The sequence below is a fragment of the Ambystoma mexicanum genome, chromosome 7p (assembly GCF_040938575.1).
Source record: "Ambystoma mexicanum isolate Mex_15411 chromosome 7p, UKY_AmexF1_1, whole genome shotgun sequence".
Taxonomy (NCBI): Eukaryota; Metazoa; Chordata; class Amphibia; order Caudata; family Ambystomatidae; genus Ambystoma; species Ambystoma mexicanum.
Genome location: NC_090939.1, coordinates 211,112,095 through 211,256,273, shown reverse-complemented (window position 1 = coordinate 211,256,273; position 144,179 = coordinate 211,112,095).

The following is a 144,179-nucleotide window of genomic DNA, read 5'->3' as shown; positions in this document are numbered from 1 at the left end:
GGCTGTATGCCGGGTTTGAGTATCCTTCAGCCGCCCTTAACTGTCCTTTTATTTCTCCTAATTCTCTTAAAGGGTACAACCCTCCTCCCTCTGTTTTCACTCCCGGTGTTAAGGGTATCTCATTGCTCGGTTCCTGTTTTATGTCAGCTAATTTATCAACCTTTCCTCCACCCAGTTTTTCATTCCCCATATTCTTTGTTCCTTCACTCTCCTTTTCCCCATCCGTTCCTTCTTTCTTAATCTCCTTTTCTTCCGGTGTTTCCCCCATAGTGAACATTCCATTTGGTCCTGGTCTAGACCCCTGGAACATCCTCCATAAGTTAAACACCTCCACATGGTTTGCCAACTTCTTCCCCTTGTATGTATTGTGCAGATGGTTTAATAGTGAATGTTGGGCATATGGGTCAAAGCTACCATTAGGCGGCCATGGTGTCAACATTTTGTTGTCCGTCCCCTGGGTCCACTCTATGCTGTACTTAATTAACTTCTCCCTATGTGGTGGCAGTGTGGTGCATATATGTTGTAGTGGGGTAGTGAGGGTATTCCCCCACCCTCCCAACCCTCTCCCGTATGACATACTAGCGCACCCTTTCTTACCCTTCCCCTTGCTACCAGTTTGCAACATACAACCTTTTATTGCTTACCTTGCCCCGCAAGTGTGGGGACTTACGACAATCCTTTGACAAATTATGCAATGATAATAATCACAAAAAAAAAAAAAAAAATTATAAAACAAATATATTTATGATGTTATATTATATTCCTTCCCCTACGGCCCCCTGCGGCCGAAGCGCACGCAGCCCCCTGCAGCTGCGTACCCCTTACGACGATCTTACACAGTCGTCCTTTTTCCCCGTTCTCCTCCCACCTTTACACTTGCCGTGGCCGGCGTTCTCCGTGCGCAGCCACGCCCCCTTCCCCTTCTCCTCTTTGATCCACTCGTTTATCGTTTATCTCCGTGTCCGCTCCTTTATCATTTTTCTCTTCCCCACCAATGTCAAACCCAAAGCTTCTTGTGTTCACGATATCTTACTAAATCCCTACTGGTGACGTCACCTATTTCTTCGAACTACTGGTATATTCGTGTTATGTTCTTTAAATTCAAAATACACTTGCAATCTACCCCGCTAACCCTACAGCTGTCTTCCTGTCTCTCCTGGAACAAGGTAATCTCATCAATACTATAACCGGACTGCGCACGCTGCGTCGCCTCGCGTGTGATACGCCCCTCAACAGGAGGGCTTAACCAGCCAATTATCTTCCGTTTTGGGCAACTACGTAACTAGCCACCGCCCACAGGGAAACGTCATCTACCTATCGAGTTTCTTGCTCGAACAATAGGGAACCTCATCTACCTATCGAGTTTCTTGCTCGAACAATAGGGAACCTCATCTACTCATTGAATGATAAATGTCAAATCGTAGGAAACCACACACACCCACCCTCACACGTAGTCGCGATTTAGGCCAATCAGTGTCTTTCGAGCGGCTGCACGTGATGTTTTCGTGCCCCGCCCCCCTCTTTCGCGTAACGTTAGCTTTTTGTTGCGAGCGTCTGCACGTGTTGTTCTCGTGCCCTGCCCCCCTCTTTCGCGTAACGTTAGCCGCCTTCTCTCGCACTCAATTCACTACCATTCATTCCATTATCATCACTCAATTAAACCTTCACCCCACCTTTTTACAATACCTCCCTCCTCCCTTATTTACTTCCGCCCCCTCCCTCACAATTTCGCATTGCTTGTTGTGCGTGTCATGCTCACCAAGTTCCCTCGATGCAGGGCCGCTCGACTGCGTGCACCCCTCCAAGCGGCTCGCCACCTCCCCTCGTCTGGACCACGTCTGGACACTCGCCGACCGCGGGCGGGATACTTCTCAACCGGCTCCCGAGGGCCAATATCCGGATTGCGCTGTCCGGTCCTCTCGCAGCTCCGCGATGGTCCTGTAGTCCTCAGAAGGGGGCAACGGCAGAGGGGGCCGCGCCGCCGGGCCTCCCCGCAACGGGAGTGCCTGGAAAAATAAAAAATAAAAGTCGATCTTAAACAGATCTCAGCAGTGCCTCCAACTTGTCGGGGGGGATTCTGCCGGGGTCGGCCGGGCCGTCCGCAGACCTCCGGGCAGGGAGGCCCCAACTCCTCCCGTGTATATCTCGGATCGAGACAGAGTATGAGGCACACACAAGGAGCAAGGCAACTTCTGCCGTTTATTATGCAAACGGCAGGGATGGGTCAAGGAGCGTACGCGTTCGTCCTGACACACACACAATAGTGGGGCTCGCAGGCCCTTTTTACTACATTATGACGCGCTACTTGCGTCATTCCAAAAAGTTACCAAAAGAACCTATCGCCACTCTTGATTGGTTGCTCGAGTGGTGGGGTTAGTATAGTACGCATATAGAGAATGATATTAGTGGTTAAGATGTAGTCAGGTGGTATATCTGGGTTGTCCCTACAATTAGATACATAAGAATTGTTACATGAAGACCCCTGAGGATTGGCTAACGTTACTGACGTCTGAGATAAGAACCTCATGTTCTGATTGGTGCATCCGTGAGCTCCCCAGCCTGGGACCACCGTTGTTCCCAGCACACGGTGCACCTGTGGTTGCAACAGTGTTTCAATATGGGTACGTGCAGGCAATGTGAGGATTTATTCATAGGTGGGAGACTGACCGTTCCCACTGTAGCAGGTGTCCATTGAGCCTTTCAAGTGTGTCGGCCTGCGTCTCGTAGCGAGGTACCCAGACGCCTTTTCTCTCCTGGGTTTTGGCATCTCGTCAGGTTCGGCTTGGTCACGTGGGGAGGGACCGTGTTTGAGGCATAATTCTGCACAATTAATATTGTTTTTCCACTGTATGTCTGGTTTAATTTGCAGATATGATTTTAACATTGGTACGTGGAGTGCGAGGTTGCAACATCGTGCCTTTGAAGATTTGTTTCTTGACTGTGGGTTTGCAACATTACGACCTTGGCTGGTTGCTCCACTGGGTTCTTTCTGCAGGCTCAGCAACCTGACTTTTGCTTTGTTAATGTCCACGGGAACTCTTGCTTGAGGCCTACTTGGGCCTGGTGCACGAGTAATCCATTTAGTGCATGGATGCTTTAGGTTATAGTGGCATACAGTTTCATGGCCAGTATCGTGTTTCCATTATATCTCTCATGATGGTAACGGGTTTCAAGAGAAGCGTGAGCAAGCGTTATAAATGAGCTCATGGTGCGTCTTGCGTTTCTGCATTCTGAAAGCCTATGTAAAAATAATAAAGATGCACGTCCGTGAATAAGCCTGTCGTCTACGTCAGAGCACTGAGTATGTTCTTCGTGTAGATTGGTGTGGAAATGTTCAGCGTGTATAATAGTTCAGCGGTGCTTCCCGTTATCTAGGTCGTCATGGCATCTCTAACGATGTGTAGATTTCAGTCTAGTTGGTCCGTGCCGCAGGTGTCGGCATGGCCAGTGCGGGCTGTTGGGCAGGCAGATGGACACATCCGTATGTTTCTGTACCAGGGTATTTGGTCATCTGGTAAATGGGCAAACTCTTCTCGTGGCGGGTGTCTGGGCCGCGACCCTCTAGGCCAAGCGCGAGAGGTGAAGGACGGGAGTCTGGTTTTCCATTCTCCCACTTCACTTTTATGAATAAAATAATATCTGAATAGCACACTTATGAATATGAACAGTAATCAGCAATGGGTAATATTACAGTCTCAACAATCTCTTTAATCAATAAGGAGTAGGAATAGGAAGGATAAGGTAGCAGAGAATACTTTTATGGTTCAAGGAAATGCAAGATGGAAAGAATGCAACACAGAAATAAACTTGATATGATTTCAACAAAAGACAATATGATCACTCTTTCCCCGGTTATTACTCACTCCCGCCACTATGCAATATGAAGAGGTGGAAATGATGGCACACCGGTTTCAGGAATACAATCAATAATGCAGTTCAATCCCAGTTCCCCCAGCAAAAATAGAGAAAACAGGTATGATTTTAAAATAGGTCAAAAATACTTTTGAATGTGATTGCAATGAATGGGAAAATATGCTAAAATGATTTTAATTCACCAAAGGATATTCAGGATAAGTGAGAGTTACTTTGGATTGGTTCAAGTCAACACTAGCAACAATTCTTGAATGATTATCAGATTGAAAATGAATTTCAGCAGTTTGAAACAAGAAACAGCTATTTTGACAAGTGGTGAAATGGAGCTAAACTGCAATTCGCTGCAACTTTTCCATGTGCGTGAAACGCGAATATGGAAAAACTATAATGAATTGGAATGTTTTAGGTTTGTTTGAAAGGTTAGGATGTTAGCTTCAAACTGACAGTTCCATTTCGGTTCTAGGACTTGCGGTTCAAAAGTTACAGAGGTTTTTTGAAGGGCCCCGTCAAGATCTGGTCAAGGGTTTGGCTGCGTTCTCTCGCCACCGGACAGGTCTCAGGCACTCCGGGTTCTGCTCTCACCACTGCACGGCGGTCTGGGTGGCCTCTTGGACTGGATCTGATGGGTTATGGATACAGCTCTGCTTTCTGGGTCTGGACCTTGGTTCTAGCACAAGGTTCGTGGCTAGAATAGAACAGCTCAGACCGGCTGTTAAATGGTTTGGTTAGGCCCGTGGAAGTTTAGGGGTTAGAATCAGGTTGCTAGATTCTGCAGGCTTGCTGAAAAGGGTTCAGCTTGTGAATTAGGCCTGTCTGCTTCAAAGTTCTAGAGTTTGGTTCTAGAGTCTGGTCTCTGGATCTATCTGGAGTCTGGAGTCTTCCTGCAAAGTGCTTCGCCAAGAATAGTTGAGTAGTGGAAAAGTGTGTGTGTCCTCTGTCCTAAGCAGTCTCTATTTATGTGTTACCAAAGTGGGTGGGGAGGCTGATTCTACATGCCCGACCCTCTAAGAATTTGATAGGTTAGAGGATTCCCTGCCCCCTTATTGGAGAAACGATCAGCGTGTCATCCTGTGTCATCTTTATGGTTTAGGGAAAAAAAAACTCCCCTTTGTGTCTGTACAGGATATCCTATTTTCCATAAAACAAATATTTACAATATATACCACTTGTTAATATTACATAAATTACATGCTAGATTAATTAAGATGCATTTCTGTTTAACTCTCCTCTTCCTCAGAGCTTGGGTTCAGAAATGACCACTTTTTGCGCTTTTGGTGGGTTTCCCAATATTCTTTCTGCACCAAAATTTAGACATGCTTGCACAACCCAACTGAGCACATTTCTGTAATTTCTTATGTTCATAGCAACAACACAGCAGCTATTATATGTATAAAGTCCGGGGGTTGGTCTCAGAACATCACACGGTGTCCAGCTTAGTCTTAAATCGTGAGGGGATTTTTCATTTTAAGAACCTCAAAGTTACCCTTTTTCGTCAGCTCGGTACAATTTGTTATAAGCATTTTTATAAAACATACATTTGGTTTCAATTCAATTCACATCTCAGTCTGGTCCGCCTCCTATAGGTAGGCTGACTCAGAGGGTCACATGTCTTGTTTCCTGCCAGCAGTCTGTGGTCAATTACACCCCAAATTAGCATTCCCATTCAGGCCAAGGCATTTATTGTTCCTTTCTCCGGGCTGCAGAGAAAATCTCCTCCCTTTTTTGATTAGCATGCCAATGTGACATCCTTCTTCTGGTGGGAATGACAAGGTGTGAACGGTTCTCAGGGGAAGCAAACCTTTTGGAGTTTTAACTGCATCAGGTTACTTTCTGATCAATTGTAACATAGTTCCATGTAAAATAAAAACATTTATACATTTAAAATAAGCATCATATCTTTAATTGTGGCACTCTATATGGCATTTTGAAGGAATTCTCTTCTTTGGAATATTTAACTTCTGAAACACAGCTCTCCTTTCAGAATTATAAATCGCCAGCACCTGACAGAGGCGAGTAACTACACCCATTTTGACAGCTGTCTTTCCATCAAGTATCTTTAAAATAGGATTTTGTTCTGAGAACATATGATTTTTGCCGACATTGTATTGATGTGGATTCTTGCAGTAAATGATGTGGAACACCCAACAAAGAGTTTGGATCTTTTAGGTGATTTGTGAGCCAGGATTTTAGCAATTTTTGACAATCAATTAAACAGATTTTCAAACAGCTCTGTGTTTCTTTTTCAATCAGCATTGCTATTTCCGAGTGGTGTCAGGCTACTCTGTGGGTAGCCCAATGGTGGCTTTTGGCATTGATCTCCTGTGCTCACTAAGATAGGCAAACGTGGCTGGTGGCCTATTTTTCATGTGTTCACTGCGCATTTGCTGGTGATTTCTGACGAGCAGCATGCTTTCCGGAGTCCATTATGATGTTTCTACTGCCAGAAATGCACAGTGATGTGGCGGGGCTTGGATGAGTGGGTTGATACATCCCATAGACATTTGCCACATGCCTTTGTCCCAATCTGTGTTTCCAAAACTGCATGCATTGTCTAGAGGGCAAGGAAATGTGCCTAACCAATGTTACTGTAAGATTGCTTTAAAAATCGAAATGTGTATGTGATTAAATGCCAACCTCATCAACAAGTGCTGATATTTATGCTCTAGTCATGTTACAAAGCATTATTTAATTTGACAAAAGGGGTTCGGGGACAAGAGTGTTGAACTGGTTATTTAGCCTGTGTTCCATGTTGGTGAGATAAAAGTAAAATGCAGCAAGTGTGTGTTTTAAAGTAAAATCCTAAAAAGTGTGGTTTGTAATTGAAGCTTTGTGTCCTGCCATAGAGAAGGTGGTGTTTGTGATCCGTTAAAACTATAATTTAAATAAATATATATTCTGTCTATACCTCAGCCTAGAATTATAGTGGGTCACCTTGATTGGAAGCGGGACTCGCCAGGTTAAGGGTGATCTCTCAATATATCATTACAGTGGGTGGGACCAGACTGATATGCAAATGGATATTTCTTCTATGTGAAGGGTCCAGGTAGCAAAAATACAGTTCTAAACACTCCTGAGTGGGATAAATCCCATGGAACAGGTTATCTGAGCCATGTTCGCGAAGGAGAGGAGTGGGGCTCACACTTTTTTTAAATCAGGGTGGAGGAGGCTGACAACACCTCTTAGGAAAGCTTGTGATACGAAATGATATGACATTTACAAAGCACCTGTACGCAAGTGTTCTAGGTGTGACAAGACAAGGGAGGGAAGACAGAGGGAGGACAAGACAAAATGATCTTACTAGTGTGTCGTCCCGCACCAGCAGGACAACTCTTCTTACACTTGTGACTTTCAGAGCAAGCTGCTTACTTGCTGTCATGAGTGTGCCACAAGGGCCAAGTGTCCTTTAAATCTAACTGCAGTTGCACTGATTCTCCATCTCCATAATCGGTAAGTGAAGTGCCTGCTCCCACTGATTCACATGATTGTTAGTTTATAGACAAGCAGCTAATATTAGAATGCCTTTTCTAAATCAGGATCAAGTGGTCAGCACAACATATGACAAAGCCCCTTCCTTCTCAAGTGACATAGCCATCCCCACCACTAATTGCCTCAGCACCCTAGCCCTGGTGGGAATGGGACATTGTTAATAAAGCAGATGATTTGTGGCTATGCCTATGGAAGTCACACGGGCCCAGGAGAACCACTAACCAGCACACTGTGTTCAGAACAATCAGATGACCTAATCCATTTAAGGATTTGGCAGAGAAATCCATCATGCTGTTGCAACGACACTTGCAATGTAAAGGAATGGGTGGATGTGTTCATGCATGTGTAGTTATTATTTATGATAAAACCATTGTTTGCAAGTACTACATTTGGCGACTTGACAAGGGCCCATCCCCCAGCCTCCAATGAGGTAACTTGCCGATATGTGGCCATTTCCCGGGGTCGAGCGCCACATTTTAGAATGGTCTAGCTACTGTGTTATAGTGACTCAACCTACAGTGGGCTTGTCCTTCCATGTTTTGTTTGTTTGTTTGTTTGTTTGTGTTATTGGATTGACATATCATGTTGATATCAACAGTGCACTGCATTAGAATATACAGTGTACATACTGCATAGACTTGATAAGTTGTAGTGTATCAACTAGTAGGACTGAATCCATTTTTAAGGACAGTATTTCAGGACACAACTAAATTAATTAGTAACATAGTGAAATAAATGAAATGCGGTATTTGAATGTAAAAGTGAACTAAAGAAACGAAAAAGAGCAAGAAACAATGATAATGTATGCATAAATTAAAAGCAATAGTTCAAAAAATACCCTTGCACCAACAGCATAGGCCCTCGCGGTACAAGGTTTAAGACCTCTGGGGAGTCCCTTTAATAATGACATATGAATGAAACAATGTGAAATTCAACAATAGGATGTAACAAACAATGTGAATACATAAAACATGTAACATTACTGACAGCGACTTGAATACAGAGTATGCAAATAACATGACTGGCAATGACTTGAATAGCACTGTATGTGGAAAAAGAAAAGAGTACAATGTGCCTTGATGATACAAGAGAGGGACTTAGGGGCAGTTGAAAGGTGCGGAGAAGACATGCAGTCTGTGTTTATCTGGGCTTCCTATATCATGATTTTCCCAAGCAACAGTCAGGCAGATTGGAAGCTGCCAGGATCGATTGGAAGAGTGGTTGTGAGGGGTAATTCATTCGACCCTTGGTGAGACACTTATAGCGAGAGGGGATAATAGGGTGACCAGAATGTGAAAATAAAAAATAAAAAACAGGACACACACATTAAATTAGGACTTGCACCACCAGCCTTTTCAAACCCTCTAGTCTCCCCCACCCCAGTTAAAATGACATTACAATAAATTCAATTTCAAGAGGCACTAATTCCTGAACGGTCCCGGCAAAACCAGGACGTCTGGTCACCCTAGGGGACAAGAGTTAAACAGAGAGAAAGGACTCAGGAAAGAGATTGAGGCAAAAGTGAGTTCCTGACATTTGTTAGGAATTAAGAGGCCCATTAATAACCTAAGACTGTGGCTCTCTGCCTTATTGAATCTTTGGGCTTCCTCTCTGCTAGCCGAAGAGAAGGATCCCCACATTCTTGCAATGCTGGCAGTGAAGCAGGAGCCAACCTTGAGGGCCAGCAGAGTCACAGAAGGAATCTAGACCCATCTGACTGCCTGGGACTATTTTGGCGCCAGGAGGACCCAGCGACATATGGACAGGGGACAGAATACAGAGAAAGAAATAGGCAATTCCCTATTTGTTTTTCCCAGGCCAGCCCACTAGCATATACTCCAAACCGAGGTCCGTGGTTGGCTGTGCTGTATGTTTTCAGGTACTGCGGCTGTTCAAGTCAGATCTTTCACAGAGGTCTGAATATTGTATTTACCCTATATAATAAGCTATTCAGAATGGCAGCCTGGCTGTGTCCTCAAAGCACTATCTTGGGGTGGCTCTGTCTGCCCTCAACATACACTGAGGAGTTTTCTACTGAAATGGAGCATAAAAGGAAAGCATCAAAGCAGTTTACACTTTAATTTTACAGCTGTCCCGATAGGAGTGAGGAACATTGGAGGTAGCTTCTCTGATCTGCTTTCCTCCTCCATCTCAGGAGAGCATTTGGTTGTAGGTCTGCATGAGATTTTCATGCAATCAGGCAGGCGTAAAATGATTGGATTACAATGAAACGTGCCTCTTATTAGCAGCTGCTAATGATCAGGTGGATTCGATTGGAATCCGTTCAAATATACTGACTTCGAAGCGTATTTGCAGGCAGTGGCGTGTCCAGTGAGTGGCCTGGGTTGGCACGTGCTACCCCTGGAATCTGACTGGCCACCCCATTATGCAAAACTATGATCATTATGTGTGTGTGCACGCTCGTATTTTATGTCACCCCTGCATAAGTCAGTGTCCGACTTGGGCCACCCGGGCAAAAGAACCTGCAAGACTACACAAAGCAACAGGTTCGATCCCCGGGTCTGCGCTTAGAAACCTCTGGGTGTTTAAGCGCGTTATAAATACGTAACTAAAACAAAAAAAAAAACACAATTACGCATCTAAGAAAAACAAACAATTCCTGTAACAGCGCCACAATGCCTGCGGGCTGTGTGAGCGCTTTATAAATGTTAAATAAATAAATAAATACAGTGTTGCTGGTAATGTTGTATTTCTCACAAGGCAGAAGGTTAAAGTGAACAGTACATGCGATTTCATCTTGTTTTACTCTTCACATTTACACTCCACTTTCGAAATAGCACGTACGGGACCAGCAACACATATGTGTATGTGTTGGTGGAACGCAGAATGCAATTTCCATGTTATAAAATGTCCCCCCGTAGGCGAAGCTTATTTGCCGGCTGTGTTTTATTTCACCCAAAGTGGAGAGTAAAAGTGTAGCGTAAAGGCGAGTTCACCTTCATTTACTCTTTACTTTTACACTGGGATTGCTTACAATTGCATGCAAGGGACGAGCAAAGTGTGTAAGTGTAGCTTAACCCCGGCATTCAATCACCCTTTTATTTCAAATGACCGTAACCGTGCTGAAGCTTTAAGCCACTGCCAGAGATCTGCACAATATCACGTAGTTTTTATCCATGCAAATTAGAGATCCTTCAGACCGAGGTGGCAAGTGATCCGAAAAGTTGGGAAACAAGTCCATTTTATGTGTGTCCTGGGAAGAAGGAATCTCCCGCAGAGGTCCCCAGGTATGAACTGAACTGCATTCAGCTGTTTTAAGGAAACAGAAGAACAGATTTCATACTGAGTTGCAGTTCATTTGCTACATGTCTGGCAAGTATTGCTCCAGCAGGATAAACTGAAATATTAATGACAGTTTCCAACCTGCAAACGTTGTTTAACATACCATCATGAGCATAAAATTAAAAGATTATTGGGCCTCATTACAAGTCTGGTGGTATCCCGCCGGTAAACCTGGTGGGTTATCACCAGACTGAATTACTGTTACCAACACTTGGTCTGCCAGAGTTACCAGCAGATTCCAAGTGCCTGCAAGGGTGGCTAATCCCTGTTCCATGGAGTGTCATAGGACTCATTGCCGTTATTAGAGACAACAACAATACCGGCTGTTTTTTGGTTGTGGGGTGCCTGACTTAGCTCCAACTCTTGGCTGGAGGTAAATCAGACCCACGGACAAACGTGGAGTTTGCCAGTGTGGAAATGTGCCAGTAAACGTTATTACTGCCACGTTATTTACAAAGCGCCAAACTTGTAATGAGACCCTCATTATAACTTTGCCGGTGCAGAATGCTGGCATTGCCATATACCGGCACGTTTCCACACGGGTAAAGTACAAGTTTTCTGGTGGGATGCCAGGAATAACAGATCTCCCACCCAGTTCCTGCCCCTCCCCATCCAAAACACCTCCTCATGGGATCTCTTTGAGCTCGCTTTAATCAGGTCTTACCATTCAACTTTGCACTCAAAGTGCTTGCCAGTGTTTTTTCAAAACAGTCTTCTGAGAGTTAATGGGCCTCATTACAAGTATGCCATTAGTAAAACTGATCTTCCGGCATGCCGGTGCCTCAGTGTACGGCAACCTGTGATGCCGGAATCTCCGTCATATTCTGTTTTGGCTTGCAGGTGCATTCTGGCATGCCGGAAACAGCGGTACTGGCATGCCGGAAACAACGGTACTGGCATGCCGGAAACACCATCAAACCCCTTTGCCCCCCAAATGACAACAATGTCGTTCTCTGTGCCGGTGACTCCGATTCTGGCCACACGGTCACGAATCCACCGGTAATCGTGGTGCCAAAAATACCGTGACCGGAAATACACTGATCGCCAGAAAAGGAAATGGTCTGGCAGCCATTACTAAAACACAATCCATTGCAATCCTGATAGCACAGGCAACTTCCACCACTCCTGACCATAGAACCACAACCCTTACCATGGCATCAAGAGTCTGTGGCAACCAAAGGCGCAAGCCATGCTTCAGTGAGGTGGAGCGCAACATGTTATCGAAGACCATAGTCCAGCATGCTGCAGAGTTCTTGACAAATGACCAGCGCAGGCAGGCCTAGTTGTGCAAAAAGAGCATCTGGGAAGAGGTTGCCCAGAAAGTGTCTGCAGTCCGCACAACCACCTTCACAGTGCAAGACTGCCACAAGAGGTGGGACAACCTGCGCTTGAGGGTGTGCAACCTCTCGGCCCAGCGCAGACATGGCATGGCTACAAGTGGTGGTAGCACATCCCCAATATGCCTGCTGCCCTGGGAGGAGACATGCAGCAGTGTGCTGCACCTTAAGGCCATGAAAGGGGTCAGTGCTGCAGAGGACGGAGCCAGGACACCTGAAGAGGCTGGTGAGTACACATAACTTCTTTGTAATCTGAACCCCGCTGTCCACCCTGCACCCACTACTTCTTTCACCATTTGGCATGAATTTTTAGTGCATAGTCCAAAACACCAATAAAGCCCTGCATGCCCCCTCCAAGAGACCAGCAACCTGGGTGCACACACCGACATACAACCTTCCCCAAAACATCACTCATACCACTAATACACCTAGAACACAGCACAGGCACTCTGTACTGCCAACAGAACATGCTTCTGTTGCCACTCAGACACACATCCCCCTGCCACAGCTTAATTTGCATGTGCCCGCCGTGCATCCCCTGGCACAAAGCCGCATCAGTCCTAAGCCCCTTCTCCACCCTCAAATGACCAGCATCAGACACAAAGGAAACATGTGACTCCCACGTCCCAGCCAGCCCGACCCATGAACAGAAATGGCCACATATCCCTGCAAGTGCTGCAGGCAGCAGGCACATACAGACCCCATCCATAGCACATCCCTCCCCAACCCAACATCACACAGCCTGAAGGGCACACCCTTAACACCGTACCCAGCAATTGTCAGTAAACCATGACAGTATCGCCAGCACACCACCCTACCATGTACCGACATCACACATCCACCCACACAGCACGGATGACACAAGCATGTGTGTACCATGCCATGTCCCCGACACAGCACAGGCACAAACAAGATAATGCATGAATCTCTGCCTCATCAATCCACACTGTTCACTGACAACCTGCCTTTTTGACTCCCTCAGTCGCATCATCTGACAATGAAGAGGCCCATCCAAGCACCTCAAGTGGCGCCAGGCATCAACGCTGCCAGACCCAACAGACCACCACCACCTCCACCCAGGACCCCACAGCCTTAATAGGCACAGCTGCCACTGCCACCCCAGCAGCATTCATCGAGCCACCACCAGTCCCACAAGCTCAACCCATTGAGCCACCACTGGTCCCACAAGCGCAACCCATTGAGCCACCACCGGTCCCACAAGCTGCACCCACCCAGGCAGCTGCAGCAGTACAACCACCGCAGCCAGGGCATAGCAGATGACAGTGGAGTGGACACGGGTGAGACCACCGACCTCAGCACCGATGAGCCTCTGCTATTCAGCCCCATGGGCCCAATTAGCCCAGTGTGAGGGAAATTGATGGTAGATTCAGCTGCATGGAAAAACGCCAGGATGTCTTGACATCCCTGGTGCTGCAGCACCTACAGGAGGCACAGCTCATGCATGAGAGCATCCAGGCTAGTGGGCGACGTAATGCATGTGCACTTACCCAGTGTACACAAGCAATAGTACAGATGTCCAGGAGGGTACGGAGGGAACAGCGTAATGTCATCTATAGCCGAGACAATGGCAATGTTCCTCCAGGCCTTCTTACACCAACGGCCCACGTAAATCCACCACGCACCATCCACCAGTACAATGCCTACTAGTTCTCTGTAGAGCAGTCCAAGGAGGTGTTCAATGCGGCTGTCCCGCTCGGCACATAGCCACACACCTGAACCGAAAAGGGGACGGAAATAGGTCAAGGATACCCATGTACACTGTCTGTGACTTGTGCAAGTCATACATGCAGAACATGACAGGAGTTGCGTAGAGACATTTGGGGAGGGGGAGTGAGTTGGGATAGTTGGGGAAGGGGAGTGGGGATAGATAGTTGGGGCAGAGGAGTGGGGAAGGATAGTTGGGGAGGGGTAGTGAGGAGGGACAGTTGGGGAGGGGCAATGAGGAGGGATAGTATTGCCCATTTTTTTCATTTGTAAATATTTGCGTTGTTCAAATTACAGTTGGTGTTGCATAGAAATAATAACTGGACCTTGCTTTTTACATGTAAGTGAGTGATTTATTAACTGTGCAGTGCACAGTGCGCTAGCTCGCCTGTGCCACGTGTGTGTGTGAAGTGATCAGAAATAGTGGTGAATAAGTTTCTCTCGTGCAACAAGGCCATCCATGCCATCACGGCAATGTGCAAATGGCAGTTCATCATCACTCTCATCCTCCTCCGCCTCTGGAGGGTGCATCTCCATGTCGGGGGGCAGTGGGATGTTGCGCCTGATACATGGCACAGGCAGGGACTATCTTTTCCGCCTTCACAGGGCCGTACATAAGTGCGCCCCCGATCTGCTCAGGCAGACAAACCTTGCCTTTAGCAGGCCACATGTCTGTTCTATTGATCAACAAGTACAGATATGTGCATGGTTGTATCCCTGCTGTGCTGGTTGTGTGGTTGCTTCACTGGGGTTATCAGCCATGGCATCAGGGGATATCCAGCATCAGATGCAAGGGAGCAACAGAAAGTGTAGAATGTCATACTTGTGCCCATATCATGTTGGTACAGTCTGTATAGTGTTCACTAAACAATGCAAAATTGCACATGCTAATTGGTGGTTATGTAGCAAATTATCAGTGTGATGGGATGTCCATGCATTGTATGGACCATTTTGCGGAGGATCAGGGTGCTCTTAGGGATATATGTCTCCAGTCATCAATGTCAATGTAATCCCAAGGGCTAAATGCAATTGTGGATTGTGCAGGTGTGAGTATGCGGGTGCCATCACCAAGTGGCAATGCTTAACAGCCTGTAAAATAGTCTTTGGCCCGACACAGCCATTGTGCCCGACACGGCAGACCCTTCCGGGTGCCGCAGACCTAGTAGGCATGGCTGACATGGGTAAGGACATTAATCTGCTTTAAGATGTGCTTCTAAATTTATTTGGAATCTTTACATGCATGAAGGAGTACTTGTATACTGAGGTACATGACATGCTGCATGGTAGTGGTTGAACAGCTTAAATGATTATCGAAAAATGATGGATGTGGACATATTCACAGAGCGAAACCATACGAGCAATTGGATGGATGGAGAAGGCGATGACAGCTTAATGGTTCAAATGAAGCCAATACGCATTGTCAATATGCGTGGTGGGTGTGTGGTGTGCAGTTGCTTTGACATGGCCCATTCACAGCCACCATGACCTCTGACCCTTTCACTACAACCAACACAAATGAGAATGATGTGTGTTATTATTGTGTTCAAATTCAATATTCCTATAATGGGCTTGTCACATACACATAGATATGTGTGGGTAATAACTTGAACTTCAGGTCACATGCATATGTGTATGTGCACCTCAAACAGGCAGGGACCTAGCTACTTGATGTGGAGGAACATTAAATTGGGTACTCCCTGATTTTGGTTGACGGGGGGGTCAAATCTGTTTTAAGGGAGAGTATATATGTATTTAAAGCAAGGAACAGATTGCCTACCCCTCTCTAGAAATCCTGTATAAACAACAGGGTAGAGTAATGTGGGGCTACCTTGTCAGTAAGTAGAAAGATCACCTGGGTAGATATGGGTATTTGAGCCAAACAGCTTTTGTTGCAAAACAAAATTCTCTTTAATAATATTTCATTAAAACATGTTAAAAAACATTTAAACATTTGATCCTTAGATCATCATTCATCACTTACATTCAATATAGACTTATACAATACCGGGGTTAAATCAAAATTGTTTTTCTTCAAGCATAACAGTTAGTGAGTTATGCATATAGGACATAGGAAAGATACATTAAGTTCCCTTTGAGCTTGACATATGTTTCGGCCCTTGGATGTGTACCACCCTTGTCTTGGGTAGTCACGGGTTCAAATATTGTGCCATCTTCAGAACATAGATTATTTATTCTGTAAGATCAGTTTCATTCCCCATTGGCAGATTTAATGATCTACAAAAAATACACAAAAACAAAGGATTTTTATAAAAAAGAGCTTATGCTACCCGACTGATTATAAAGGTGATGACTCATATTTTACTGAAAGAATCAACCTCTTCACCCACCTGTGGTCCATATAATGTTATTTTGGACTTCTGAGCTTGTATACTGGGAATTTTAATTGTGGCGTCCAGTATTCGGTTCCCTGAAACAATAAGCAAAGAGGAACTTGTAAATGTCCCGTCATTTGTTTGTAATATGAATGTATCCTTAATTGGAGGCCGTAAAAAAATGCAAAAAAAACATACAGAGATTCACGTGTCAGGCTGTGCCTTCTATTATTAGCATCTCAATAGTGCGGCAACCCGGTGTAGACATCCCATGAATTAGGGTGACACTTCAGAAGTGACTTCTGTGGTGATATCTGTCAATATAAGGGTAAGAAGTTTTCAGTTACCCCCGTTTTAGGGTTTGTTTATGGCCACAGTGTCTTATTTAATACTACTGTTTGTCAAATGGAGCTCATATTTAGTATTGCAAAGCTGAATTTGTCATTCAGTGCCTCAATGGTTTAAAGTCGGTGTCTATATGCAGCCTAGTGCATAGTGAGCTACTAATGAAATTGCAGCTGTCTGCAGGGCTTACCTTGCTTAGCGTAGTAACAGGAGTCAATACTGTTCCTCAACCATTCCGTGCTTTGTGTGATCTCTGCACAGGCTAGCCGCGTTTGTCTTTCTCATTTCGGGTCACGTGACTATACTTATGTAGACATGTGACATGCTGTGTGTCTCAATTATGTTTTGCCTGTTTTTTAATTTTTTTTAAAAAGGATTCATTGCGTGTATTGATACAGGCTTCAATTGCAGATGTATGCCCGTTTGCTGAAAAAACTTAATTGGTTGCCAAAAGTATGCACCAGGAGGTTTTCGCGCATTGTTACCGTATTGTAGGTAATAGCTGCGTTAGTTTTCTTCATTAAAGATCAGGTGACTATCCTTCTATCAGCATGTGACGTATTACGTGTCCCGCGTGTTTTTTGCATGTATTGTTTTAAAGAAATGTATTAATACGGGCTTCAATTACAGATATATGCCTGTTCACGAGGAGAGGAAGTTACTGACGGGCCCATCGGTCAGTGCTCACCCTCTAGAACTTTTGCACAAGATAGCTGCACCATGTGAGGACAGGGGGTGCAGGATTCACTTACTCCAGCATGACTCAATAATGAGGACTAAGTTGGCAAAGGGAAGTCTGTTTAATGAAAAGTACATCAAACAGAGAAACAAATGGAAATAAGCAGCATTGCGATCACCTGTCTCACTCCGGCTTCCTCGAACTTCAGTTGAACAGCAACTTTTATGAATAAAACTCATCATCATTGACGTCTAACTCTACAAAAATCGTCATGCAATATAATTGGTTAGGAAAGGTAACTTAAGTATAGGTGCTATATCTGTATATGGTAACAGAGCATGCAGATTGGATAACTCTTATTGGGTGGGCGTCTACGTCCAACCCTCTATGTCCCGCGTAATAGATGTCACTATAACTACGACGTCCCATTGGTTCTATGATCTATAGGACCCTAGATTACTTGGTCCATTGTGATTGGGCGGGTTACACCCCTAGACAAAAATCCCCATTTTAATTAGCAGCTTGCAGAATGGACACCCAGGTGCCTGGTGTCCCAAGTTTCACCCTGCCTCCCTTCCATCAATCAATATCTTAGGGCTATGTGTCAATTAGTTGGCTGGGTATGGCCTCTGAACTGTAGCCTCTTATAAGGAAAAGTTATGGCATGCTCGGGTTCTGGATGACATCAGGCGATGGTACCTCTTCACGCCTGGCTGGTCATGTGTCTGTTCACCATGAATCTGCTTCAGTTTCCAGCTTTTATTGTATTTCATTCTGCTTCGGCTCTGCAACCTGTTTGGGCCTCTCTTATCTTGACCTTCACGGGCGAGCTGGTACACTCCGAAGTTTGATTCTTGTGAGTTGACGCTCTCCTCCCTTTCTCTGGGTGACCTCGATTTCCCAGGCATGAGCCGCTCTCTGTTGAGCTTAGATTCCGCTCTTCCTCTCTGTTCTGGCTGGGTTGTGAAACTTGGCCTGTTAGGCCTTGGGCAGCCTGGGCACATTTCTGCTCTACAAAATGGAGTCGCACTTGTATAATGTACTTCTTGAGGTAGATATATAGTTGGCGCATGCCGCTTCTATTATTCTACGAAGCATTGCAAGCAGTATCGTCTTCTTAGCTTCTTGCGTTCCAAGCCTATTTACACATGTTTGACGGGTTGGTTACTTTCATCCTGTCTTGTAACACGTTTCCTTACATTTTAGCATTGTCTCTCTCCTGTGTCCATTACATCTATTTTCATAACTGCTCGCGCTGGCGTGTTATCTTCGATAGTCGTTTTTGTTCATTTGTGAGTCTTTTCAGGCACTTATGTCATTTCTACTGGCCTTCCATTAAGGCTTTTGGGGTCTCTTCGTGGACCGCATGAAGGTACTCCTCATTTTGTATCAGCGGCTGGTATGGCTGTCTAATCGGGTACCGTGCTGCCCAGGGTTGTCTGGTTATGGGCGCTTCAACAGGTATGGATCTTCTAATGTACACTGGGCAGAGTCCCAGTGCGGCTCTCTGTTGGTTCATTTGCTCTTCATACGTCATGTACCTTGGCAAGTACCTTCCTAGTAGCTCGAAATGAGGAGCAGGGGTGCAGGTCATGTCTGGGACCTCCTCTTCATGCCCATTTAATGAAATAACTGAACTGGTTAGCAAACATATGCACCAAAGGGTTTGCACACGTCATTACCGTATTGTGGGTAATACGAGGTAATCTGGATGAGTACCATGACACATGAGTGCCGCTTGATAATTTAGCACACATACTGCTGAGATGAGCAGCATACTTAAGTGTTTGTAGCTGATTGGACATTTCGATTTATGACTAGTATTGTTGTGCCATGGCGCTATGGCCTATTGGAGCGAACACAGGGGAAATGAAGCCCATTTTCCAATTTCTACAATTTACAGCGCCACTACTGTGTGGCCAGTTGTCTGAAATCACGGAGAAAGTTAAAGTTTGTAAGTGGTTTCTGCCATTCTCTAGCATATGATTTGGATGGTAATTTGATGTTGATGTGATGGTGCCAATATTAAATGAATGTGCTCCATTCCACGGCGATGTTAAGGCTGTGTTTTGCATTATTTTGCATATTAGTGCATTCAAATATGAAAAGCATTAAATTAAGAGACACAGTAGTCCAACTTATGTATTTCACCAACTGCCTTACCCAATGGCTAGTCTATGCTATCAAATGCCCCTGCGACTTGGTTTACATTGGGAAGACCAAACGCCAAATACGCCAAAGAATTTGCAAGCATAAGTCATGCATCCGAAAAAAGATAGAGACCAAACCATTGGTGGCTCACTTCATAGCTAAACAGCACAAATGCACTGATATGCTAGGTGTGTTATCCAGGTCATTAAACAATCTCGAAGAGGAGGTAACAGATTTTAACCTCACCAGATGTTAACAAAGGAGGATTTACAATTTAGACACAGCAAAACACGGCCTTAACATCGCCGTGGAATGGAGCGCATTCACATCAACATCAAAATCAAATTACCATCCAAATCATATGCTAGAGAATGGCAGAAACCACTTACAAACTTTAACTTTCTACGTGATTTCAGACAACTGGCCACACAGTAGTGGCGCTGTAAATTGTAGAAATTGGAAGATGAGCTTCATTTGCCCTGTGTTCGCTCTAATAGGCACATAGCGCTATGGCACAACAATACTAGTCATAAATTGAAATGTCCAATCAGCTACAAACACTTAAGTACGCTGCTCATCTCAGCAATCTGTGTGCTAAATTATCAAGTAGCACACATGTTTCACGGTACTCATCCAGATTACCTCGTATTACCCACAATACGGTAATGATGTGTGTAAACCCTTTGGCACACACGTTTGCTATCCAGTTCAGTTATTTCATTAAATAGACATATATCTGTAATTGAAACCCGTATTAATACATTTCTTTAAAACAATACATGCAAAAAACATGCGGGACATGTAGTACGTCACGTGCTGATAGAAGGATAGTCACCTGATCTTTAATGAAGAAAACAAACGCGGCTATTACCTACAATACGGTAACAATGCGCGAAAACCTCCTGGTGCATACTTTTGGCAACCAATTAAGTTTTTTCAGCAAACTGGCATACATCTGCAATTGAAGCCCGCATCAATACACGCAATGAATCCTTTTAAAAAAGTTAAAAAACAGGCAAAACATAATTGAGACACGCAGCATGTCACGTGACTACATAAGGATAGTCAGGTGACCCGAAATGAGGAAGACAAATGCGGCTAGCCAGTGCAGAGCTCACACACAGCACGGAATGGCTGAGGAACAGTATTGACTCCTGTTACTACGCTAAGCAAGGTAAGCCCTTCAGACAACTGCAATTTTATTAGCAGCTCACTATGCACTAGGCTGCATATAGACACCGCCTTTAAACCATTGAAGCACTGATTGACAAATTCGGCTTTGCAATACTAAATACGAGCTCTATTTGGCCAACAGTAGTATTTAGTAAGACACTGTGGCTAGAAACAAACCCTAAAACCGGGGGTAACTGAAAACTTCTTACCCTTATATTGACAGATATCACCACAGAAGTCACTTCTGAAGTGTCACCCTTATTCATGGGATGTCTACACCTGGTTGCCCCACTATCGAGATGCTAATAATAGATGGCACGGCCTGACACGTGAATCTCTGTAAGTTTTTTTTACATTTTTTTTACGGCCTCCAATTAAGGATACATCCATATTACAAACAAATGACGGGACATTTACAAGTTCCTCTTTCCCTATTGTTTCAGGGAACCATATACTAGACATCACAATTAAAATTCCCAGTATACAAGCTCAGAAGTCCAAAATAACATTATATGGACCACAGGTGGGTGAAGTGGTTGATTTTTTCAGTAAAATACGAGTCATCACCTTTATAATCAGGCGGGTAGCACAAGCACTTTTTTTTATAAAAATCCTTTGTTTTTGTGTATTTTTTGTAGATCATTAAATCTACCAATGGGGAATGAAACTGATCTTCCAGAATAAATTATCTATGTCCTGAAGAGGGCCCAATATTTGAACCAGTGACTACCCAAGACAAGGGTGGTACACATCCAAGGGCCGAAACATATGTCGACCTCAACGGGAACTTAATGTATCTTTCCTATGTCCTATATGCATAAATCACTAACTGTTATGCTTGAAGAAAAACAATTTTGATTTAACCCCAGTATTGTATAAGTCTATGTTGAATGTAAGTGATGAATGATGATCTAAGGATCAAATGTTTCAATGTTTTTTAACATGTTTTAATGAAATATTATTAAAGAGAATTTTGTTTTGCAACAAAAGCTGTTTGGCTCATATACCCATATCTACCCAGGTGATCTTTCTACTCACTGACAAGGTAGCCCCACATTACTCTACCCTGTTGTTTATACAGGATTTCTAGATAGGGGTAGTCAATCTGTTCCTTGCTTTAAATACTTGATGTGCAGGACACTAGTGGTATGGGTGTGGGGTGTTCTGATACATAAGTATTATCAGTCTATGCATCAGGTGGTGTGGGCTGTGCTGATTGTGTTTGTGCTGGATTTTGGGATATTGGTGTGATGCATTCTGGTACATGCAGTGCTTTTGATGCTGCTGTACAGATTCCATGTTGTTATGCATGCACATTATCAGTTTGGACCATTGAGACAGCCAGTCGAGGCCCTGTACTCGGGCATGCTATTACTGAGTTGCACATTGCATTGCACACATCCACTGCTGATAGGTGTTGTACATACTCCGATTGAACAGTGCACATGCTGTGGTAGATACACTCACTTAACAGCCAGGTCCACTATGGTGTTTTATGCCCTCCGCCCATTTCAACAGTGCACATGCTCTGGTAGATACACTCACCCAACAGCCAGGTATGCTATGGTGTTTTATACCCCACAAATTTCAACAGTGCACATGCTCTGGTAGATACACTCACACAACAGCCAGGTACGCTCTCTACTGTGACGTGCCATTTACCCTGGCAGTGTGGAGTTCCGCAGCACCCTGGAGTCATGGGTTGAACCGGGCAATTTGGCACAGCAGTGGGTGATGATGTGGTGGGCATCACACACCATCTGCACATTCAGTGAGTGGTAGAGTTTTCTGTTCCGGTACACTGCCTCAATGGCATGCCTGGCCACCAGCTCCACATATGTGCAGTCCAATGCCCCCATTACATTGGGTATGCCTGCAAGGGCATGAAAAGTGGTTTTAGTGGCATCAACCTGATCAGCAGTTCTGGGTAGGCCAATGTGATCTCTATCGTGACGCAGGAGTGCATCGATGACTTGAAACAGAATTCGCGAGAAACAGGGTTTCGATAGCCCATGCAGTTTACCCACAGTGTGCTGGTAGATGCCTGTGGCTATCAAGTGTAGCACATACACTACCTTGAACAAGGGGGGATGGCTCTACGGATCTGTATGAGGCTGACCAGGTCATCATGGATCTGGTCCACTATGGAAGTGATGGTCTCCCTGTCTAGCCGGTACAGGGTGTGGATTTGACTTTGGCTCAGGTTGAAGGGTGTGGCCCTTGTACGTGGTATAGGTGGCTGCCTGTGGGCTGTAACCTGCTGGCCATTGTTATTTTAAAGGGCCATGATGGCCATCCTTCTCCTCAAGCGACTCTGCTGCCTCCTCTGCCGCCCTGCCTCCTTAAGTAGTGTGCCTTTATACAGGGGCTCCAGCTCCAGTACTGCTACTGCTAGCGTGGTAGTGTGGGTAGGGGTGTGGGAGTGGTCCTTTTGTGCTTTTTCAGTGCTCATTTCGGCCACCTGGGCTGAAATTGGGCACCTTAGGGATATATGTCTCCATTCATCAATGTCAATGTAATCCCAAGGGCTAAATGCAATTGTCGATTGTGCAGGTGTGAGTATGCGGGGGCCATCACCAAGTGGCAATGCTTAACAGCCTGTAAAATAGTCTTTGGCACGAAACAGCCATTGTGCCCGACACGGCAGACCCTTCAGGGTGCTGCAGACCTAGTAGGCATGGCTGACATGGGTAAGGACATTAATCTGCTTTAAGATGTGCTTCTAAATTTATTTGGAATCTTTACATGCATGAAGGCGTACTTGTATACTGAGGTACATGACGTGCTGCATGGTAGTGGTTGAACAGCTTAAATGATTATTGAAAAATTATGGATGTGGACATATTCACAGAGCGAAACCATACGAGCAATTGGATGGATGGAGAAGGCGATGACAGCTTAATGGTTCACATGAAGCCAATACGCATTGTCAATATGCGTGTTGGGTGTGTGGTGTGCAGTTGCTTTGACATGGCCCATTCACAGCCAACAATGATCTCTGACCCTTTCACTACAACCAACACAAATGAGACTGATGTGTGTTATTATTGTGTTCAAATTCAATATTCCTATAATGGGCATGTCACATAGACATAGATATGTGTGGGTAATAACTTGAACTTCAGGTCACATGCATATGTGTATGTGCACCTCAAACAGGCAGGGACCTAGCTACTTGATGTGCAGGAACATTAAATTGGGTACTCCCTGATTTTTGTTGACGGTGGGGGTCAAATCTGTTTTAAGGGAGAGTATATATGTATTTAAAGCAAGGAACAGATTGCCTACCCTCTCTAGAAATCCTGTATAATCAACAGGGTAGAGTAATGTGGGGCTACCTTGTCAGTGAGTAGAAAGATCACCTGGGTAGATATGGGTATTTGAGCCAAACAGCTTTTGTTGCAAAACAAAATTCTCTTTAATACTATTTCATTAAGCATGTTAAAAAACATTTAAACATTTGATCCTTAGATCATCATTCATCACTTACATTCAACATAGACTTATACAATACCGGGGTTAAATCAAAATTGTTTTTCTTCAAGCATAACAGTTAGTGATTTATGCATATAGGACATAGGAAAGATACATTAAGTTCCCTTTGAGGTCGACATATGTTTCGGCCCTTGGATGTGTACCACCCTTGGCTTGGGTAGTCACTGGTTCAAATATTGGGCCATCTTCAGGACATAGATTATTTATTCTGGAAGATCAGTTTCATTCCCCATTGGTAGATTTAATGATCTACAAAAAATACACAAAAACAAAGGATTTTTATAAAAAAAGAGCTTGTGCTACCCGACTGATTATAAAGGTGATGACTCGTATTTTACTGAAAGAATCAACCACTTCATCCACCTGTGGTCCATATAATGTTATTTTGGACTTCTGAGCTTGTATACTGGGAATTTTAATTGTGGCGTCCAGTATCCGGTTCCCTGAAACAATAAGCAAAGAGGAACTTGTAAATGTCCCGTCATTTGTTTGTAATATGGATGTATCCTTAATTGGGGGCCGTAAAAAAATGCAAAAAAAAAACATACAGAGATTCACGTGTTAGGCTGTGCCTTCTATTATTAGCATCTCAATAGTGCGGCAACCCGATGTAGACATCCCATGAATTAGGGTGACACTTCAGAAGTGACTTCTGTGGCGATATCTGTCAATATAAGGGTAAGAAGTTTTCAGTTACCCCCGTTTTAGGGTTTGTTTATGGCCACAGTGTCTTATTTAATACTACTGTTTGTCAAATAGAGCTCATATTTAGTATTGCAAAGCTGAATTTGTCATTCAGTGCCTCAATGGTTTAAAGTCGGTGTCTATGTGCAGCCTAGTGCATAGTGAGCTGCTAATGAAATTGCAGCTGTATGCAGGGCTTACCGTGCTTAGCGTAGTAACAGGAGTCAATACTGTTCCTCAACCATTCCGTGCTTTGTGTGATCTCTGCACAGGCTAGCCGCGTTTGTCTTCCTCATTTCGGGTCACGTGACTATCCTTATGTAGTCACGTGACATGCTGTGTGTCTCAATTATGTTTTGCCTGTTTTTTAATTTTTTTTAAAAAGGATTCATTGCGTGTATTGATGCAGGCTTCAATTGCAGATGTATGCCTGTTTGCTGAAAAAACTTAATTGGTTGCCAAAAGTATGCACCAGGAGGTTTTCGCGCATTGTTACCGTATTGTAGGTAATAGCTGCGTTAGTTTTCTTCATTAAAGATCAGGTGACTATCCTTCTATCAGCATGTGATGTATTACGTGTCCCGCGTGTTTTTTGCATGTATTGTTTTAAAGAAATGTATTAATACGGGCTACAATTACAGATATATGCCTGTTCACGAGGAGAGGAAGTTACTGACGGGCCCATCGGTCAGTGCTCACCCTCTAGAACTTGTAAGACAAGATAGCTGCACCATGTGAGGATAGGGGGTGCAGGATTCACTTACTCCAGCATGACTCAATAATGAGGACTAAGTTGGCAAAGGGAAGTCTGTTTAATGAAAAGTACATCAAACAGAGAAACAAATGGAAATCAGCAGCATTGCGATCACCTGTCTCACTCCGGCTTCCTCGAACTTCAGTTGAACAGCAACTTTTATGAATAAAACTCATCATCATTGACGTCTAACTCTACAAAAATCGTCATGCAATATAATTGGTTAGGAAAGGTAACTTAAGTATAGGTGCTATATCTGTATATGGTAACAGAGCATGCGGATTGGATTACTCTTATCGGGAGGGTGTCTACGTCCAACCCTCTATGTCCCGCGTAATAGACCTCACTATAACTACGACGTCACATTGGTTCTATGATCTATAGGACCCTAGATTACTTGGTCATTGTGATTGGGCGGGTTACACCCCTAGACAAAAATCCCCATTTTAATTAGCAGCGTGCAGAATGGACACCCAGGTGCCTGGTGTCCCATGTTTCACCCTGCCTCCCTTCCATCAATCAGTATCTTAGGGCTATGTGTCAATTAGTTGGCTGGGTATGGCCTCTGAACTGTAGCCTCTTATAAGGAAAAGTTATGGCATTCTCGGGTTCTGGATGACATCAGGCGATGGTACCTCTTCGCGCCTGGCTGGTCATGTGTCTGTTCACCATGAATCTGCTTCAGTTTCCAGCTTTTATTGTATTTCATTCTGCTTCGGCTCTGCAACCTGTCTGGGCCTCTCTTATCTTGACCTTCATGGGCGAGCTGGTACACCCTGAAGTTTGATTCTTGCGAGTTGACGCTCTCCTCCCTTTCTCTGGGTGACCTTGATTTCCCAGGCATGAGCCGCTCTCTGTTGAGTTTCGATTCCGCTCTTCCTCTCTGTTCTGGCTGGGTTGTGAAACTTGGCCTGTTAGGCCTCGGGCAGCCTGGGCACATTTCTGCTTTACAAAATGGAGTCACACTTGTATAATGTACTTCTTGAGGTAGATATATAGTTGGCGCATGCCGCTTCTATTATTCTACCAAGCATTGCAAGCAGTATTGTTTTCTTAGCTTCTTGCGTTCCAAGCCTATTTACACATGTTTGACGGGTTGGTTACTTTCATCCTGTCTTGTAACACGTTTCCTTACATTTAAGCATCGTCTCTCTCCTGTGTCCATTACATCTATTTTCATAACTGCTCGCGCTGGCGTGTTATCTTCGATAGCCGTTTTTGTTCATTTGCGAGTCTTTTCAGGCACTTATGTCATTTCTACTGGCCTTCCATTAAGACTTTTGGGGTCTCTTTGTGGACCGCATAAAGGTACTCCTCATTTTGTATCAGCGGCTGGTATGGCTGTCTGATCAGGTACCGTGCTGCCCAGGGTTGTTTGGTTATGGGCGCTTCAACAGGTATGGATCTTCTAATGTACACTGGGCAGAGTCCCAGTGCGGCTCTCTGTTGGTTCATTTGCTCTTCATACGTCACGTACCTTGGCAAGTACCTTCCTAGTAGCTCGAAATGAGGAGCAGGGGTGCAGGTCATGTCTGGGACCTCCTCTACATGCCCATTTAATGAAATAACTGAACTGGTTAGCAAACATATGCACCAAAGGGTTTGCACACATCATTACCGTATTGTGGGTAATACGAGGTAATCTGGATGAGTACCATGACACATGAGTGCCGCTTGAAAATTTAGCACACAGACTGCTGAGATGAGCAGCATACTTAAGTGTTTGTAGCTGATTGGACATTTCGATTTATGACTAGTATTGTTGTGCCATGGCGCTATGTGCCTTTTAGAGCGAACACAGGGCAAATTAAGCCCATCTTCCAATTTCTACAATTTACAGCGCCACTACTGTGTCGCCATTTTTCTGAAATCACGGAGAAAGTTAAAGTTTGTAAGTGGTTTCTGCCATTCTCTAGCATATGATTTGGATGGTAATTTGATGTTGATGTGATGTAGCCAATATTAAATGAATGTGCTCCATTCCACTGCGATGTTAAGGCAGTGTTTTACTGTGTCTAAATTGTAAATCCACCTTGGAGCACAGTGGAGTCAGTGGTTGAGCGTAGATCATGTGACTCAATGACAGGTGCAGAACCTAGATGGATGCACACAATGTCACAAGTGTTACACTACATGCCAGAGTGACTTTGGTCTCACGTGTTCAGCTGTGGCCACTGAAGAAACCCCAGCCATTGGGGATCTGGGAGAAAGTTCATCTAAAGAGAGGGAACAGGACAATATGGATGAGTCTAAAGGGGAAGGCTAAGGTCAAAATACAATTCATCAGAAGCTTGTTCTCAAGAAGGAGGAGGAGGATGACTTCATCCCTTCCACTGGTGAAGAGAATCCTGATGTTGTGGCTTCTATCCTGAGGTGTGTGGGTCTTCAACTTTCTCTGTCAGCATTGGAGAAGACCTCCCCTGGCGCTGGCTCTTAGGGAGTCATTGAGGGAAGTCTCAGCACACATTGCTAACGCCTACTCTCCACAACATGCCTATCACCCAGGCCAACAGGCATGTTGCTGCTGCTTGCTACCAGAGGTGGAACTCTGGTAGCATGGGTGATCTATTTCCTGCAGAAGCAGCAGCAGGAGGTTGTGCAGACAATGAGGGACAGGGAGGCATGCAGAGCAGACACTAGAGTTTGGAGAATCCATCTGGTGTGAGGTTTTTTTTATGCCTACCAGCATGGACACCCTGGCCGAGACAGTCCTTTTGAGTGGGGTACACATGCAAGGAGCAGATAATGCCAGCACACCTGTGTGCTCAAACACATTTCTGAATGCGGTGACCCCTGTGCTGTCGGTCAACCGTGAATGCGACCTACCCTTCTCTTTATCCCACACTGTTCCAGGTACATGAAATATGACAAGAGTCCTACTTGGTCAACTCACAAGATATGACCATGGATGAGTACAACAGTAAGCTCAAAGTCTGTCACCTATCTTGTTCCCGTCCAATGAGCAATAGCATGAAGATGGTACCAATATGGGACACCCACAGAGGTCATTTCTGGCTTGGCTCTCCCTGGACAGCTGTAGTGCCACCATGCTGTGCCCTGAGCGTGCTCTGGAATGGAACCACTGATCCTTGGACACATCACCAATGCCACTGTTATGACGATTGTGGTTTATGTCGCTTGGCTTCATGACCTGATACCCTTTGCCTACATAGGCCTGGATCTGATGGAACCCAGCATGAGGCCTAATGCACATCATGCGCGATTAGCAAATGGCTTGATAGACCTGGGGCTCGTGAAGGCTCAGCGTGTGAAATAATGAGGATTCAGGAAGGTGCCAAAAGAAATTCCTCATTGCACGCGCAGCACCAGGCTCGAATCCAGTTGCAACCTCTGGTGGCTCATGCGTGTGTTCTTGTGTGGGTGTCTGTTAAGGTGCATTTGTTTGCATGTGCGTGTGTATTTGGTGAATGTTGCTCGGCGTCTGTTGTGTGATGTCTGGCTGGTGTGTGTGTGGGCTTGCACGTGTCTGTGCTTTGTACATACACCTGGAGTTAGGGTGACCAGACGTCCCGGTTTTGCCAGGACTGTGCAGGTTTTTGCTGCTCTGTCCCCCTTTCTCAAGATTATGTTCCCTTTGGAAATTGCAGTGGTCCCAGTTTTTGGTAGTAGTTCTTCATAGCTGGCAGGCAGGAATGCACAATCTAGCACAGAAAAAAATTGCATTTTACAATTAAAGATATTGTTAGTTTGTGATAAATGAATTATGATAGGTGTTTCTTGAACAGAAACACTTAAACCCTCTTCTCCTCCAAACACTACTGAAGTGTAGTGACTTCACAGGCACTTTCAAGAGTTAGTCCTACTTTTATGTTAGTTGCCCTGTCCCGTTTTTTTTACTTTTTAAATCTGGTCCCCCCTAATACACAGAAACACACAAAGAAAACCACAAAATGGTTTTCTGTGTGTTTTTTCGGTGTATTTTCTTTGTACATGTGTGTTTGGTGTGCCCCCCGTACTTATGCACTTGCATGCACTTGCGTGTGTCTGGGAGGGAGGATGGACATTGACACGTGCTTGGGCTCACACTTTTGAAACGCAATCTGTGGCTTGTCACAAAAAACGAATTGAGTAATAACAGGGGAGCACATTTGGGAAAATATGGGTCACCCGTATAAGCACGTTCGGAAGCAATGGTCAAGACTCAAGACTACCAGCTGTACAATGCGGATTACCCTGTTGCCCTGTCAGCCAGTGCGAGCGTATATGCGCACGTGTGTGGGTGTGTTTGTGCGCGCGTGTGTTGGTGTGTTTATGCGCGCGTATGGGTGTGCTTGTGTGAAGGTGCGCTCCACACTTAAGAAGTTTGTATAGTCTATAGATGTTCATGGTACCTTTATTTATTTATGTCGATAGCGCCGAAGCCGGCTTGCACTTCGTTTGCATACAGGCGCACACAGGCGCACACGCGTGCTTCCGCGTATAGCTGCATGTCCATGAATAACGTTTATTCTTCTGAACAGTACAGGTTTTTTTCGCACTCCTTGCATTCGTCATTCAAATAAAACTGTCTGAACACCCCGTTAGTTGACATTGCTTAAGATATTGTTGTTTGCACGCAATACGAATAGCTAATAGGTATCGACTATTGCAGCGTTATTCCTCTATTCATCTGAAAATAAATGTTTGCCGGAATGAGAACTGATCTGCGGGTCTAAAAAGACTATGGAGTAATTTTGTCGTCGGCAAAATGTACGCACTAATGTGCGCGTGTCGCCATCCAGTGGTATAAACCGGTAAATGTGTAACAAAAATCTCGAATACCATGCAGCTTCGTCCATACGGTAACGCTATATATATATACATATATATATATAGAGATATATATATATATATATATATATATATATATATATATATATATATATATACACACACACTGCATCTTACCACAATATACGTGTATGAACAGTCACAAATCCGAGCACTTTTTTTGTTTTTTGTGTGCCTTATGTTTAAGCGATTTCGTAAGGTGTCGACGTGTGGCAATGGAACATTTTAAATCATGTTTTATTTTTGTCTCCAGGTGGTAACCCCTCGCTGCATTTCTTCTAGAACACCAATGTCAAATAATTGCAATTCATGCGCCAACCGGTCTTTACAAGTCCTAAACATGGATGCTGATCTCTAGGACTAATGGGCCCTTTATTATTATTATTATTATTATTATTATTATTATTATTATTATTATTATTATTATTATTATTATTATTAAGTGAGGACCTCGCTTTGAGAAGCAACAGAGTGCTTTACAGAAGTATACACCAATACTGATACATAATGGAACGCTTTACAGAGGTAACAACAGAACAAATATACAGATAGGATACAGAGGGGCACATAGAAGGGGTACACCGTTACCGGGTGGCAGGGAGCAGAGGTTCGGGTGGCGGCTAGCGAGTCTGGTGGCGCGGGGTGCGACGTGATAGACTAAGTGTTGGGGAGGAGAAACTACTTGAAGAGGTGGGTCTTAAGTTCTTTTCTGAATTGTAGGAGAATGGGGGCAAGTCTGATGCTGACGGGGAGGAGGTTCCGTAGTCTTGGGGTATGGGCAGAGAAGGCTTGTTTTTGGGTCCTTTCGTTTTTGCAGCAGTGGATTGCAAGTCTGCATGTGTCCTGTCTTCTGGTGGAGCGCTGTCCACCGGGTATGCTGAGCTTCTCTGTGAGGTAGCTGGGTGACTTGAGGGCGACTGCCTTATAGATGACGCAGCAAGACTTGAAGGTGATTTGTGCCAGTGAAGGTCGATGAGGGCCGGGGCCCTAGACTCTGGAACATGCTCAAGACAAACCTAAGAGCAGAATCAAACCACCTACAGTACAAGCAACCTCTAAAAACGTAACTTTTAAAATGGGCGTTTTTGATTGATCACTAGAATTTAAAAAGGAAGGAAGTGACGAATATCCAATACGGGAACATTCCTTGCACCAGGTGGGATTCCAAAGTCTCTCAATCTGTACTTGCATATTTCTGCATTGTACTGTGTAGGGACTGTTATCACTGGGCAGGCATTTCAGAACCACATCAAAATAGTCAGCCTCTCAGCAATTCCTGACCAACCATGCTATAATTTAGTGCAGATCCGTAAATGTCAATATTATCCAGTTTAACTTTCCATTCTGTTTCCTCAACATAAACCCAGGACCACAACTCCCAGAGTGCACACTTTAAACCAAGACTGGACTCATGTCTCCCAAATGGTTTGCATAATGTTGCCATGTATGTAGATCGCAAACATATAAGGTGGATCTGAGCTTGTAGGCTAGAAATGAGGACAATCTGTGTGGGCCCCAGGGATCATTTATTTGTCCTGAAATGATCACAGTGTGCTGTCCAGCTTGTTACCAATCTCTCTATGTTTTGTCATGATTAAACAGGAGGTTACTCTCAACTCAGGGAGTTCCTTTTCACGCCAAACAAGGTGGCGTGCACCCAATGCGCTTATACAGATTAATCTTTAGTGAGGCCTCCAACCCGTCTCATACCACCCCAACAAATACCCTCTATACCACCAATGCTCTTGGAACCAGACCAGTGTATTATAAGAATATATATTTATTTAAGGTTTGACAACATTTAATAGCAATCAAAATCAACCACCAATGCTCTGGCACTACACAAGATCACAAATTCACTGACTTATATTTCTAATGAACGTACAGTACTACAACACAGGTACAATTTAGAGGTGGACAGTCACAATTTACATCAGATTTCTTGAAAATTAACCAATAGGAACATACAAAACACACAGTAATGACTTAGTTTGGCACAATACACTTTACTCCCAGCAACCCCCCACACTCCGGCATCAATTGGATGTGACTCCTCTGATTTGAAGGCAAGGTCCAGGGAGTGGGAACACTATGGAAACATTGTTTTGGCTTTATTTTGAGAAAGGCAATGTTTGAGAAAGAAACTCAATGGGAAAATTGTGTTGGGCCTTTTTATTGCATGAAATGCAGGGCTTTGGGAACATTGTTTTCAGATACAAGTAAATATTTGGGAAATGTTGTTTTATTCCCTCCCCATTCACTTGAAAGGTAGCATTTTAGGATTACTTCTTTTGGGATTCAGGACACCCCCTTTTGGACAGAGGTCAGGGGTTTAAGAAAGGTAGAGTCACCCAAGTGCATTATTGTCTATACCGGCTCTAACACACTGACATGAACTTTGTTACTTTCAAACTATAACACCACTCATCCCATGGTTTTCTATGGAAATGAATTGATTTATTTGAATTCAATGCGTTAACGATCTACGCACATTCCTCCCTCCCCACAATTTAATGGAAAGGATTAAGACAGGCTGTTCCCAACACAATTCATTTTAAATGGATTGAGTGATTTTCTATAATTGAATTAATTTGAGTTGGATTTAATAAAATGTGCCAAGGGTCTTCCCGTACCACCAGCCTACCCGCTATGTGAGATGGAGATTAAGGCTGGCAGTTTACCCCCATACACATTTGATGGCATTTAGGTTAATCTACTTACATGGTAGGCCTTGATTGTAGGGCATCTGGGGAAACAGCAGACCTCCTCTGAGGAAAGCACAGATCTGGTCATGGGCTATAGTCAAGGATGTTCTCCTGCACCCAGACTCCTTCTGCTCCTCTGGTTTGGGTTTGAGCTAGCTTCTAGATTTCACTGTCACTGTCTTCCATGCAAGGATTGAGGCCTCTATGCCAGTTGTCCCTCGCAAGAGTCCAGCAGTAGACTACCTACAGGAAAAAAGTGGAAAAAGTCCTGTTCTCATCCAAAATTGACCTCTTAAAGGGCTGATGACACTACTACAGTATTATAATTCCCAGGGTAAGGATTGGCTAGCGCCTTCCCTACACCTACCACCGAGACACTCACTGACTGCTGATATGACCAGGATTTGTGGTGTGTGTGGTGTAGGCTGAGGGAGGAGTAAACATATATCATTTCAAAATGACAGGTGTTTTTTTACTTTTTGGGTTATTAAAATCTAACAACATGACAGCTATGATATTTTTCAATATAACTGCATGAACCTATATATTTTTGAATTCTACACTTTATGGTGAGTTGGACAATACAAATGTTATGTCGGCACGCCCTTCCTGTGTAGAGCCACCATTTTTTGCAGTTTGCTACTGCGCCGAAATAGTTACAACTATAACACTGCTTACATACAATATTAATTTCACAGTCTATGACTCTATCCATTTTTCCAGTTATTCAGACGTATGAAAATGCCAGAATCATAATTTTGATCATAACTTAAATTACATCCATCACACACATTTTGTTTTTATATGGTCCCGACAGGCTCTTTATACCCTTTAATATGAATCCGGGCTGGGCTCACTGGGATGCACAATTTTCTTTGGGAAAAATCAGTCTAATGTTATTCAATGGCACTGCATAATAGCTGCTCCTAGTTTTACTCTTATGGCCCCCACCATTTCTTCTCTTAAGTTGAATTTATCTTTAAACATGTGACCAGGCCATCTTCTCGGGCCAATGTTTATTCTACCCTCTTCCTCCTCGACTTCAAAGGTCTTTGCTCGGAGCTCATGCACAATTTTAGGGGAGGTTTGTCCTTAAGGGTCCTTTCTGTTGGTCATGCTATCTGTAAATCCCATGATTTTGATCTACTTCTCTGTATATTTTAGCATTAGAATGAACACAAGACCCTTTCCTCCTAAAGGTCCGTGGCAAAAGGACTTCAGGTCACATTTTCATAGGCACAGACATTTTAGTTCAGTGGGGAAAGCAAAAACACCAGCTGCATGCACACTTCATAAAATACAGCTTTAAATCGAAAAGATCTTCTTATGTGTAACATTTTAGCAGTATATCTGGGCATGGGGGTTAAAATACTTTTCTACTATATTAGAACTGAAGTAGATTCATTTGTAATCTAATGCACAAAATGAGGTCATAGTTAACATAGGAAGCCAGTGTCACTGCTACAAAAATGAATAAGATAAGATAAACAAATAGAGGGGTCCACACTGTGGTCAGACTGAGTTACTTTCCTAATTTACTTTTCTTTGACAAAGAATGTTCTGTGCTCATATAAAGAGTCACATGTAAGAAATACCAAAGATATGTCTGAAAAACAATTGAACATTGATTAGTGATAAAACCAAATCTTCACAAAATAGGAAAAACAAATGTTAGTAAAGAATTGTTCAAACAGAAAAGAAATACATTTTTTGAACACAAAAGACCAATTCAATGGAATTATTTCAACAATGTATGTTTGAGCAATAAATACCAACGAGATAAAGAATAGAAGAACAAGTACAATTAAAATGATAATAAACAAGAACAAATCCAATAGTTACTCTAAAGTGGACTCAATAACTAGTCATAGACTTTAGTAAAGATATCTATTCCTAGAGGCTTCACTAGTTGTGTATCATGATCAATGTATGATCATGTTTTGTGATCTGCCAACGTGCAAGTTCTTAAGCAAAATGATTTGTATCAGTGCTGCTTATCATAATATTCAAGTGGATGAGTACTGAAGGCACGTTTCGGCTGTTGCCATTGTAGTGGGCATGTATTCAAAGCCTTCCTCAGGGTAAAGCGGACCACAAAGGAGTCCTGGAACAGAGGGAGGCAGATGCATATAGTTGTCAATATAGAGTTTTCAAATATATACAAACATGTCTTACCAAGAACATTCTTTGGATGAAATAGTACTGCTTACTTAAGTTAAATATATAAGGTATCTGCATAATACTCACCCTGTATACTGAACAAGGGTATGTAGACTAAGGGACCTTTGTTGCTGGCGACAGGCTGTCCTCTTGGGAGTGCAAGGTTGAGTCTTGCAATAGTAAAATAGTAAAAATCATGGGTCAAAGATCAGAGATCATGAGACTGAAGGACAGAGAATGAATATGTGTATCAGCCAAGAGGGTGAGATATACTTTGAAGATCTCAAAACTGGTGAACACATAATGTACTGGTAATGAACAAATAAAGACCTTAGTACCTAAAGGAGAAGTTCCTGTTGGAGGGGGTCATTCTGGTGGGTGGAGTGTTTTTCTTCCTTTATAACACCAGTCTGGTGAAAGTTCTGACAAAATTCGATGTGGGCTTCAAGAAGAGGGAATCCTATCTTGAAGGCTGGCCTGCAATCTGGTAGGCACAACAACCAGTGTTAGAGAGAAGAAAGGAAAAACAGAAGGGGGCGGGGGTAGAGGGGGAGAGAGAGAGATAGAGAGAGAGATAGGGAAACACAGGGAAGGGGAGAACAGGTGAGAACATTGATCCTGAGTTGCACAGAACGTGTAGGTTAAAATAAATTAACCGGCTACCAGGGTTTAAAAGTGCTGGAGCAGGAAAAGTGGATGGAGGGGAGAGGGAGAGGGGGAAGAAAAATGGGGGGGTCAGGAGAAGAGGGGAAACAGACGGAGAGCGGGCCGTACCTTCCACTGTATATTCAGCTCTCCTGAATTTTGAGCAGGGTTGGAGACTGAGTGGTTTTTCCGGACCGGGAAGGTTAAGGAAACTTCTCCACGGTCATGAAATTCATAGGATCGCCATGAATAAGGACGTTCTCTTTACATGCTGTCATTTAATTTGGTGGAAACTAAGTCTCTTCATTCCTGATGAATGCAATCTGTCCTTTGATTTTATTTCTTAAATATCAGGCCTCATTCCTCCTTTTTATCTTCCAAATGTGCAGTGTTCCAAGGAGTCTTTTCTTTCCACGTGCCCCGTTGCAGTTTTACATCATTTCTTTCCATTTCATTAAGCCTTATGTTGAAATCACTGTTTTGTACTGTTTTTTATATTTCAATGGAACTCCACATTAGCCAGCTACACTATCACAATGGAGCTTAGCAAGGCCTCTCATCTTTGTCACTCTGGGGCTGTCTTTTTACCCCACAAGTCCCCTTCCCCTGAGTCTTTGACTCGGTTGACCCATAGAAAAGAGCAAGGGAGAACAGGATTTTTGTTTTCTTTTTGCTTAGGCTCATTGCACGAATTTCCTCCTTGGAGCTCATCCGCTCGTTTCCTGCCCTGAGGAAGTGGCGCCCTGGTCTGCACTCCATTCTTTTTGGATCTTTGGGTTTTGTCCTGGAACCCCGACCTTTTTGGAAACTATTAGCCACAAGCTCTGAAGGTAAGGAGTTATTGAATCTGCCGAGAGTAAAAGAGAGGTTAAGTATTTTATACAGTACTTCTTTCCCCGGTAAATAGGCATACAACTTGAAAAACACAACAATGTCACATAACACATTGACATTGATTTACTGTCCCGAGGGAGTGACGCTCTGGTCTGCAGTCCACTATTTTTGGATTTTGGGGTTTGGTCCTGGGACCCCTACCTTTTTGGAAACTCCTACCCGCAAACTGTGAAGTACTTCTTTCCCTGGTAAATAGGCATACAACTTAAACCACTTAACATCACATAACACATTGACATTGATATTCATTAGATGAACATATCTACACAGATTATGTATATGATTTTGATTTTGCACATTCTTGGTGAATATACATTCTTTTACTCCATGTTAATGTGGAATATTCGCCATCTGGGTGTCCATCCTTTGCTTTCATTCTTCAGATGGTTCCTGGGCTTTACCCTCACTGGGCTCTTCAATCAGTCATAGCGCCTGTCTGGGGTGACAGCTCTTCAGCTGATTGATATGGAACCATTTCTCTTTCGTGTAGTCTCCTTTAATGATGTGGATCTTAAAGGTGACAGATGAGATTTTATTGACAATTTCAAAAGCACTGTGCCAAGAGGGCAGGCACGCCCGCTCCTTGGTCGGGTTCCTTTGGAAATCGTACAGGTATACCTTGTCTCCTACTTCATACTCCTTTTGGTAGTTTTTTAGTCATAGTAGGCTTGTTCTGACCCATATGTGGGAATATGTGACCTCACGCAAGATTTTGAAAGTTGTATGAAACCGCCTATGACCGGATGTGGCTGCGTCATGGGCGTGACTTAACATCAAGCTTCGTAATGAGGTAGATACCACCCACTGGTCACATCCAGATATGGATATCAGTACCAATAAACTGTTTTTGATACAGAACATTTTGGAAAACTTCATCAACACCCAGAGATCCTCCTCCCCGATATAATCACATTCTGTCAGAGGAAAATTCCCATGGTCTTCAATATGTTGATACAATTTCCCAATAATGGGGTCCTCTTTGTGTGCAGTAATCAGATCTGCATCTAGGGTTTCTTTACTCCACTAGGTATTCAAGAGTTCATTTGGGACCTGGTGACAGCAGTGACCTGGATTTCCCCCTTCAGGGATTTGGTTTCTACGAAATCCTTGTGAATGGCTCTGGTTTTGGCCAACTGGTCAGCCACGTCATTTCCAGTTTTGTCTGGACCCACTATTTTGGAGTGACCTCTGATCTTTTTCCAATAGATTGTCATCTCATTAGAGGTTACCAGATCATCAATTGATTTGATTCATTTCGTGTGTTTGAGTGGTTTGTTATTCACACACAGCATGCCTCGATTTTTCCAATTAATCAGGTGTTCCACGAACCCATTCGTGACATAATCTGAATCAGTGATTATGACCAATTTTTTTAGTTGGTGTTGCATGGCAGTGAGGATTGCTCTATGTACCGCCATCAACTCTGCCAACAAACTACTTTGGGGACCTATTTTGTACTCAGCAGAGGGTTCTGGGGCATCATTCACCCATGCATTCCCAATGCCAGCCACTAGTTTTTTTTCCTCCTGGATGTCAACATGGTATGAACACTCATTGACATAAACTGTGGGTATCCCCTGACACGTGTCTTCCTCATAGACTTTGTGTGGTGAAGTCAGGTACGCCTCCATATTGTCATTGGTCCTTAGACTTTCGTCCTATAGACAGTTTTCTTGAGCACAGTCATGCAAGTCATTTAATCCCTTCTCTAGAGAACTTTTCTTGTTTTGTCCATATCTAACCTACACAGGAAAGCCTTGCATGGACAGAAACCAGGAAGAAATTCTGGAATTACTCACATTCCCTGTTCGGATTCTGTCACTTTAGAGATATTGCATGGGTTGATGAGGAGTCTCCACTATTATGTGCTCCCCCTGGAAGAATGTGAGGTAATTCTTCATCGGCCACACCGTTGCCCGTAGTGCCTTTTCGCAATCATTGAATTTTTCCTCCACAGAGGACAAAGTCTTGCTCGCCTATGGGATTACTCCTTGTACTTTATGAGGTAAGCCAAACAAGGGACTTGGGAAAGGCTTCTCTTTAGTTGTTTTACTGCCTCAGATTGTTCTGGACCCCCTCTCACTTGACTCGACCTTTCATTAATGTACTAAGGGTTGAGTGACCATGGCGTATACTTCAATGAACTTTCTACTATAATTAGTGAGTCCAAGAAGGGTTCTTAGTTCTCACAGAGTAATAGGGTCTTTCAATTTCAATAATGCTTCCACATTTTTCGCCTGGTATACTTTGAGGGCTGCTATTATTCACCAATATTCGAATGGTTTTGTGTTCTATGTCAACTAGGGGTGTCAGATTTAAATACAAACCTTGTTGTTGGAGATGATAATTTAAATTTATATAGGCGTCCTTGTTTTTGAGGTTCTGTCCTTGCTTAATTTTTAGGGGAATTATAAATTGTCACACCTGCCCTGGGATGGTAATCTATTCTCTCACTTGAACTTCAGCGCATACAATTGAGCTGACCAAAATGCATTCTCAGTGTTGTCAAATCCCATTGGTTTACCCCCCAGTCGGGATCAGGCTTTGTTATTAATTAGGTCCGAAATGAATTGCGAATCAATTGAGAATGTCACTCCCTAAGTAAAAGGGAGAGGGCACATCTCTCACAACCCAACAATTATGTGCTATGCTTTTGTCACCAATGGACATTGTTAGCATACACATGCTAGGCCGGAGATGTTTGGAATTTGGAGTTTCCAGGCCCATTTCCCCTTATCAATCAATTTATACATGGGAATGGTCTGAACTTTTGGGAGTTTCCTGAATAATGCTTCACTGATGAAGCTTCTGCCATTATTCAGGCATACTCTGGCTAGAAAAGACTCCTTCCCCTTCATTTACCTGAATGGGGAAAAACAGCTGTTCAGACTTTATCTGGATGTCGGTCAAAGCTTAAGCTGGTTTTTCATCATCTTTTGTCATGGGAGGTGGGTTTTCCTCTGATTGTGGATTGGTATAAAACTTCAGAGTATTTCCCTCCAGTGTGGAATGCCACTTAAAACTGGGAGGGAGATTGATTTTCTAGAATGGAGAAGGTATCCCATCACAAGGTTGTTCTCTTACAGAGATGACGGTGATTTCTGAGACAAAACTCTTCCTAAAATGGAATTCTATTTTGTCAGATCGTTATTCAGTCATGTGGCATGTGCCATTCAAACCCACACAACGTTTTGCTCTGTTTTAATTTAATTGGCATATTAGTCTGAATCCAGAAGACCTTGTTCACACAGTCAATAAGGGGTGAGGACCTCTGAAGGAGGTAATTCCCCAATAGACAAGGTGTGCCCTCTGGAGTGACGACTATCGCAGGGTGTTTCACCCCTATGTTGCCCAATTTCGATCTCCAGAACCACAGTGCCTTCAACGGAAATATCATTCCCATCAACGTTTTGAAGTTGTCCAGGAAGTTGGTGGCTCTCATCCTTCCTGAATTTAGTTGGCCGTCGGCCTTTTGGGACAGGAGGGTGGCTTGGGATCAGTGTCCACCAGCACTGAAAATGCACACTGACCCTTAACCTTGATGGAAGCATAAAATCTTCTTTCTTTCTCCTCAAGGGGGCAAAGAAAATGTGCATGCTTTGCCAGCTTGGCAGTTAACCTTATATTAAACTCCAACACTGTGTGATCTTGGGAATATTGTTGTGTCGGACTCCGGGAATCTGTAAAAAACATTTAGCATCCATAAACAGATAGGATGGGGAAGTCCCCTTTTGCCCCGATTCTTTGCTGTCTGCCTTTTCCTGAAGACAGTTACACAAACCTGATTGGGGGCATGATACCACTGTGATTTCTGGGTCATCTGGGTGACATTGTTTGGGTTGAAGAGCTTCTTGCTCTGGGTCATTTTCCATACTTCAGTTACATTTAGGGTCTTTTGATCCCTCCATCTCTGAAAGTGAACATTTATTTTCTGAATCCTCCAGGGATTTTTCTCCTTTGAAAGGGATGATGCAGACTTCCTCCACAAAGTGGGTTGACTTTGGCTTTCGATTTCTCCTACTTACCCTTTGTTCCTTTGGTTCCAGCTTTTCCGGGGTAGAAGATGTAAGTCCATGCCCAGTGGTTTCCAGGGGTTTTGTTCCAGTGGAAAAGGAAGATTCCTCTCGGGCTTCGCATCTCCATTCCACCCGCCCCCCCCTCTGGAACCTGTGGCTTGTCAGAGGTACTTCCCATCATTGCTACGGGGCACCAGACCCGGGTGTCAAGTTATTATGTGCAGCAGGTTCCAGTTGAGGTTTCTGTTGAGCCCTTAACATGAGACTCAGGTCTTGAGTTAGTTGTTGGACTTTTCGCTCCACTTGTGACATTTTTTCTGGTTGGTAAGGAGGTCTTGGATCATACCTTTGCTGCTCCCGGAAAGGGTAGCTGTTCCTTCTCCCCAAGTAGCTCGGTTATTGGGAGTTTCCCCGATAACCTTCTATTGTAGGACTTCCTTCTCCTGGATTCAGGAATCTGTTGTCCTGAAAGCATGAATAGAGAGGAGGATTGTTCAGGAAAATGACGTCTGAAGGATATCTGGGGAAGAAACTTAGGTTGGTGGGTGGAATATTTCTTCCCTCCTGAGGGAAGTTCAGAGGGAAGTTTGAAGATTTGAGGGAGGTTTTGCGGGGCAGTACTTACCTGATTGGATCCCCCCTTTTGCGGGGGGAGTCCATAAATACCCCAAGATGGGTCTGTTACCCTTGTATCTTGGACTGATATAGGTGGCAGGGTCAGATGGAGCATTGGTATGGTACCCTGCATAGCTACCACCTGACTGGGTTGGATCCAAGGGTCTCCTCTGCCTCTCATTCTGCTAGTTGGTGGGAACAGTATTGTTAGGACCCCCCCATCTCCAAGTCCAATGTGGGAGTATTTTTCACCTCTGCTATCTTTGCAGCGGTGGGTGTGTTTGATGGTTTGGGGTGTTTAGGGTTGTTTTATTTTCAGTGGGCTTTTCGACCTCATAAATCCAGGTGGCCTGTTCTATCACCCAATCCAGGGTCCTAAGCTCATGGAAATGCCTTACTAGTGGGTCATAATGTATTTCGAGAGCGCATGGAAATAGGTGTTGATGAACTCCCAGATATTGGCATTTACACGCCTAGAAGTCTGTGCAAATGCTTGTTTCATCGACTGTATGAACTCTCTAGGCAATTGGTCTTCCCCACACTGCAGGTTGTATGCCACCTTGTGGGCCTCCTGTGGGTTCCTATGAATGCAAAAGGGCTTTAGAATGGCTGCCTTGTAGGTGGACCATTTTTGGTGGTCTTGGTCCTCCAGCGTTGCAAAGAAGCTGGAGTATTCAGGGAAAAGGTCCATTTCACAAACTCCATGGAATTTCTATCATTCTTGATACCAAATGATGTCATCATTTGGTCATTAAGCTTTAGATGCTCTTAAACTAAATATTTGGTGTTCTTATGTTAGGGAGTCATAAAGCTCTTTATGGCCTTTATCTACCAAATTGGGTATTTCACAATACCTCTCTTCTGTTATGCAAACTTCCTTTTCAGCTGCTCCTGAGTCCACTCACCCTCTGACTAAGAGCTGCTGCTGTTGGTGGTCCATTCCCTGTCCTCTAGGCACTCCCTACCTCTATGAGACTCGGAATCCCTTCCAGAATGACAGGGTCTGTTCTCTTCCCCCCTGTGGTTCTGTGGACTCTCAGGGTCACTTCCCTTGTACCCCCCTTTTCGCACTGGGGAGTACTCATCGTCCTCATCCCTCCTTCTGGGTATGGTGCAGAATTCCCCCCACCTCCCTCTATGTGTGGAGGTTTTTAAGATGCTCTTTTGAGGCCTAGACTCTGGTTCTTCTCTGTCTGCAAGGCGGACCAGGTGGTCCCTTTGTAACTTCATTTTCTGCTAGTCCAACTCCCTGATGTTTTCATCATAGGAGCCCTCCTGGTCAGAAGTACACTCCAGGGTATTATTAAATTCCCAGAGCCGACTGGTCCGGCCACCTTCCCTTCTACTTGGTTAACCCTGAACCCTCATTGATGTCAGTCAAGGACTGGCCTTCTGAATCGGTTGGACTAGGCTTGGTTGAGTCCAGCTGCCTCATGTTTCCCTGTTCTTGACAACTGGCAGATATGAAGTCATCTCCACTCTGTACAAATGAGGTGGCAAGTTGGCTTGAGCTCCCTGTTAAGGAGATCATCAGTCTGTAATCAGAGGGCACATTTCCATACCCTGAATGGTCAGGTGCCTCAAAATCTGTTTGTATTTGGCTATTTCACTTTCCAAATTCTCACATTTGTTTTCCTCAGTCCCTATCTCTTGGTGATATGCAGAAGCCTGAGTTTTCAATTCTGACACCAGTGCTTGCTTGGGTGGCATCCAACACTTTACTTTGTGCCATTAATCAGTCGCTTAGTCCTTTGTTCTCTTCACGGTGGGACTCATTTTCCTTCTGTGAGGCTTGCACTGTATGTGCATATTCAGATTGTTTCCTTTTTCAGGAAACTAATCTCCTCCTCTTGTGATATTTTGGCCGGTCTTGCCTGCTCTATTTCAACCTCTACCTGCCTCACATGTTCCATTAGTTTTGCATTTTCCAGCTTCATGTCAGTCAGTTCCTGAGAACATAAATCACTTTTCTCCACGTCCATCCTTAACTGACACACTTACTGAAACAGGGCACTATTCTCTTGACTTACATTGTAATTTTCTTCCCTCAACTACTCTCTCTGCCATTTAAAGGTGTTCAGATATTGGTGCATCTGATCAGATTCACCCTGAGAATCAACCCCCTTAATACATAACTGGCTGTCTTCAGCTTTCAGTTGTTTAACCTGTGCTTGAAATGTGATAATGTCCTCTAAGCAGGCTCTATTATGAACAACCTGCTCATTTAATTTGTGTTGACTTGAGCTCAGATTATCAACACTTTCTTTATACTCCCCTTGCATGCAGAGATTTGATTGAACCTCTCGCTTTGCATTTTCTTTCTTTCTGCTGTGCTTTCAACTCATCTTTTAACTTTCCAATTATTTTCTAAGTTTTCTCCAAATATGATCTCTGTTGCACTTTTGCTTCTATTTGTTCCAGCTATTTCTGGGCTTGATTCAAAAGCTCAGCCTGGTTTTGTACAGAGGCCACACTATCCTAGTGTCTTTCTTCCATGATCAGCACATGGAAATACACGTATACTGTCAGCTGAGCCATTTTAATTTGTTAATCTTTACTGGTCTGTGTCAAGTAAAAGTTTGTCAGGGCCTGATGTAACATCCCATTATCCTGCCACATGTCAACATTTGCAGAGGTAACCTCCTGCATCATTCTAGCTTGCCATGTGTCATGTTCTTCTTCTACACATTCACCTTGTCTGAATGGCACCTTCAAACTGCAACACAACTTTACATCCACTGCAATGCAATTACACCCAAATGAATAGTCTGCTCTTACTGCACTGTCACAAGTGAAGACTCTCAACAAAAACCTTGCCATGAGCCCCCAGCATTGTCATAATTAATTAGGTGGTTACTCTCAACTCAGGGAGTTCCTTTCCTCCCCAAGCCAAGCAAGGATGTGCGCACCTAAACCGCTTATGCAGATTAAACTTTAGTGAGGCCTCCAACCCGTCTCGCACCACCCCAGCAAAAACCCTCTATAGCACAAATGCGTTAGGAAATAGGCCTATAGATTGTATAGTAAGAATATACATTTATTTAAGGTTTCACAAAATTTAACAGCAACCAAAATCAACCACCAATGCTGTGGCACTGCACACAATCACACATTCTAAGTTCTTGCAACAATTGACTCACTTATATTTCTGATGAACTTACAGATACTACAACAAACAGGTACAATTTAGAGATGGACAGTCACAATTTACATCATATTTCCTGCAAATTAACCAATGGAAAACATACAAAACACATAGTAATTACTTAGTTTGACACAATCCACTTTACTCCCAGCAACCCCCCACCTTCTAGGCATCAATTGATTATGACTCCTCTGATTTGAAGATGAGGAAGTGGGAACACAATGGAAACATTGTTTTGGCTTTATTTTGAGAACAGCAATGTTTGAGAAAGAAACTCAATGGGAAAACACATTGTGGGCCTTTTATTTGCATGAAATGCAGGGCTTTGGGAACATCATTAAATACATGGGAAATTTCATTTTACCCCCTTCCCATTCACCTGAAAGCTAGCATTTTAGGATTACTTCTTTTGGGATTCAGTACTCCCCTTCTGGGCAGAAGACCTGGGTTTCAGAAAGGTAGAGTAACCCAAGTACTTTATTGTCTACACCAGGTGTAACACACTGGCCATGAACTTTTTTAGTTTCTAACTCTAAGAACACTCATCTCATGGTTTCTATATGGAAATTAATTGATTTATCTTTTTTCAATGTGTTAAGGATCTACGCAGAATCCCCCCACCCCACAATTTAATGGAACAGATTAAGGCAGGCTGTTCCCAACATAATTCAATTTAAATGGATAGGGTGATTTTCTAGAATGGAATGAATTTGAGTTTGATTCAATAAAATGTGCCAAGGGTTTTCCCAGTATCACCCCCTATCCGCTATGCAAGATGTAGATTAAGGCTGGCAGTTTCCCCCCACAACTTTGATGGCTACTTACTCTACTTACATTGTAGGCCTTGATTATGGGGCATCCAGGGAAACAGCAGGGCTCCTCTGAGGACAGCACATATCTGATCAAGGGCTTCAGTCAAGGATTTTCTCCTGCACCCAGACTTCCTCTGGCTATTCTGATGGGGGTCCCGGGTAGCTTCTAGAATTCCCTGTCACTGTCTCCATTTCAAGGATTCAGGCCTCTCTGCTAGTTGTTCCATGCAAGAGACCAGCAGTAGACGACCTCCAGGAATGAAGTGGAAAAAGACCTGTTCAGATACAAAATTGACCTCTTATACAGCTGATGACACTCTGACATTATTATAATTCGCAGGGTAAGGATTGGCTAGCACTCTCCCTCACCTCCCGCCAAGATGCCCACTAGCTGCTGATCAAACCAGGAGTTGGGGAGGGGGTGTATGATGTAGGCTGTGGGAGGAGCCAAAATACATCATTTCAAAATGACATCTGGGTTTTACTTTTTTGGGTTCTGAAAATCTAACAACAAGGCAGCTATGTTAATTTTTCAGATAACTGCATGAATCTGTATATTTTTGGATTCTACATTTTATGGCGAGTTGGAAAATGCTTACTTTATGTCGGCACACCCGTCAGGGGAGGATCCACAATGTTTCACGGTTTGCTGCTGCCCCAAAATAGTTACAACTCTGACACTACATAATTCCAACATTAATTTCACTGTCTTTCACTCTATCAATTTTCCCAGTTCCTCAGATGTATGAAAATGCCAGAATCATATTTTCGATCCTAACTTAAATTACATCCATCACACAAAGTTTGTTTTTATATTGTCCTTAGGGCTATTTATACCCTTTAACATGAATCCGGGTTGGGCTCACTAAGATGCATAATTTTCTTTTTATTAGGGAAAAAGTAGTCCAATGTTAATCAATGGCACTGCATAATAGTTGCTCCTAGCTTCACTCTTATGGACCCACCATTTATTCCCTTAAGTTGAATTTATCTTTAAACATGTGACCAGGCCATCCTGCTCGGGCCAATGTTTATTCTACCCTCTTCTGTCTTGGCTTTAAAGGTCTTTGCCTGGAGCTAATGCACAGTTTGTGGGCAGGTTTGACCTTAAGGGTCATTTCTGTTAGTCAATGTTATCTGTAAATCCTATAATTTTGATCTACTTCTCTGTATATCTTAGCATTAAACTGAAAACCAGACCCTCTCCTCCTAGAGGTACTCAGCCAAAGGTCTTGAGTTCAAATTTTCATAGGCACAGTCTTTTCAGTTCAGTGAGGAAAACACCAGCTGCATGCACACTTCAGAAAATACAACTTTAAATCGACAAGACATGCTTACATCTAACATTTTAGAATTATATCTGGACATGGGGTTTAAAATACAATCTTTGGTTTCTACTACATTAGAACAGAGGTATATACATTGTTAATCTGGTGCACACAAATAGGCCATAGGAATCCAGTGTAACTGCCAGAAAAAGTAAACAGGCCTTTCTCTTTATAGGCTGATGATGGAAATTAAGTATATTTATTGCTGGTAAACACAATGGGCCTCATTACGACCCTGGCGCTAAGGGATTACCGGTACCGGTAAGGGTACCCGTACCGGTAATCCCTTAGCGCCTGATTACGAGGTCCCTTTGCAGGTTCCCACCTTAACGGCTGGTTTTTACCAGCCGTTAAGGAATGGACCCGCAAAGGGACCTTGGTGCTAATTACGGTACCGCAATTTGCGGTACCGTAATTACCGCCTTCCCCATTCCCATTGAGCCCTATGGGGCAAAAATGGGAATGGGGAAGGGCCATGGAGGAAGGTGGAATTACCACCCCGCCAACCTTGTAATGGGGTGGTAATTCCCCCTTTCTCCATGGCGGAGTCGCTAAATTACCGGCATGGACCATGGTGCTATCAGCACCATGGTTTTCCGCCTGGGTCGTAATGAGGCCCAATCTGTCACTTGACTTTTTTCCTAAATGTCAGGCTTCATTCTTCCTGCTTATCTTCCAAATGCAGACTGCCTGATTCATGGATTTTTTGTGCCAAAAAAAACAGGATTTGTGCGCCATTCGGCCCGCAAATCCACATTAGTTAAACAGGGATTTGCGGGCAGAATGGCGCACAAATCCTGTTTTTTTTTGCACAAATAATCCATGAATCAGGGGCACAGTGTTTCCAATGAGTATTTCTTTCCACGTGCCCTGCTGCAATTTTACATCATTTCTTTCCATTCACTAGGCCTTATTTCAAAATCACTATTTTGAACTGGCTCTATATTTCAATGGAACTCCACATTAGCCAGCTTCTCTCTCACAATGGGGCCTAGCATGGCCTCTCCATCTCTGTCACTCTGGGGCTGTCTTTTTACCCCACAAGGTACATAAAACATATTCATTTACCTGTTTCTTGATTAGATGCATTCTGAAGTACACCTCTGATGACTTCCTCATGTATATATGTTGTGTTAGAATCTATATTTTACATCCAATCTACCTACCACTATTACCCACTGCTTGCCATATTCTCAGCACCACCAATTTGTTTCTGTTCACCTATACATATGCCCGTGATGTGTGTGAATGGGTCAGTTCAAGCAAGCTGGCCCAGTGAACATTCCTTCTCTATTACAATACACAATGCTCTAGCATGTGTTAGTGTATGGAGTCACAAAGCCAATCAACCTGCCACTAATACCCACACACATCACCACCTCCCACAATGTTTCCAGCACTTTCACATTTTGTGTGTTACCCAAAGCAATTCACTGCTTATGTTGTGCATTAGTATGTCAATTCAAACAAGCAGGCCCGGGACAAATTCTTCTTCCATCCTACTAGTCACTGCATGAGCTTGCAATGGTGTTTTGTTCTGCACAGACAACCTGCCACTAGAGCCATTGCCAGTGATCTCCAGCTCCAACAATGTTACCAGCACTCCCAAATCGTTTCCTGTTTTCCCAAAGCAATTGAACTGCTTGTGATGTGTGTGAGTTCACCAATTGAAACAAGCTGGCCCAGCACAAATTACTCCTCCATCCCACTGATTAGTACTTGAGCACAGGGCTGTGTGTTGTCACACATGCAATCAACCTGCAGCGAGAACCCACCACCTGTGACTGCCGGCTCCAAAATTGTTTCCAGCAGCCCCACATTTAAGTCTGTTTCCCCAAAGCAATTCATCTGCGGTATCCAATCAATTTATCTAAAACATTACAGAGTGGTACATTTCACAGCCGACTATAAGACCGAAAAACACTGAAAACATTAAATAAGTATATAAAGTGTAGTGGGGTAAGGGGTTAAAATGAATCAGGATGGGCTTTGGGTGGTGTTATAAGGCTGGAAAATCAAGGGTTTGAAGGGCATGACTGCGATGAAATGTACCACTCTCTAATGTCCGTCGGTTAAATCACATATAATATACCATTGCTTGTGCTGTGCTCTTTTAATCAAGCTGGCCCATCACAAATTCTTCCTTTGTCTACCGCTCAGTGCTCAAGCAGGTGGTGGTGTGTTGCATCAACTTGCCACTAATGCCCACTGCCTTTGAAGACCACCTGCAACCTTTTGTCATCAACCCCAACATGTCTTTGTGTTCCTCTAAAGCAATTCACCTACTCGTGCTGTGTGTGAGTGCACACGTTCATATAACCTGGTCCTGTGCCAATTCCTCCTCTGTCCTATTGCTCAGAGCTTGAGCGGGTGTGTTGTGCTTCATCCCACAGACAATCATCCTGCCACTAACACCCATCTCCTTTGATAAATTTTTCCAGCACCTCAAAATGTATTAAGTTCCCCTAAAGTTGTGGCAAATACATTATAATCAATTGCTTATGTGTGAGTGTCTGAGTGTCTGCTCAATGAATCGGTCCCAGTGAATAAACGCAATGTAATTTTTTCAAGTGCCTGACAGAGAAAGCAACATCCCTCAAATAAATTCCAAAGGCTAGCCTGCCTTTCAGTGAAAAGCAGATTGCTTTAAATGGTTTTGCCTACCGCCTAAACCCACCGTACCCAAGTTCTCTGCTCCACTAAAAATAAAATATAAAACCTCCAGCTCTAAAACAGCAATGGACATGTAATGCTTGCTTTCCTTTTAAATGTTCCTTCTTTGTGTAAATATATTAAAGGCGATGCATACAATAGAAAAAAAAAGAAAAATGCTACAGCTCTCAAACAGCAACAGACACAAGTCCACACCAAGCTCCTCCATCGCTGAAAGATCCCAGTGACTGTTCAAGAGCTCCAGCTATCCCTTCTATATATAGTCAGGTGAATCTGCCTGCCTAAACTCACTTGCACCAATCTCTTAAAAAGGTTGAGAAGATCAGCGGATCCTTAATGCAGTGAACATTTGGGTTATTCAGGATCCATACAAATAAATCTTCATGATTGGGATCCAGGCAAATGATTCTGCACAAGATTACAGAAGACTAGACAGCACAGGAGTAATTTTCTTTGTTTGTTAATGAATATTACTTGTGCATGAATTCAGAAGCACTACCAACCAACCAACTAGTGGCTAGAATGCAAAATGAAACACTGGCTTGGAGCTCAAAGAAGAACGAGATTTGTTAAATTGAGCCAAACCTTTCAAAGAAGAAGGACATTTTGAGAGACAAAATGGTGTGTATTTTCTGCAAAATAATCTATTAAAAAGGACATTTTTTGTACTTATATTGCAAATTGACTCACTTATTACTTGTACTATGTTCATTTGTAATGATCAATTCCCATATACATTGTCATAATAAGAACCTTACTCTTGCCTACTAAGAAAAGTGCACAATCAAAACCTGGAATAACCATATACTGATAGGTCATTATCGTTCCAATATTTATAGTCTGTTATACTCATAATGTACTCTTTCGAAAATACCTTTATGAAAAAGGGGAACGAGACACATATCACCAGTGAGGGCTCTTGATCGCTTGGCATAAAATAAAAGAGCATTTTGGAACATACAAATGACCATAGATCTTAATATTTGACAAATATGTCTGGGATAAAGAGTTGTAAGATTGATTCAGTGAGTACATAATGTACAGTGGCCTTTGGGCTCATTTAGGTTTTGACAGCACTCATCCAAACATTAAAAGTTTGTAACCATGAAATGTATAGGATTATTCAGAGAGACTCAGAATTTGAAAGTGAGAATAACATGGCTGAGGCATCTGTCACTCCTCTGGGCTTGGATGCTTCGTATATTTTTAGAAGAAGGGGTGCTGGTGCACAGATATCCTTAGAGATTTACATATATATGGAATAAATGGTCAACTGCATACTAATGATCGTAGTCTTATGGGGCTTCTGGGGGTCTAATTAAAGACCAGAGTGCAGGCACTGATGCACAGAGAGGGCTTTAATTAATAGCTCCAAAGGAACTTAATTATACCAGTATGTATTTGGATGGTCTAAATCAACAGATCGAGAGGACTGTACCCTGCTCCTTTTAGACAAGAGGCTCCAAGACTTGAAACACCCTACAGGTACAGTGGAGCACCCACAGGCTGGAGTTAGGCGAATGTGCTGTAGGCTCAAAGAAAGGGGGTATCTATCCAGTGATTTCAGAGAAATCAAAACGGAGAGGTATTTTTCAGTGAAACTATAACAGAGAAAATAACATTCATTTAAAAAATATATATATGGGGTGGGGTAAGGGGTTAAAACGGGTGGGGAGGCGGTTGCGGTTGGGTTAAACACATAGGGAAATGTGGAGATCGAGGGGGGCCTCCCAAATAGAAATACAAACAAAAAATGTCGTTTTCTCTTTTATTGCTTTGCTGAAAAATACCTCTCTGAAAATGTTGTCTCTGAAATCACATGGAGCCATAAAGGGACGTTGTGAGCAAATGCTTCGAGCCCGCCCTCTAACAGAACAAATACAATGACATCATTCTAAGTAGGAGGAATTGTAAAATAATTTGACATAACATGCTTTTTTTCTGGAAGATCAGAGTTACACATGAGAGTGTGTACATAAAGCTGACCGGTTTTCAGGTGCTTTTTTAAAAAGTAAAACATAGCCCCAGGCCAGCTTCCTGGGTTGCTGAGGCAGCACTATGCATAGTTTATTGAGGCATTTGATATTCCTTGGCTGTCTTGGGATATATTTCTACAGCATAAAGTTGACAGTTGTACATTTGCAAGCACATTGATATATGCCAGGTTGATAGCGAAATAGGTCCCGTAAAAAAAAAGAAATATTGGAACATATTTTGTGCAATAGTTTCCATAGGGTGATGCCTGGCCGTGCTGTAGACCGTAACCTTTACTGGCGCAGTTATTTTGCAGCTGCTAAGTGTAAAATTAAGTAGACTGAAGTCAAGTAACAACATCAGGGTCAGAGGGAAATTGCGAGCTTTGCAGACAGGTGCGTGCTGTAGACAAGTTGGTGTGGGTCTAAACACGAAAAAGGCACCGAGAAGGGGTGGACAGGGGGACCTAGCAGCCCTCACGATGCAGGGGGTGGGGGTCCTTCACCCTATGTCGTGGGGAAGGCACAGATTTCAAACGGAAATAATTTATTTTTGAAGTCTGGACTCGCCCCCCCCCCCCACCTCAGGACAGTTGGAGGACCTCTTGCTCCTCTGCTCAGGCCTCCAGCTCATATGCTCTGTGCATGACAGGAACTGTTCCTGTCTGCGTGGATCAGGAAGCCGAGACCTGCCTGCAAAGTCCCCCGAAGTGAAAGATTCGCTGAACACAGGTTGCAAACATTTATTTTTTGTAAATGTCTGTGCGTGCATATCTATATTATGTAACGTGTGCAAATGGAAATCCTTTGGTGTCACCATTGACAGCAGACTTTCCTTCCATAAACACAAAGCCAAGAGGGCCCCAACAGCATGGCTACGAATCTCCACCCTTCAAAAAATCAAACCCTTTATCCTGCCAGAGGACTTTTGGACCATAGTGCAGGCTCTTGTGTTCTCGCACATCAATGGGTGGAACACTCTCCTGAAAGGGCTCCTAACTGCTGACTTGGCTCCCCAAAAGCAGTCCACCAGACTGCAGCACATCTTTTTACTGGTGGAAATTTGACAGAATCACCCCATCCTAAGCGAGCTACATTGGCTTAATCTCTAGGCCAGGATACTGTTCAAGACTCTATATATCATCTACTAAGCAGTTACGAGTAGCACACCAGTGTACCTGGTGACTCCACATATCTGGTGGTGCACACACCTCATGCAGAAAATCGACCAACCGACTTGAATCACAACTTATCCGCAAAGTGAGGACCTCCAAGCAAGCCTTCTCTTGTCATGCACCCTCCCTCTGGATCTAGATCCCGGTGTCGGCTCTGAATGCCTCCACCGTTCTCCAATTTCGCAGTGGGAGAATGGAACAACAGGTTCCCACCAATCCCCTCTCGGGCTTGGCATAGAGGATCACGGCCTAGGCACCCGCCACGAGATGAGTTTGCCCATCTACCAGACGACCAAATACCTTGGTACAGGAACCTACGGATGTGCCCACCTACCTGCCCTACCTGCCCAGCAGCTCGCCCTACCCATGCCGACACCTGCAACATGGATCAACTCAACTAAACCAACACATCGTTAGAGATGCCATGATGACCTAGCCAACGGTCACACCTGTACGACCATGCACACTGGACACTCCTACACCAACCTACACGAAGAATATACTCAACGCTATGACGTAGGTGACGAACACATCCACGGACGTGCATCTTTATTATTTTTCACAAAGGCTTTTAAGATGCAGAAACGCAAGACTCACGATGAACTTATCTAAATGGCTTGCTTACGCTTCCCATAAACCCTATTACCTAAAGCGCCTGTGCACTCAACGGCTCCATTTATGCACCTGATTCAAGTAGGCCGCAAGCAAGAGCTTCCATGAACATTAAAAGGAACAAGAGTCCGGTTGCTGATCCTGCAGAATGAGCTCCGCGAAAAGCAGACAGCCAAGCCACAATGTTGCAATCTCGCACGCCGCACACCAACGTCAAGGTCGCACCTGCAAATTAAACAAGGCACACAGTGGGAAAAACAATATTAATTGTGCAGAATTCGGCCTCAAACACGGTCCCGCCTCACGTGACCAAGCCAAACCTGAAAGGATGCCAAGGCTAGGAGAACGGAGGCGCCTGGATCCCTCGTTACAAGACACAGGCAGATACAAATAAAAGACTCAATGGACATCTGCGACAGTGGGAGTAGTCGGCCTTCCAGCCTATGAATAAATCCTCGCATTGTCTACACGTACCCATAGTGAAACATTGTTGCAAATGACAGGTACACCGCGAGCTGGGAACAGCGATGGTCCCAGGCTGGGAGGCTCGCGAGCGCACCAATCAGAACATGGGGCTCTTATCACTGACGCCATTAACATTGACCAATCCTCAGGGGTCTTCATGTAACAATTCTCATGTATCTAATTGCAGGGACAACCCAGGTATACCACCTGACTGACCCTCAGCCACTAATACCCTTCTCTATATGTATGCTATACTAACCCTACCACTCAAGTAACCAATCCAGAGTGGAGATAGGTTTTTTGCTAACTTTTCGAGGTGACGCAAGTAGCGCGTCATACCAAGGTAAAAAGGGCCTGCGAGCCCCACGATTGTGTGTGTGTCAGGACGGACGCGTACGATCCTTGACCCATCCCTGCCGTTTGTATAATAAACAGCAGAACCACCTTGCTTCTTGCGTGTGCCTCATACTCATTTTTGTGACACGCGGGAGGAGTTGGGGCCTCCCTGCCCGGAGGTCCGCGGATGGCCCAGCCGACCCCGGCAGAATTTCCCCCCGACAAGTTGGAGGCACTGCTGAGATCTGTTTAAGGTCTGCTTTTATTTTATTTTTCCGAGTGCTCCCGCTGCGAGGAGGCCCGGCGGCGCGGCCCCCTCTGCCGCTGCCCCCTTCTGAGGACTACAGGACCATCGCGGAACTGCGAGAAGACCGGACAGCGCAATCCGGATATTGGCCTTCGGGAGCCGGTTGAGAAGTATCCCGCCCGCGGTTGGCTAGTGTCCAGACGTGGTCCAGACGAGGGGAGGTGGCGAGCCGCTTGGAGGGGTGCACGCAGTCGAGCGGCCCCGCATCAAGAGAACTTGGTGAGTATGCCACACCCAACAAGCAATGTGAAATTATGAGGGAGGGGGGAGGAATTAAATAAGGGAGGTGTTGCACAGGTGCACGGCGAAGGTTTGACAATTTTGTGTTGGCTATGAAATGAATGGTAGCCGAACGAGTGCGAGAGCAGTCGGCTACGCTACGCGAAAGAGGGGGGCGGAGCACGAAAACATCACGTGCGGCCGCTCGTAGACACTGATTGGCCTAGGTCGCGACTACGTGTACGGGTGTGTGTGTGTGCGGTTTCCTAAGATTTGGTGATTATTGATCAATGAGTACATGAGGATCCCTATTGATCGAGCAAGAAACTCGATAGGTAGATGACGTTTCCCTGTAGGCGGTAGCTACTTGGTTGCCCAATACGGAAGATAATTGGCTGGTTAAGCCCTCCTGTCGAGGGGCGTATCACACGCGAGGCGACGCAGCGTGCGCAGTCCGATTATATATTGTTGATTACCTTGTTCCAGGCATGACAGGAAGACAGCTGTGGGGTTAACGGGGGTAGAGTGCAAGTGTATTAAGAACTGACTAATAGTTTGAAGAGATCGGTGACATCACCAGTAGGGCTTTCATAGGATATCCCGAGCACAAGGCATCTCTCTTTCGGAGGGTGGTGGGGAAGAGAGTTGTGGTAAGGGAGTGGAAATGGAGATAAACGGTAAGGAGTTGATCGGGGAAAAGGCGAAACGGGCAAGTATAGAAGAGGGAGGAGGAGCAAATGAAAATAGGACGACTGTATAAGAACGTCACAAGGGGTACGCAGCCGTAGGGGGCTACGTGCGCCTCGGCCGCAGGGGGCCGTAAGGGTGTTCTGTAAAGGAAGACAAGAAAGAAAAGAATATACAAATGTAAATACTATATTTTAATAATTTTCCTTAGCGGACTATCGCAAGTCCCCAAACTCACGGGCCAGGTAAAGGTAAAAGGTTGTGTATTGTAGGTGTTAGTAAAATAACAGCTACCAAATAGGGGAAGGATAGCAAGTGGAGCGCTGCTATGTCACACGGAGCAGGATCGGGAGGGTGGGGGAACACCCTCACTACCCCACTACAGCACATATGCAAAACACTGTCACCCCATCGGGAGAAATTGATAAAGTATAGCATTGAATGGACACAGGGGACGGACAACAAAATGACAACACCATGGCCGCCTAATGGTAGCTTCATTTCATATACCCAACATTCACTATTAAACCATCTGCATAATACATACAAGGGGAAGAAGTTGACACACCATGTGGAGGTGTTTAACTTATGGCGGATGTTCCAAGGGTCCCGACCAGGACCAAATGGAATGTTCACTGTGGGGGAAACACCGGAAGAAAAAGAGATTAAGGAGGAAGGAGAGAATGGGGAGAAGGAGAGTGAAGGCCCAAAGAACACGGGGAACGGACAAGAGAGAGGAGAAAAGAATAACAACCCAAAAGAAAATGAACTAAAAAAGGAACAGAGCGACGATATAACCCTAGCAAAGGTAGTGAAAACAGAGGGAGGGGGGTTGTACCCTTTAAGAGAACTAGGAGAAATAGGAAGAGAACAACTAAGGGCGGCTGAGGGGTACTCAAACCCGACATACAGCCCGCCACCATATGCAGTGACAGGTGTCCACAAGGGAGGGGAGTGGACTAGTACGACGGGATCAGCCTATAGGAAGATGCCAGAGGGGGAGGGGAGGACTGGAGAAGAGCAAACTGAGGAAATAGGACATGACGAGTGGGTAGCTGCACAGATACTATTAAAATTACGACGTACATTAACAGGAGAAGAGAGGGAGGTAGTGAGGAAGATGGACGAGGATAATACCAGGGAGAGTGAAATAAGGGGAGAAGAGCTGATAAGACAAAAGGAAGAGGTTTTGGAGGAACGGCTAGCAGAGCTAAGGGATGAGCAGACTGAACTAATCAAACAGCTCGAGAGTGAGGAAAGAGAGAGAGCAAGGGAAAGGAAAGAAGGTAGGAACGAGTTGGAAAGAATAAGGGAACGAAATGAGGAGCAAAGGAGAGAAGCCGAAAGGGTAAAAGCAGCAGCAGAAAGGGTATCAAGAGCAGTACTACGAGAGAGGAAAAAGGAAGAAGAAGAGAAAGAAAAAGAAATGGCAATGTGGAAGAAGAGATTACTATCAGAAACGACCAGGAAATACAAAGAAGGGAGGGTGATAGAGAGTATATTAGAATGGGAGAGGGTGAGACAGGAAAGGAAGGAAGAGGATGAAAGGGTATTGGGAAAGATGAGTAGTGAAGTAATGGAGGAATTAAAAAGGAAAAGGGAGGAAATTGGTAGAGAGATGGAGGAGAGAAATGGAGGGGAAAGAGAAGATAGGAGAGGAGAGATTGAAGAAAGGAGGTATGTATATAGAGATACAGAAGTAGCAACAACATCAGCACAAAGGGGAGCGGGTGGTAAAGGAGAAAGGGGAGAGACAGACCTAATAGACTTAAAAACAGTAACGATCAAGGGGAGAAAGACAGAGTGGGGGCAGCCACATACAGATGACTTTTGTAGTGAGGAAGAAGAAGGAATGGAGAAGGAAGGAAGAAACAGTGACAGGGAAAGCCTAGATAAACTATACACCACTCGGACCAATACCGCCTCACCATGGATATGTATGAGAAAGGATGAACTGGAGAAAAGTGAGGAGGAAGAGCGAGGAATAGCGAAAAGACAGATACATGAAGCCACACCCTCACCATCCTACACTAAGTCAACCACCCCACGCTCACTACGTACAACTAAATTCGCGCCTTTCACAAAAGAAATGACACCTTATGTAGGTAGGCTTAGAGACCTCCCTAGACGTAGGCAGGAAGGACGAATACACACGCCCACATTAAATACAGGAAATGATGAAAGAAGGGGAAATGATGGAGAAGAAAGAGTTACGAGCAGGGGAACTACGGACGGAATCGACGATATAAGAGAGAGGGAAGAAGAGGAGGGGTGTGGGGACTCAATTTTATGGAACCCAAGGGAGATAACGAGACACAACTTAATGCCACTTCTGGAGAGGGGAGGGGTGAGACCACAATACGTCCCTTGGAAGCATGTAGACAAAGAAAATATAAAGTGCAGGCTCCCATCATTAAGTGGAGGTGCAGGTAAATGGATATATGAAATGGAAAAACACACCGCAGGACAGAAACTGGCAGTGGGGGATGTAAAGGGCCTTCTAATATCCATATTAGGGGATGCAGCGGATGACATTTGGAAAAGAGCGGGATTCACTGGGGTAACAATAACCAACACATCACACGGTGGGGCACCATTCGCAAACTGCAGACATGCATTATGGCAGGCACTAAGGGTACAGTACCCAGACACATCAGACATAGGAGCAATTACCTCACGCAAGATGCGTGAGAACGAAGATCCTGTTGATTATATCCAGGAAATTCAAGAGAAGTGGCGCATGGAAACTAGAGAACAATGGGACAAAACACCAGCAATATTCTATCATATACTGGTACAAGGGCTCCCAGAAGGAGTTCAGAAACAACTGAAGAAAGTGGTGGGAATGGAAGCAAAAGCATGGCCAGAAATACAACTGACAATAGTACATCATTGTAGGACATGGAAAGGTAAAATGAAACAAAAGGAAGAGGACAGGAAAACGGAAGAGGCTAAACTTGTACAGAAAAAACTTACTAAATACACAATGGAAGGGGCACTAATAACTACACCTGCAACAATGACCCAAAGCCCCACACAAGTAGTGGCTGCACAAGACCCCTCCCAAATACAACCCTCCCAGACTATAACACAACAGATGCTGCCACTCCAACCATACACGACCAACTTGGGAGGAGGATACTCAATGCCAGGAGCTGGGTATTATAATTACAATAGGGGAAGAGGAGGAATAATGAGAGGGAGAGGATACGGATATAACACACAACAACAGGTGGGAGGACTTAGAAATTCCTACCCCACCGGTCAACCAGTATACCAGGACAACACAGGAAGCTTTCCATGGCAGAGTAGGGAACCACCAGTGTGTTGGATTTGTGGATTAGTAGGGCACATGTCACGCACGTGTAGAGTAAGACCAGGAACACCATCATGGAGCGAGCAGGGACAACTAAGGCCCACACAGGAACAGCAGGGGATACAGCAACAGCAGACGTTGCAACAGGGAAATGACCAGCAACAACTAGTAACACAACAACAGCCACAGGCATTCTCACTGCCACAACAACAGGTAGCGACAATACAACAACCCCAAGCACAACAAACACAACTGGGTAGGGTGACAGTACTAGGACACAACCCTTACACAGGAAACGGTCAATCGTTGTACTCTCAATAGGACAGCCCACAGACGGCCTTGGTGTGTCCCATCCTGTCAGTAACCCCTAATAGTGCGGAGGAACCACGCATAGAGGTAACGATAGGTGACAAAAAGTTATCATTCCTTGTTGATACCGGGGCGACCCGGTCTTGCATAAAGGAAGGTAAGTTCAAGATGTCAGGCGAAGCCATGAACACCCAAGGATTCTCTGGGGTTAGGGGGTTGGTTCCCTTTACTGATAACGTTCCCTTATCAATAGGGGATTACAACATGTCAGTCCCATTTTTATATTCTAGGGCCTCACCAGTAAATATACTGGGGAGAGACATCATGAACAGGTTGAATATGACGATCTCCTTTACGGAAAACGGCATAATTTGCTCTACTCCAGGGATCAACATGCTCACAGCACGACAAATCATGCAAGCATACTGCGGACAGACAGCGATTAGGGCTGAGCCAGTTGATGGTGAACTATTCCAGTACGGGACAGACATGGCATTTGCCTGGATGCCAGGGATAGAAGGAAAGATCTGGAGGAGGCCAGCAGCCTATTTGTTCAGACCAGAAACTCCAGCCAATGAACCAGAAGGAAAGGTGATTTCAGTGAACATAGAGAGCATCATAGCAACAGCTGATTACATTGCAGTGCATGCCCAAGACAGCGAAGGAAGAGCATGGAGAGCAGTAATAGCACTAGCAGAGGGATGTAGACTCACCCAGGTGTCAGACGAGGAGCTCTTCTCAGAAGAAAAGGAGGAAGGTGAAATGGTGTTCATGATGAGTGTGGAGATATGGCTAAGAGTGGCGTATAAACAAGTGGCACAAAAAATTGCAATGGCACTTGAGGCACCCGCATCCACCCCAGTTCCTTTCCTTGAGGAGGATATGACAAAGGTACCCACACCGCTATGGACTACTAGCCCCTATGACGTAGGATGTATAAAATGTATAGGGGGTGTAAGGATAAAATTGAAAAAAGGTGCAATACTCCCCAGAGTAAAACAGTACCCACTATCAAAAGAGGCAGATGAGGGCATATATGAAACCATAACGGCCCTCATAAATAATGGCATACGGGTCCCATCAGAATCACCATGTAACACAGCTGTATACCCAGTGTGCAAGGCTAAAGGGGGGTCTTGGCGCTTCATACAGGACCTCAGGCCCTTGAACAACATAGTGGAAGCAGAGTACCCCATAGCAGCAAACCCGGCCACAATATTGTGTGGCATTCCAGCAGAAGCATCACGATTTACAGTGATCGACCTTAAAAATGATTTTTTCTCAATACCATTGCACCCAGACTCACAAGATTTGACAAGCTTCACGTACAGAAACACAAAGTGGAAACACACTAGATTGCCACAAGGATACTGCGAGTCACCCTCAATATTCAACAGAGTAATACAGATGGATTTGGGTAACATTAAAGTAGAAAGCACAGTGTTGCAGTATGTAGACGACATAATAATTTGCAGCACAAACGAAAAGATGCAGAGAGGACTCATTAAAGATGCTGACAATGTTGGCTGAAAAGGGTTACAAGGTAGACATGGAAAAGTTACAGTACTGTCAGGAACAGGTACTTTACATTGGTCAGCTCATATCCCCACATGGAAGAAAAATTGCACCACAAAGAGCACAGGCCATTTCAAAAACACCATTGCCACAAACAGTGAGGGAACTGCAGCAGTTCCTAGGTCTGTGCAACTACTGTAGAGCATGGGTATTTGATTACAGCTCATACATAGGACCCCTGCTTGAGGGGTTAAAAGAAGCTAACAAAGGGGAGAAACAGTTGGGGTGGACAATGGAAATGAAAGAGGCTTTTGATGAACTGAAAGATGCGATATCAACTGCTCCAGTACTGGCCACCCCAGATTATGAGCGACAATTTTTCCTATTTTCACATTGCGACTCAGCAGTAATGAAAGCGGTGTTGGCTCAAAAATCAAGCATGGGCTACAAACCAGTAGCGTTTTACAGCAGCCACTTAGATCCTGTAATGTTGGGTCATTTCCCTTGCGAACAAGGTCTCGCCGCAGCTGCTTTTGCGGTAGAAAAAGCGTCAGCAATCACCATGGGGTGCCCAACCACACTATTTGTGGAGCATGCACTATTTGCAATATTGAATAAACCCAAGTCCACCCTAACCACGCAGAGGGCATCAGGTTATGAGATCATCTTATCTAGAGCTGAACTATCAATTGTTAGATGTAGCACGGTCAACTCTGCAAGGTTTTTAGCAGAAGTAATTGAGGAAGGAGATTATGCACACGGTTGTACGCAAACCACTGAAATGTACTCATGTGTCAGAAAAGTTGAAGAAAACGCACTAGAGGGAGGTGAGCTCCTGTTCATTGATGGGTCATCAACAATTGACCAAAAAGATGGGATAAGGAGGACTGGGGCAGCGGTGGTGAAAATGATGGAGGTACCGGTGTGTGTGGCAATGAAATGTGTGCAATTACCACAGCATTACTCTGCTCAAGCGGCAGAGCTAATTGCTCTGATCTTGGCGTTGAAGGAAAGATTTAATAAACGAGTGACCATATATTCTGACAGCGCATATGTTATGTCCACTGTCCACTCAGGGCTGTCAAAATGGAGAAGAAGAGGGTTTAGAAGAGCTGACGGCACTCCAGTGCAACATGCTCTATAATTGGCGGAACTAATTGAAGTAATAAACAACCCCCAGGAATTAGCCTTGGTCAAGTGTACCGCACACACCAATGGAGAAGATCATGTCTCAAGAGGGAATGCAGCGGCAGACGCACATGCGAAGTATGCTGCATACTTTGGTGAGATATGGAACCCCCCAGAGTCAGACAGAGGGAGAGGGAGGGGAATGGCTAAGGAGATGTTGATAAGAGAAGGGTACACCCATCTCCCAGCCACACAGATAATGGAGCTACAAGCGGCTGCACCAATGGCAGAAAAAGAAATATGGGTAAAAAGAGGATGCACAATGTCACCAACTGACGCACTATGGCGCCAGGGTAACACTGGAAAAATTGTAATACCACTGGCACTATTGAATACCGCCCTGAGCCAACAACACCACCCAGCCCATACAGGCAAGGAAGTAATTGCAGCACGAATTAGGGAAGACTGGTTTTGCCCCGAGTTAAATTCTCATGTGTCAAATTTTATAAGTAACTGTCTCACATGTCAACAGTTTACAGCCGGTCACACTCTGAAGGTGATAAAAGGTACTATACCCCGGCCAGAGGGACCCTTCCGACATCTCCATATTGACGATGTTGATATGATCAACGTATGTCAAGGAAACAGGTATATGATTGTAGTAGTATGCCCATTTTAGAGGTGGATTGAAGCAGGGCCATGTTCACACCCAGATGCATTCAGAGCAGCTAAATTCCTAGTGAGGGAGGTCTTCCCCAGGTGGGGGTGTGCGAGGTACTGCGGTCAGATAATGGCCCACATTTCGCAAATGAAATGTTCCAGCACATCACGTCCTTATTGAGCATAAAGCATAAATTTGCATGTGCATACCACCACAGGCCAACGGTAAATGTGAACGCCTGAACGGCCTACTAAAAGAGGCAATTGCAAAAATACAGCAAACAACAAAAAAGAGTTGGTTGCATTGCCTTCCGCTAGCCCTATTTGAGTTAAGGAATAGACCAGGTTCCGACCACCACCTCACCCCTCACGAGGTGGTTACCGGACGTCAAATGCGCCTTCCTCTGACACCAACATCAAGAGCATTCACAGACCATGATAGTACTGCCACTGTTTTTGGTGATGAAATGTACCAATATGTGTCTTCTTTGATTACTAGTGTAGTGTTTGTGTCTCAACAGCTCGAGCGCACACGGGGCGGGTCTAACAGTGATCAACAAGAAGACGCGGATAAAGAATTGGAAAAGGAAAGACTGTGTAAAATTGCTAAAGGTGACCACGTGCTACTCCGCAATTTCAACAGGAAGTGGAACAGCCCACGCTTCACTGGCTCCCATCTGGTAGAGGAGATAGCAACGAGAGCAGTAAAGCTACAGGACAAACGTGCCTGGAATCACCTACATGACGTAAAGATCTACAAACTCCAGACCCGCCCCAGCGCCACCGACAGGGCCATCGGAAGAACAACAACAGCGTCACCAACGGAGGAAGAGACTTCTGCCATTGCTGACGGCTTAAGTGTCCCCATACCCTGTCAACCCCCACCCCCAGATCCCCCAGAGACAACTATTGGACCCACGCACCCCATGGTCACACGATCAAAGAGTAAAGAGACTTCCGCCAGCTAAGCCCCAAACCCTCTGCCCATTGACTCCCTACCCACTGCAGTAACGACCGAACTGAAGGACATTGTTTTGCACATATACACACGTAAACACTTGAATGTTCTCTTTTTCTTTTCTCTCGCACATGCAGGTACTGCATATTATTGTACTGTTAAGAAAGTAGCTAACTAACAAATTCACTGCCTAGGAGTAGATGGTACCCTCAGATGATAACTACCCAGAAGAATTGTCACACCAATTTGTATATGAAGTAAGAAGGCCAACGTACCTGAACAAAAGGAGGGTACGTGTCTACTACACAGCATTCCTCTTGGCCATAGAATATTCAATGCCCCACCTCCACCCATACTTGCCTGCCCTAAGAGATAGATCGCTTAGAGTGGCGTGGGAACAGCTCTTCGCCTGGGCACTGAATGACTATCTGATAGGGAGGGCTTAAAAAACAACCACTAACCTTAATAACAAGCATATTGAGAATTTTCAGGCGGGCAACTTTAACATCGCAAGAATAAGATGCCGGACTGCAGCAAGGTAAGAGCAAAATGCCGGTGAAATTAGCCTTTGTAATAAAAGTGATAGGGATTTTGATGATCACCGGGTTCTTGGCTGCCTCTGTATGGCAGTACAGCTATGCTATGAATATTGTTGCTGTACCCAAACCTAATATACCCCCACCCCCAGCTGCAACAGGTGTTACGTCAGGTGGTTTTAGTATAATCCCACACAAAGAAAATAGAGTTAAACGCAGCACATACTCAGATAATAAAGGTATTGACAACTACATACAAGATTCAGCACACATCTCAAACAACATGTGGTATCAACACATGACCCACATAGGTAAGCAGACAACAGAAGACAGCTGCTACGTTTGCTCATTAATTCCATATGCCATGAGCGCTTCTCGAACATTCGTTGCTACAGAAATAGATGAAAAGACAGCACGATGCATAATATACCTGCCACTGTTCCAAACGAAAGGAAGATTTCAAGGGACAGTGGTGCAATTGGTATGGAAAACACGAGACACATATCCATATGAAAACAACTTCCTCAAGACTTATTTAAGTTACCACAAGAAATGTTTACATACTGAAGCCTTCAGATACATGACAAGTGGTCCTGAAAAAGGAGAAACAAAGAAGGTAACACTACAGTACCTACCATGTGATTGGTATGCCACTGAAGTTCCTGGTAAAACAGGATGTTGGGAGAGGCCACTGGTGACGATAACAGGGAAGGTGTACTTGGACAACAAATGAGAGATAGGAGTGGTTGGCAGCAACATGATAACAAAAGAAACTATTTCAACTATCGATGGACACAACCACAGATGTTGGACGACTTGGATCAAGTACGTACCCATGCTCACGTGGATAGAGAAGGATGAAGACCCAATAATAATACTGCCGCTAACTGCGCCTAAGGTATGCTACCAACATAAAGGAGAGGTGGACGTAGGATATAACACCAACTGTGCAAGCGTGATGGAGCTACCTGAGGGGGGAGCAGGAACAGCAGTGATAATGGACCATTACTGGGCCTGCGGAGAAAAGGCATACCACACGCTGCCCCCCCTGTGGAATGGTATATGCACAATAGTGCACGTTAATGTACCATCACTAGTGGTACCCCAGAAACACGTGAATATGGCCAACTTCCCCAAAATGGATGAAGGGAACGAGAGGACGAAGAGATCTGTACAGCCTCAGAAGGGGCCAGAGAACAAAACCAACAGCAATAATACTGTCCTGAATAGAAAGAAAAGACAAGGAGAACCTCTGACAGGAAATTACCTATGGGGTAGATCAGAAACAGCCCTCACCTCAATTCCGCCAGAACACAGACTATTTAGCAGAGCAGCAATGTTCTTCTCCTCAATAATACATCCGGGATTACAGGCTTACGCAAATGCAAAATGGCTCCAGATAACTAGATGGGAACTAATGATGACCATCAATTCTACAGTGAATGGATTCAACGCAATAAAAGAGGAACTACGCGCAGTGAGGAAAGTGGCACTTCAGAACAGATATGTACTGGACCTCCTCACAGCAATGGAAGGAGGAGTTTGCGCAAAGATAGGACAATCATGCTGTACATTCATCCCTGCCAATGATGCTGACAACGGTACACTGACAGAAGCAGTTTCACAATTGGCCCAGATGCACTCTAAAATGATGGATGGAAGTAAAGGTGTAACAAAGGATGGAAGCTGGTTTTCAATATTATGGTCATGGATGCCATCATGGCTGTCAGATGGAGTGAAGGTTATAGTTGGATGTACTATTTTGGCTGGAGCTACACTGATCATAATAAGATTTTGGAAAGCCCGGAAGGCACGCACCACAGACGAAATGATTAAAATGGCCGGTATGCACCCCTTGATGCCAGCAGATGACGGCCAACACACAGGAATGATAATACAAGAGAGAGAGAAGTTGCGCAATCAGATCACCACCAACCACCTGGACCCACCATCTGTGAAGCTCGAAAACCCAAGAAACCCAAGGAGCTACATAGGGAAATGGGTATACTGCACTCCTGGAGGAACCTGTGAATACATGTATTGGTCATTTGAGGACCATGTTAACCACTATGGACATTTGAGAGGAATAACTAAAATATGGAGAGTGAGAGGAGATAAAGAAAAGGATATGTTTGTGGTCGACAAGTCGACCAGAGGGGGGACTGAAGTGGGAGAGTGGAACAACAGGCTCCCACCAATCCCCTCTCGCGCTTGGCCTAGAGGATCACGGCCTAGGCACCCGCCACGAGATGAGTTTGCCCATCTACCAGACGACCAAATACCTTGGTACAGGAACCTACGGATGTGCCCACCTACCTGCCCTACCTGCCCAGCAGCTCGCCCTACCCAGGCCGACACCTGCAACATGGATCAACTCGACTAAACCAACACATCGTTAGAGATGCCATGACGACCTAGCCAACGGTCACACCTGTACGACCATGCACACTGGACACTCCTACACCAACCTACACGAAGAATATACTCAACGCTATGACGTAGGTGACAAACACATCCACGGACATGCATCTTTATTATTTTTCACATAGGCTTTTAAGATGCAGAAACGCAAGACGCACGATGAACTTATCTAAATGGCTTGCTTACGCTTCACATAAACCCTATAACCTAAAGCGCCTGTGCACTCAACGGCTCCATTTATGCACCTGATTCAAGTAAGCCGCAAGCAAGAGCTTCCATGAACATTAAAAGGAACAAGTCCGGTTGCTGATCCTGCAGAATGAGCGCGGCGAAAAGCAGACAGCCAAGCCACAATGTTGCAATCTCGCACGCCGCACACCAACGTCAAGGTCGCATCTGCAAATTAAACAAGGCACACAGTGGGAAAAACAATATTAATTGTGCAGAATTCTGCCTCAAACACGGTCTCGCCTCACGTGACCAAGCCAAACCTGAAAGGATGCCAAGGCTAGGAGAACGGAGGCGCCTGGATCCCTCGTTACAAGACACAGGCAGATACAAATAAAAGACTCAATGGACATCTGCGACAGTGGGAGTAGTCGGCCTTCCAGCCTATGAATAAATCCTCGCATTGTCTACACGTAGTGAAACATTGTTGCAAATGACAGGTACACCGCGAGCTGGGAACGGCGATGGTCCCAGGCTGGGAGGCTCGCGAGCGCACCAATCAGAACATGGGGCTCTTATCACTGACGCCATTAACATTGACCAATCCTCAGGGGTCTTCATGTAACAATTCTCATGTATCTAATTGCAGGGACAACCCAGGTATACCACCTGACTGACCCTCAGCCACTAATACCCTTCTCTATATGTATGCTATACTAACCCTACCACTCAAGTAACCAATCCAGAGTGGAGATAGGTTTTTTGCTAACTTTTCGAGGTGACGCAAGTAGCGCATCATACCAAGGTAAAAAGGGCCTGCGATCCCCACGATTGTGTGTGTGTCAGGATGGACGCGTACGATCCTTGACCCATCCCTGCCGTTTGTATAATAAACAGCAGAACCACCTTGCTTCTTGCGTGTGCCTCATACTCATTTTTGTGACACGCGGGAGGAGTTGGGGCCTCCCTGCCCGGAGGTCCGCGGACGGCCCAGCCGACCCCGGCAGAATTTCCCCCCGACAGCTCGACCAAAGACTAATTCCAATGGACACACATACCGATGCACAGACCTCAACTCACAGTACTGCACTACTGTTAAAAGATGCCAGCCCAATTACTGGCTACCCACAATCTGTACAGCACTCTGCTGCTCTCAAACTAGTTCCACGTTGTAAACAATCAAATAAAAATGAAATTGAGTGAATGTATGATGTATGGGTACACTTGTAAATGAGCAAGTGAATGGTCTATGAATGTGTGAATGCTTGTGTTTAATGCTGGGTTGAAGGGCTGATTTTGGGGGTGGGAGAAAAACGGTACTTGTGGGGGGCATGTGTATATTATCTAATGTGTGTGAATGAGTGAATGTATGATGTATAGGTTGCTCATTGTACGCATTTGTGAGTGTATGGTGAATGACTGCATATTTAAATGAGCAAGTGAATGGTCAGTGAATGGGTGCTTGTATTTTATGCTGGGTTTAGGGGCTGATTTTGGGGGATAGGAGGGAGAGGGGCCATGTGGGGGCATATGAATATTATTTAATATGTGTGAATGTATGATGCATCGGTGGCTGGGTGTTCATATGTGTGAGTGTATAGTTAATGGCACGTGTAAATGAGCACATGAATGGTCTGTGAATGTATGTGAGCTTGTGTTTAATTCTGGACTGATGGGCTGATTTGGGGGGCAAGCAGGAGAGGGGACATGTGGGGGGGCATATGTTTATTTTGTAATGTGTGTGATGAGTGAGTGTATGATGAATGGGTGACTGTGTGTGTATGTGTGAGTGTGTTGCATGGCTATACTTGTAAATAAGCAAGTGAATGGTCTGTCAATTTGTGTTATGTTTAATGCTGGAATGGAGCTGATTGTGAGTTGGGGAGTGGAGAAGGAAGGGGAGGGGACATATGGAGGCATATGTATATTATGTAATGTGGGTGAATGAGTGAGTGTATGATGTATGGTTGGCTCGGTGTGCGTGTGTGAGTATATAGTGACTGTGTGCACATATAAATGAGTGAATGTGTACGCTTGTGTTTAATACTAGGCTGAAAAGCAGATTTTGGGTCTTGGGTGTGTGAGGGAGAGGGGATGTGTGGGGGGTAGACAGCGTGTACTAAATGTAATTGTATTGGGCAATCCATGAAAACTCAGGCATGATAGGTGTTATTAGTGGCTAGACTGGCATTTTTATGCAGCCAGTTTGAACATGTTTTCTTATTGTGGCATGGTGTATTGAATGGCAAAGCTAAAATTAATATGTTCTTATGTGGGGGTACTGCCATACATTGGCAAAGCCAGCCTGGACATGTTCTCTTATAAAGTTACAAAGGAGTGTGGCAGCCCCTCTAGCGAGAACAAACATGGGTCAAATACCCTGTTCTATGGAATTTCTTCCACTCAGGAGTGTCTAACATCATGCTTTAGATCACTGCACCCTTCACAGAGAACAAATATCCATTTGTATATCAGGCTTTGTCCCACACATAAGGGCAATCCAGCACCAAAATGCTAGGCAATTCTCCTCTGAACAAGAGTACCATCAGCAACCCCAGACACACGTTTCATCCTAGTCAGCCCTCATTGGTGAGGTGAAGCTGAGCTTCTGTAAGGCACAGTGAGCAAGGCATCCATGTCTGGATTACCCTTGGTTACTTAGGGTGAAACTGCAAGTTTTACAAAGTTACAAAGGAGTGTGGGAGACCCTCTACTGAGAACGAGCATGGGTCAAATACCCAGTTATATGGAATTTCTTCCATTCAGAAGGGTCTACAACCATGTTTTACCTCACAGAGGAGAAATACCCATTTGAATATCAGTCTTTGTCCCACCTAAAAGGGCAGTCCAGCACCAAAATGCTAGGCAATTCTCCTCTGAACAAGAGTACCATCACCAACCCCAGACATGTGTTTCGGCGTAGTCAGGCCTCATCAGTGAGGTGAAACTGAACCTCTCTAAGGCGAAATGAGCAAAGGATCCATGATTGAATTACCCTGGGTTACTTAAGGTTAGACCCCAAATTTTACAAAGTTACAAAGGACTGTGGGAGCCCCTCTACTGAGAATGAACATGGGTCAAATACCCTGTTCTATTTAATAATTATAATAATAATCATTTCGCATTTATATAGCACTACAAACCCTCAGGTATCTGAGCACTGCTTATTATTACCCACAGTGTGTGGTGCTAATTTATCGACCGCAGAAGGATGAAAGGCTGAGTTTGGCCCTGCCTGGATTCAAACCTGCATTAGCAGGCTCTGCACGGATGTCAAACCAAGGGCTCTACTCGCTGTGCCACTTGACCGGTGAATTTCTTCCACTCGGGAATGTCTACAACCACGTTTTAGCTCACTGCTCCCTTCACGGAGGAGAAATATCCATTTGTATAACTGCCTTTGTCCCACCCAAAAGGGAAGTCCAGCACCGAAATGCTGGGCAATTCTCCTCTGAACAAGAGTACCATCAGCAACCCCATACACATGTTTCAGCCTTGTCGGGCCTCATCAATGAGGTGAAGCTGAGCCTCTCTGAGGCACAGTGAGCAAGGGTTACACATCTGGATCACGCTGGGTTACTTAGGGTGGAACCCCAAGTTTTACAAAGTTACAAAGGAGTGTGGGAGCCCCTCTACTGAGAAAAAACATGGGTCAAATACCCTGTTCTATTGGAATGTCTTCCACTCAGGAGGGTCTACAACCACGTTTTAGCTCACTGCACCCTTCACCGAGGAGAAATACTTATTTGCATATCAGTCTTTGTCCCACCCAAAAGGGCAGTCTAGCACCGAAATGCTGGGCAATTCTTCTCTAAACAAGAGTACAATCAACAACCCTGGACATATGTTTCGGCCTTGGCGGGCCTCATCAATGAGGTGAAGCTGAGCCTGTCTAAGGCACAGTGGGCAAGGGATTGACAACTGGATTACCCTGGGTTACTTAAAGTGAGACCCCAAGTTATACAAAGTTACTATGGAGGTTGGGAGTCCCTCTACTGAGAACGAACATAGGTCAAATACCATGTTCTATGGAATTGCTTACACTCAGGAGTGTTTACAGCCCCATTTTCGCACACTGTACTCTTCACAGAGGAGAATTGTTAATTTGCCTATCAGTCTTTGTCCCACCCCAAAGGCAGCCCAGCAGCATCATGCTAGGCAATTCTCCTCTGAACAAGAGTTCCATCAGCAATCTCAGACACGTGTTTTGGTCTAGTCGGGCCTCATCATTGAGGTGAGGCGGAGACTCTCTAAAACACAGTGAGCAAGGGGCCCACGTTTGATTACCCTGGGTTACTTAGGGTGAAACCCCAAGTTGCACAAAGTTACAAAGGAGTGTGGTGGCCCCTCTACTGAAAAAGAACATGGGTCAAATAGCATGTCGTGGGGACTTTCTTCCACTCAGGAGCGTCTACAACCACATTTTAGCTCACTCCACCCTTCACGGAGGAGAAATACCCATTTGCATATCAGTCTTTGTCCCACCCACAAGGGCAGTCCAACACCGAAATGCTGGGCAATTCTCCTCTGAACAAGAGTATCATCAGCAACCCCAGACATGTGTTTCGGCATAGTCAGGCTTCATCAATGAGGTGAAGCTGAGCCTCTTTAATGCAGAGTGAGCAAGGGATCCACGTTGGATTACCCTGGTTTACTTAGAGTGAGGCCCCAAGTTTCACAAAGTTACAAAGGAGGGTGGGAGCCCCTCTACTGAAAATGAACATGGGTAAAATACCCTGTTCTATGGAATTGTTTCCTCTCTTGAGGGTTTACAACCATGTTTCTGCACACGGCACCCTTCACAGAGGTGAAATATTAATTTGCATATCAGTCTTTGTCCCACCCACAAGGGCAGCCCAGCACCAACATGCTAGGCAATTCGCCTATGAACAAGAGTACCAGCAGCACCTCCAGACACGCGTTTTGGTCTAGTCGGGCCTCATCAGTGAGGTGAAGCTGAGCCTCTCTACGAAACAGTGAGCAAGGGATCCACGTCTGGATTACCCTGGGTTACTTAGGGTGAAACCCAAGTTCTACAAAGTCACAAAGGAGTGTGAGAGCCCCTCTACTGAGAACGAACATGGGTCAAATAACCTGTTCTATGGAAATTCTTCCACTCAGGAGGGTCTAAAACCACGCTTTAGCTCACTACACCCTTCAAAGAGGAGAAAAACCTATTTGCATATCAGTCTTTGGGGGGTCATTCCGAGTGAGGCGGTAAGGGGTTAATGGCACCGGTAATATTGCCGGAGCCGTCAACCCCTTACCGCCTCATTACGAGTCTGCTCGCGGGCTAATAGCGGCACGACTACCTCCTAACTTGTAATTACCCCCTTTGTCTCTGGGATTCTTTTTTTCTTTTTTTGGTCATATCACAGTAAATCTTTTTGTACTGGCATAGAGTGTGGGTAAAGACATCATGGAAATGTACTGAGAAATGCCCTTGTGCACTGTTGATGAACTGCATCTATTGGATTTTTTGGATTAGTTATCCTACAAAACCAATTATTAGCTGTATGGTGTTTTACCCAATATTCAAAGAAAATGTGCTGTATAACGCACCATTTTAACCCATATTTCTCAGAGAGAGAGGGAATCCCCTGACTCCCTCAACCACCTTTGTTTGGTTCATGCTCACACGCTATGCTCGCATGCTCTGGCGTATTTGTGGGAAAAGTATTCACAGCTCCAATTCCCCAACCGCCAATGGATGAGTGGCAGGTGGGTGAATAGGTATGAATGTGTGTGCAAGGCTGGCATCCGGGCAACCGTCATTGGAAAACGGACATGTTTTTACATGTGTTATTGGTATTTTTGTGCAAAGCCATCTTTATGAATGTTATTAAACAGAGGAATATTTGAGGTGGGGTTTATAGCACAAGGGGACATGCAGACTGGACACGTTCTTTTTTTGGCGTGGCATTTACTACTCACATAATGGGCAATGCCGAATATGATATGTGTTCTTACATGGGGGGCACAGCCACTTGTGAAGTCAGCAAGTAAATGTTTTTTTTTATAGTAGTGTTGCATGTTTTACTGGCATTAAGGGCAAGAGCAACATGAGTATTCCCACATTGTGGTCAAGAGATTGGGCAAACATTTGTGTGGCAACAATAATATGTTTTCTTCTTGTGGCAAGAGAGCTTTACTGGCATAAAGGGCAGATTCAATACAAGAATGTTTGCATATGTTGATATTGGCATATAATGGCAGAGCCAGCATGGACATGCTTTCATTATGGTATCGGCCAAACAGATTGGCTCGTACTGTAGAGAGGCAAGGAACACCAGGCGAGGATAAAAGCAGATTTATTAGGACACGCATCAGACATATAGTTGAGACCCCCAACCAGGACAGCATCAGATCTCCAACTGCCGAAATACAATACATAACAAATCCTAAGTTCCATAGCAGTGCATTGTGACCTCAATCGTGCGGAGCCCAATGACTCCACATAAAGAATGCTCATAATCCCCATAGCAACACTTGGCATTCCTCTAGCACAGCAAACCCATATATACAACACATCCCCCCTTATCTGAACAGAAACCTAAGATTAATAACAAATGAAACTTAACTTAACTAGGTATTAAACAAATGATGGAAATATCAATATAACATCAGCAGACGTTGCACTGTTGACATACCACAAGGATAATTTGTGATATCTACTTTCTTAACCTTGCAACTCTTGACAAATTCCGAATTTGGCCGCTTTCTGTCCTAACGGCCCCTTTGAACACTTGGACAACCTTAACAGGATCTGTTACAACAGATCCCCTTTCCTGTTTATTATGGGTTTCCGTATTCTGATCCAATCACCCACCTCAACAATTGTTGCCTTCCTCTTTGGGGTCTTCTCATTCATCCTCTCAACCCATTTACCCTTTCGTTCTTCCATTCTTTTTTTTACTTCCTCTACAACTTCATTAGTTTCCCTCACTCTTCCCAACCATACCGGTGACAAAACAGTGTTCGCTCTTCGCCCTCTCATCAGTTCAAAAGGACTTACTCTCGTTTCGGCATTGGGGGCCATCCGTAAAGCATACAAACGCTCTTTGACTGCTACTTTACGATCGCTACCACATGCACTCGCTCCTTGAATACCATCGATTATACAACAATTTTTTCTCTCAACCATTCCGTTCCCTTGTGGATAATATAATGCAGTCTTCTTGTGCCGAATTCCACATTTGAAAAGATATTCTTGGAACAACTTACCCGTGAATTGTGGACCATTGTCTGTGAGAAGGGTCCTTGGAAATCCCTCCCTCTCAAAAACACTCTCTTAAAACTCTGCAATAGATTGACTTGTAACATCCCTCAATATTTTAAACTCAGTTCACCTTGAAAACATATCTATTAAGACAATAATAAACCTTCCTCGTCCCCTACCCATATCAACAGGGCCCAGAATATCAATGGCAAGATCTTGTCACACACCTTCCGGTACCATCGTTTTTCTTACTGGCTGGACCACAGCCGAAAGGCTTTTTTCCTGATTTAATGCACACTACACACTCACCAACCACTCTTTCGATTTCGCGATCGCAACATGGCCACCAATAATCAGCCTTTATAACACCATTAGTCTTGGATACACCCACGTGACCGCAACGAGCAATTTCCACAAGCCTTCTTCTCAAGCTCCCAGGAACAACCAACTTGTCCCACCAATATAATACACCATCCCTCACCGACAATTCCAATCTTACTTCCCACAATGATCTCTCCTCTCCCGACAACAATCTCTTTTCTGGCCAACCTTCTCTGACGAAACCCATAATGCGTCTCCACATATCATCAGACTGCAGAGCTTCAATCCACTCTTCTTTCTGTATCACCCTTTCAGTGGTGGCAAATACCATATTACCAACATCACCACATTTTTCACTCTCTTCATCATCAATACTATCCACTCTCAACCTCGAAGCATAATGGGCTTGTACATTGCTTTTCCCAGGGACAACTTCCATATTGAATTTAAGACATTGTAACCTAGTTACCCAACATGCAACTCTTCTTGAGACTTTATCTAGGCATTTACTTTCAAAGATTGCCTTTAATGGTTTATGTTCTCAAAGTGAATTCCTGACCCCACACAAAATTCCTCAATTTTTCAATTCCCCAATGGCACGATAGAGCCTCCTTTTCTAGAACTGAGTAATTCAACTCAGCCCCCTTCAACATGCGCGAAGCATGTAAGACTATATCTTCCATACCATCCGCTCCTACTTGGGACATAACCACACCAATCCCCATTCCGCTAGCATCCACCGATAAAATAGTCCTCTTCTTGGTGTCATACATAGCCAATGGTTTCGCCATATCAATTTTCATTTTTTTTTCTTCAATCTCCTTTTGGCAACTTCTATCCCAGTCAAACTCAACACCTTTCTTTAGCAGAGCTCTCAGGTTTATTACCCTATCCGCAAAATTTTCTACAAAACGATGGTAAAATTCTATGGTACCTAAAAATGATCAATTCTGCCTTGTTTTTCAGAACTTGCATTCTTCTTATCCCATCAACCAAATCCCTCCTGGGTTTGAAACCTCCCTCTGATATTTCATGGCCCAAATACTCCACCGTACAAGTGCAAAAGACACACTTCTGACCACGTAACGTAATTCCACGCTCTCTGAATATCTTTAGAACCACCTCCACTTTTTCCCTCAATGCCTCTTCGGTTTTTCCACACACTAACACATCATCTTGGAAGCACCAGACATCTTTCACTCCCTTTAGTAACTTGTCCATCACTTTTTGAAATACTGATGAAGCAGATATTAGCCCAAACAGCATACGTCAGAATTGATAAACTCCTTCATACGTAATGAATGCAGTAAGTTTTCGCGACTCAGCATCTAAATCTATTTGATGCTATGCACTTGCCATGTCTAGCTTCGCAAAAAAATAATAAGGATAAAAGTAGATTTATTAGGACACGCATCAGACATATAGTTGAGACCCCCAACCAGGGCAGCATCAAATCTCCAACTGCCGAAATACAATACATAACAAATCCTAAATTCCATAGCAGTGCATTGTGACCTCAATCGTGCGGAGCCCAATGACTCCACATAATGAATGCTCATAATCCCAATAGCAACACTTGGTATTCCCCTAGCACAGTAAACCCATATATACAACAGGTACATTTGGGTTTCAGGACTTCAGAGCCATGCATAGCCCCCTTGTTTCTATGCTAGATAAAAGATTTAGGTTTGATTAAAACATATTTCCATCCTCCACCTAGCACAGTGCGCTGCATGCCCCTGCAGTCACATGATCATCATGCGCATTGCATGTGTGTGGTTGTCCAGGCTTGCCCGGAGTGTGGCGCTCACCATACTTTGTTGCTGGGCATGAGGGGTGGGGATGTACTCAGCATGGCTTGCAGGGGTGTCCCGGTATTTTGTGTTATCCCACTGCAAACCTATGACTGAGTCGCTGGCTATCATGTTTTTTTCTGTGAGGTATCGGGCTTCCGGATATGGCTTTCACCTACGTTTAGGGTGCTTCTGCAAATATCTGATATAAATAATGTTTAGGAGTGTGTTAGAGGGGTACTTTTCACCAACTATATTGATACCCTCAGCTTTCAGATGAGCTGTGACATTTTCAGTTTTGGCTATCAGGTGGCACTATGAGTATTTTCATCGGGAGGTGTGATATAGGAGATGGGATCTGAGGAGGAAGATATTTTGGGACATACAATCTGAGGAGGGACACACATCCTTTTGCTGCTGTTTGTTTCTTCCTCAGAATATTCCAGTCCTTGGCCATAGTAAGGCCTATGCCTGCTCCATCCTCACCTGTCCCAGTCCAAAGTACACCCATTGGGGGACTACCTTGGACTCCTTTGGACTCCAGACCTACAAACAGTGTGCCTATCCTGAAATAGAAACATACTGCTGGTTTTCACGACACTGACAGGTCAGGGCAAAATTGAGCACTTTGTTGTCATTTACAATTTATTTCACTCTAAAAAGCGGATGTAATTTTCTTATTTTGTATACATTTCTTTTTTTAAGTTGAAAAAATACATATTCACAACACAATATTTTAACACCACTTTGCCAATACATGTAGCCACTCAGACAATGCATGATTTTGTCTGTCTAGATGTTTACATTACTCTAGCTGCTGGATTGATTGAGAGGTTAGAAGATGGCTCTGATATTGTTTTTATTTTCAGAGGCCTTCAAACTCATATGCACACAGCCTCACATGATCTGAAACGTCATGAGAGAACGATGTTTGCAGTTCGAGCATTGGTAAAAGTCTGTATTTCCTTGTCGCATTTTCTTTCTCCAGAGCAATGCAAAGTCAGGGGCTCGGACGCAAGCACCTTAAGACCTACACACACGTGCCTTGTGTTCAGCTGAGCCACGTTGCTGACGTCAGTTTCTTATCACAGAGCCTTTCTATGCTGGAAGAGTCATTTACAACTCGAAGATCAGAAAAAACACTGGTTCCATGTTCACATTCAACTCATTTAAATTGTGTTAAAAGGAAATGTTTCAGGCTTGTATTATTTTGCTTTCTTGGACTGAGAGTTTTCTTTCAGGATGTGAAAAATAATACTACAGTGGTATTATTTAAGTTTAACATGTTTCTATAACGATGTTCATGCCAGGTTGCTCCAATGGCTGCATTCGGCAAGTAAACTCTATACAACCGTATTATTGCAGGCCTTAAAATTCAAAACAAAAAACATTTGTACCAAATAAAGCTTGTTTGGCCAAGTGCTTAAATTGCAGAGTGTGTTCAAATCCCTGCTATACCACTTAGCCAAGTTGTGTGATATTGGACAACTAATGTAATATCTGTCTGACATAACTGCACACACTGGAGTCCTTATTAGTGATTAAGTTCACACTATATTAAAAAGATGCCTTACCAATGGAGTGGGATTAATGATTTTAGGGAAACAATCACTGTACACCTCTGTTAATGCCCCCAATGCTGTGACCTAGAATTGCATTATTGTTGCACTGGCCCTCACACAGTACCATATCTATAAAATTGACAGGCAGATATTCTCATCAGCCATTTAGTGCACCAGAGATTTGGGTGTAAGGGGTGGCAGTAGCAGAACATGCATTAATGTCCTCCCCCACTGGTAGTCACTGAAGTTTCTTGGGCCATTCAGAATTGTGCCCCGAAGAAGGAGTGAAACTCTTTTCAATGCCCTCTTATGCTATGTTGTTGAATCTGAATAGCGTGCCTTGTTCCATTTTCAAGGTTTCTAGGTTCCCAAGGATCTGCAAGAGGTAGGGTAGAGAACTAATTTATTAGTGGGGAACAGGACAAGATTTTTTTTTACAATGTTAATGTATGCAGATATGAAAAGGTCATTCTGTGAAGTGTGTGGTTTCTATATATTTTCTGAGCTGTTTGTGGCAGTGGTTAATGTGCACTACAGGTTGTTGAGGCACTTGTGTGGGTCTGTGGTGTCTATCGGAGCAGTGCTTAAGGAGTGTAACAAGTTATGTTGGTGCATCTGTGATGGTTTAGTGTGGCATTTAAGAAATTAAGTGCCCCTTTTGGAGGTGCACATGTGGTGTGACCGTTTTCTCTCAGTGGAAAAATTGTCAAAACATTAATGTCACACCTTTTCGAATGAGCAAGCTTTTTAACACAGTTAACTATATATTTATTTAGGTTTAACTTACTCATTTCATGCATACTAATATGCCCAAATATTCAACCACACAATAAAAAAAAGCCAGAATGGAGATTTGGATGAATTTCGGCTGTTTGAAAATTCGAACGCCTGAATACTTCGACCAAATCCCCCATTCGGTCCTAAGGGCTGAAAGGGCTGAGTGGGTGTCCCCTGCACCCTTGTTCACTATATTTTGAGCAGGGGTTCTGGGGGTGGCCACCGCAGCTGATCCCAAAAAGTAAAAAAACAAAATAAATAACCCAAAAAAATGGAAAGGACCCTGCGACGCAGGTTCCCGATAACGGAAGTGAAAGGGAAAAGGTTTTGCAGGCCGCTGCAAGGTTGGTAGGGGGGTGTGGGTGTGGGCCAAGTCAGAAATGTTCAGGGGAGAACAGACTGAAGGTTATTTTCAGAAAATAATTATCTTCGGTCTTTTCTCCCTCAAACATTTCCGTCACAGGATTCTTACCCCAATCCCTCTACCAACAGACATCAAACATCAGAAAGCTACACCTCCAAAGCCAACATATATATCAAAGTTGTGATCAATGTGTCCTGACAATAGAGACAAGCAAAGCTCCCCTCTGCACACAGATGCCTCAAGTGCCCTCAACACAAACCATCAAGAAACATACCCATGCACAATACCTCATACACCTGAACTGCACGCATCAACGCAATAAGTCTTGCATTTTTCCTACCTGTGCAGCCTCCAAATTGTTCAGGCCTGCCAAACTGTCAAGTAGACACACAAATGACAGTGGATCGTGGTAAAAAATCCATTAGCACCCTGGGCGGCGGAGCCAGCCAGTGAGGTGGCTAGGATCGCTGGCTTGAACCGCCATCTTTCCTCTGCCATCCATCCCATTTTCTATTAATTTTCTATTAATTTCTATTAATTTTTCACCCCCCACACTCGACTTACCCTATTTCGACGGTGGTGGTTGGCGCCGCCACATCCGCTCACTTCTCTTCACCTCCCGCAGGCCGCCCTGGAAAGGGAAGGAGGGGCTCTGCACAGAGGCCCGCCGTCCCTTTCCATGGCAGCCATTGTGAAAAACAATGTTGCTCCCTACAGCGGGACGCTGCACGCATCCTGCTGTAAGAAGGAAAATCCTTTTATTTTAGCCCCCCCGGGTTACCACTTTAGCAACCTAGGGTGCTAATGGCCTCCATCCCCTGTTCCAGGGGCTGGAATGGTGAATAACACCCCGGAGCCCTAACTTGGCTGCTGGGCCATTATCCCCTGTTCCAGCACGTGGGACAGGGGATGAACACCACGGTAACGTAATGTTTATTTTGTAAATTCAAACCAGAGGTCAGCCCTTCCGAGCCCACAGTAGCTGACTTGAAAATTAAACAATTCACATAATAATTTAACCTAAAAAACATGTTATACATTTTCAGAAATACAGTCCTCAGAAAGAAATAGGAGTGCACTTTTGATTTTTGCACATCCTGGATGTAAGACTACAACTATCAGAGTGCAAAGTTATTTAAGCCTAAAGAAATCTTAGTTTTGCATCTGTAATTTCAACAAAAACAGCAAAAGAAACTTGATAAGGTCACCTGTGTATAGTCATTGTTTTTCACAAACATGCAGTCCTACGTTGTAACATATGCTAGTTAAATGGGTGAGATGGTCTACCTCACCCATACAACTAGCATATATTACAAAGTAGGACTGCATGTTTGTGCCTGCTACAGAAAACAGTATGAACCTTGCTTGTCGTAGACCTATGCCAACTCGGCGTCTAATACTTACTAGATTAATAAAACAAATTGAGAGGGGGGTAACATCAGTAACAGTTGCCAGCGCCATGGGACTTTGCTGACCAGAGGCTGGGCTAAATTGTAAGTTATCGTGTCATTACTTAGAAGTTCCAACCTGATCATTGGGACTAAAAAAATATCTGTGACTGACCATGTATTCAATTTCCATCTGTCTCTTTATCTTTCAATCAGATTTCCCATTTAAGGCATGGACAAGTACACACACTCACAGACTCACTGGTTCCTCTCCCCCAGGCTTTCAGCATATCAGGGCACAGTCAATACTTACTTTGTCATGGATTGGTGCATGAGGCCCTACAGTGAATCGGTTCACACATCCTGTGTCTTAACCATCTGAACTACATTGCTGAGCTTCTTATACGCTAGTCATATCTGTTATATTTGTTATAGTGATGTAATCATTCACATCAGTTTACTCTCTAGCAGGTAAATAGTGTGAGGGGTGAAGTAGTAGGTCACAAACAATGCCAGATGTATGGGGGCGCTTTGACCGTTTTGGAGGAGTAATTTTGCAGCATCAATGTTGCAAACTCCGTTTGCTGTCTACAATAACAGTCACTCTGGCACTGCTGCCAACTGCGGATGACATACTCTGTGGCTATCAACTTTATCTCACATTCACTAATCGTTTAGCATCCAGTAAAAAAGCTCAGCGAAAGAGTTAATGTTAGCCAACTGTGCAGATTTCTGGGATACGCATGTACATTTGTAAAAATGTATTTCAAATCCACTGCTTTGTCTACTTGTTACAGTTGAATATGCTGTTATGTTTTAATGCTGCTTTTAAAATAAAAAAAAGGCCTTTATAATGAACTGGGCAGGATATGGAAAGTATTTCATACCAGCCACGTCCCTGGCATGCACAAAGAAAGGGATAGGAGGCATGGCACTAACTACAGTGAGCAGCAGCTGAGTACACGAATAAAGCAAAGATCATAATGCAAAGCTCCATTTCTTTTTCATCAGCTCACCTGGGTTGATCAGTAAAGCTTAGCTTACTAGTCCTGTTTTGTTTATGTCATTCGCTGCTGAAATGTTTTAAAGAAAAGGCATCTGTTTTGTGACCATGTCCTAGCTGCTACTTTTACGTATCCTCCCTTTTTTGCAAATGCGTATTGAAGAATGTGGTGTCAATTATTTCTAAGTTTCCGGATGAATGGGTGTACCTAGGACGGTCTCACATTAGGCTCCCAAGCAGAGAGGGCCACATGGAAAGCTACTCACTGCAGGGTAGATAACCTGGCATATGTTTCATGCATCTGCTGTAGATGCAGCAGGACATGCCAGCTTGTGTGAAACTGCCTGGCACAATTAAAAGGATGAAACATTGTGATTAGGGTCTATAACAGTGATAGGTATAAAAGGAGTATGACACCCTGACAATAAGGCCCATCTGAGAGCTATGTATACAATGGGCCTCATTACAACTCTGGCGGTAGCCGTGCCGGTATATCCGGAGCTGTATTCCTTACGGCACCCGCAAATGGGCAAGAACTGGGTCATTCTGAGTTTGCCAGACCCGGCAATTGCCCATTTGCGGGTGCTGGCAACAAAGGCCTCCCCATCCCCAGTCGGCCCCATAGGGCCGAATGGGGATGGGACGTCAGATGCACCGACACATTCAGAGTGCTGCCGGTGCATCCGATGTGCTGGCCTCGCGGGTGCCGGTCTGCCGCCAGGTCAGACCTGGCGGGCAGACAGGTACCCGTGACCACAACACGTAGTATGGTGGTCTGGGAACTGCGGTACCGCCATGCTTACCGGTACCATAGTTCCCGGACTGCCAGGGCCGTAATGAGGCCCAATGTTTTTGAAATGGGTATGCTATACCGATAAGTCACATAAGAGGTGCATTTGATAGGAACTGCTGCCGATACAAAAACCCAAACTAATGGCATTGCCAATGCTTGTTTTCATAGACCTAGCTGCTTCATCTCTTGGGCTTCTCAGTGTCTGTGGGAGAAAGATGCGGCCTGTACTTGCTTCAAATTCACTCCAAAATACTGTAATTTAGACTCAGCTCTACCTGTGCTTGAATGTACTGTCCCAATGCCCCGTGGAGCGACTGTACAGCTTGCTCTGTATGCACTACACACCCGGAGCAAGATATTGTGACTACCGAGCAGGGTCGGATTGGCCCCTCGGCCTTTCGGCCCGTGGCCATGCCAAAATCGTCCCTGGGGGTCGTGGGGTGATTTCTGGCCATGCCTGGGCCGGTTTGGAAGAAAAGAAAATGAAAAAAAAAATGAAAAATATTTTTTTTCTTTCAAAAACCCTTTCATTCTTCTTAGGTCGATAAATGAGTAGCAACACGGGTTGGGGGTGATGTTGTATGCATATTTGTTCTATAAAAAAGAGCTTGAGCGTAAGTGCTATACAATAACATATCAGCTGCTCATACCTCTCACGGGGGACTACCGTACTGATACGGACACCCTCAACCTCGTCTACTCCACCATTCAATCCTGGATGGCAGACAACTGGCTCTGTCTGAACAGTGAAAAAACCGAACTCCTGCTGATTGGGTCACTTTTCACTCTGAGCAAACTTGACAATGAGTATCTGGCCTTCAATATAGACAACACCCCCATCACAGTATCACCAACCATTAAGACCCCGGGCGTATACCTAGAGCCAGGCCTGACCATGGACAGGCAGGTCAATGTCATAGCTTCCTCTGCAGCGTACTATAACAAATTGATTAATGCTGTCAGGCCTTTCCTGACCCAACAGAACTGCATCACCATAGCCAGAGCCATTATTGGCTCCAGACTCGACTATTGCAATGCCCTCTTCATCGGAACATCTCAAAGAAACCTGGCTAAGGTCCAGATTGCCCAGAACAATGCCTTAAGGGCCACAACAGGCACTTCACGCAGGGAACACATCTCAATGGTTAGGAGGCAGGCACACTGGCTACCTATTAAAGAAATGGTTGTCTTCAAAACACTTGCCATAAAACACAAATGTCTCCACGGACTCGCACCAAACAAAGGATCTCCAAACACACCCCGACCAGACCTTCCAGGGCCACCTATGCCAACCGCATCTTGGTTCCTCACACGCGCAGAGTGCGCGCTGGGGGATCAAGCTTCCCCCTTTATGGCTGCCTCTCTCTGGAACAACCTCCCGAACGAGATCAGATCAATTGAATCTCATGCTGCCTTCCATAAGGCCTTAAAAACTAGGCTCTTTGTCTAGAGTGCTTCCCCCACGTGCGATTCCGAACTTATGCTTCTCCGCAGGAAGAAGCTCTGTGTAACAATTCACTATAACCAAAAACTAAAATATGTAACATGTGAAATAGTAAACCTATGCCTGGCCCTCCGTACATGGTGCACGTCCTCCAGGAATGTGCACAAAAAGAGTGCCTGTTACCCTTTGCACCATGTTTGAAATATGAAATACCACAGAAGTGCACCATGGTTAACAGAAACACCAACAAAGTACACAACCGCATTATTTGTATGCTATGGTACCGACAAACTGTAATGCACATTGATTTGTTGGCATTCAAACATGTGCATCCGTGTGATAAACAACTGCAACAGTCGCCTGTGGAGTTACTGACTAAAGTCTTGTACGTTGATAGCCTGTGTCTTTTTTTCTTTTTTTTAATGTAAATTGCCTGAGCCCCCCTCACTGCCGGAAATGTGGTTCAGCCCACCCCCCTCCCTTTTTTCAGCACTAACATGTGCATCGTGTGCAGCATGTTAAGGGGCATACGGCTAATATTCCATAGCATGCAGCATGAATGAGGACTAATATTGCAAAGCATGCAACATGAAGGAGGGTAAACATTGCATGGCATGCAGCATGTTGAGGGTGAGGACTAATAGTACACAGTGCACAGAATGGATGAGGACTAATATTGCATAGCGTGCTGCATGGATGATGAATATCATTGCATAGTGTGTAGCATGTTAAGGGGAATCAGGACAATTAGTAGATTCAATACACGTGCATACTAGCCAACACTCTCTGACCAAAATGAGGTAACATTCTTCAAGTATAAATATTAATTAGCAAAATAACACCGCATACGATGTCATCATGTGACCTTTCGCCCAATCGTATGGCAGTCTCTGCAGATCAATTTCCGTCCAGAAATCAATCAATCAGCAGACGAAATGATAGCCCATGTCTGAGCGGGAAAAAAGGGACATGTGCGCTGTCATGAGTGATAAGGAAATGTGCTTGAAGTAGTGGTGCTGCAGAACCAACTCAGCTATAAAGAGTTGTAACGTAAAGTAAAGTGGCTTTATATAGTGCCCTCCTGCAATAACGTTGGCCTTGCCGTGAATGGCTCAGCAAGAAAGCAAGGCTAGATGTGGTAATCCAACAGCAGGAAGGCAGATGCATGGTGTTGATGGATGCAGGTCGGAAGTACCTGTTACCTGTGTGCCAATATGAGAATCTCTATGTTGTTTGTATTTGGTATGGACAGGGCAATTTGGCCATACCGGCAGCCCCTGAGTTGTGACGTGCAGACATTGACACAATGGTTGTTGCTTGAAGATGGATATGATTGAAGTCTGTTAAATATGCAAGGCCTGGTTGGTCATCTCAAGGAGTGTGCAAAGTGTAAGAATGCAAGTTTGGAGTAGTGAGGAATTAGTTGAGGATTAGCCGGTGCAGAGGGGGATGGGAGTTGGCTGTTGTTCCATCCTTCATCTTGGTTGTAGATTACAGTGAGATTCAGGTGCAGACCAATATCGCCAGCAGAGTATTCATGAATTAAATTGATTGCCCACGAATGGTAACGCAAAGAGTTTCACAATTGCCTGGCGTAAAGTTTCTGGTGCACAGTTTTTTTTGGTTGCTATTATCTTTAATTACTTTCAAAGTGGTTGGTTAAAAAGCTACGTCTTGAGCTGTTTCCTGAAAGTCAGATTTTATACTTCCAGGTGGTGAGGCTTGGATTCATAATAAACCCAAACAAAAAAAATTCCTAGCTGACTCTCTCGCTTTGCACTTCATATTCATTATGTGTGTTTTCTCCAGTCTTGGGCTATTGCGCTTGGTCCAGAAGCTGATTTTTAAAAGCTATATATCTATTTAAATTATATTTTTTTACAAAATACTTAAGGTTAAACCAACAAAAAATTTTATTTTACCAAAAGAAATAATAATGTTAAGGTAACAGCATAAATATATATTAACAATACATTTTAATACATATTATATGTAAACAAAATATTTAACCTTAACTCACTTTAATTTTTGTTTAGTAATATTTAGCTTGGATTGTAAAAAAAACAAATTACAGTGAAGGTGTTGTCATTTGTTTTATAACTATTTTTGTGTTTGATACATTTGTGAAATTATTTTTATTGATATATGTATTTAACGTGTATTATATCTGGCTGCTTTTGTTACTATTTACATTTGGCATTATTTAGTAATTACTTTTTAGTACAAATTGGATGTTTGTATTTGTGTTTATGTTAAGCATAACTATTAAAATGTAAATGCTGCTAAGTTTGTAAATTGTATAAGTCGTGTATACATTGATGTTATTTGTTGAAATAAAAGTTACTAAACAGTATTTGTTATATTGAAATAGTTGTCTTTCTGTTTAGTGCATTTTTAATGTTTATTTGTACTGTATATTGTATTTGTTATGTGTATTGATACTGAATTACATATTTGTATTTTGTCAAATGTAAGTTTATTTTTAATGCAAATTACACAATTTAAATGTTTTGCTTAAGTATATAGTGTTTTTTATTTTATATGTATGTGCTGAACATTTTATTTTTAAATCGAAGTTTTGTATATGAATTAAATGTAAAACCTTTATTTTTATAATGTATTTTTGTTGTATAAACATATATTGATCGTTAGTTTTATGTATTAACAGTGGACATTGCATTATTTTTTATACTTGTAGGTTATAAAAAATATTTGTATGCATATAATTGTATTTTTATATATTCATATTTTATATTTTTAGGTTTATGTGTGTCTTAATGTTACTATGATATGTTATTTAAACATAATGATCCAAATTTACTAAGGAAGATAAAAAGTCATAGGGTCAATTTACGCCCAAAATGAATCACAACCTATGTGGAGGAAACATGCACAAATTTACTAAAAGTACTTGCGTCAAAAACACAAAGGCAGAAGTCAAGAAAAAGATTGTACATCAAAGCGGAATATCCACCAAAGTCGAAATTTACGCAAAGTCAAAAATGCATAAATAACGCCAAGAAGTCAAAACAATCAACATCCCAGGGAAATACTTACCGACAAATACACAACACCTGAAATCTCCACAAACTCATCCAATGGGAGAATGGACACACAAAACCGAACATATCCTGTAACACAGCAAAAAACACATCCACACACAACACAACAGGAACCAATACAACCACCCGAAAAAGGAACAAACACCTCTGATGAGCCAGCAATGAGATGCCGACACAGGGATATTCATAGTTTTGGTCAAAGACATTTAAGAAAATAAAAGGGGGTTGGGGAATGCCTCTCTGCCCCTACTCAATAGGTGGTTCCCTACCTAAAATCAAAACTAAGGTTCTGTCCAATGTCACAATGTTCAAAGCAAACCTTCCTGTGTCCAACGTACTATTCTGGCCCTCACATCTAGGATAAACAACTCTAAGGCAAAAAGGAAAGATATCTTTGGCCTTTAGTAGTGTACAAATGTTCAAAAAGGAAATGTGTAATCCAATACAAAAGGGTCCCAAAGGACAGAGTTACTTGTTCCAGAGGGTGGTTCCCTTACCTTGGATTTCTCTTCACCCTCTCTTGTATTTTCAAGAATGCCAGTTCCTCAGGTTTCTTCTGATTAATAGCACAAAACAACTTGGCTGTTAGTCTGTATCTTACTAGGATACCTGGTGAACTCTCCTCCCAGGTTTCCACTTCTCTTTAACATGTTTTCACAGCCTTCTTACAAGACCTGATATTTCTTGATCAGGACTTTCTCAGGTACTATATAGTACAAACTGTTCAACTTGACCAGGCCTGGCATGCTTTTCCTGCCAGGGATTTTTCACATAAAGATACTTGCAACTTGTATCTGCCTTGTATATTCTCCTGCCATGGCTTCTCTCATCTGAATATATTCTTGTGACTTGAGTTTGCCTGGTACACTCTCCTGCCAGGGCATCCTCACATGTGTACATTCTTTCACCTTTAATATGCCTGGTATACTTTCTCACAAGGGTTTTTCCCATACGTAGGTTTGGCTGCCTTTAATCTGCCTGATACTTTCCTGCCTGGGCTTTTCTCATGTGCACATTCTTGCACCTTTAGTTTGCCTGGTATACTCCCCTGCCAGGGCGTTTTCATGTGAGCATTACACACTTGTAAAGACTTGATAGTCTCTTATATCTGTTCTATCCTGTCTTGAATCCCCTTGGTATACAATCCTGCCAGGGTTTCACTTATAGGTGTATTGCATACACTCACAAACTTGAGATATTATGTTAGGCCTCTTTAAGAGAATTTCACTTGCTCTTTCTTTCTTATCTGCTTTATTCACATTTATTTGGTTTTGGCAGGCTTGCTGATGCACAGCGCTTTATCTCACTGCCTCTGCTTCCGAGCTTCACTGCCTCACAGTTCTGTGCTTTTCTTTTCCACATCTCTGGGCTTTGGTGCAGTGGAGGATGTCTTGTAGTGCCAGCGAATCTCCAGAAGCTGTCCGTCTGCTTCTGGTGTCCTCGCCATGAAAATTCACCTGTAGTTTGCTTTCCTTTCCATTGTCAGAAAGCTCATTCGCTCCACGGACACCACTCCAGCCCCACAGTCTCTTGGTCAGCACATAGAGAAGTAGCATTCTCCAGCCAGAGTCCACCATCTTCTGTTGTGCCGGTTTAAATTTACCAGCTTCAGGTATGTTTCTATGACAACTAGAGTGCAGCTTGCGCTCTTGGCCTACATTGATCTTAATTACTCAGCTCATCTTCTTCGTAAGAGTATTTTCACATTTAGGGAATGTGAGAAAACTGTGGGTACTCTCACTCTACTCCTAAACCCCTTGGATTCTCTACGCAGATGGCCAGGGACAAGCAATCACTCTTAGACCCTGACGCTGCAAGTGGAGAAGCAAGGTAGGATCACTTGGGTGGTGGGTCCTTGGGGACTGGAAGTGGGTAGCCCTTGGATGAGACATGGTATCCCCCTTTCCCTTGTGATGGACAGCCCAGCACTTACCCCATCTTGATGGGCTCTTATAAGCCAGTTCCCCTCATTTCTCCTCATTTGACACTTGACAGTACTGGGACAAATATGATGCAAAAAAACAATGAAGACAACACCTTTTAACCACTTTGGTACTGGTAGGAAGAAGATGCCTGCCAGATGCTGTCAAGGTCAGGCATGTGCCATTAATTATGGTCAGAAAGGGCTGATTGGACATCCATACCTGCAGCCTGTCAAGGGGCTTCAGTTGTCTAAAAGGAGACCAGCCCAATAGTATGCGAGAGAGCAGATAAACCTGATTGTGAAGGAGTGACCACAGGAGCAGGAAGGCCGGTGCAAGTGTGGCGTGGGAGTTGGGACTCCATGGAGCCAATCGAATGTTAAGAAGGGATGCCTGAGGGGCAGGAGTGGGGCACCTAAAGTGAGGGGCACAAGGCTGTACTATCCATGCTGCTGGGAAGCCTTTACACACAACCCGTGTGTTTCTACACATTGAGAAACCTGGTGCACGAGCGAATGGTTGTTCGAAGAGTACATTGTATCAGACTGGTCACGTGTTTCATGAAAAACGTTTTCAAAGGTCTCCAATCCAATCCAGTGTCAGACATTGAATAACTATTAATATTATGTATCGGAGTGGTCGCGTGGGGAGGAAACATGTTCTCGAAAGTCTCTGAATGCACAACCTTTGGTTTGAAGTGAATTAAAGGAATAATACCCAGTGGGTTGAATGGAAAGTGTGTTCTAAGTTCAACCCATGTCTTTTGACTACTGAACTAAATGAGAACCTTAACAAATGCAACCAATATATATTGAATGCCACACTAAATGAAAACTCTTTCTAACTGTTGCATATTAAATTCAAAAGTGAAACAGAACTTTGCATTCGAGAAGAAACCATCGGATGCTGAATTCTAAACAAAACTTTAAAACCAAGGGAAACCAGTGTATGCTGCATTCAAAGTTGAATGATGTGAAAACTACATATTAAATTTAAAGCAGAATTAATGAAGACTTTGATGTTATTCCAACACACGTACAATTTCTACATGAAAATCCAACCTTACCACGAATGCACAAGAGTGACAAAGAACTCTCCAAGATCTTTAAAAGATAAAGGATATTTTTGATGCTGAAATTAAGTCTTGGGAAAGGGAGCCCTGAGACTTGCTGCTGAAATTTAGTATTGTGGAAGGGAACCCTGAGACTTGAACAATTCATTGATTTGAGACCGGAATCTGAAGGTTCTTTTGTGCTTGGAACTGTGTTATTTGGTGCTTGGCGAAGGGAACCCAGAGTATTGGTTAAAGCTGTATCATACTGAACTCGAGAAGGGTAATTTTGACACTTTTCTTTTGGAATTGCTGCATGCTTGGGGAAGGGAGCTGAAAGGAAGCTGTGAGCCGGAAGAGGCTCACAACCTTATGTTGGACACTGTTTCATTTGGTTGCTGACATCCCTACACATTGTATAGATTACTTGTGAGGGCAAGTATAGGTTATGAACACAGACAGATTCTTCAGTTGAACTCTTTGACTCAGACTTGCCTCAGTTTTATTTAGGTAGGGAAATCCCACCTTAGCATAGGGCAAGTTAGGCCTTTTTCCATCCTGACATTTAAGTTAATAAAAGTGTTTGTTTTGAATAAGAATCTGTTGTTGTGTCTTGCTTCATGATGCCTTCACAGGAAATCAAAGTTCTGTTTCTGATAACGTTCATGCAAAGTTTACAACAGTGTTCTTATTGATTTTGAAGGGCAAATCAGTTATTGATGTATTATGTGCCGAATCTTGGAAGATGTCTTCAATACTTTTCTTAGGCAGTTGAGGGGAGGGATGACAATATGCCATTAGGGCATGGAGAAAGGCAGGGGTATCCTAAAACATAAAAGGGGGCTTCTATGTCTCATCTGATAATGTCAAAAAACCTCTCCATTTGATCCTCCCTCATATAGCTGCCCCAAGGGTCAGCATCAGGTAGCGGCTGCCGTCCCCTGGCCACATTGGGAGAGGTCACTGTCAGGAAAGGAGAGATGACATCATTGTATTCATCACAGCCCTCAATCCAAATACACATGCAATGTCAGCAAACAGGACACCCCCCCACACACACAGTTGCAGAATATCCCGAACAAACAAGGACAAACCAACCCATGCAGCGACAATGCACATCAGCATGCACAACATGATGCCATACATCCTGATATGAAGGCACACAACACCCCCCCATGCCTCCCACCCCAGGAGATGTATCCCTGTGACCTAACGATGATGCTCTATGCCCAGCAATGGCACACTGCTGCTGCAGCTGCCACAGACCAGATGAGGAGGAGCCAGACGGAGCAGGTCTTCCATACCATGGTCACCCTCTTCGACATGGCTAGCATAGAGTTTTACCGAAGGTATCACTTCCCTCCGCACATCATCATGGACATGTTGTGGGAGAGGGAGGGTGTGATTTGCACCCCACCACCGCATGTTCACATTCTATGGGGGCATATGTGAAGCTCCTGGTTACCCTGCATTTCTTCACCACTGACTCTTTCCAGGAGACCAGTGGCATTGCTGCAAGCATCTCCCAGGCCACACAGTCACGCTCCCTGCACCATTTCGTGCCATGCGTCATATTGAGCAGCCAACCCCATGTCCACATGCCCTCAACCCAGGACTGCAACTGCAACTTTTTTGTTTGGTCTTTGATAGCCTGAGATCCTCCTTAGTCTCTAAATAAATATTAGGCTTGACCACTTTTGTTTGTGGGTTATAGTACACTTAGCACAGCCCTTGGCTGTTGTGGTCCATTTTGGAGCATTTACGTCACCCACCGGGGTACGTAAGCAATCAAATAAATTGACTCTCCGCTGGGGCATTTTCTCCTTCTCTCTCTCTTCCCTTTGCAGTAAATCCACACCCTTTGTGTTTTTTTTTATTTTTTTTGGCACTATGGCTGAAAGGGACACTTTGAGTTACACGGAGGCACAGATACAGGAAGCAATCAGTGGCCCAATGATTTTTGATGACATCCCGCAAGCAGACTTTGCGGACCTCTTGGTTACACCAGAGATGTTGTTGAGAGCAAAAAAAAGGGATTCCGAACGGAATTACACGGACACCTACTTAAAGAATATTTGAAGGCTAGTACCATCCCTCTGGGGTTACAAATACATGTTCTCCCAGTGGTCTTTCTCGAGGACGAAGAATATAAAATATGTTTTAGTCAGATCTCGACTAAATGCAGTCGGGACCTGATGTTGCTAACAATTAACACGTCGGAACGGTTGGCAGTTAAGCAAAAACAGGAGCTAGAAGAACAAGAAAAAATCTTTTTGGCAAGTGGCACCTTGGCAGAAGCAAAACATCAACTAAGTTCAATCAACTTAGAGTGGGAAGAATTTAAGAAATTCAACTTTCTTAAAAAAATCTAATAAATTGAAAACTGGCATTGCTGCCTTCTCAAAAGAAAACATATATCATTACTTGTCCAAAGACTATAAAGCTCCAAATTGGAACCATAGGTTCCAGAATAGGCCTAATAACAAACGGTGGCTTACGTTCTCGGATACAAGTTCCTCTGGGAGTGATCCAAGTAATTCCACACAGGGTCAAAATTCCAACAGGGGCCAGAATTTTTTAGGTCGAGGCGGCCCAAGAGGCAGACGACCACCCAGAGGCAATTGTCCTCCAGTAGGTCAACAACAGACAATCCACACGAGACAACAAGGGTACCCCCGTTAACATACAATGTATGTGTATATTTAATCTGTCCACACATCAACTAACCTCCATGGAGGAGAGTGTTTTGAAAAAGGGGTTAAGCTTTGTACCATCAGTTGACAATTCCATCAACAATGCAGAGATTGAACTAAAAAGGTTTTTTAGGACCATTAGACTTAGGGCTTTCTTCATGGAGAAACCAGATAGGTTGGATCAATCGCTCACAGGTTTCAGTCCCAAATCCTCTTTTACCCCGAGTATGAATGAAATACCAGCAGAAATTGTTTCCTTTGAAAGGATGGTATTGAGGGGCTTACCAGAAATCATGAACCAATCAGGTAGCCTCCAACACAAACACAACCTCACATCTGAAGAACAACAGGCTTTGAAATCTTTGGCTGGGAACAAGAAAATAGTGATTAAATCTGCTGATAAGGGGGAAGGAATAGTTGTGATGGACAGAGAGATGTATGAAAGGATGGTAAATTCCTTAATCAACAACATCAGTCACTATGAAAAAATATGCGTGGATCCAACAGACAGACTTATGGTCATCCTACAAGATCTGTGCACTCGAGGCATAGAGGAAGGTTTTCTTACATCTGAGGAGGCATGCTTTTTAACCCCTAGGGAATGCCGTATACCAACCATATGTGCACTGCCGAAGGTGCACAAAGACAGTATCAACCCTCCAGCAAGACCTATTATCTCTCTGTGTGGCTCCATCCTGGAACCAATAGTGAAATATATTGAGAAGGCCATTCACGCATTGGCTGAAGACTCTCCTTCCTTTTTAAAGGACACCATGGCTACGATCAACTACTATGAAGGGCTCACTTTAACTGGGAATCATACCCTATTGGTTACTTTGGGCATCACTGCCCTATATACAAACATCCCCCAGGACGAAGCACTGGCAAGCATTGAACAGATGTTGCAGGGACGACCTACACCTCATGGGATTCCAACACAGTTTATATTGCAGCTACTTGAGGTTGCATTATGTAACAACTTCTTTCAGTTCCTAGATGCTATTTACATCCAGAAACATGGCACTGCCATGGGGGCAGCATTTGCCCCAAGCTTGGCGAACAAATATATGGCACTGTTCGAAGATCTGTTCGTGTATAACAACAATCCGTTTGGGCAATATGTCTCCCATTGGAAGCGATATATTGATGATATATTCTTCATTTGGACAGGTGCTGAAGAACATCTAAAGGCTTTTCTTCTGTGGCTAAATGAGTGTAAACCTAAACTTACATTTACAGGCCATTGGGATCCCATAGAATTACTGTTCCTTGACCTTATTATTGCTCAAAAACAAAGCTGTATTTTTACATCACTATACAGAAAGGACACTGATCGGAATACTTTACTTGAATATTCCAGTCAGCCTCCCCACTCACAGAAGGACAACTTACCGTATGGACAGTTTCTCCGCCTTCGATGGAATTGTACCAACTTGGTGGATTATGAACATCATGCCAATCTCTTGGGAACAAGACTCCTGGAAAGGGGCTACCCACGTAGATTAATTAAACAATCAGCAAAACGAGCCAGTTGGACCCCGAGGGAAAACCTCCTGAGGCCCAGGGAGAAGAAAGAGGATACAGGTGGGTTAATCCATGTAACCACTTTTTCCCCGCAAACAGTGCAGGCAAAAAAGCTCATTAAGAAACATTGGAACTTGGTTACAATCACGGGATGCACGAGTGGGTTACCTTTGTTTGCACTAAAACGATCCAAGAACCTTCAAGACCATTTGGTACAATCCCGACTACCAACAATTGAGACTAATTTTACACAGAATAGCCTTAGAGCTGCTTGGTCCCACAGTAAAGAACACATTGTGGGTCATTACCCTTGTGGGAAATGCAGTGTATGCCACCTGACAGCAAAAACTACGAGGTTTAAACATGGCCACTTTGATTGGCAACTCCGACAATTTACCAATTGTTTGTCGAGCAATGTTATTTATGCCATATGGTGTCCCTGTAAATTACTATATATAGGCATGACGACAAGGAAGGCATTGATTCGAATATGTGAACACAGATCGTGTATTCGTACTAGATGTAGTACTGCACCTTTGGTCCAACATTACATTGCAAAAAATCATACAGAGGATGACATACACTGGACAATAATAGATCAGTTGGCATCAGATAATAGCCAACACTTTATGCAATACAGGCTGACAAAACTTGAGCAAAATTGGGTTTATAGATTGAGGACTCATGAAATCGGCCTCAACGATGACATCCAATGGTCCTTTTTGCTACAACGCTAACACCAGTGCACCTTAGTATCCATTCTAGGATCCTTAAATATTGCATGGTCTGGGTCTCTATTTTTTGAGATTTTCTTGGATTGTACCATTGACCCAATTTTGATCGACATATGTCATTAGTGGACCCATGCAGAAGGCTAGGTATTAATTGACACCTGATTTCCTTGTTTTTTCCTAGGGCCTCGAGGGTGATATTGTTCTATGTTAAATTCAGGGGAAATCTGTCTCAGTCACTGGTTTTCATCCGGTGATCTCTTGAACATAAGGTGCTTATGCAAATACTTGCACCATCTGTTAAGTATTAAATTCTTTTTCCTGGGGGCAGGCGCGTATACTTGCACAGCAGTGTAAATAGAGACACATTTGTCTCTTTGAATTGACAAATTCGGCGAGCCATAGAAGAAATGGTTGTACCTCTCTATTTTCCATTTTTCTGGTGTTAAGAGTGCTGTTCCCAGATAAACACTTCAATATTGCCGTTTCTAACTCAGCTGGTGCGTATGTTCACACACCATACCCACGCGGCAAAGGTAATGCTTGTCTTTATCTTTGTTTTGGTTTTCGCAATCACGTAAGGCCTCCGCCCCCTGTTGGGGACGTGTGAACGTACCATTACGCTTGGAGGTGTGTCTTTATTTTAGACGCGCATCAATGGCGACTACGCTTGATGCAGCACCGTACAGCAGTGCTGCAGAATTGGGATTTGTTCCTTCCAGACGGCTTGCCGACACTGAAGAAAACACACGAGGTGAGAGTGGTGCAGCGAGATGTCCTGGCCGCGCTATAGGCGTCATGGAAATGGGGCTCGCACAGGCAGCTCAATTGCTTTGGTGCGCCGGGCAGAGTTATGTGAGGGTTTTTTTGATCCTCGCGGCCCGACTGTGTGCCGCAGCCGTTTGCGATGCGTGGGGGCCCCGGGGGCAGCAACTTTTTTTCATTGCTTTCAAAATCATGGGTTATCTTTTGGAAATGGGGATTGTGAGCCCTTGGTCATCTTGGTGGTGAGCGTCATCTCCACCTTCCATCTCTTGTTCCCACCCCATTGTGTGTGGGTGGGGGGGGCGAGCAGTTTCGAGCCTTTGTGTGTCCCCGGGGGCCTTTTTGTCGACTGGCAGGGGTCCAGGGCTGGCGTAGCACTTTACAATGCTTTGCTTTAAGCTCAGCATTCCAAGCAAGGACTGGTATTGACATGATTACAACAAGCCAAACAGCCTGCTTTGGTAGCTGTGCTGTGTTTCCATCCCCACTATTCCACAAGGTTGCAGTATTAGGGAACAACAAATTGCATGCATTAGTGGTATTGCTGAAGTCCAGCGCTTATTGGTCGACCTCATTTTTGGTCTCCCTCTTTCTAGTGGTTGCTGCTACCTTGTGTGTGTGACACTGTCTACATCCAGTGTCTTTTCTTTTGGAAAGAACACAGGGATCACGTGCCATTGGCTTTACATATTCAACTCAACTGGCCGGCAATATATCTGGCGGGGAGGAAATCATATCTCTGCGGATTAAGGTAAATCATGACGTAATTACACCCACAATATGGGGTGTGTGACACATGGGTTCGCTATTGGCATAATCATTTGGACCATCACTATATTGTTTGCCATAATTTAGAAAATAAGACCCTGATGGGACATATATATACATTTATCATTGTAGATACAACAACATTGTAACTAAGAAGAAAATGTAGCCGTGGCCGGAGCCTGTGAACAACACACGAGGAGACCTCACCTGAGGTTCTTTATAATTTGGGTGAGAGAGAAGAAAACAGCTTGTTAGCCAGTAAGATGCTGTGTCTTCTCTGCATTTTATGATTGCCCAATTGGGGAATAGTTATTGTTTCAGTAAAAACTTTTTTGTTTTCTGATTTTCCTCTCTTGGTTTTTTCTAATTCTTCACCTACCGTTTGTTTGTTTGTTTGTTTTTTTGTGTTTTTTTGTTTTTGTTTTTCTCCTTTTCAATTTTGATTTGTTTTGATTGTAATGTAAGGGTGCACCATTTCCTTCTTGGGAGAGGGGTGGGGGTGGGAAGATGCCCCATGAGAGTCAATATCCTTTCCCTTCCTGAATTTTTCAGGGAAAACCGTTTGGCCTCACCTGTTAGAAATATGGGTAGACTAGCCTGAAATTGTGACATGCCCAGAATACACTTTGGCAGTGTCTAAGACACAGTAGCATGTCAAGATTCATAATAGTTAAGACAAATGTAAGAAAAAGCATGAAGGAAATTACAGAGAAGGATTGTAAACTTTTTTTCTCTCTCTCTCTCTGTTTTTCCTCTTCCTTTTGCTTTGGTCGCTTTCTGAGAAAAAAACATACTTGGATCACCATTTGTAACACTTTGTGAAGCAAAAGAAACTAGCTCTTGGAAATTGAATGAAATTTGTCAATTCACATAAATCTGAACTTTGTTTTTCGAAATTGTGTTTGTTGTGTAATGTATACGTCCTGATGAGGTGCACCAGACGGAAGCTGTATAGACCGTTCTGGCGGTCTGAAACTCGAGTCGACAACACCATAGAGCCTACTCCTCCCAGAGCTGGCTTTAACTTGGGTTCATATAGACAAAATATGGGGATCAATATGTGTCCATGAATAATCACTTTGGAATATCCACCCAGTGTTTTATATATTTTTATAAACAAAAGATAATCAAATAGGCATGTTTTGAATTACTAAAATATTAAACCCATATGGATGGGATGTTCTGAGTCACAGAACAAAATTATCAGGATTGCGTCTTTTGCACAAGTATGAGGGGTTGTTTGTATGTATGGGGATGAAAGAGTAATCAAGGAATGGCATGTGAGATGTGAGCTTCCTTTGGTTGATGTGACAAAATGTGTGTTCTTGACAATTGGCTTTTTTATAGATGTGTCATTAATATATTTGATATGCTCTTTTGTAAAAGTTTTTTACAATTAAAATATTATTAAATAAACCTGAAACAAATGAGTTATGACATGCTGTCTTGTGTCTAAAACATACACTCTTTAAATAGGGTTGTTGTCTTGGAGGGGATTAGGCAACGTTTTTTACATATGAATTTATATGAATCAATAATAGGAGGATGTGCAGTTTATCTAGGGATAACTGCAACTTTTTTGTTTGCTAAACCCAGGACAAACAAAGACAGGCCGCACACAGATTCTACACAGTGCACAATTACCCCTGGGTCATCAGTGCCATTTACTGCACCCACATCACACTATGTCCCCCACAGCCCAATGGATATATGTGCCAAAACTAGCACCTCTGGATCTCCATCAATGCACAACTGGTCTGCGATGCAGGAGGCTGTTCAAGGATATGTATGCCAATGCCACAGGCTCAGTCCATGACAACCATATATTCTGGGTCTCCAGCTGGTGTGCACAGTTGGAATGCAGACACTACAGGAACATTTGGCTGATAGGTAAGCACTGTAACTCCCACCAGGTCCCCCCCACATACACACACAGCCACACATCCACACAAAGGTGCACAGGCACATTACCATTGCAAGACATGCACACCATCACTGGGCCCACACAAAGCCAACTAGCACATATTCAACATGTCACACATAGGAACACCCATTGCTCATTGACACAATTCGCTTACTTCCTCATGCAGGTGATGTTGGTTATCCATTGTGCGCCTACCTCATCACACCCTACAAGCAGCCTACCAATACGCACCAGGAAAGATACAATATGGCACACAGGGCCACCAGGGGCATCATTGAGTGGTCACAATTCAGATGCCTAGATCACTTGAGGGGTGTACTCCTGTACATGCCACATGTTGTGTTACATCCTACATAACATCGCAGTCCACAAAGGAGTACATGCAGACCTAGTACCTGACATCAGGCCAGATCAAAAGGCAGGCCACAGACTCAGGGGTGTCCAGTGCGAGAGCAGCAGCAGTGAGGGAGCGGTTGGTAAACAGTTTCTTCACATGGGCATGCATGCTGCCAGAAAGGAACAGTGAAGAAAGGATGACACGTGGCATGTATAGACTGCACACTCGCCTGCTTGAGACACCCATGGAAACAGACATCTGGCCATGCCAGCACATAGCAAACATGCACACCTCTGGACAAACAGGCACGCCATGCACGAATAAAGAATGGACAGATACATACAGCCATTCTGGCACACAATGACTGCACATCCCCAAAAACCCATAAGGTGTAATCATCGAGTAAGCAGGCACCAACAGACACTCCATTGCACCCAGAAGCACTCGAACTTTGTACCCCTCAGCACAACCGGATCCATCATCAGTGTCCACATGTACACACCACCACACATGCGGCCTACACAACATGTCACACATGGCCAAACGTCTGTATGTTGGACCCACAAGAATGACCAATAGCGCACAACACATCATGACACAACTACAGTCCTGTCACAAAGAGTCAACACACTCCCCAGCACTGCAACTAATACATCACACTGGAGGACAAACATGAACAGACTGGCTGACTTGACATGCTGTGTGTAAAGCAAATAATACACTATACCCTGTTGGAATATCCACCACTCATCCTTTGTCTGAAAGCAGGAAATGGCAAGAAAGCTCTACACAACACTCAATAATAAGGCCCTTGCTCAGAAGGGGCAGTAGTACTCTGGGGCACATCAGAGAATGCACAAGGAGAAATAATTCATAACCATATTGCATGGATGTGGTGTCATTACGCACAGCTGAAACCTCAACCACAATGACATTGCATGCACGCATGGACAACTATTGTTGGACAGGACACTGCGTTCATTCTGACCAGGAGATTCAAAGTGCCCCCATGGAGTGAGCAAAGCAGACATCCCACCACCCAAAAGTGCCCAAAGAACAACTGGAACACTGTGTGACTGCGCCTTGGTGTGCACAGTTGATGTGCCATGGCCTGGTGAAGTGACAAGCACCCAAGGAGATGCACTGGTCCCAAGTACAAAGTCGAAAGGCAGACACAACATCATCAAAGGAATGTGGGGGGAGGGATATGGGTGATCTCAGTATGGATTCCACAAGTGACATCACCAAGGAACAGCCAGTGGATGCACTGAGGACTTATGACTGCCGGCTACCACAAGCTGAACTTTAATATTGATCTATGCAACCACAGAGAACACACAACTCATAATGACACTACATCACTGGCATCGACGAGACTGATAGTGAGGGCAGGTAGTGAATTGCAAATGCGATGCATACTGCATACCTACAAAACCTGGCATGAGAGATCATGTGGAGAGGGTACTACTCAGAACAACGTTGACAGACCAGCAAGGTCCCACACCATGGCAACTACTCCACTTCGCCCACATAAGGATTTACAGCACCACACACACTCACTACAGACAAGACCTCTTCCGGATTGTGAGCCTCCAACATGCCAGCCCATGGACAACACAGTACAAGCGTGAACATCAGTGCACCTCACTTACCTGATGTAGGACACTGCCCCAGACAACCTGTTGTATAGCACGACAATACATTAACCTGTAAATTGCAACAGAACCATTGCATGAAACCCAATGGAATGGCACATCTCCACACAATGCTGATTAAACCTACCATCCCTGCATAGCCAGTCAGCATGCACATCAGAGAAGCTGCAAGAAGTCATGTTTGTGCAAGAGCACCAGCATGAGCAGGAGTGCTCCCTTTTGCCTTTGGGCCTAAGGCGCTATACAAAAGATTAAGCATGAACATATACATAAACCACCATGTAGGACACGCAGACATGCTCATGGCACCAGGAACAAATGTACACTTTATTGCAAATCATGCAGATCGCATTACAGAGTCAGGACAAGCTACTCGGTCACCATGCAGAACACTGCATGTGGACAAATCAGTCTATACATGTAACTGTGCATTATCAACAATGAGCCGAAAAACAGCAGGTGAATGGCCGTCACTTCTTAGAAAAATCTATTTTCTGGGATGCATATTCTGCAATAGTGACACACTGCAACAATGTATCCAGGAACAAGGAGAGGGAATGTACAGACAGAAGCCAAAGTGGGACGCAAGAGCCCATAGCTTCCCACAGCTTGCAGTAAGACACATGCATGGAGTCATGCTAGTAAAGAAGTAGAATGTAGAGGATCCAACAGATAGACTCATGTTGACATCCCTGCCATGAGCACAGGTCCCACGCTGGCCTTCAACACATACAGGCATATGTTCAGACAAGGGCTCACAATGCACACATTCATTAATCACAGGACACAAGGCTACATGCATACTTGCAACGTGCCCATGTGTAGTCCGATTTTATCCCAAAGCGGAACAGCCTGATGTCCATGTAACACCCCTTCCAGACCCTCTCTGTGCAAAATACTAGCAGGACAGTGTATGTGATTTCAATCCTGCACACACCCAAGTCAACGCCTAGCGTGTAATGCACAACTGAAATCCTTATTTATTTTTGTCTAAAAATTATTTTATTCTAAATGATGTACCACTCATATCGCGCCCCTCTCCTGGAACCCTTCCCCCACACCCCCAGTCACACTGAACCAGGAATCAGGCTGGTTTGCAAAGTTAAAATAATTATTTATGTATTTACAATGTTTTAATGTGTACACAATGATCACCAATGGGGTGATGTAACACAGAAATATCTCTTTAATACACAAGGAGTAATAATGATCAAACCAATTAGCACAGAGATAATACTTTTGTGTGTGTGTTCAGATCCAATAGCACTGTGGTTAAGGGTTCCCCCTGCACACCCCACAACCCCCCAATAGACAATGTAAAGAGATAGGAGGAGAGAGCAGGTATTCAGGAAAGAGGAAAGGCAAAATCAACAAAATCTCAACCCCACTTTCCTCCAGTAATCACAAGAGAAAAACGGAATTGACTATCAAGCTGTCAGAATGGCTTTTAAAGTTATCCTTGAGAATGGACTGGGCAAAAATACTAAATATGGTATAAATTGCTAAAATTACATACATTCTTATGGGAGCTGTGTTGGATGGTTACACACATACACAAGCAATGATTCAATACCAAGAAACAATTTGAAATCCTAAAATTCAAGTCAGGAACAATCAAAAGTTGTTTTACACGTGTCAGAATTTCCCAAAAACGAAATTCGCGGCAAACTTTTCACTGCGCAATAATCGCGATAACGGGACAACCGTGAGGATTTGGGATGCATTCAGGTGTGACTTAAAGCTGAGGATGGTAGCTACAAGCAGAAGTTGAAAATGTGTTTCTAGCACGTAAACCGAGGAAGTTATGGACATTTTAGAAGAGGTTGTTTTTTTTCGAGATAGGCGCAAGAATGGAAAACGGGAATGCGCTTTTAAAGTAACAAATTGGATTTCTAACACTAGAGGATGACTATGAACAAAACAAAACCCCACAATCTATGGAAAAATGTCGGTCATCAACTGCCATTCCAATAATGGTGCCTGCGCCCAGAGTGATACTCTTTAGGTCGCTGCTATCCACCTCTATTGGAATGGTGTTGTGTTCTATGTTGACTAGTGGTGTTGGGTTTACCCCCAACCCTTGCTGTGGAAATGAGCATTAAGATGGACATAGGTGTCAGGATTAGTCAGTTTCTGTCCTCTTTTAATTTTTACTTCCAGTGAGAATTGTCGGGTCCGTTCTGGGATGGTGACTTCCTCTCCAATCTGAATTTCAACTGCATATGGCAGCAGTTGAGCTGACCGAAACACTTTCTCTGGGTCATCAAAGTCCATGGGATTACCCGCTAATCAGGACCAAGCTTTGAAGTTTATTATGTCCAAACTAATGGCAAAGCGATTGAGAATGTCACTGCCTAAATAAAATGCAGCAGGGACATCTAGCACGGTCCAACAATTATGGACTATGTTCTTGTTGCCTATGGACATTTTGAGCATACATCTGTTAAGCAGGAGATGTTTGGAAATGGGTTTCCAGGTCCATTTCCCATTTGTCTATCAGTTTAAATGTGGGAATGGCTGGATCTTTTGGGAGTTTGCGGAACACATCTTCGCTGAGGAAGCTCTTACCGTTGTTCACACATACTTGGGCAAGAACAGAGTCTTTCCCCTCATTTAACTGAATAGGGATGAACAACTGGTCTCCAATGTTCTGAATATCAGCCAAGCTTTGATCTGATTTCTCATCCTTTTGGACTATAGGAATGGGATTTTCTGATTGTGAATTTGTATAGAATTTCAGAGTGTTTCCTTCCAGTGTGGAATGCCACCTTAGACTGGAAGGAAGGTTGATTTTCAGAAATAGAGAGGACTCACCATCACCAGTTTATTGTCCTACTGCAATTACTGTCACGTCTGGGATTTGATTATTCTGGAAGTGAAATTCAATTTGGTCAGGTTTTTGTTCAACCATGTGGCATGTGCCATTTAAACTAACATGGTTGACACTCTGTTTCAATTTTATTGGTCGGTTAGTTTGGGTCCAGAGGGCCTTGTTTACACAATCTATGAAGGGTGACAATCTACGTAGGATGTCATTCTCTAGTAAACATGGTGTGCCCTCTGGAGTCACAACTATGACCGGGTTCTTCACCTTGTGTCACCCAATTTTAATGTCTAAATCCGCAGTCTCCTCCACTTGAATTTCCTTCCCGTCGAAGTTCTGAAGTTGTCCAGGAAGAGGTGTGAGAGGAATTTGGTATTTCTCCCCCTTTCCCAAATTCAGTTGATCAAAGGCCCCTTTTGACAGAAGGGTAGCTTGGGATCCAGTGTCCACCAGTGCCAAAATTGTACATTGCCCCTGTATTCGGACTGGGGCATAAAATCTTCCCTCCTTTTCCTCAAGTGGGCAAAGATAATGCAAATTTTTGGCCAACTTGTGGGTTAGTTTCTTTGCATACTGACAGAGAGGTGATTTGGGCAGGAATTCTGTTAGGGATCTTGGGAACCTGTAAGAAAAAGGTGACAGCTAGATATGGGGGAGGTTTTGGGTTCTCCTGGTTCTGATTCTGGGCTGCCCCGCAGCTTTTTGGAAGCAGTCACTAGAATGGTTTTGAACAAAGGGATTTACGTGCTGATCATTCTGGGGTTTGATGATGGGCGGTTCTAACTTGGTCCCCACATCTACCCAGTCTGGATTTGGATCTTTTGTGACCCATTTTTCTTTGGGAGGAGTTTCCCCATCCCTGAAGGTGAAGATCATTTTCCCAGAATCCTCTGAGGACCCCTCTCCTTCAAACTGGAAGGTTTGCTCCTCCTCCACAAAATGGGCCTTTTTGGGCTCTTTATTTCTCCTCCCCACCCTCTTCTCCTTGAGTTGCGGACTTTTGGGGGCAGGAGATTTTGGTTCTGGTTCCTGGGTTTCCAGGGGCTTTTCACAAGTGGGGAAGGGAGCTTCCTCTAAGGCTTTACACCCCCCTTCCCCTTGTGCCTCCTCCCTGGGAACCAGTGGGTTGTCAGGATTCTTCCCCCGTCATTGTTCTGGAGCACCAGACCCTGGATTTGAGGAATTCTGAGCTGCCATCCTCATCTGAGGGTTCTGTTGAGCCCTCAGCATGTGACCCAGATCCTGTGCCATGTTCTGGACCTGGTGCTCTAGTTGGGACACCCGCTCTGGCTGGTACATAGTCCTCAAGTCTACTCTGGGTTGATCCCAGGAAGGGTAGCTATCCCTTCTCGCATAAAACCCTGGTTAGGAAAGTTGGGGTACCCCTGCACCCTTGGCCTCCCCTCTCCCGGATTGGGCTGTCTGGGCTCAGGAAAGTGGTGAAAGAAAGAAGGGTTGTTTTGGGGGTTGAAGTTTGGCGGGTACCGGGGCAAGAAATTTGGTCTGGTATTTGGGGGATTACTGCCCTCCTGGAAAAAATGAGGAGGGAAGTTTCCTGGGTTTCCTGATGTCTGGTTGGATCCCCCCCCTTGGGCTGGAGGAGTCTACACATAGCCCAGAATGGGCCTATTTCCCTTATAGCGTGGGGTGATGTAGTCAGGGGAGTTAGAGGTCCCATTTGTGGGGTTACCTCCCTGGCTCCCTGTTTGGGATTGGCCAGAGGGCCTTGTGGGTTTGGGGTTGGTCGGATTCTGCATGGGAAGGTTTTTAGGGCCCCCATCTCCGATCTAAAATGGGGGCAACCTTCACCTCCACCACCTTAGCAGCAGCAGGGGTGTTGGTTGGTTTGGGCTCTTGCCAACATTTTTATTTTCCAACGGCTTTTGTACATAGCTTCATAGATGCGCGTTGCTTGTTCAATGACCCAGTCTAGTGATCTTTTCTCATAAAGCTGGGTCATAATAGCGTGAGCATGAAAGAAGGTGTTCACAAATTCCTTACTGTCGGTGAGGAACCTTTCTAGTGGTCTGTGCAAAGGCGCGTTTCAATTCCTGAACAAATTCTTGTGGGGCCTGGTCTTCCCCACATTGTGAGTTGTAGGCTGCCTTGACAGCCTCCTGAGGATTCCTATGAATGGAAACATGTTTCAGTATGGCCGTCCTATAGGTGGACCATCTCGAATGATTCTGATCCTCCAGCCCTGCAAAGAAGCTGGAGTACTCAGGAGAAAACATCCACTTTACATACTGAATAGAAATTTAGTTGTCTGTCAGATGGAAAGTTTCCATCATCTGCTCAAATAGTTCAAGGTGCTCCTAAACCGAATATTTGGCATTTTTGTGGTAGGGCGTGATGACACTCCTAATAGCTTTTGTTTGTTTCAGGGGATCCTTTAGTAAAGCCCTCTTAACTTTGTTAGCCTTTTTAGTTCTTGTCACCCTGGTCCACTCATCCTCTAACTCAGAGGCACTGCTACCAGAGGTGGCTGTCTGGTCTTCTAGACTCTCCCGGATTTTGCGAGCTTGGGAATGGCTGGCATAATGTGGGGGCCTAGTTCCGTGTGTCCTGTGGCACTCAGAAGAGTCTTCTGACCCTTCCTTGCTCCCCAGATCGGTTGAATACCCCCCCCCCACTGTCCTAGCTGGGAGGAAAAGGTACACAATGATCATAAATGGGGTGATGTAACACAGACAGATCTCTTTGATACACAAGGAGTAATAATGAGCAAACCAATTAGCAAGGACATAATACTTTTGTGTGTGTGTTCAGATCCAATAGCCCTGTGGTTAAGGGTTGCCCTGCACACCCCTTAACCCCCCAATAGACAATGTAAAGATATAGGAGAAGAGAACAGGTATTCAGGAAAGGCAAAATCAACAGAATCTCAACCCCACTTTCCCCCAGCAATCACAAGAGAAAAAACTGAATTCACTATCAAGCTGTCAGAATGGCTTTTAAAGTTATCCTTGAGAATGGACTGGGCAAAAACACTAAATATGGTATAAATTGCTAAAATTGCATACATTCTTATGGGAGCCGCTTTGGATGGTTGCACACAAACACAAGCAATGATTCAATACCAAGAAACAATTTGAAATCCTAAAATTCAAGTCGGGAGCAATCAAAAGCTGTTTTACACGTGTCTGAATTTTCAAATATGAAATTTGCGGCAAACTTTTCCCTGCGCGATAATCTCGATAACGGGACAACCGTGAGGATTCAGCATGCAGCTTTAGGTGTGATTTAAAGCTGTGGATGTTACCTACAAACAGAAGTTTTCTGTTTCTAGCACGAAAACTGAGGAAGTTACGGATGTTTTAGTAGAGGCGCAAGAATAGAAAACGGGAATGCGCTTTTAAAATGACAAATGGGATTTCTAACACTAGAGGATGACTATGAACAAAATGAATACCCACAAGAACACAGTCACTTGATCAGAATGACTGCCTGCCCAGGACTCACCTTCTTCAGATGAGAATAGATCAGCGCAAAGATAGTATTAGGAATTCTAGTACAGGAGGAAGATAGGAGGGAGAGGATAGAGAGTTTAGACAATTCAAAAATACTCCTAACAATACCGGTTCTGAATATAATATAGGATGGGTTTAAGATAGGGATTGGACTAAGGAAGGTACATAAGCTACGGACGTAGTTCTATCTATAGATACTCACTAGATATGTTTTTAAACGGAACCGTCAGGATTCTGGTCCATCAAAATTCTGGTCAGGGAAGGGAATCTGGTTCAAGGGACAGACAGCTGGGCACATTCTATTGGATCTGCAATCGGCAAGGTGCTCTGGTCACAGCACGGCACAGGACTGGATTGGATCTGCAAGAGCCCTCTGGTCACAGCACGGCACAGGACTGGATTGGATCTGCCCATTTTGGTTCTGATGATAATTATTTCAGCAGGCAAGCAGTACAGCGCAGCCCAGCTGTAGTATGATGCTTCCCCTTAGGTTTATGGGGTTGGTTCTGGTTCTGGAAATTGAGGCCTAGCTGAGAACGGTTCAGCTATGAAATGGGTTCTGCTTTGCCAAGTTTTTGGAGTCTGGAGCAAGGAAGATGGGACGTTCTGCAGCAGGGTGTTCTGCCAGCATTCGGATAGTGGGTGAATCTGTCTGTCTTTAGCTGCCCTCTGCTGTCTCTATTTATGCTATGATAAAGGGTGTGTGTGTGCTGGTTTAGCCTAAGCTCGCCCCTTTGACAGGGATTGGTCAGGGTCTCCTCTCTGCCTTGATAGGAGGAGAAAAACAGTGTGTCACCTTTATGGTGTGGGTTTATGAGGCTTAAAGTCCACCCCTAGCCTCTTGAACACAAAATCTACTTTTGACACAATACATATTTACACATGTGCAACCTCTATAACAACCACATATACTGATTACATATTTTGTACAGCAGCTAATCCTCCAAACCCCAGTAGCTGTGCGATCTTGTGTCTGCTTTTCACAGAATTGTGTCCTTTTCATCCGGAACACAATGTCCAATTTATCAACAATTGTCTACAAGTGTGCACCTATAACATGGGCATAGGTGTATAAAGTTTCATACTTATAGCAGAAATACATTTGGTGTAAAATCACATTTTCTGCCGTTTCCTTCCAAATTATGTCACATGATTTTGCCGCCTCTTGAAATGTGCAGCCAAAAGTTAGATTTACAATTCTGTTACTTTTGTGTTTTCGACAATTTTAAGTGGCAAGATACAAGTCTTTAAACAAAATGTTCTTTGGGAATGTTCAGCCAAAGGTGGCTGTTTGGGTCTGACCCTTTTTCTCTCCCTTCAGTCCAGAAGCATCTCCTCCCTGTTGGCTCTTGTCATTTATGACAGTCCTCATACCTAACCTTTCCTGATTTGCAGCTGTTCATTGTTACCTTCCCCACTGCAGACCAGGTTCTTCCCCAACCCTATAATTATCGCTTTGGTGTGATTTCCTGGTGGAGGGAGCTGGAGGGAGAGGTCTTACCTCTGTGAGGAAAGCTGTTATTCCGGTTTGGTAGCTTTACCCAAGCTTATTTTTAACTGTTAATTCTGTTGAATTTTTCCTTAACATACAACAAACTTGTGGGATCACTTATTCAAGATTTTAAACCATGGAATCAAAACAATTGCAAGATGGGTTACTCTCAATAACAGGCATTTTAGATTGCAAACATTTGATTTTAGTTTAGACATGTTTAAAGTTTACTCAGGCAGGCCCCTGACAGCTGTCATTCAGGTGGCCCAGGGTACTGCACCCAGATTTTGACAGATCCACAGACAGGCCACTTTTTCTGTGGAAATCCCTTGATGCTTTCAGCTTTTCAGGACATTGTAAGTTCACATGATTTCTTATACTAAGTGAATTGTAGTACCCAGCAAGAATTTTGGATGTTTGAGGGTGTTTTGTACCGACATTCTACAGTTTCAGCAACAAAGAAAAAGGATTTAAAGCAAGATTTTGGGGTTTCCTTTAGCAAAGCACTGCTTTTCCTTCCGTGCTCCATTTTCACATGTTGTGGAGCCCAAGACAACTTTCAAGAGTGAGATCTCCGTTCCACCACTGACAACATGCTTGGTAGATTGGGCAGCCATCTTTTTGTGCTTTGCAAAGCGTGATTTTCAGAGGTTTTGGCGCGCACAAGGGTTTTGCAGCCATTTTACTATTTTTGGCACCATCAGAACACAGTGATGCCTCATGGCAGAGCAGAAGTGGGTTAAGACATCCCACAACAGAACAGGGCATGCATGTTCATGGTCATTGAATCCAGTCAGATAGCACAGATGGTATCTGTGTGCAGCCTGCTGTGGCGGAACTCAGACTTTCATCCTTTTGAGGTCGATAAACGAGTACCACTCTGTGTGATAGTAATATCTTCTGTTATTTTAGTGCTCTGAGATCTATGGGTGTATAGTGCAATATAATAAATATATTTTTATTATTATTATTATTATTATTATTATTATTATTATTATTATTATCATTATTAATTTTATTATTATTAATAATATCTGGAGAAGGACACATGCCCCCGAAAACAAATTCTAATGAGACATCGAATGTACAACTCCCTCCCCACTAATCAGTTGAGGTAGCTGCACAGTGTTCACTATTGCATAAAAGCCTTTCAACCCACACTCCACAAGTTTGGAGAAAACAAGGCCCCATTCACCTTATCGACATAGCTGGAAAGTCCAAGGTCACTGTGTTCTCCCAGGATATAGGCAGGCCATGGTAGATGTGTACAGGAATGCATGCGATTTAAACACCATCGACCCTACCCATGCCTCACCCACCCCATTTGAATACCATGCAAATTACCCACCCAACCTGCCTTTACAGCACTTAATGTCTCACACATGTGTGGATATGATGCAAGATGATGCTGGACAGATGTATAGACCCATTCATGTGCAGGACACCTCCATGCCTGCAAATCACACTACCATCAGCGGCATGTCCTTACGTGCACATCATCGATGGAGTGGACACACTTCCTCCATCACAGAACTACTCACCTGATATACATGTGGATGCACATGTCCGTCATGTCACAATCACATGGACATTGCCATTCCAAATAACACATCTGCATTGGCCATGTGCAGGTTCAGTCTCAATATCATTCCACCCACCACAACCTACAGATGCACACACTACACACACATAACAAAATGAGCCAGAGCCATATATTGCTCTTGAAAAAAGTGTATTAAACAGTACAACACAGTGTGGCAATCAATGGGGAAAATGGTGCACACAACCATAGCTGGGGACTATGAGAATAATAGGCTAAGTATTGGTAAAGGCACATACACAGTGAACGTGCAATCCACAGAGAGAGTTGGTGGTACAAGTGGCAACAGAAACATGGAGATGAAGAAACAAGATACAATGCACACTGTGCGGGTGAGTGAAATGGGATGGGCAGATTGGGGCAACTGATATACAATCAGTGATCTCCCTCTGACCCCTAAAATTCACTATCCCCCATTACTACAACCTCAATCTCCTTTTCCTTCACCTTGCCATGCAGGCACCACTGGGTTCGTGGGATGAAGGAAAAAGAAAATGGGATTCCGACTGCGTGTCCCTGCTGTCCACCCCTGGGAGTAGGAGGAGTCAAAGTGGTCGAGAGTGCAGGGGACCAGTAAAACGAAGGAGCAGTCTGTCACAGATGTTCTTGGATGACATAGACAGCATCCTTAGCACCCTCAATTCCACTTTATCTGCCAGCAATTCTGCTTTCGGTCCTGCAACCTCATCTGTCAATGGCTTCTGTTCCTCCCCCGCTCACTTCACCTCCCTTGCCACTTCTTGCAAGCCAACCCTGATGCCCGGCAGGACCCCCAACAACTGTTTATTATAGTTCACACTGCCACCTTCATGTGTGGGGACCTAATCCATGGTGACATCAGGCTGGTCCCATGTAGGTGCTGTGGCAGCGGGCGATGGAGTGGCACAGTTGGCTCCATAGGTGGGTGAGATGCAGCTAGCACAAATGGTCCAAGTGGCACAATGGACATTGTGTACCCCACTCCTGCAGGTGTTACAGGACAAGCCGGTAGGAGTGGTGAATAAACTGCTCACTCGTTCTGGCCAAAGCTCCGGAAGGGGGCAGTTGAAACAGGAGAACAAGGTCCTGAGACAGTCCAGGAAGGGGATCTGGCCTCAGTCAGATTGCTGGGGCACACAGACATGAGATGGGGGGACATCTGGAGCAGGTGGAAGCACATGAGCTGCAGCAGATGCTACATGGGCTACAGTAGTTCCTAGCGGTCTACATGTGCCTGTATAACCTGTCTGCTGCTCTTTCTCTCCCTCCTCATTCCACACCTGGTCCTCCACCTGTGACGACTTCACCTCTTGCACACTCCTCCTTGTGTGCATTGTGTGGGCAGGTTGCAGCTCTGATATGATATGATAAGTCATTTATAATGCACCTGTACAAACTTGTCCTGGGCCATGGGGTCACTGGCAATAGAGGCTGCAAGAGAGAAGAATGGGACAATGCACACACCAATGGATGTACAGCACAGATATGTGGCGCACACATCACAGCCGCACAGGCAACAGATGCCAGGCACATTTGCACATGCAGACACCAAGACAACACCACCCTTTATTGGATGTTGAGAGGACATGCATTTGGCACACACATTCAGAGAATGATATGCATATCACAAGATTAATTAGCAGGCCGTAATGGCCAATAATGCAGGGACACATACTGGGCATATGCTGGTGACTGCCGATCCGCTGGTCACTGTGGTAGTCCTCCAAGCAAATCTGCAATAGGACCTGGAGTTCCTTGGGGCTGATGAAGGCCCACATCATGGGCTTGGCTGACTCCTCTGGTTGTGCCCCAGCAACTTCCGAGCCTTCATGCCAGTGACTTGCCTGAGGTTGTACCAGTGCTTCTTAATCTCCTTGGCGATCTGCGGGTACACCCAAAACACATTGATGTGTCTCGTAATCTTGTCCAGGACTTGGCCTGTTCAGCCCCCTCAGTGTGCAACAAGCTGCGACTTGTGAGGTGCTCATATTGTATGAGCACCTCTACCCCATGACCTCCATCTCCTGTTGGGTGAATATGGGATTTCACAAACCTGGAGTTGTAGAGCAGACGTTGTTCCCAGAAGGTGGAGAAGCAACCTGCAGAGTTGTAGTGGTCAGGGTGGTAGGTGGCGACTGCATGGGCGGAGCAGACATGGATGGTGGTGAAGCAGGAACTCCCTCCCCACTCTGCTACTTCACTGGTACCATGTGCCTGGTGGTCCATATTCTCCCCCTCTTCCTCCTCTGGAGTCCGGGGAGGTCGTCCTTGGGAGAACGCATGTTGTCTTCAGCTGGCACAGTAAGGATGTTGTGCATGACAGGGTACACCAGTGACAGCCGGCCTGGTCGTGTCTTGCTCGCATTTGGTGCACTCTCCTCACAGACACCTTTGGTGGTAGAGGTGCCTGTGTCCACGGCATTGGGCTGCCTACCCCTGCTCTTCGTGAGCCTCCTGCACAGACTGCATGGTCCTTCCTGTGGGTTTTTGTGCCCTGCCTCCACAGAGTTCCTGCTCCCTTCTTTGACAGCAGACTGCCATGTGTACTGGCACTGCCTGCCTTTATGTGATGAGAGAGGCCTACTGGTTGCTAAGCACGCTCACTGCTGCCATGGCATCAGACTTATACATATGCACCGGGAGTGATGCAGGCAGGGGACATTGAAACTGCCACGCAAAGACAGTGGTGTACACACTCGTACAAATGGGAATGGTCAAGGGCGTGCAAACCTGCGTTGGCATGTCCGTGTCCCAGCTGTACGTGCCACTGTCATGGCCACAGGCCCCAGAACACTAAAACCACACCACCTAGTGATGGGGCAATGGGTCACTTGACTCTCTTATGTCCCTTTGGGACCCATAAACGCAGGTGGCCTGGCTGGACTCAGTCCTGGCGCCTTTGGCACCAGGCTCATATAGAGATGTGAGCAGGCAGACTTTATTTCAGTGCAGGAGTGCTTTTACTTTATTTCAATGCAGGAGTGCTTTTATTTTCCAAGAACTTTCCAGGAGCTGAAAGCCTTTATTCCAGAGAGCATCCTCATGTGCTGACTCATCGGGTGTGGCAGGGTGTGGCAGGCAGGCTGAAACTGGTTGTCGTGGCTTAAGAAGCTCAGCTATATAAGCTGCTCCATCCCTAAGGCCAGTGCTTCACATTACTGTGTACTCATGTGCAATGTGACACTCACCGCTGCTTGGACCAGTTTACTTAACTTTGAAACCAGGCGTTCTCCTGCATACTCACCTCCAGGAAACCGCGGCTTCATCGCTTCATCCGCAGACTCATCTCCTGACATCCAGTGATTTTGGTCCCGATGCTGCAGCACCGCACTCCTCATCCACGAACTCGGACCCTGTGAAGAAGAAGAAAGACAAGGTTAGAACATCCGTCCTAGGGCTGCACCACATTTGAACCCTGCGCGCCGCCTAGTTGACAATTTACCAGCTACTGTACCGCTGCAGCTTCGTTCCTCATTCCCTCCGGCAGCCGCCTCAAGCTCCGCAGCTTCTGCCGGGCCGGTAACATCACCTGCAAGAGAAGAAAGCAAAAGAGCAAACATCAAAAGTGGAACGGACAGCAATACAAGACAATGAACTTTACAATACAACACAAATAAACGAGGAAAGACAAAGACAAACAGGAACACCTACCGGAAGTATAGTGGCTTAGTCACAGCAGGACTGGACTACCACGTGCAAGGGACCAGTGAAGGAACTCTCTCCAGATCATACAAGTGCCCCTGCCAGAAGCAGCAGGACAGAGTGCTTGCCAAAACTAATCAACAGGTGCAGTCCTGAGAAGCATCACCTATTACCACCAGTCACCACATAAGCGCGGAGGAAGAAGTTGGACCCAAGCGACCTCACTTCGGGAGGGCTGCAACTGTGCCCCAACGCCTCGGCAGAGACCAGGTGAGCGTAACAGAATGCGAAGCCTCTTCAAATCTCTGCCTGGGTGTTAGGGAAACTTCGGAAACGGACCAGTTGGCCCGATTACTGGGAAAGTTACGGGCTGAAATTCATGCCTCAAGACAGGAAACCAATGCCCTAAAGAGGGATCTAATTGTGAACCGGGAGCAGACAGATGAACTAGCAAGGCAAATGCTCCAGGCACAGGCAGGCCAGGTCCCACTGCCGGGGTATGCCCCTTCTGTCGCGCCTCCACAGCGCACAGCAGTACAGGTGGTTCTTCCAGGGGGGTTCCCCTGACCCCACCAGAATGCTTCACAGGCGATCCGAATAAGTATGCCATCTTTATGAATCAATGTAACCTACATTTCTTGTGCAGACCTGAAGCATTCCCCAACGATCAAACGAGAGTGGCATTTGTACTCTCATATTTGGGAGATAGTGCAGCAGACTGGTCAATACCCTTGGTAAACCAGGATGAACCTTTGCTTTGAGACTTTGAAGGTTTCCAGCATGAAATGGAGAAACTATTTGCACGGCATACTCAAGGGCGGGTTCTGGACAATAAACTGTTATCACTACGGCAGGGTAATCAAGACTTACTAACATATATCACTTCCTTCAATCGTCTGATAGCACAATCTAACTGGCCAGAGGAGAAAAGAACTATGCTCTTTTACCGAGGCTTGTGAGAGGAATATAAAGACGTATCAGCCCAAGTAGTAAATCCCTCAGAAAGATGTGCTGAATACATCGACCTGACAGTGCAGCTCAATGACAGATTGCAGGATCAGAAGATGGATCGAGCCAAGGCCGAGGGGCGGTCGGTCTAAGTGCGACACTGTGAGAATCAAACCAAATCACATGATCAGTCCGAGCCAATGCGAATCGGAGGCTTGCAGAGCACACTCACCAAGGCAGAAAGGGAGAAAAGGAGACAGCAGCAACTTTGTTTGTACTGTGGTAAGGCAGGTCACTATCTCCAAGAATGCCTGGTGAAACCACCCAGGAAAGCATTTGGAGCAACTGACAAGGGTGAAGAAGAAGAACAGGACTCAAGAAACTCCAACGCCCGGCAAGCGTAGGGTTCCACTTGTCGAGCAGTGAAAAGGAACCTATACAGACCTCACATCTAGTCATCCCTATGCTCCTGGTAAACCACAAGCCACCGTTGAAAATACATGCCTTGTAGACATACATTGACAGTGGGGCTGTGGCAAATTACATGGACCAAGATCTGGCTACGTGGATAGGTCTTCATCTCCGACAGAAGCAGCTTTCGGAAAACATCAGAGCAGTTGATGGATCTCAGCTATCATCCTGCCCAGTGACGCATTACACTGAGAAGGTCACGCTTCTGTGTCAGGATGGTCACCAAGATTACATCACCTTGGATCTCATCGGTGCTCCTCAGTTCTAGATGATATTGGGAATGCCCTGGCTGGAGTCCCACAATCCCAGGATTGACTGGCGTAAACAAGTTCTGACCTTTCCCCAAGACTGTGCCGACACCTGTTATAGCAAGGGATTCTCAGTAAAAGGTCGTTCCAAACCAGGTTCTTCGAAGAAAGAAACCATACTGGGCCTCACCAGTTCACTACCACCTGAATACCTGGGTCACCAAGATGTCTTTCAAAAAGAGCACTCAAACACCCTACCTCCCCACAGACCGTATGACTGCCAAATTGATCTGGTACCTGGAGCTCAAGTTGCCTGCAGCCAGATTTACTCCCTAACGGAACAGGAGAATGAGCATATAAAAACCTACCTCAATCAGTATCTGGCAAATGGCTTTATTCATCCGTCCAAGGCCCCTGCATCCTCGCCCTCTTTTTTATGCCTGAAAAGGAGGGAGACCTGAGAACTTGCATTGACTACAGAGCACTTAACTGGATCACGGTAAAAAAATTGTACCCGTTACCAGTTATCCACGAGCTCTTGGATCAAGTCAAAAATCCTCAGATATATACAAAACTAGACTTACGAGGAGCCTACCATCGAGTAAGAGTCAAAAAAGGAGACAAGTGGAATACAGCCTTTTGCACGAAATATGGACTTTATGAATATCAGGTTATGCCCTTTGGACTATGTAATGTCCCGGCGGCGTTTCATTTTTTCATGAATGACGTGGTCTGTGAACTGTTAGACAAGGTAGACGCAATCCTTAACTGGCCCTCACCCACATCCATAAAGGGAGTAGAGTGTACTTGGGTTCATCAACTTTTATCATCAGTTCATTCCCGGGTTCTCCCAGATTGTCCACCCAATCACCTCTTTACTATGGAAAAATAAACAATTTAATTGGTCCGCAGAGGCAGAGAAAGCCTTCCAGGAGCTAAAACCAGCAATTACCACAGCACCAATTCTACGGCATCCTCAACCAGAACTACCATACGTGGTCGAAACTGATGCTTCCAACATAACAATGGGAGCAGACCCCGAAACAGGTCAGTTGCATCCTGTGGCATTCTGGTCTTGGTGGTTTTGAGCCCCTGAATTGAATTATGCAATCACTGATAAATAACTGCTAGCAATTAAGGCAGTGTTTAAAGTCTGGAGACATTGGGTGTCATTATGAGTTGGGCGGTAAGGGTTTACGGGCACCGGTAAGGATGCTGGTGCCGATAAACTCTTACCAGCCTATTCCGAGGTCCCTTAGCGGGTCCCATCAGGAACGGCTCATCTGTCCAGCCATTTTTTGCGGGACCTGTTAAGGGACCTTGGAGCTAATAACGGGCCCACAATTTGCGGGCCCGTTATTAGTGCCTTCCCCAATTCCCTCAATGCTCAAATGGGAATGGGTTACTGAATGGGGACTTACCAGGTCCGCATAGGTCAGAATGTCCTGGTAAGTCCCTATTCAGTGAGACCGGACCCGGACCCGGGTAGCGCCATGGCTGCCTCCAAACTTGTAATGACCCCCATTATGTTCTTGGAGCTAGACATACAGTCACAGTCATCACGGATCATTGCAGTCTACAATATCTGAAGACTGCTAAAGTGTAATCATCACGCCAACTCTGCTGGGCTCTCTTCTTTGCGGAATGTGACTTCGTCATCACCTGTAGACCTGGAGTACGCAATGGAAAAGAGGATGCCCTGTCTCGCATGAGTGAGGGAGAAGAGGCATTCACTACACCAGACCCCGTGACCATCATCCCTGAAGGATGAATCCAAGGCATTATTGCTGCAACCACCACTCTAGACAACTTAAAATCTGCCCTGCAACACTTGATGAGTCCACCAGCGCAACAGGAATGGCTTGGGAAGGGAGACCGGTATACGATCGTACATCCTGGATAAGAAATTACAGAATCAAATCATCGCAAACTATCACGATTCATTAGTAGAAGGGCATCCAGGAATGGCCAAAACCCAAGCTAAAATAAAGAAAAATTACTGGTATCCAACTTGATGAAAGGACATTGTCCAGTTCATTGCAACCTGTGGCACCTGGGCACAACACAAGTCCCAAAAACAAAGTCCCGAAGGTCTGCTACGTCCTTTAGAAGTGCCTCCAGCACCTTGGCATACGCTATCAATGGATTTTATTAAATACCTTCCCTCCTATACTGGATACAATACCATCTTAGTCATCGTAGATCTGTTTTCCAAAATGGTCCACTTTATTCCCCTGAAAGGTCTCCCAACTGCTTATGCTCTTGCTACCGTGTTTTTGGAACAGATCGTCCGGCTACACGGGTTCCCTCAATATTGATATCATACAGAGGAACTCAGTTTGTCTCTGCATTCTGGTAAAGGTGTTGTAAAATTTCCAAAATCGACCTCCGGTTATCTACAAGCCATCACCCACAAACCGACGGCCAGACCTAATGGACTAACCAAACCCTCTAGCAGTACATAAGGTGTATGCTGCAAAAAACCAAGGATACCTGGAAGGACATACTTTGATTAGCAGACTACTCATATAACAACTCTATTCACTCCAGTGCGGAACAAAGCCCATTCTACATAGTGTACGGTCGACATCCACGGACATCCGTTTTTGACCCACTCAAATCATTAGAAATGCCCGCTGTAATGACCTTACACAAAATCATCACCCAGGTTTTTAAGGAAGCAGCAGAGCATCTTGCCAGAGCCAAAGAGAAACAGAAGCAGTTTGCGGATCGACACCGAAGGGAAGCTCCCAACTACCAAGTCGGATACAAGGTTTGGTTAGTATCCAAAAACATCCCCCTGAAAGGACCATGGGAGTTCCGTCCCAGATATCTTGGACCCTACACAATCAAGGCTCTGATCAACCCTGCGGCCGTGAAATTAGAATTACCGGCCCACATGCAGATCCACCCAGTGTTTCATGTCTCCTTCCTAAAACCATTGAGACCAGGTACGCGGATCGATACTCCACCGGATCCCGAAATAGTTGAAGGAGAACCAGAATACGAAGTTAAAAGGATCGTAGAATCTAAGCTGGTCCGGTCCAAGTTATACTACCTTATAGACTGGAAAGGTTATGGACCCCAAAATCGGACCTGGGAACCCAGTGAGCATGTTCACGCTCCACGATTATTCAGGCAGTTCCACTGCAATAACTCCACTATACCCTGTACATTATGATGTGTTAAAATGTATTTAATTCAGATATATGAATGTTTGTTGTGTTTTTGATTTAATTGTGTAAAGTTTAAGTGATAATATTTGTGAAAATATAAAAAAATATGTTTGTGGCTGGCTCCACATCACCCCCTAAAGTGTCCCTTACCAACAATCTTAATAAGAACATTTAAACAAATGTCAATTTAAAAATAGAACATGTTACATTGAAAACATTCCAATTAAAATTAATTTGTGTACTTTAGCTTTGTAAACAGAGCAATTAAAGGTTCTCTGAGAGATAACATGAATATTTTATGCACTTGTTCATTTTTGTATATTACAAACATCACCGGAAATTGAGGAATTATGCAAAACTAACTTACCTGTTTTTAATATTAATATTAAATAATATATATTTTGAACTTGTTTTATTCATTTCTATATCATATGGAGTTAATAGGTGACAATGTTTTTTATGGTTTTGTAATTGATTATAAAAACTTGATCACTCTATTGCATTTTGTAAATTATTTTGTGTTGTCATTCATTTCATTGAAATATATTGTTTGTAGTAATTGTGTTTTTTGTTTTATGTAGTTGTGTAAAATTAATTATAAATATTTGTGAAAATGTAAATTCAGGTTTTGTGATGGCCTTCACATCACCACTTTAAGCCATCCCTTACCACCGATGTTAATATGAACCTTTGAAAAAGAGCCAAATTAAGAAATGCTAATTTGAAGTTTGAAAAATTCCAATTAGATTTTATGTGTAATAGCTTTTTGAAAAATACCAATGACAGTTTCTAAAGGTTAATGGGCCTCATTACAAGGTAGGAGGTAAGGAACTACCGGCACCGGTAAGGGTGCCAGTGCCGGTAATCCCTTACCTCCATATTCCGAGGTCCCTTAGCGGGTCCCTTCCTTAACGCCTGGTCTGACCAGGTGTTAAGGACAGTACCCTCTAAGGGACTTCAGAGCGAATAACGGTACCGCAAATTGCGGTACCGTTATTAGCTACTTCCCCATTCCCATTGAGCACTATGGGGGCTCAAATGGGAATGGGGAATGGTTCTCGGAATGGGGATTTACCGGGTCCTCCAAGCTTGGAATGACCCGGTAAGTACCCATTCTGAGAACCCGGACCTGGTATGCGGTAAAGGGGTAGCCATGGTGCTATCGTAATGAGGCCCAATACCCTTATGTGCTTATTCAATATTTTTATGGCTATCATTATGAAAATAGCCTGAAATTGAGGAAGTATGTAAAAGTAGACTTACCTTTGATTAATATGAAAAATAATGTTTTGAACTCTTATTTTGTTTTTATTATTTTTTCTATTAAACGAATGAAGAATTTTTTCATTCAAAAGATTTGTTTTCAACACAATGGCCCTCATTCCGAGATTGGAGGTAGCCATATCGCTATTTGCGCAATGGCTGCCTCCAATACCGGGTCCAGCACTGGTCTGGTTGAATGGGGACTTACTGGGACATTCCGACCTGTGTGGACCCGGTAAGTCCCCATTCAACCAACCATTCCCCATTCCCATTTGAGCCCCGATAGGGCTCGATGGGAATGGGGAAGGCGCTAATAATGGGTTCGCGAATAGCAGGCCCGTTATTAGCGCCCTTGTCCCTTAGCGGGACCCGTAAAGGACGTGTGGTCAGACCACCCGTCCTTTACGGTTCCCGCTAAGGGCCCTCGGAATTGGGCAGTAAGGAATTATCAGCAACGCTCTCCTTACCGGTGCCCGGTATCCCTTACCGCCCAACTCATAATGACCCCCAATGTCATCTAGCCACAGTTATATGTACAAATACACAAAATTACCATAAAAATTATGCACAACAATCTTTAAATTAATTCACTAATACATTAAAATGTTATAGCTAAAATTCATTCAATACGTAGTAAGAGTACCACCAGTGCCAGGTGCATCCATAAGATACGCCACTTTTGACTTGTTCACCCTTACCCTCCAGGTTTGCGATAAATAGGTGGCAACACAGTACTCCACATTGATTTCATTACATTTCTTTAAAAAAGTGGAGTGTTGCATTTACATTGGGGATGCCATTTCTAGTCAGTAACAGATTTAAGAGCCTATGTCTAATGGCCTGGTAACCATCACAGAAAAAAGGAAATTCGACAGTGACTCCTCTGCTGACAGGTACACTTGGCAAAGACCATTCCCATTTGGGATCCAATTGTTTGTAACACCTGCCAGATTCAAGTTAGACACTGTACCTTATATACAGATTACAGTGAACAGTAATGCAGACTAGTGGACTAATTCTCACTAATATTAATCTTGCAGATTGTTTATTTTGATACAGATATAGACACAAAGGAACCCACCTCATGCTTTAGAGGAATGTATCCTTATAATAAGGTAAAGAGGTAACATTGTGGCAGAATCAAACACCTTCCTTTAGGAAACCTTTTCAAATGATTTCAGTCAATAATTTGATCAGTCCCAGTCAAATACCATTTTTTAACAAGGAAATTATTGCTTACAGTAAGAAACATCTCCCATGGACAAGTAATCCTCAATGCATCCTAAGTAATTGTTAATTATAATTGAGTATTCATGCAATATTATTGAACTGTTTTTTAGTTTCTCTTTTCCGACCACCCCCCTTTTTTCACTCTTTACTCTCTGGTTGCTCAAAATCGACCTTATTTAGTGTTATCTTGCTTCTAATTATTTTATAAAACCTTTATGGTTTCTTTTCGTGCCGTGTTGAAATGACCCTTCATTTTGAAATCACTACTGTAATATAGAATGTAATCAAACATTCCACAAAATTGATGTCCTCATTGAAATTATTAATTCATGATGTTGGCTTTACCACAGGGTTCCACACTGCTGAACTACTTTATCTCACGGCACCTCACATGTTAATTGTTACAATCTTCATTGCTTAATTGACCTGTCTTGATAAAGACCCATGTGGGTCGAAACACATGTTAAATGAATTTGTAGGGGCGTGGCTTAATGGCTGCGTGAGAGGACGTTTCCTGAAGAAGCTCCTACAGATCCGTTATTGATTCTTGTGAAAAATTATGTTTTTTGGTGGAAATGCACGTCCACAGCACACTTGAAGAAGCATGAAGATCGGGGGTATGCACTGAGCGTAAAAACAACCCGGTTGACATCAGGACGGAGAAACCAGAGCTGCTGAAAGAAACGAAGTGCCTGTGACTGGGAAGACCACAAGATGGCCAAGGGTGGACAAAGGGCCATAAACTGATCGCAACACCGTGGCAGATCTGGCCAGCCAGCGCAGCACAAATCACGCCTGCAGCAGATGTCCAAGATACAAGGCATCCGGCTCGGGAGTTGCCCGGAGGACTTAGGTGGAGGAGGGTCCCGCTGGACCAGAGAGAGAGACAGCGGCCCGTGACATGAAGAGGAGCGAAGGAGGACTTCGGCCCGCACAGACTGTGTGTAAGCGCGAGGCCGCAGAGCATCGCCCCCGAACGGGCGGCAGAACATGGCAAGGTATGCATCCACGCAACAAATGCCCGGTGCCCAAGGCAGCGACACTCGAACTTGGGGCCCTGGGAAGGACAGAGGCCCCCGCAGCCCCGGAGTCGGGGGGGTGTGGACGGGGCAGGTGGCACCGCAATGTCGCAGCAGAGGCTGCTGCACCGGAGCCCAGGGGGAGCGGCAGCATGCCGAGCCAGGACCAGAGGCGCCCGAGACCCGCTGCGCTGGGGCGCACTAAGCCCCGGTGGCAGTATCCCACCTTGCATCGTAGGGCTTGGCGGACAGCGGCTTCACTCAGAATATCCTCAATACAGGTATGTGCGCCTAAAGCGAGAAGCCACAAAGGTGGGCACAGACCCAAATACCACGATATATGAAGCGACCAAAAGGTAGCTGCATAGAACACTGATGGAAACGTAGATCTGAGCGCTGGGACTGGAAACATAACAAAGAGGCACTGGGGCTAGCAATGCTGGGCACTAGATGCTAAAGCACACCTGAAAGCTCGCTCTTATCAGGAGACACGGACGTCAATAACACAGTGTAAGTGCCTACACACAACAAGCTGGGAAGAACAGATGAGGCAACGGACCGTTGGGAAGAGGCCCCAGACCTGAGGAACTCACAGTGCCTCATGGATGTGGCGGTGGCGGATGCGCTGAAACCCGGCGTGCGCAGGAGCGAGCCGAGTGGAGGGCAGAGGAACCCGTGAGTTGCTGTGCCAGAGCGCCGAAGTCCCGAGGGTAGCGCTCCACCAGGCGCTGAGGGACCTACTGGAGAGCGGCGCTGCCCCAAACGTTTGCGTGAGGTGGGCCCCCAGCACTTATGTGTGCCTGCAGCGAGAAGCCACAGGTGAGGGCATTGACCCATATGTTAGGATGTTGGTGGCGACCGAGGAAAGGTGGCTATAAGCATTGGCAGAAAGGGGAGACCTGGGCGCTAGTACGGGGGACAAAGTAGAGTGGCACCGGGGCCAACAATGCTGTATATTGGATGCTGAGGCATGCCTGAGGGCTCGGCCCCTCACTGAAGCTGCGGATACTTTTAACACAGAGTTAGTGGCCCCACACCAGGATAGGTAGAATGGACAAGCCAACAGGCTGCTGGAAGGGGGCCCCAGTCATGAGGAACCCATATCACTCACAGAAAGGGGCAGAGCAACACGGCCCACCTCTGGGCATACTCTCAATACTTGGAGGCACGCCTGAAGCAGCTTTCACACACATGGAGAGCAGTGAAACTGCCATGGGCAGCACTTATGGATGAGCAGCCGTGGGGCCTAGTCGGAGCCCGTAGCTGATGAGTGCAGAGCCATCTGACGTGTTGGGCACGAGTGCCTGGAAGAATCCGGCTTAAAGCCCCAGTGAACCAGCTGAGTCTGCTGCCGCACACGTGGGGACAGGCCCACCCAGAAGGGCCACAACCAACCAGCACACTCCTGAGACGGCCGAGTTGGTTCCACACACCGGGCACCGCTCATTACGGAGCGGGACTGTAGGAGGGGTGCGGTTGTGTCGGCCCACACTTGCTCGGAACAGTACGATGTCTAAGACCATAAGACCAAAGGGCAAGCAGCCCACGCTGGACGACTATGCCAAGACATCGCCAGGGGCAGAAGGTGCCAGGAATAAAGATAAGTCTGCCGTAGGGAGCGCAGAGGCACAATCCAGGAGGTGCTGGCCGCGATTGCGGACTTGAAAATTGCCTGGGAAACTAAATTGGAACTGGCCATGAACGAACTTAAAGTGGAACTGGACCTTAAGGTTGGGGCTGTTCAGGAAGAAGTAAACCTCCTCAGGTAAAATGTTAGGACACTGGCAGAGCGCACCGGAGACCTGGAAAAGGAGATGGCCCCAAACACAGCGGATTGCGCCGCCCACAAATCGCAACTTCATGCCCTGGTGCAGCGAGTGGGCAACCTGGAAAGCAGGGCGGAGGAGGCAGAAGGACGTGCCCGACGGCTATTGAGAGGGCGCACAGAGGTCTGATGAGGAAGCCACCACTGGGTACCCCTCCCAGGCCGATAATTGCGAAGATACTAAATTACCGAAATCGGGAAAGGATACTTGAATTCTTCCGGAAGGGCGGAACAATTGAAAGGGGGACAGCGAAGATAACTGCATATCCGGATTACACCTTGAGGGTGCAGCACAGCAGGATCAACTTTGAGGCAGTGAAAAGGAGACTGCGAGAAACAGGTCACAAATATATGCTGCTTTATCCGGCCAAACTGAAGGTGTTCCACATGAACAAAACCCTTTTCTTTGAAACCCCGGAGGATGCCATGGGGTGGCTGGATATGCAGAGCAGCCCCCAAGAATCAGGTATCTAGACAGGAGGCATAGAAGGATAAGTAATATGCAGCAGCGTCACCTAGGGTGGCGCCGCGCAAGACACTGGGACTGGAATATAGACATGGAAGGTGTTGCTTGGGATGAACATGCATGTAGGATCCGTTTGCATGGAATAATCCTAAATACAAATGCGGGAGCTGCTGGGAGCTAACCCTTGTACCCCCATAGCATTAAGCTTAGTTAGGTCACTGGTAGTCCAGTGACACCCTGCTGGGTTCTTGTACTCTGGAATTCTGAGGAGGGACCAAACGCAGGTGGGCCTGAGATCCAGGGATGGAGCTAGGCATTTGTTGGGGCGGTGTGGGGAAGGTGGAGGGTAAGGGTTGTGTGCAGTGGGGTGTAGTTGGGGAAGAGAGGGGGGGAGGCTGTTGGGGTTGGGAGGGTTAGGAGCCAGAATCAGTGTTATCAGAGGCAGAAAGGGAAGTTAAGAGGAGAGGCAGGATACCATGTCCATGGTGTCGGGTAATCTCAGGGTAGTGACCTGGAATGTGCGGGGCCTCAATAATCACCTGAAACGGAATAAAGTGATGATGTACCTCAGAAGGATGAGAGTCGACATCGCTTTATTACAGGAAACCCACCTCACTAAAGAAAAACTGGAGGTGGTTAAGAGAAAATGGAAGGGAAGCGTCATGGGAGCCACATACTCAGCATACACGAGAGGAGTTGTTATATGGGTGGCACCGCATGTGCCGTTTCAGCTGCTTAGGTCCACTCTAGATCCGGAGGGAGAATGGTGGTGGCGGAGGGGCTTCTGGAGAATCATGAAGTGAACATCATAAACCTATTTGCCCCTAACCAGGACACAGCGGCTTATTTTAGGTCTTTATATGGAAAATTCTGCCCCCTGCTGGGGGGAGCGATACTGTGGGGGGGGGTGATTTCAATTGCACCCTGAACCCCAGGGAAGACAGGTCAGATGGTAAGCTGGACAAACCAACCCCAGCAGCCAAAGCACTCGGGGCATTGCTGTCAGACCTCAGACTGGTGGATGTATGGAGGAGGTTGCACCCAACAGATAGGCAGTACTTGCATTACGCAGCGCCACACGACCTGCACACTAGGCTGGATTATGTATTCGCTCCCGAGGAGGTAGCGGGAGAAATGGTGGGAGCAGAATATAAGGCCAGGGTGCTCTCGGACCATTCCGCCCTGGTCCTGGAGTGGCGATACCACCCTCCCTCAGGTTGCGTATCCTGACGTGGAGGCTTATAGCTGAGGCCCTACAGGACTCAGGATTCAGAGAGGACCTAAGGGAGGCCATCACGGAATACTTCGACATTAACACTGGTAGTGTGCAATCAGTGGGAACGGTATGGGAGGCATTCAAAGTGGTGGTGAGAGGGGTGGCCATATCTAAATCCAGGTGGTTCCAAGGGGGTATTGAACAGGAGTTACAGGATACGGAAAGGGAGCTATAGGATCTGATGCGTAAAGGGGGGACCGCCCGGGAAGATGGGAAAAGGATAAGGGAGTTGCAGGGGGCTAGCAGAGAGCTCTCGGACAGGCTATGCAAGTTGAATTATAAGAAATACGTGGAGAGGCAACATGCGGGCGGGGACAAGCCGGCCTGGTTATATAAAAATGAGACACCCCGGTCAGTGATTAGAGTAGTTAGGGGGGAGGATGATCAGATATATGATACCCAGGACGGCGTGAATGAAGAGTTCATCAGGTATTATAAACGTTTGTACGAGGATACAGGCGGAGACATGGGCCAAGAAATTTCGGAAACACTAGAGGATATGGGCCTGCCCACCCTAGACGACCTGGAATGAGCTAGCCTAGAGGCCCCAATCACCGCGGGAGAACTGGACGCAGTGGTCCAGCATCTGCTCACGTGCAAGGCACCTGGGTCAGATGGACTGCCCAGCAAATTTTACAAAGCGTACAGGCAGGAGTTGCTCCAGCCGCTGCTGGCCATGTTCAACGAGGCCTACGAGCGGGAGGAGCTGCCAGAGACCCTGCGAGAAGCGGTTATCATCCCGCTCCTGAAACCAGTCAAGCCGGAATCAAACTGTGGGTCGTATAGGCCCTTATCGATGCTCAACCAGGATAGCAAAATACTTACATTGGTGCTCGCTAATAGGCTCAAGCTGGTGATTGGCAAACTGATACACCCAGACCAAACAGGTTACGTCCCCGGCAGAAACATTACTGACAATCAAAGGAGGTTACACCATATCATCGACCAAACAGATAGTGATTCGGGCGAACTGGCCACTGTGTCATTGGATGCGGTCAAGGCCTTCGATTCAGTTAGGTGGCCGTGGTTGATGGCGACCCTGAGAGGGTTTGGGATGGGGCCGGGGTACATGAGATGGGTTAAAATGTTATACAGTTCCCCGATCGCTAGGGTAAAAACAGGCACCATGATCTCAGACAAATGGCAACTCAGTAGAGGGACCAGACAGGGATGCCCATGGTCGCCCATGTTATATATCCTTGCACTGGAGCCGTTGGCAGTTTTCCTTAGGCAACAATATGGGGAGGTGGGGATCTAAACGATAGGAGGGACACACTTGATATCGCTGTATGCTGATGACATGCTCCTCTCTTCTTCCCGGAAGAGAATCTGCAATATGTCCTGGAGGTGATGGAACGCTATGCCACCCTCTCGGGCATATCGGTAAACCCAGGGAAGTCCAGCGTGTTCCCCTTGGGGAGATACATGGGCATTCCACCAGCTAAGTTGTCCATCTTGCAGATACCCTGGCAGACCGAGATGTTCCGGTACCTAGGCGTAAATGTATACCACAGTATAGAGGCAGAGCACAAACACAACACGGAGAAGGCGATTGAAGGCATCAGGAACAGTATGGTGTTCTGGTCTAGATTGCCCCTGGCCATGATGGGAAGAGCAGCTTTGCTTAAGATGGTTGTGTTGCCCAGACTGTTACACTTTTTCGTGAATGTCCCATATCTGATTCCCAAACGCGGTTTTGTTAAACTTCACAGCATGTGCAGGGGGTCCATATGGCACAGCTCCAGGAACAGGGTGGTCCTCTGGAAATTACAAAACTCGAGTGAAAAGGGGGGTATCAACCTGCCAAACTTAGAACTATATTACCTGGCGGGACAGCTATTATACGTGGCCAGGTGGTTGTCGGAAAATGAGTCGGCAGAAGTCAGGCTTTTGCGGGGAGACCTGGCTCTGTATTTCCATAGGGAGACAGTGTGGTTGCCCAAGGCGAAGGTGGCGGTGAGGGGAAGGTTGCTGGTGCTGGGCTGGGAGGTCTGGCACAGAGCGTGGCGAACTGTGGGTGACCCAGACCCGCTTTCTCAACAGGTCCCGTTGGTGGTGCTATGTGGGGGAGACTCCCGCTGGTAAAAGGGGTTCGCAGATACTGGGAACCGATGGGCCTGGCCAACCTGGGTGACATATGGCAGGAGGGGGAGGCAGTAGGATTCCAGAGATTGATCGAGGAGATCGGGGTACATAAAGGCCAACATATAACGTACACTAGACTTATGAAACGGGTGAGGGAAAGGTGGCCCAAAACAGTACTTGCAGAACAACTTGACGATACCGTAGAAATGATGTACGATGTCTCAAAGGGTGGGATACAAAATATCCCAGATATATGAGTTATTGGGCACAAAGGCGGGAAGGGCGCTGCTCCAGCTGAGGCACGATTGGGAGGAGGAGGTGGGGGAATCCATGACAGAAGGCCAATGGGACAGAGCCCAGAGTTACCACAAGAAGGTGTCCCAGAATGCGAGACTTCAGCAGATTCAGCTATACGTCACCCATAGGGCATACTTGACCCCCGGCAGAATAGCTAGGTTTGGGGGCTCGACTGTACAGAAATGTCCCAGGTGTGGGGAGGAGGGGGCTGGGCTGCTGCATATGTTCTGGGCCTGCCCGGAAGTGAACAGATTCTGGATAGAATTGAAAACGAGACTGGCTAGCAGTGGGGTGGTGCTTGACGTTGGATCTTCTTGGGCATGCATGCTCGGGAGATTTCCTATGGCTCTGTAACCTAATGTATATTAGAAAAATGAGGGATCTGGCTTATATTCTGGCCAAGCGCAGAATTGCAATGAGCTAGAAGGCAGCCCACCGGGCCAGACTGGAGATGTGGTGGGCGGACCTCCTGAAGTGGGCGGAGGCAGAATCGGTGGCCTGGTATGAAGCATCCACTAGAGGAGGGGAGGAGGAGGTAGGTCCCCTGATAGCCTGGAGACAACTGGAGGCTTCAATGGTAAACCCCCACCAGACCGAGGGTGAAGCAGAGGACATGGATGAGATGATGTTAGAGATACATGAGGAAGCTCAGGAGGATGACACGGGTGGAACGGCTCAAATTAATGGGGGGGAGTGGGGAGGACTGTAAAGTGTATTTAACAATGGAACGCTTTAATATATATATATATTATTTTTATTTTATTTTTATTTTAATGAAGTGATACTACAACCTTTTTATTTCACATAATGTTACAAATGTATGGAAAAACCATTATGTGTAAAATGTTTGTCATTGATTAGTTACAATCCTGTTGTCGATGCACTCCTAGGAACTTTTTAATATTGATTGTGAAGGTCCTAAATGGTTGTAATGTTTGGAGTGTTGTTTGGTTAAAAAAATAAAAAAGTGTTTAAAAAAAATAAAAAATATTTGTAGTCATTGATAAAGACCTATGTGGGTCAAACCATATGTTGCCAGGGTTTTAAGGAAAAAGTGGAAACTAACAGTGGAAATACATTTTATATTGAATATTCTGAATATTGTACTCAACTGACTGAGCATGATTGTGCCTTCGGAAACTCTCTACTAGGCACATTTTGAGATCAAGTTCAATTACCATTCCACTGTGATTCTGAATGATACTTTCCTCTTCTTTAAATATTGATGTTTCACCTATATAAAACAAGACATAATGTTAAAATAGCAAAATATGGGCATGTTAATGACAATGGCCCTCATTACGACCCTTGCGGAAATCGGAAAACGATGGCGGAAATGCAATACCGCCATCGAATAGCGCTCGGTGCGACTATGACCCGTCACCGCAAAGTACGAAGCCATTAGCGACACCGTAGTGAACGCCAACGCTAACTGCACCAAGCACGCGCGCGCGCGCCATGCGAAACCGCAAACACCACCATGGCGCAACGGTACGCCAATTCCGACCCTAGCGGACATGTACCTAACGCCATCAGGCATGGCGTAATGTACCATTCCGCCATGGTGAGAAGTACGGCATCGCGAATCAACCGTAAACGGCCCCACTGAGTGCCTGTACACCGCTCCCTGCCCACAAAGTACAACTCCCCGTAGGTGCAATGAAGCCACAATGCAACCATTGAAATGTACAAGTCACCCATGCATGGCAACGAACAAAAGAAACACAAGAGGGGCCAATGGGAGCTGCAGGGCACAGATGGCACGAATACAGAAGCCATCCCAATGGACATGACCACAGTCCCCCACCAAGAAACGCACGCAAACACAGGCACCTGTGACCAGCCATATTCCGAGAATCACATCATTCCACCAGTCCACCTGGCTGACCGGCATCTGTTACACAAAACCCAATCCCCCGCCCCTGAGCATGACAACATTCAAACTGTCATATTGGCAGCCCCCATCCCTGACCTCACGGGCTTAGTAGGCAAACGCGCCCAGTACAGTACCACGCAACTAAACTCCGAAGCTGGAACCCAATGCAGATCTCCTCACAATACATCGCCCCCCAAATAGGCATATGCCACATCACTTGCAAAGAAAAACGCTACACGGGCCAAATCAGAATAGAAATTTAATGCACATCAAAGTCACCAAGCCCATACAGCCATCAGGCCATGAACTCCTAAACACCAATCACCATTGTGGGCTGCATCCGCAAGAAATGACCAGCCACTACTTGTGTGTCGTCCTGTTCCCTCATGGTACACAGAGCCACATTCACGTACGAAAAGGCAACATGGAAGCGCACAGAACCGCAGGGCCGTCCCAATGGGGAGGCACTAGTCCAGCTGAAAGGCCGAAATGTTGCTCCGAGCCACCAGTACTGCGTAAGGGCATGTGGGCCATTGGCGATCGTCCCATAAGATCGTAATGCTGCTCCACTGATTAACACGAAGCAGCAGGTGTCGGGAGTAAAACCCATCTGCAGGAGTGGCATACAGATGGCAGTGGCAAAAGGGGAGGAGATACCTGTCAACCAAAAGAAAAGAAAAAGAACAGAATGGCCATCAGAACTACATTCCAACAACTCACTTCAATGATCACACGAAATCCACAGCCATATGCATGCTAGCCCACTCCAAAGGATCATCACCACCCCAAAACCACTTGCGACTCCTAACCATCTATATCGAGGTGCAAACACCATCACAAACGAGTGTACCTGTGCATGCGTCTGTCAAAACAGAATCCATCAGATGGGAATGTTAATGTGCATGGACACAAGTGACTGAGGGCGTGTCGAGACAGGGAGGGCTCAACAAGGCCAGATAGACGATGGTCCCACCATGGCAGCCCTGCATCACATAGCGTAGGGGAGGCGGATAGATCCCAAGAAGCCCTGTACATGGCAAACTCTGTATCAAATCACCTGCCCATGCATCCATGCATCATTCCCTCATCCCGGAATCAAAACGCCTGAATAATTACTCACATAACATTAGAAACATCCATTGAGTCTGTGCGTTATGCAGCCTGCAAAATCCACAGTGCCCCAGCCCGTAATTCCAGTGTTGTGAAGTAACATGTATTTGGGAACGGCCGGCCTCATCGCCCACGTAGCAATTGCGCATCCCAAACTATTCATATCAATCATTGCTTCCTCGCTATGGGCCCTGTCTCAAGGACATTGAACAACAGAACGTTATATTTGCAGTCAGACCTGTGAGCATCTCCTCGCCGCTAGCTGGAAACCGAAAGCGCCGCCCTTCGCATTCCACATTTGCAACATCACGTCGAAGAGGCATCTGTGGCCGTTTGAAATCACTAATTAATCCATCTAGTGCGGCTGTGTGTGAAAATGGCAACTGCCTTCACCCACAAATGGGACGCCCCGCCCGTCATTGCAACTCGGTACAGTGATGCATGAGGGCCCACCGTTACTCGAGTACTACGTTCCACTGACCCTTCACAAGTCTGTTCGCGACTGCACAGATAGTATGTGCAACAATGGGACCACAGCAGAATGAACATGTCAACCAATGTTACACGGCCATCGGGTACAAATACATGATTGCAATAGCAAGATGCCATTCCCCGATTTGCAGCGTTGTGCGCGGGACGTGCTCGGCCAAAGGGGAGAGCAGTTTGCACAGGTGGAATTAATCACCACAGGTGGAGGCCATACAGCCTGAAAACACATAAATTGCACAGCCAGTCTCCTCCCACAACCACACCGAAATGCTACCGGCAGGACTCGCGATGTTGGCCCTGGGGGACCTGATAGCACTGCAAGTACTCCAACTCCAAGAAGAAGACGAACACCAACTGCAACCGGCCGCACGAAGGAGACGCAGGAGGAGGAGGAGGCCAAGGCAGGGCCAGCAAGGGCCGCCAGCACAGCCACTACCACCACGCAGGCAGCCCGCAATCCCACGCCTCCGAGCACATCCGTTCAACCTCACTGATGAGCAGATCCACACCCTCTACCGTCTGGACCGGGACACCATAGCCGCCATTGTGGACATGACACAGGCTGACCTTGTCAGCATGATAGATAGCCCAACCGCCATCCCACCCCTACTGAAGGTGGTGTCTGTACTCCACTTCCTGGCCACAGGCACCTACCAGCACACAGTCGGACAGTTGCATGGCATTTCTCAGCCACTGTTCTCACGGACACTATTGCAAGTGCTCGATGCCCTCCTGCAGCACGCAGACGACTACATCTCTCTACCACGCTCGGAGCAGGAAATTACCAACACAAAAGTGGGATTCCATGCACTTGCCGGCATACCGGGTTGCATTGGTGCCATCGACTGCACCCATGTGGAATTGGTCGTCCCACATGCCATGGAGGCCCAGTACCGCAACCGAAAACAATTTCATTCCCTGAATGTACAAATGGTGTGTGACTCCAACAGGATCATTACACATTGTTGTGCCCGATTCCCTGGATCAACCCATGATTCTATGGTCTTGAGGAACTCTACAATACCACGCTACATGGAGCGACACGCAGGGAACAGATCCTGGCTACTCGGTGAGTCTCATTACATGCATGATTATGTGGGGAATGTGATTTGGCAATGACCTGGCAGGAAGGGGGGGGGTGTGCGTACGTAGCAATGGCATTCCACATCATACGTTTCTCGTCCACATACAGGTGATGCTGGATATCCACTGAAGAGATGGCTCCTCACACCAGTCCGGAACCCACGGGACCAGCATGAGGAGGACTACAACCATGCCCACTCACGTACCCGTGTAGTCATTGAACAGGCATTCGGCCTACTGAAGACTTGTTTCCGCTGCCTCAGCAGGTCTGGCGGGGCACTCCTGTACCGCCATGAGAAGGTTGCAAAGATGATGATGGCATGTGTCATGCTCCACAACATGTGCGTACGTAGAAATGTGCCCATGCCCCCTGACGCAGAACTGCAAGCACCTGATGATGGTCATGATGAGGGTGGGGATGTGGCAGCACCTCATGGAGTCTGCGAGGCACCGGAGGCCCGTGACATTCGTCAGCATCTCATTGATGTATGCTTCTAGCACTCACGCCTGGTGGCTGATACATGGACACGGGACTCGTGGCACTGTGCGTGTCTGGGACATGCACAATATGGACTGTACGCCTATGATGGCCTAGTACACAAAAATCAATGTCCACACATCTCATTGGTTGATCGTGCACTTTTTATGGCATATGTGATGTCATGTTGAACACCCTATCGACCCGCCACCCAAGTGAGCCCAACACACCCCCTCCACCCTCCTACCTCCCCCCCGATCCCCAGTGTCCAAAGATGCTCATTGTCAGTGGGCTGTCGCTATTGCAAGCCCCCTCTGCGGGTATCAGGGGCACCCCTGCCTGTGGAGCGCAGGTTCCTTCCAGATCTACGTCGGGGGCTGCCCTGGACGGAACTTGCAACGGATGATGTTTCTGCCTGCTCACGTCCATGCATGTCCCTAAGGGTTTGCGAGAGCTCAGTGAGCACACGGCGCACTGCGGCAAGTTCGGCACATACGTCTTTGGACGTCGCATGCAGTTCCCCCCTCAGGCTCTCGGTGCTTCTCTCCATTTGGACTCTCAGGCTCTCGGTGCTACTCTCCATTTGTGCCCTTAGCGTCTCTGTGCCTCTCTCCATTTCTGCCCTAAGTGTCTCAGTTGATGTTTCTATGTCTGCCTTAGTGCCCCCACATTCATCGGCATGGTCCTTGAGGAGCGTGGCCATTTGCTGCTGTTGCACGATTAACTGGTCGAGGGACTGTTGCCTCTGCTGGGCCATGCCCATTTGCGGGGGTGTCACAGAGGGGCTGTTGTCCTCATGTTGCCTTGCCACAGGGCTTGTGGGGGATGGCCAGTCGTTGTCTTGTGGGTGCCCCTGCGTGGTATCCTCATGTTGTACGGGATGGGACAGACAGGGGGATTGGGACAGGTCATGGATGGATCTGACTTCGACATCCCCGTTTTCTGTGTCGGAGCATGCTGCCATCAATGGGGTGTCACCTATGGTGCTGCTGCCACCAGAGGCAGTGCCTTCTGTGGCATCCATTGGGGGGACCTGTGGTGGTGGTGTTGTGGGCATGCTGGCTGCTGGGGTGCCTGTTGATGTTCCCTCCTCTGTGCTGCCACCTGATTTGTGCTGCTGCCGTGTCTTGATGCGTGCAGCTGAGGTGGAGGGTCTCTGGCCGTTGGTCTTGGCCCTCTTTGCAGGTGTGCTGGTAGGGGTGTCCTGTAGCTCGTCGTTTGGATCGGACCCTGTGGTGGAGTAAAGGAGGGCGAGGGTTAATGATGGGTCTGTGGGAATTGGAATGGCATTGTATCACATGCTCTGGGGTGGTACCTGAGGGTGATTTGGGTCGGGTCCTTGGAGGTGCTTTGATTTGTGTGTGGAGTGAGGGTGCAGTTGTTTGGCAGCCTGCAGTTAGGGTGTGCCTGCTGCACGTGTAGTGCGTGTATTAGGGGTTTTTAATTATTTATGTATTTATTGTGGGTTTTTACGTGCGCTATCAGGCCGATGTGTGTGGCCGTTCTCCTGGACATGTGTTTCTGTTGCACTATGTGGACGCATGGTACTTCACATGGATGGACTGTGTGGATTTGGCATTGTTTTATCTGGTACACCTACCTGAATCTTCGGATGTCTGCACTCCTTTCTCCATCCCTCCGACTCCCTCTATGCTCTCCATTCCGATGGTGGAGGCACAGATTTCTTCCCAGGGGGTCAACTTGATGGGTGATTCAGGACCTCCCCCGGTGGCTGTGGCAATGTTGCGGTTGGCAGAGAGTATGCTGCGGACGCGTATCCGCAGGTCGTCCCATCGCTTGCGGCATTGCTGTGGGGTGCGGGGTGCGGTCCCCACCGCACTTACCCGCTGTGCCACCAGAGCCCATATGGTCTTCTTGTTTGCAAGTGCCGTTCTGGTCATTTGCGTGGAGAAGACGACGGCAGCATTCTCCTGGAGGGTCTCGGTTAGCACGGTGAGTTCCTCGCGGGAGAAGTGGACCTGCCGCTTGCGGTCGCACGCTTTCTTCGCTACTTTTCCCATTTGTCTTGGTTTCGCTAGGGTGGGTGACGGGTTGGGGTGTGTTTCAGGGTAGTGATTTTAGTGGTTGTGTGGTTTTAGTGGTTTTATAGGTGTACGCCGGGATGTTTCCCGTTCCGGGCCCATGTTTTTACTTCCGTTTCCGTATATTTCCGGTCACCGTACTTTCCGGTAGGCGCACACTGCGGTGACCGCTAAGAGGGGTGGCGGTATTGCACCTAGGGCGCCGTACGGCGGCGGTGTGGGCCGTTTTGGGGTCATTTCCGCCATCGCGGACTTTGCACTTCCGCCGTGGCGTGGTGCTCGTGCCCGATGGGTCGGAATGGGCCGCACTTTGCTCCTTCGTGCAATGGCGGAAACGCTATTTACGCTGGGGCGCTCCGGTCAGTCACTTTCCGCAAGGGTCGTAATGAGGGCCAATGTAATAATACACACTTGTTATTCTAAACACTGCTCTCTTCTTACCCTTTTGGCTCCTTCTGAAGCTTTTGACACCACTGATTACACTGGGCCTCATTACGACCCAGGCGGTAAGTTACCGCCTGGGTCGTACCTTTACCACCATGGCGTAAACTAAGTTTACGCCATGGTGGTTGGCGGACTTACCGCCCCATTCCGAGGTTGGCGGGCCGGTAAGTCCCCAATCCCCATTTACCCTTCCCCATTCCCATTTTTGCCCCATAGGGCATAATGGGAGTGGGGAAGGCGTTAATTACGCCACCGTAAATTACGGTGGCGTAATTAACGACAAGGTCCCTTAGCGCCATGGATTTTTACACCTGCTAAAAGCAGGTGTTAAATCCTCCATGGCGCTAAGGGACCTCGGAATCAGGCGGTAAGGGTCGGCGCTGTTTACGCTGCCGTAAACCCCTTACCGCCTGGGTCTTAATGAGGCCCACTATCCTCTCATCTCTTCATCATTTTGATTGCCATGGGTCTGTGTTGAATTGGCTTCACTCTTATCTCTCAGCTCAAACATTTTCTGTCTTCTGGCATGGCAAGACCCTCTCTACTCACCCCCTCGCTTATGGTGTACCTCAAGGCTCTATCCAAGGCTTTTTACTCTTTTTCTCTACACTATCCCCCTTTCTTCTATTATTTCTTCCTTTGGAATCTCCAATCATCTTTATGAAGATGATCCCCAATTAGTTCTATCCTTCCCTGCTTCCACTCTCTCACTCCGTTCTACTATCTCCTCATGTCTCCTAGCGATTGAAGCTTGGAAGACCACTCACTATCTCTATTGTAACCCATCAACTTCTGCTATTTCCCCCCATTGTTCCTCCTCCTTCTACTTTCCTCCCTCCTGTATTGTACTATTGCCTACTGCACGTAATCTGGGTGTTATCTTTGACTCTTCATTATCTTTCTCTGCTCACATGTCTGCTCTTTCGTGTTCCTGTCATTTTCAACTTTATGATATTAAAAAATCCCATCTACTCCAAACTGTGCATACTACTAAATCTATCTGTTCTGTCTCGGTTTTTGTTGCCGCCACCAACCGTCCCAGCAACCCATGTACCTTTTGGGTCTCTCCTGTCTGCTGTGGTAGATCCGCAGCACCTGGCTGCTCACAGGATACCCATCCTCTTTCGACCGTGCTGTCCATTTGTCTCGCTCACCTGGGACTCCGCTTCTCCAGCCTTCCATTCGGTCATGATAGGGGCGCCTTGGCTTTCTCACTCGTGTCCCGGTCAGCAGTCTCTTCTCTTTTCCAGGCCGGATGGCTTTCAGGATGGCAGTTCCACCTGGGAGGGTCTGATAAATGAGTAAGTCCTTCCTTCCTCTTTATTCTGAATGGCCACTGACAACTAGAATGTCCATTCAAGTTCTCATCACGGCTCTTCATTGTTCCACGCCCCCTCTTCATCTCAGTACCTGTCAAAGGAGTTATTCTTAGGTAGTCTCTACTCTTCCTCATCTCAGTGGATCTTATGTCATTGGTCATACGCAGGTGCATGGGGTGGTTGGTTATGGCATTGGGATGTACCACAAGTGTTGGCTGAGAATGGATAATTGGGAGGGGATCATACCACATTCTCCCTAGATGTCCATTCCTGTTTCCAGAGGGGGAGTTTCTGCCCAAGAGATCCTCCCGCTGTGTACCACACCCAGAGGGACTATCGTGTAGCTTCCTCACATCCCTGGCCTCATGGGAAGCGGCTCCCCCTCAGGGAGAAGTGAGGACATCTCTGGATTCACCACACAGTATACATGCACACAATATATGCATTTGAAATTATGCATTGTGTAAGATAGCCCTCTAGAAGATATAGCACAGTGCATCAGTGTTTAATGGCAAAGCAGACCAAAAACGTCATCATCATTTCAGCCACAAATTATTTAGGAAATCCCTCCTTGAAAATCACACCTCCCAAGACTTTGAGCATTTCAACTGTGTTTGCTTCTATATCTCCCTTCCACTCCTCCCATGTGTAGTGGTAATCGACCAACACAAATATGTACTTGCACCCCCCAACCAGGTTCTTGAATGGGCCCCATTTAATCAACCACCATCTTTGTCTATTCTTGGGACAGCACTTCAATAGACAACAACATTGTGTGAGAAACAATGGTTTATCGCTATTAACAAAGCCTAACATTTCCTAACTTGTCTCCCCACACTCGCATCCATGTTAGGCCACCAATAACTTTGTCTCAATCTCCTCTTGGTGCCACTCATACCTTAATGCCTTTGATGAACCAGATACACACATTTTTGTATTAGGTCTTCTGGCAGAACCACCTTTGCTCCCTTTCTTAGCCTTCCTGCAATAATGGTACATTCATCCTTCACTTCAAACCAACTATCAAATTCTGTGCTTAAAGTTGACTTCTTGGGCCATCCACTAACAGTCCACTCCACGACACAATGCAAAAGTTCATCACTCTCCTCAGCCATCTCCCCTACTGCAATCTAATGGCTTCTTCAGTCACATTTGCCACTATCACATCATTATCCAACTTTTCTTCACCCTGTGCCCCAAAATGTACTGGAAGGTGTGATGAACAATCCGCCACAGCAGTTTTAACCCCCCATTTAAGTCAAACTATTTCAAACCCAAAAGCAATCTGGAAATTCTGGGTGAGGTATTCCTCCACCAAACGCTAGCAAACATTAGAACCAGGGGTTTGTGACCAGACCTTACTATGAAATGATATCCCTACAGATACAATTTGAATTATTAAATGGACCAAAATAGTTCATGTCAGCCCCCCCACACTTAAAGTTCTTAAAACAAAAGCCCCACATGCTCCCCCCTTCCTTTGAATGTTGTAACAATTTGGCCCTCAAACCAAACCAATGACATCTACTGTAAACGTAGTGCGGTGTCACAGGTTTCCCCTTTTCTCACCTTTTTTCTCTGTTTTGCGGAGTCCTTTGTCAGGGTTTTCTTCCGAGCAGTTCGGGTCTTGTACAAGCCCGCTCGGCCGTCTGAACGAATCCGGATTCCAGGATTCGTTCAGCTTCTTCGTCCGGGATCTTATGGAAACTCCAGGAAGCTTGGAATGGAGGTAGCACACGGAGGTGGTCTGCGCAGAACGCGGAAGAAACAGGATCAAGGAAGGTAGAAGGAAAGGAGAAGGAGGAAGGTCCTGGAACCAGGAAGCAACACAGTTCAGGAGAACAAACTACGGAGCACGTCAGGCCACAGCTATCAGTAGCGTTGAGACGCGCGGAACCACAGGGGAGTGGCTCATTTATAGAACTTGCTGCATAGGACGTAAAGGTCGATAGACCGCGTTCCGTGTATACGGCCATGTTGGGTGTACTACAGTGAGTAACCCCCGATGTGCCAGGGACCAGGAAGACCAGAAAGTGTGTGATCGAAGGATCATGACATGCAGAGCCATGACTAGAAGTTCCCCATAGAGGGTGCATTGACAAGGTTATTTTTGATCTGGTCAAATGCTTCCTGGCATTGTCCTGACCATTAAACTGTGTCCCTTTTTTCAGGAGTGGCCTCAGTAGTGTGGATTTGATAGCAAAGTCCCTAATGAATTTATGGTAGTACTTCGCCAAACCCAGTTACAACCTGAGTGCTCCTTTTCTCCAGGGGCAGGTGCCAGCTTTATTGCATCCACTAAGCTGTTTTCAGGACTAGTTCCCATCGTAGATATCTACTGCCCTCAGTACTCAACCTAGTCTTCACAAATGTTGAATGCACTCCTCTTTCTGCTTAATCCTTCTGACTTGAACATCTCTAACACATTCTTCAATGCTTGGTTGTGTTCCTTGATTGAGGTGGTAAACACCATCAACTTGAAACACTACAGTGTCTGTTAGCCAGTCAGTCACTTTCTACATCACTCTTTGGAACCTAGCCACTGTTGAAGGCAGACCAAATGACATTCTGCAAGATTGAACATTCCTTCTGGCATTACGAATGAAGTTATGCGTTGGAATTCATCTGATAGCCGCACCTGGTGGTAGCATCTAAGGGATCCATTACAGTCAAAAGCTTTGCTTTCTCGAGAGTGGTCAGGATTTCTGAAATATTAGGCAAGGGGTTCCTATCAACCCAACAATTTCTGTTTAAATCTCTTGGGTCTACATACATGCTAAATTTACCATTGTTTTCCAAAACTCCCAGAGACAACCATTGCAAATTCTCAGTATTTTAAATCACCCCTTCTTGCAGCATAATGTCCAGTCCCTATTTCAAACTTCACCTCATGTGATGAGGTACTGATCTTCCTTTGTGTACTACATGGCCAGCATTTTCCTTCGTAAGTGATGGTTGAAATCCCTCAGCTCTCCCAACTGTCCCCTAAAATATCTGGGTACTCACTTGCCCATTTTTCTTCTACTGCTCCAGTCACTGGTTCTTTCGCTCCTGCTTCAATACGAATGCTTAATTCTGCTTGTTCCTCCCATCCCAATAGTGAGAACCGCTTGTTGGCCACTTATACCCCTTCTTTTCTTTTCCATCCAACTTTCCCAGTAGCTACATTTCTTCCTCAGTATAGGCAAAGGGCAAGACGTCATGTTGCAATAGTGCCCTCAAATCTGGTATGTTGCTGCTGAGATTATCATCAGTGTTGCACCACTGTCCACCTTCATCGAGATCACCTTGTCATCCAGTTAGAAATTGTCCAGAGGACCTTGTCTGTCACCAACTAGGGCCATTATCTGAAATATGTGCCTCGCTTGGCTGGGTCCAATCTATTGGGCCTCCTGATCCTCCCGTTCTCCTCTGGGAGGATTCTCTATTTTGCTAATGGTATTGTCCTTAGACATACCGGCCGAATGACCCTTCTTCTTGCATGTCAAACATGCCATATTTCATGCTGGCCAAAAGCGGTGATTGGCAATGTGTCTTTTGCTTCCACATCAGAAACACTTCACTTCTCTTCCATTTCCATTTCCAACATTTTGCTTCCTGGATTCTTTGAGGGCACAGATGGTGGCGTTGTCATGTTCCTTCTTATCTCTTTTCATGTGTGGTATATATTTGCCCGTTTGTTCATCACTTCTGGCTATTTCTGCAGGCTTGTCGAGTCTGATGTCCTTGAGTAATAGTTTCTCTTGAACCTTCAGATTGTTAATGTACCTAACCAACTATTCACGTGTGAAAGAGGTAAACAATATCACAAATTTGTAGCACTGGCTTGGGGTCCTGGGAGTGTCAACTTAGTTTTCCACTGTATCATGTGCCTGTTGTGTCTTCTGACAAAATGTGTGCCTCTCGAAGTAGCGCATTCTTGGGCTAAAAGTGATGTTGCAACTTTCTCAGAGCTTTGTTGAATTCATCCAGCTCTCCATATCCCTGATCTTCCAATTCAGGACACCCATCAAGTGCAAGGAAAAGGAAGAAGAGAGATCCATAGGCAAGGGAAGACCTGCGAGCTTGCAACGTCTTGGAGGGGTGGAGCAGCATCTAGTCGCAGAGCCAACTGCAATCGCCAAAGTGAGGAACGTGAAGAGGAGAAGCCGTAGACCCGGCTAAACCAGCAACAGGTGAACCGCTGCTTGAAGGGAGGACAGAGGACGGTCCAAGCTGGTGGCATGACCACGGAAGATATGTGCTGGGCGCCCACAGTACTACGCTGACACCAGCATAAGCGGGAGTGCAGGGAACCTCCCATCAGCGAGTGGTCACTGACCCATACCCTGCATGGAGACGCTGAGAACAGGATGAAGCTTAAGCCCGATGTGGAGGGAAAAGGAACCGAAAACAAATAACCTGAGCGAGTGCCTAACCCCAGAAAGTCAATCACATTGGAAGAAGGTACATGGAATATTTTTGGAAGGGGGAGTTCTCCAGTGAAAGTTTAAAAAAAGTGACAACAGTTGTGAAGATTGTTTTATTAAGTTTGGAACACTGAAAAAGCTAAACAGTATTTGGTATACTCTGCCTACTTGGGATAATCATAATTTGGGGGCTGAAACTTGGAAAAAGTTGGAAAGTCCAGCCTGTGAAAGTGAAAAGAAGTCATCAAAAGTACATTTGAAGAAGCATAGAACATCTTTCACAATTGACAGTGAGAAATATGTTAGCAATAAAGAAATCTATGAGAATGGTCATACAAAGGTATCCAAGAAGAAGAAAAGGGAGCTGCCCTTAGAAACGTAGAATAAGAAGTATAATGTTTCTATCATGAAAATATCTAGTGACAAAAAACCAGAGACCTAGCACAGTAGAGAGAACACAGAGGTGGAGGTTTTACATCCCTGGCCAAAATATAATAAAGGAGGGCTTGAATGGAGGACGAGTAAAATACTCAGAGGAAGGACTATAAGAGGGTTTCACCAGAAGGATATTAAAGAAATCCCTGAGAACCCCAAGACACCTTTTCAAGTATGAAACATTAAACCTATGAGCCTCTTATTAGGGGAACTTATCATTAAGATGAGGAACATGAAAAGGAGATCACTTTTGTGAACTCGTATCTGGAAAGGGACTTTGGTGCAGTTGATAAAAAACTTAAATCAAGCACACCCTGAAGAGAAGCTGAAGAGATATAGACAACCGAAGGGAAGTAACACCGAGAACTAAGAGACATTCTTTTGGACCATTTGTTGTTGTTGATATTTTTAGTGGTAGGGTCAGGTAGAATTAGGTTTGGGATTACCCTATAACAATAGGGCAATACAGGCATTCTCTTTATTTATTTTTAATAAAAGTTAGAGATATGTCCCAAGTGTGTCCGACTCCTTCTTCCGACCCAGCATATATTTTATTTATATTATTCTTCTGAGCATTTGTGAGGTGCTTTATACAATAGAATTGTGTTTCAAAGTTCCACAAGGCAAAAATGGGAGGGGAAATCGTGACAACAATGGCAACAACAGTAAATATACAGTTGTGGTCCTACTAGGCCTTGTGGCATTCAATCATGCAGGTGCATTGAGGAGAAGTGTAGGGCATGGTGATGGAAGAAGGAGCAGAGGAGTGGACAAGTGCTGGAGGAGGGCATGGAGGAAAGTGCTAAGGGGAGCCAGGGAGGAGAACCTCAGGCTAAGTGCTAGTACAGGTGGCTCTGAAGGGTGGGATGTGGAGCTACCAAGCAGGGACCCGAAGGGCAATTCAGTGTGGTGGAGGGTGCTGGTATTGACTGGGAGGAAGGGCCTGTGATCCTGTGAGATTCATGAGGATCAGGCCACCTGTCACAGCAGCAGTGGGGTGATTATCGGAAATAACTAGAAACAAGAAACCAGAGAGCCAGCACAGTAGAGAGAACAAAGAAGTCCTTGAGAACCCTGAGACATCTTATCAAGTATGAAACATTAAACCCATGAGCCTCTTAGAGGAGTTAGAGGAACTTATCATTCAGGCGAAGAACATGAAAAGGAGAGCACCTTTGTGAACTGGTATCTGGAAAGTGACTTTGGTACAGTTGATTAAAAAAAAGTAAATCAAGGACACCCTGAAGCCGAGGAGATATAGACAGCCAAAGGGACGTAGCCAAGAGAGTTTAAAGAGACAGGTTTATTTGGGTTCATGACTGTGGACATTTTTTTATTTGACATCCTGATGCCGGATGAGCAGCTAAATTAGTTTTGATAGGCACGGAATACCCCTATAGCACTAGGGCACAACAGGAATTCCTTTTATTATTTTAATAAAATGTAGAGAAATATCCCAAGTGTGTCCGACTCCTTCTTCCGACCCACCACACATGTTAGATGTCACCCTATGGGCCCATTTCAAACTCGCTGTCTGTTCATATGTCCCTTTTGGCTCTGTTCCTGAAGTGTTGTTCCAGTGGTCGAGAGGGAGCAAAGCTGGGCCATAATGTCAAGCACAGTTTTTTGCTGTGAGACAGAGACCAGATAGACTCATCGAACACCTGGTCCTCTCCTCGGTCATACTGTGTCACACTGTACCCACTCCTATGTCCCATCTACCACCATGTCCAGTCATTCATTCTTGCTCACATCCTTCATCAACCTGGGTTTGTACTCGGGAACAATTTGCACATTCCTATATTCCTGCATCATTCATCTTCCACACCTGGTCCTCTCCTCTGGGTATCCCATTGCTCCCACGAAGTAAATTGCTTCGTTGTAATTTACTTTGTGGGTATTACTTAGAATTACTTCAAATGTGTATATGCATTTGTGGGATAAGGGTTAAAAGGTAAGCGTGGAGGTGTTTGATGAAGGGGTGGTAATGAAGGAGAAGGGGGACAAGGGAGGAACCCCCCCAAAAAAATATAAAAGTAACATTTCAAGGTAATACCCATGAAGTAAATTACAACAAAGTCATTTAATTTGTTGAAATTACATGAAACCCTCCTCAGTCACAGTGTGGCCACTCCTATTTCCCATTTACCACTTTGCTGGTGCTCTGCCCAGATTTCTTTTCACTGCACCACTGCTGTAGGAATGCTGACCAATCGTATGAAAATAATATAATCCACTACAATTTTGCCAAGTTTATTAAACAGTCGTGCATACCAGGGAGATGGTCTCTAATTCTCCATTTCTGTATTGTTGAATCTTTTGTGGAGCATGCGCTCCTCAAAAGTGTTTTTTGGTGCAATTCTAAAGATCATCACCAATTACCTATGTGTCATGCCACGCTCGTGGAAAGTATGGCAAAGATGGAAATACTTGTAATATGGTGGCTGGTGTTCCGCCTTGACGGTCTAGTGTTTTTTCCAATATGGCCTCCAGTTCTATTTCCTGTGTGTGTTTCCCTGGGTCTGAGCGTTGTATCCATTTCTTGGTGATGCTCCCTTGCTTTCCTGCTGTGTTTTTGCCCTGGAGATTTTCTCCTCCTGCTGCCTTTTCGGCTTTGCCCGAACCTTCCCCTGCCTTGTCTCTTGCCTTCCTTACAATCTGCTCGTGTACCGGTCTCGCCCGGTATCCCCTTTACCCTTTCCTTATGTTTCTCTCCCGTAGGTGCTCCCGTTTTCTTTCCTCCGCAGCTTTACTTTCTACGGTGCCGGGTAAGTGTTTTTACATGTGTATTGATTTCCTTTTCTTTCACAGCCTTCTAATTCGGTGCTTCCATTCTTACCTTTTCTTTCTCTGTGACTCTGCCTTGTTTCTTTTGCTGCCTTCGTTTCTCTTCTACTTTCCTCTGTTTTTCCCCATCTGCTGTACATCCGTTATTCGGCTGTTTTCCTTACGGTATTTCTTACCTGCAGACCTACCTGTTGCTTGGCGCTCCTCCTCCTCCTTCTTTCTTCCTTTCCATTCCCGTACTTCAGCGGCTTTCCGGCATCCTGTTCTCTCCACCTTCACCTCCAAGGACATCACCCTTTCAGTATTCCTGGCAACCAGTACTCATCCGCCTCCTGGATTTCGGGACGCTTACTTCCTACCTTCGCAGTCAAGCTCAGTGTTCAGCCTCCGTCAGAATTATTATTCATCTTTCTCCATTTACCTCACGGACATTTGTTGTGATATACAAATACTCCAAGTGCAAGAATCATTCCTCATCTGCAAACTACAACAGGGAATTCTCTGAAATCGGCCCCTCAGGGTTTTTTACGCCTATGTGGCTTTTTCCCTGAATTTTGGGAGCTTGCTCCTCGGGGTTCCCCTGGTCCTGGTTATCATTCAGGTCAAGGTGGCCTCCGAAGGAACTCGTCCCTATCTACATCACAAGAAAGACAGAAAATCCAAGGATCTACGAAAACCTTGTCGCAAAAAGGAGTCAGAGACATACGACAGCACAATTGAAGTCACAGGTGAGGAGGAGGACCGGGAGGGTTCATCGGGATTTGACACTATGGCTTACAATCTAACATCCACTCCTTGTCTTAATTAATTGCCATTTCAGGGCCATCATCTCAGAGGGAAGCTAGAGGCAGCACAGTGAGTCTTCTGTCAGCAAGAGACCTCTCTGTCTAAGCTCATCTGCTTTCAGATTTTCCCACCATGCTTCCAGCATTGGAATGGCGTATAATCATAGTGTGGTCTACCATGGAGGCAGCATAATGTGGTAGCTTTCAAGGAGTATGGAGAGGACAAGAGACTTGTCATGCATTCCCGAAAATTGGCCTATTTGGCAAGTGATGGTAAATTAAATGCATAGAAGAGAGAAGCATGAAAGAAACAGAGGTCCTCATTACAAGTATGATGGTAAGTGGTAAAATTGGCAGTAAATCCATTACTGCCAACTTTACCATTACGCCATATTCTGACTTCAGAAAATCTAGCATTAATTCTGCTGGCGGAATTACCTCCATCGGAATTACCTCCAGTGGTAATTTCACCAAATAATCGGCATCATTACTGCTGGAGATAATTACGCTGGTAGAATTAACACCAAAAATAGAAAACCTATTACTGCACAATTACAAGTCCAAAATCAGCAGAAATTGGAGGAAATACAGCCACAAACAGTGCAGTT